The sequence below is a fragment of the Toxorhynchites rutilus genome, chromosome 2 (assembly GCF_029784135.1).
Source record: "Toxorhynchites rutilus septentrionalis strain SRP chromosome 2, ASM2978413v1, whole genome shotgun sequence".
Classification (NCBI taxonomy): Eukaryota; Metazoa; Arthropoda; class Insecta; order Diptera; family Culicidae; genus Toxorhynchites; species Toxorhynchites rutilus.
Window position 1 is genome coordinate 198,959,887 of NC_073745.1, and position 116,677 is coordinate 199,076,563.

General features: G+C 39.9%; 9 protein-coding genes and 2 long non-coding RNA genes across 11 annotated transcripts; 4 read left to right on the forward strand and 7 right to left on the reverse strand.

Moving 5' to 3' along the window:
- The first annotated feature begins 5,896 nt into the window (after positions 1–5,896).
- LOC129768133 (TBC1 domain family member 9) lies at positions 5,897–20,545 on the forward strand. The gene is made up of 13 exons (XM_055769573.1): positions 5,897–6,055; positions 6,136–6,311; positions 6,615–7,438; positions 7,494–7,642; positions 7,704–7,809; positions 10,390–11,058; positions 11,123–11,278; positions 11,336–11,499; positions 11,555–11,819; positions 11,876–12,090; positions 19,303–19,820; positions 19,881–19,978; positions 20,035–20,545. The coding sequence occupies exons 1-13, from the start codon at positions 6,012–6,014 to the stop codon at positions 20,269–20,271; spliced, it is 3,621 nt and encodes a 1,206-aa protein (XP_055625548.1). The 5' UTR covers positions 5,897–6,011; the 3' UTR covers positions 20,272–20,545.
- Positions 20,546–29,303: 8,758 nt separating this feature from the next.
- On the reverse strand, positions 29,304–35,132 carry LOC129767944 (polycomb group protein Pc). Its single transcript, XM_055769255.1, has 3 exons — positions 34,881–35,132; positions 34,612–34,782; positions 29,304–31,446 (listed from the first exon to the last, which is right to left on the reverse strand). Exons 2-3 carry the CDS (start codon positions 34,672–34,674, stop codon positions 30,370–30,372), a joined length of 1,140 nt encoding a protein of 379 aa, XP_055625230.1. The 5' UTR covers positions 34,675–34,782; positions 34,881–35,132; the 3' UTR covers positions 29,304–30,369.
- A 9,346-nt stretch (positions 35,133–44,478) lies between these two features.
- On the reverse strand, positions 44,479–47,417 carry LOC129767945 (uncharacterized). Its single transcript, XR_008741599.1, has 3 exons — positions 47,117–47,417; positions 45,761–47,052; positions 44,479–45,166 (listed from the first exon to the last, which is right to left on the reverse strand). It is a non-coding gene; the product is annotated as an uncharacterized LOC129767945 (long non-coding RNA).
- A 2,778-nt stretch (positions 47,418–50,195) lies between these two features.
- Positions 50,196–51,835, forward strand: LOC129767943 (probable tRNA (uracil-O(2)-)-methyltransferase). Its single transcript, XM_055769254.1, has 2 exons — positions 50,196–50,847; positions 50,901–51,835. The coding sequence occupies exons 1-2, from the start codon at positions 50,442–50,444 to the stop codon at positions 51,818–51,820; spliced, it is 1,326 nt and encodes a 441-aa protein (XP_055625229.1). The 5' UTR covers positions 50,196–50,441; the 3' UTR covers positions 51,821–51,835.
- Positions 51,836–51,872: 37 nt separating this feature from the next.
- LOC129767946 (uncharacterized) lies at positions 51,873–54,814 on the reverse strand. Its single transcript, XR_008741600.1, has 3 exons — positions 54,514–54,814; positions 53,158–54,449; positions 51,873–52,563 (listed from the first exon to the last, which is right to left on the reverse strand). It is a non-coding gene; the product is annotated as an uncharacterized LOC129767946 (long non-coding RNA).
- Positions 54,815–57,593: 2,779 nt separating this feature from the next.
- On the forward strand, positions 57,594–59,761 carry LOC129767942 (probable tRNA (uracil-O(2)-)-methyltransferase). Its single transcript, XM_055769253.1, has 2 exons — positions 57,594–58,244; positions 58,298–59,761. The coding sequence occupies exons 1-2, from the start codon at positions 57,839–57,841 to the stop codon at positions 59,758–59,760; spliced, it is 1,869 nt and encodes a 622-aa protein (XP_055625228.1). The 5' UTR covers positions 57,594–57,838; the 3' UTR covers position 59,761.
- Positions 59,762–64,683: 4,922 nt separating this feature from the next.
- LOC129766590 (uncharacterized) lies at positions 64,684–65,490 on the reverse strand. Its single transcript, XM_055767164.1, has one exon. The coding sequence runs from the start codon at positions 65,488–65,490 to the stop codon at positions 64,684–64,686; it is 807 nt and encodes a 268-aa protein (XP_055623139.1).
- Position 65,491: 1 nt separating this feature from the next.
- LOC129766591 (uncharacterized) lies at positions 65,492–66,010 on the reverse strand. Its single transcript, XM_055767165.1, has one exon. The coding sequence runs from the start codon at positions 66,008–66,010 to the stop codon at positions 65,492–65,494; it is 519 nt and encodes a 172-aa protein (XP_055623140.1).
- Positions 66,011–66,089: 79 nt separating this feature from the next.
- On the reverse strand, positions 66,090–69,905 carry LOC129766592 (uncharacterized). Its single transcript, XM_055767167.1, has one exon. It carries the CDS (start codon positions 69,903–69,905, stop codon positions 66,090–66,092), a length of 3,816 nt encoding a protein of 1,271 aa, XP_055623142.1.
- Positions 69,906–72,422: 2,517 nt separating this feature from the next.
- On the reverse strand, positions 72,423–75,666 carry LOC129767323 (valine--tRNA ligase). The gene is made up of 4 exons (XM_055768060.1): positions 75,511–75,666; positions 73,318–75,452; positions 72,612–73,253; positions 72,423–72,557 (listed from the first exon to the last, which is right to left on the reverse strand). Exons 1-4 carry the CDS (start codon positions 75,620–75,622, stop codon positions 72,495–72,497), a joined length of 2,952 nt encoding a protein of 983 aa, XP_055624035.1. The 5' UTR covers positions 75,623–75,666; the 3' UTR covers positions 72,423–72,494.
- Positions 75,667–84,407: 8,741 nt separating this feature from the next.
- LOC129770518 (vacuolar protein sorting-associated protein 53 homolog) lies at positions 84,408–91,910 on the forward strand. Its single transcript, XM_055773410.1, has 4 exons — positions 84,408–85,305; positions 85,370–85,880; positions 85,939–86,214; positions 90,757–91,910. Exons 1-4 carry the CDS (start codon positions 84,513–84,515, stop codon positions 91,817–91,819), a joined length of 2,643 nt encoding a protein of 880 aa, XP_055629385.1. The 5' UTR covers positions 84,408–84,512; the 3' UTR covers positions 91,820–91,910.
- The last annotated feature ends 24,767 nt before the right edge of the window (positions 91,911–116,677 follow it).

Sequence of the window (116,677 nt, forward strand, 5' to 3'; positions counted from 1 at the left end):
TTAGTGTTTTGAATTCATTTTCTCAAACGTTTGATTTTATTTTTATGTCGTTTCACGTTTCTAGGTATTTTGAATGTTTTGTCATGGTTTTCTCTAGACACTTTGATGATGTGAATCGGGGATCCACTTTTTTTCTGGTAACCTTTTTTATGAAAACGTCCTGGCCAATTTCGATGGTTGGGGGGTTTTCCTTTTTGTCGTTGTATTTCTCCATGTTTTTTCTTGATTTTAACAGGTTGACCATGACTTCGTCGAATAAATTTTGGGCAGCTTCGGAAATTTCCGCTGGATTAGTAAGGTTCCTCTGGTTGAATACCACTTCGTTTGGTTTGAAGGATGTGGACGAATGTACTGTTTCGTTATATAGTGACGTGATCACGGCTATAATCTGTGGGGAGGTTAATGTTGGGTATTTATGTTTATTTGTGTTAAAAAGCTCAATAACTGTACTGTGCGCTTTTTCTATTTGTCCATTAGATTCAGAGGATGATGCAAATTCCATCTCAATTCCGAGATTTCCTAGAAAACCTTTCAATTGTATACTAGTGAAAGATGCTTCATGGTCGCAAACGATCGTTTGTGGTATTCCAAAGCTTGCAAAGTATGTTGTAAGGGCATTTTGTACGTCGATTGCGTTCCTTGTTTCTATTCTTAGTAATTTTAAATGTTTAGAAAAGGCACAAAGAGGCGAATGAACTGCAAAGTTTAAAGCCTCTTAAAAACAAAGAAGAAGAAGAAAGGCACAAATAAGGGAGAGATAATTATTTTTATCCATCCCGAAAATATCCATATGGCCTCTTTGAAATGGGCATTTTTCTATTGGTCTCGGGGAGATTTTGATATTGTACGGTTTTCGTTCGTACTTATGTTGAGAACATGTAGTGCAAGCATTGTTATAGTTTTTAATTTTCTTAATCATTTTTGGAAAATAATAGGCACGTTTAAGCTGCTTTTCCACTTCTTGTGTACCACGATGTGCTCTTTCGTGTTCTTTCTTTACAATAGCGTCCTGTCTTTGTTCAGACGTGACGTCTTCCACCATATTTTGTGTTATTACGAAATGTGATGGAGAGTTTGAGAAGTTTTCTTGAAACACTTCTTGAATTAATTGCATAATATTCTCGGGCAGAAGAATAGCGGTTTGTTTTCCGTTGCGAAATTTTTTCATTGCATCCGTTAGTGTTTATTTGTCGAGGTGGTTGCTGCAAATAACGGTTCTTTTGTGATTTGGGAAAATAGTTGTGTGAGTTGTGAAATTGGTTTCTGAATGTTTGAAAATTATTTGATTCTTATAATAATTTATCGGTCTCTCGGTGAAGTGTAAAAAAAAATCTGTCGGTGCATCGGCGGAATGAATAGTGTTTGAGGCATCTGTCGTAAGGAAAAATGGTTTTTCAAAATTTGAATAAATTAATATAGGATCAGTCGTTAAAATTTTCTTACATTTTCCGAATGCTTCTATATACATTGCATCCTTCATGTCGAGTTCTTTATCTTTTCCTCAATATTTAGTCATTGGTTGGGCGAGTTTGGAATAGTCTTTTATAAATTTCCTATAGTATCCTAACAAGCCTAAAAACTGTTTTATTTCTTTTTGCGATTTCGGAAGGTTCCATTTATGTATTTCCTTAATTTTTTCAGGATTTGGCTTAATTCCATCTTCCGTAATGATGTGTCATAAGAATTCGCAATCTCTTCTCAAAAATTCACACTTGTCCAGCTGAATTTTTAGATTAGATAATTCTAATTTTTCAAGTACTTTCCCTAGGTTTTCTAAGTGTTTATTCAAACTATCGCCAAATATTATTATGTCGTCTAAGTATACGTAACATATTTTACCGATGAGGTTTCCTAGAATAGAGTTCATCGCTCTTTGGAAAGTTGCGGGTGCATTTTTTAATCCAAATGGCATCCGCAGAAATTCATAATGCCCTAGGTCGGTGCTAAAAGCTGTCTTTTGTCTAGAACTTTCGTCGAGTTTCATTTGGTGGAACCCAGATTTTAAATCTAAAGTTGTGAAATAGCATGATTTTCCCAGGTTGTCCAGGATATCCTCTATTTGTGGTATAGGATGTCGATCATCCACAGTTTTCTCGTTCAATTTTCTGTAGTCTATAACTACACGAAATTTTTTCTTACCGGATGCATCGATTTTTTTGGGTACGACCCAAATCGGTGCGTTCCAGGGAGACTCGGAATGTGTTATGATTCCATTCTCAAGCATTTCTTCGATTTGTTCCTTGACCGTCTCTTTATGTGCATGTGGATATCGATAGGTTTTTGTATAAACAGGACTGTCGTCTACTGTATTTATCTTGTGTTTGATTGTCGTGGTTGATGTCAACTTTTCGTTATCTTTAAGTATAACTTTATCATGTGTCGCAAGTGTTTCTAAGATTTTTAGTTTTTAGAATTCAGACAAATGTTCTGTTCGTATCAAATTTTCGATAGTATCTAAAGGTATTTTTTCTGAGGTGTTTATCGACGAGAAAAAATTGTGGCATTGAAAATTATTTACTTTTAGTGCTAATTTTGCTCCTGCTGGTGTATTCGGAGGCAGGGGTTCGTTCGTTCTGACGAGAAATGTGGTATTATTGTTTGTCGATTCATTCAAGCCTGGTTCAATTTGAATACCTTCGTAAAGTTTGGTTGGTTTATCTACAAACCAGTCTCCGTTTTTGTCGCTAGGTAAGCTTATGATATGATTAAATTGTTTCGGTTGATTTTTTATGTAATATGTATGGAACTCAACTGTTTTTCCAAGTAAATTCAGGCTTGATTTGTTGTAATCTAAAATAGCGTTACACTGAGAAAGGGTCTCGGATCCTATAAGTCCATGGAAAAAATCATGGAAATCTAATTCGTAAAGCGTTAGTGCTGGTAGATCTGCTCCGAGTAAGGTGGCGATTCCTTTCGATGAGATTATTCGGCTTCCACCGAGATTTTTCGTTAGAGTTGATTTTATTTTCTTAGCTTTTTTTAAAATTCCGGGGCGTATAATATTTTTGTTTGCGCCTGAATCGATAAGTATCTTCAAAATACTTTTATCATCAGTATTACATATTTTTAAGTATGGTAAAAAGTTATGTTCCGTTGCTTTCACGTTATTGAGTTGGTTGATGTGGTCATGCAAAAATTTGCTTCCAGCGTGTTTTCTTCTTCATCTGTATCGACTTCTTGATTGTTCACAATTTTTCTATTCAATGTTAATCTACCATGTAATGATGGGTCGATTTCCATAGGTTCAAGTTTTGTATTTTGTTGTGTTTGGTAGTGCGATTTTGGTTGGTTAAAGTTTGGACGATTGAATGAAGATTGATTCCTATCAAACACTTTGTTTTCTTTTGAAATTTTATGATGGCGTCCGTTATCATCAGGAGGACTGATTTTGTTAAAACTAGAACTCTTTTGGAAATATTGGTTCTGTAAACCCCGTTGGGTGTCGGAAATTCTCTCGGATGATATGAACTTACATAGAAATGCGTATGCGCTTTCTAAGTTTTCGGGGCATGCTGCCTGAGCATAGCCAAAATATGGATGTCTGAGTCCGGCCATAAATGCGGCTAGTGCATCCTCGTCAATGAATTTGCAAATTACTCTCCAGCTATTGTTGTATTCTGGATTTTGTTTTGTTATTGATTTTATGTTTTGCACGATGTCTTTCGTACGTTTATAATATTTATGGATATTCATGTCCACACTTTGTATATTGGCCCAGAGTTGGGATTTGTATGTAGCCAGTTTCTGGCGATCGCCAAATGCATCGATAAGAACTGTTTTCACATCCTCAAATATAAGTGGGTTGCCAGCAAGACAAATCACATCCTTTGCATTCCCTATAATTTTATTAAGAGCCGCTTGTACATGAATGTTGTACGTTTGTGCGTTCACAATTTCTCAGAAAACGTCCAATGTATTTTCGGCAGTTGTAAGCTTCCGGCTTCCATCGTAAGTTGGTATGGATTTGATTGGATCAGGAATCCGAAAAACATCGCCTGTCATTACAGCTTGTGGTGTGGCAGAGAAGAATGGTGTATTTGATGTTGAAGGGTTAGTAATATTTTGAAGCGTATTTTCGTGAGCTTGTTGCTTCAATGAGAGCTGCTTCACATTCATGTTTAATGAGCTAATTTGCTCAACTAGTTGCTGTAGTATCTGGTCTGATGTTTGTTGTTGTCGCTGTTGTTGTTGCTGTTGTCCCTCCATTTCGTTTATGGATAATTTTTCGAGATCAATTTTAAGATTTTTGACCGGTACGTGCGATAAATCTCCTGAATCGTAAGACCGCTCGCTGTCACTATCACTACGTTCGTCGTCGCTTTTTGGTATGCGTGGCGCGAACAGGATTTTGCGTAACTGGCTCATAAATATGAAATGTTTCGAAACAAAAAAATAAAAACTTCGAAGTCGACGCCTATCTGGTAGTACGTCGAAATCGGGGCAGAAAATCGTCTATCTGATAGTGCGATTTCTTCTGCAGAGATTTTGCGTCTATTTGCTAGTGCGCGAAATCTCCTCGAAAGTAATTTTAATTCGATTAGTGGGAGCACTGAAGAAAATTAAAAAACTTACGGTTTTCTGCAAATCGTGTCCTGGTTCTGGCTGACGATACTGGTGCTCCAGATGATCTGTGCCGGGGGATCCTCAATTCGAACGGCAGTTGTAAACTTTCGCGCCGTCAATGCTTGCGCGGAATCACTTTTGCGTAACAATTACGCGTTCCACTGTTTTAACACACGAACACTCAGCCTGTTCCGGACGGCTGCGCCAATAATAAGACCGATTAAATGGGCTTCGACATTTACTTTATTATTACACAAATTTTTGTTGTCTCGCCTTAACGCTACGGAGGATCAGTTCGAACTGTAAAACTAATCTGCTGTTCCCTACAAGTGGTTCCCTACAAGTGGTGGTTTGAAATGGTGCGCGGCTGGAGGTCTATTGGCTAACATCTGTTTATCCTTCAATTGGTTGTAGTCCGTTCGCTGCATGCTCGGTGTAGGTACTTATGTTGTATTTATGTTAATGGGTTCTGGTGCACTCATAACTATATGTTGGCATAAAATATACAATCAAAATCAAAACAAAGGCCGAGGCACACAGCCCGGACAAAAACCCAACGAACCGTCCCTCTCCGTAAATTATTTTTTCTACAAATCCTGCCGGTCGTTTTCGTTGAACGTATGCTGACGGGTCGTTACGTTGCCGGAGTATGTGAATGTTTTCACAAGGATTGCATGGTAGAATAACTGACGTCAGCAGCGTAGTGAGGATAGACAGCGCCCCTGGCAAACTATGAAAATGGCGCCCCAAAAATACCACTTTTTTAATATTTATCACTAAAATTACACTAAGGGCCTACTCTATAAAATTCCTTTTAAAAATCCTACTCAATTTGAACAAGGAAAGTGTCATCCATATATAGGTAATGGGACGACGAACGTGTTATTGCTTAAATAACTTTGAAACACAGCATAGCACGGAGGGGCGCCCAGGCATGCGTAGCGAAAAAATCAAAAGGGTATTGGTGTAATATGATGTTGGGTGTTTCAATTTTTCGAAAAACAAAGAAAGGTTATTGGTTTCATGTACGGAAAGAAGCAACTACTCATGATGGATGTCTTTTTACTCAATTGAAAGATGAAATATAATTCGGGGATGAAAATTGCTATTGAAAATTCTTGGATTTTGGCGCCCCAAAGGCTCAGCGCCCCCGGCAAATGCCGAGTAACGTGACGTGACGGGACGTGAACGTGACGTGGATGTTGTATGTGAATGGCACTTTACTCGTCTCGAAATGCGTAATATCACCCCTGTTTTTCATATTCCGTTTCAGTTTTCTCTCACCGCATTACGAAAATAGCGCCAGAACTTATTATTTGCTGGCATCCCGGCTAGCGTTTGTGTTGACAGTCGTATGAATACAACGGAAATGTTTTCATTCTTTTCCTTCGGCTGAGAAACATAACAGTGCATAAATTGGGAGAAACAATATCAATTTCTAATGAAAAATGTGGATTCCGCCGCGGGATTGTGCAATGCCATTTGCATTATGGTGCGTTCCATTGATATGCGGAATACAAAAAAAAATGTGTCGTTTACTGTTAATATTTGTTTTTATCTTGCATATCACAGGGTTAGCGAAAGTACTTTAACTACATCCAACTACTTTCTGCTCCAGCACCGAAAAGGTCACGGAAGCCATCGAGGATTTTCGTCGATGCTGGTCGGGACATTAGATAATGTACTTGATACAAAGCCGTCTCCCTATCGCATTCTTCACATACAGCCTTCGACAGGACTTTATTATGGTGAGATGATTGCAATAGCGTTCATAGATTATGGTTTGTATGATCAAACCAGCTTTTCGGTGTAAGTGCTGATCTAATACGATTCAACTGCACTTATTTTCAAAGATGCCATTTTCCGTACAAAAAAATAAACCAGAACAACAGATAAGAAATCAGTGGAGTGAATCATCTCTTCACCCTGGCCCTTGCCTCGCAACGCCCATAGTTTAGTTTTTTTTCTTGCGTTCACTGTACCCATCGATTTTATTGTACACCACTTTCATACAGAATCATTGGAAAGTAAACACTTGATATATATTTCAGAAATCGCGTCGGACATTACCCTGGAGGCTATCCTTAAAGACTGGGAATGGCTTTCGAAAAATCTGTTCCGCGTAATCAATGAAATGGAAACGGAGGAGGAAATTACAAATTTCGTTATTTGCAAAATTCAATCGCTGCTTGCTCACAGTTCCCGAACAACGGAGGAAATGGTCGATCCGACCAGTTTCCAGATTATGGTTAACAAGTTCCGGGACAAGTTCAAGATGCCCGAAGACGAGAAGCTGGTCAGCTATTACTCGTGCAGTTATATCAAAAAGGTGCCACGGCAGGGACAGCTGTATCTCTCACTGAATCATCTCTGTTTCTACTCGTACATGTTTGGGGCGGAAAGTAAGCTACGCTTTCGGTACACCGAACTGACCGATATCAAAAAGTCCGGCAATATGATAACCATCAAAACGTCGCAAAACAAGGAATACACTTTCGCGTTTCTATACTCTCCGAGTGAAGTGTACAATCTGATTGAACAGCTTAACAAGCTTACAATGCAAAAATTAATTCAAGACCCGGACCGGCCAATTGTTGATCACGATCCAGTGATTGGACGCAAAATGGAGAGAAATGTTAGCCAAAAAACGGTACTATTGCGCGATTTAACTACGAGGCAGTTGTCGGACGAGTATCGAGAATATTTCCGGCTTCCGCTGACCGAAATTCTGGACGGGAAAATCACCGCCTCGCTATGGACACCGCACAGTAAAAAACACGTTAATGGTATTCTTTATCTGTCACAGGGCTATCTGGCCTTTAGGAGTGACGTCTATGAGCTAGTTGGACTGGTCATTCCGTTGAACAAAATAGTGGTATGATGCAGTTTTGTTATTAATGTTACCGTACTGTTTATAAGCTTTATTGCAGAGTGTTGAGAAAAAAGAAGATGCTCACGATCGCTTCAGCAATCGAATAATAGTCACAACGTCGGATGCCAACATATTCCTATTCTCGCACATTCTCGATCGTGATTTCCTGATCAGCAGAATTTCTGATCTACTTTCAAAAACTGTAACGTAAGTGTTTCTATGCGTTGCTCTGTTTGTTCTGTATGGTTCAACAGAATGTATCCTTTAGTTCCAGCAAACCTGCCGATGATATTGACTGGACGAAACAGGAACCGCTGATGCATCTTTTCAAGGATCCGGACAATAAAGCTTTTGACGATTTGCAGGCCGAGAAGGTAAACCTATATATTTTCAAGAGAAAACTTTTTTTTCAAAAACGTTTATTAAACAGACTCAATTACTTATCATCTAACACTTACAGAGTCAAGTTTCTCTTCCTCAACTTTCTCATTAGTTAACGATTTCCACCATAAATTGTTTATAACGTTTTTGCAGCGAAATTAAAACAGATAGAAGTTAGGTGTCAAAGAACGAATTGTAGAGTGGTTAGAAAGCTTTAATTCGGTTTATCGAAACAATAAAGTTTATTATGAGTTTTGGGATAAACTCAATAATAATTAACTGTAACTAGATGAAGCACGCGGGTGGGGAGTCGCGTGGGGAGGGATCTTGCAGGGACGGGTTTGCCTGTACTGTAATCATTTCGTTCATGTTCATAGAGTGCTGGTGGAGACAGATTTCTCTACACCTCGCTCATGTTTGCACCGACTGCTAACTTAACCCAAACGAGCATGTTCTCGCAGTTGGGACGATTGTCTTGTGAATGTCACGTTGTCACAGTGCGAGAATTTGTGCAAAATGGTGAGCTGAAACATTTCATTTTTGCAATATTGGCTGCCATTTCAAATTAATTTGGAGCGCAAATAACTACAGATATTACAGATATTATGTTACTGCCAGAATTCATTTTGTATTTAATATTTGAAATAGTTTGTTTGTCTTTGAAATATTTAGTTTTAGAGTTTGTCGAAGTGTTTCCATAGGAAAAATATTAAGATCTAATTTAGCTGGCTATCGCGAATATAATAGCGTAGTGTTGAAAAATAATTACAATTCATATCATGACAACGAACGCATTTTTGTTTTGATTTTTCCTCGTATGTGTTAGAACATAATCATGCATCTCGTTTGGATTGAGAGGTATAGATGCACTTTTTCGCGCTAGCTGTGTGCATAACTCTGAATGATTGATGGGAGCGCTTATACAGTTTGCGTAGTGCTGTTATCACAACAATCAGATTGGTTAAAGGAGTACTCAGGTTCCTTGCAAAGCTACTCGTTTTGATTTATTGTATTTCAGGCGCGTGTAGTCACATAGCGTGATACGATCTTGTGTATCTTGACACTCGCATAGTAAAGTTAGGTAGTTCAGCTGTGTTGCCAAAATTGTTCAACATTGTTTGAGTATCCAATCTAAATAAAAATAGTTGTGACATATCTGGGAATTTGTGGTTCGGACGTTGAAGACACGTTGTCACGATAGAAGTTTATAAAGCACCAGCTGACTCGGCAAACTTCGTCCCGCCCAAAATTTGTTTTTTGTTATCAATACCTTCAAACATTCACGTTTTCTTACTATGAGCAAGTTCATGGGTCCAATCGCAGAACTGTTCATTGATTGATCTTCTATTCGACCTCGTTGAATTTATCTTTAACTATAAAATTCCTAGTATTTCTAACAAAACTCATCATTATAATTAGACACAATTCTCGTTCAAGATTTTTCAACCACTTGCAAATAACATGTTTCTCCGTTACATGGAATCAATTTTTTATACAGAAAATATGATAGAATTAGGACAGCCCTTAATCGGACAATTCCTTGCTCGAGTTCTGCTCTTATCAACACATTCGGCGTTACTCTTTTATTGGTATAGATAGAAGAAGATATAGGAGTGCGTTTCATCACATTAAAATCAATTTCCAGTTTCGAACAAAGATCTATTTCGCTAGCGCAAACATCAAATGGACTAACAGCACTTGTCACTATGTAATTGTAGATCATATGGGAATTTATTTTCCGAATTTTCCCTTTTTCCTTCAGAGTTTTCCGAAAATTTACAATTGTCATGTTTGGTTTAAATATTTTTGGTTGAAATATGTATAATAATTTTATGGGACTCCCTCTCCATTCCAGAGGATGGAGGAGTGTCATACCATTATAGAAACATTTCTCATACCCATAAACCCTTACATCTCAAATTGTGCTTGATTAGTTCTCGAGTTATGCAGAAGTTTGAGTTTCGTTTGTATGGCAGCCCCCCGTTAGAGAGAGGGTGGGGAGTCTAACCACCATAGAAACATTTATTGCATCCTAAAACCTCCATATGCCTAATTTGGTTTCATTTGCATGATTAATCCTCGAGTAATGCAGAAATTTGTGTTTCATTTGTATGGCAGAGAAATTTGATTTAGTTTGCTTGATTAATTCTCGAGTTTTGCAGAAATTTGTGTTTCATTGCTGACGCCCAGCAGAACTGGATTTGTAATAACGCCTAATAACATAATACTATCAATTTACATTCTTTTCTCTTATGGTTTTCTTATGGCATCCAATAGAAACATTAGTATCTTTGAAAAAATAGTGGTTGATAGTTGATATTCTTGAATGCCTAAACTACAGAAATATGAACGATAATATTTTTGATTTTTTTTCAAGAATACTGCCTTAATTTGAATTCAATAGTGCATATACGAGCAGGGATCGCGTGTGTTTCTGATAGCACCGTGTCTTTGTGTACTATCATGTAGAAAAAGAGATTCAAAATAGTGACTTAGTATTGTGGAAAAATAGGTCAATTTGACGTGAAAGTGTTCATATTATAGTCAACAAATATTTTTTGTTTCTTATACAGCTCAAGAAATGGGACGAACATTTCTTCACATTTGGACGCGGCATATCGATGTTCCGCACGACGGAAACAATCAATTTAGTAATCGACGGCATTCCAGATCAACTGCGCCGCGAGGTATGGATGATATTCTCCGGTGCTGTCCACATGAAACTGATGCATCCAGGTCTATACATGGACCTTGTCCAGCGGGCGAAAGACCAACAGACGTCTACGTTCGAGGAGATTGAACGTGATCTGCATCGATCGCTTCCCGAGCATCCTGCATTCCAAACGGACATCGGCATTTTAGCGCTGCGTCGAGTTCTCCAAGCGTACGCGTTGAGGAATCCCGAGATAGGCTACTGCCAAGCGATGAACATAGTTTCTTCGGTTTTCCTCATCTACTGCGACGAGGAGGACGCGTTCTGGATACTGAGCTGTTTGTGCGAATCACTGTTACCGGATTACTACAATGATAAGGTGGTCGGCGCTCAGATTGACCAAGGCTTGCTGGACGAACTGATTGGTAGTCATTTGCCCAATCTACACGTGAAGTTGGGTGATTTGGGTATGATTCGGATGATTTCGCTTTCATGGTTCTTGACGATTTTCCTGAGTGTCATGCCATACGAAAGTGCACTACACATAATCGACTGTTTCCTATGCGATGGAGCAAAAGTGATATTCATTGTATGAGCGTGTTCATTAGAGCGCTTAGAAAAAATATTATTCATATTTTCATTACAAATTATAGATAGCTTTAAAAATTTTGGAATGGAACCAGGATAAACTTTTGAATTGTAATGACGACGGAGAGGCGATGCAGTTACTATCTAATTATCTAATGGGAATTTACAATGACGAGGTACAGCAAATCAAAATTATAGACAAGGAACGAACTCAACTAAGGGTAAGCTAATTGATACCTGTGATCACCCCTGATCGAAACCTTTTCATGTATTTACAGAGTCAGTCAGTGCAAACGTTGATCTACGAAGCATATCAGAGGTTCGGAAAGGCTATAACATCACAGAAAATTGAAGAACTAAGGAACAAGCATCGCAGATTGACCGTTCATCAGTTGGAAAAAGATCTGGAAAACAGTTTCGTTAAAAACTTCAAAGAGAATGGGTATTTTGAAAACATTCCTAAAACCTTGCAAACGAAAATCATACGATCTTTGCAGCTATTTCGATGCTGAAGAGTTGCGAATGCTGCTCTCTTACGCCAAGGACGAAAAAATCAATCTCAAAAACTGTAGCCGCCCGACCACAATGAGCGGCAGTGAACCAGTGTATGACGCAGCTCTTCTGAGTGATGCCAAAAAGCGCTTCAGAGATAATCGTTATGACTGTTTTCGGGTGGATTTCGAAACCTTTCGGAAGTTGTACAGCGATCTGACGCCCTGGGGACACGTACAAAACATTGATGTGGCGGAAAAACTGTTTAGGGTAAACAAACTTTTCTTGAAAAATTACTTTCAAATGTATTTGTATCTTATTTACAGCTTATGGACAAACAAGTGTGTGGATATCTCGAATTCAAGCAGCTGATATTTGCTCTAGGGATTATATGCTCGAAACGCACAACAGAGAAGCTAAAATTATTGTACATTTTGCATTTGCCACCACTGCTTTCGGCACTGGAAATTGAGAACAGGGGTCTCTCAGATTCAAAAGATTCCGATACCGAGATAGCAACAGAAGCGGAGAACTTTTTCAGGTAAATATACTGCGGTATCAATTTTAATTTTAATTTTATCTAAATACATTCAGTTTTACATATCAATTGATATAGCCTAGACCAGCCATACTCAACGTGCGACCGGGCTCATCTGGCTGGCCCGTCTGTCCTGTACAATTTTGTATGTGTAACAAATACGAGAACTTTAGAAATCTATATCTATAAAAATTGATTTCTGTCTGTCTGTCTGATTCTTATGGACTCGGAAACTACTGAACCGATCGACATGGAAATTAGTGTGTAGGGGTTTTTGGGGCCGGGGAGGATTCTTATAATAGTTCGAGACCCCTCCCCCTCTCTAAGGGGGGATGCCATTCAAATGAAACACAAATTTCAGCATAACTCGAAAACTAATCAATCAAATGGCCTCACAAATTTGGGATGTGAGAGTTTTTGGATACGAAGAATGTTCCTCTGATGGTATGACACTCCGCTCTCCTCTGAAATGGAGAGGGAGTCCAGTAAAAATAATACATATATTTCCACCATAGCAAACATGACAATTGAAAATTTTCGGAAAACTCTGAAAGAAAATGGGAAAATTAGGAAAATTCTAATTCGCATATGTTCTAAAATTACATAGTGACAAACGTTGTTAATCCATTTGATGTTTGCTTTAACGAAATTGATTTTTGTTCGAAAGTGGAAATGGATTTTAATGTGATAAAACGCACTCCTATATCTTCTTCTATCTATCTAATAGCAAAACTCAAAAAAGGAATTGTCCGATTAAGGACTGTCTTTATTCTATCATATTTTCTGTATCAAACATTTATTCCATGTAACGGAGAAACATGTTATTGGCAAGGGGTAGAAAAATCTTCGAGAATTGTGTCTGAAAATAATCTGATATTATAATGAAGAGTTTTGGTAGAAGTACTAGGCGTCGTTGGTGCGTTCCTCAGCGCCAGGGCAGTGGACTGTAAACACGGGAAACGTTTCAACTGTGTGGAAGTATACTCTTTCTTCCGCCTTGAAATAAGGCAGGCAATGGTTTCCACAGCAGTCTACTCAGTCCGATATCGATGATGCGAATATTTCTCTCCGATGGAAAGAGTGCGATTGGAAAGTCAAACTCGTTAAGGGTGCCAAATCAGAAAACAGGTCACGTTTTTATGAAATAAAGTTAACGTTAATTACTATTTTTACTGCGAACGGATTTTAACGATTTGCGTACCAATCGAATCGGAAATTTTCTAAGATTTGTTTGATATGCTATACATTACAATCCCACAGTCTGTATATGGTTTAAATTGATGAAAATTGGCTTTCCCGAACAGAGCTGTCAATAACTCATGCAGCCACTAGAATAGAAACAACGAAGAGGGATAACGAAAAGAGAATATTTGCGAAGTAAACTCCATCTTTGCATAGTAAGTAAGCTATAGCTAGCGTATAAGTATTGCATCTCCTCTGAGGAAAATTCTCAGAATCTTTCTGTGCCCAAAACAACAAACGTCGCTTATTCTGCTCGTTTTGTGTTCTGTGTTTCCCCTGGAGCTGTGAACGCTAGCGAATATTTCACTTGAAGTGCATCTGACATTGCAATTAACACAACGAATCATGGCAAAGCAGGCGAAAAAGAGAAGAATGCAAATTATTATAGGTCGCTCCAAGCCACCAATGTTTGGCTTTGTGTGTGTTGCTTGTCGTCGTTGCACGCAACGATGCCAATGTTCCAGTTTAAACTGGATTCTTCCAGTTTTTTTTCTCTCGATCCAGTCAAACAGTTAAGTCCTGAAATCTTCCAGTTTTTTGAAATATCATCTAGTTTTATCCAGTTTTTATATGTGAAGCACATATTTTTACCCATTTTATGAAAAATAAATTCACAATGTATACATAAGGGTGGGTTTAGACTAGTGATATATTCATGTGAAGAAATATGATGAGATTTATAGAAATCGCATCAACCGTTTACACTAGCGTGAACTTCTATAATGAATATATTCATATTTTCGGTGAATTTATTCACCTAAAGTAGAACTACATCCAACTTTAGTGATTTCTCACCAGTGAGAAATTCACAATCGTTTACATATGCTGAATTTATTCAAGTTATATATACCTCGAATAAGTGTATCATATTTATTCTCACCCGTTTACATCTATTTTCACGTGAATAAATCCATCTATAGCTATAGATAATTATTCGTGAATAAATCCATCTATAGCAATAATTGAATATTTGCTTGTCGTGTTTTGTGTAGAATATATTTGATCAGTACACGTTGACCAAATTTTATCTGTCAAAAAGAGTCAAATATTTGGCTTCGGTCAAACAGTGTATGCGCACCCTTACACTTCCGAATTCGATACGGTTAGCGCACAGTGCGTGCTACACTACCTTTGAATTTACATAAATATCAGATGTTATAGGTTCTCCAAAATTTTCGGAAGTTCAGACTTGAACTATAATTTCAATCTCGGCTGGCAATGTTTATAGAAAAATATCTCACCCAAATAGGTTCATAGGGTCCGTGTGCTATGCTGCCTTTGAGTTTATATAATCATCAAATTTTATTGGTATTCCAAATCATTCTAAATTTCAGAAGAGCATAGAGTCAATGTGTTCCATTGATTTGATTGATATGAACATAAAACCCAAGTAATCTTGTTTCCGTTTACATCAATGGGATATTAGTTTCTCATGGTATCCCAAAGGAATTTTCAGTTCTAAATAGCATTGACATTACGCATGATCTAAACTCTTCTATTTGATGCATGATAGAAAAAAATTCTTGCTTTCAAATGTTAACGAGTGGGAGCTGGAACCAACTACGCAGAAGCGACAAACCGAAGTTCGAATATGGTCAAAAGGAAGACTACAGAAATCAAAAAAGGTCCTCAAATATTGTCTCACATTAATGTTCGAGGAATGGGAAACGGCATTTTAATCTACTCGAATGATATGATTAATTAATTGTTCATTTCACCGTTTAATGAACTACATATAAATACTACACGACGCTTCGAAGGAAATTCTATCTCTCAATCATTGGAATGTGCAAAAAAATAATTTCGAAGCCGATATTTTTAAAATAAGACGGTTTTACATGATCCAGTTTTCTTCCAGTTTTTTAAAGAGCAATCTTCCAGTTTTTTTTAAAATATTATTGGCAACCCTGGTTGCACGTAACTTTGAACTTATTCATTTCCTGTACCTACATGTGAATAGCGCAGCTTCGATATTTTTAGTTGCCATTCGTATTTGCTCTCGTGCGCATCGGCTCTGTTCTGATGCAACAAACTCCTAGCTTTGTTGACGGTTTTGACCGAGAGTCGAGAAACGATTTTTCATAAACGGTCATGATGTTTCATTTTTATTGCTGCAACTGTGTATATCTGTTAGATGCGTGTTTAATACTTGTTGAATGGCGATGCACGAAAGATATCTAGAAGTGATATACCACTTAGGCAACAGTAATCGTAATGAAACATGATTGTTCCGTCCCAACGGAAGAGAAAAACCCCGATCATATGCCACGCCACCAACGAAGTAAATTGATAACAACGCAATTCGCGCTCGCTATAAAAGCGGAGTGCATTGCCCGAAAACCACCACACTTTCATCGACCATCGCGACTAGTGATCCCCGATTTTTGAAATTAATCGTTCATCCAATAATCGAATACTTTTCAGCAGTTTGTTATTCGATACTATTAATCGCTCCAAATAATCGATTAATCGATTAATCGTCATACTGAGAGAAATAATTAGTTAGACTAATATTTCTCATTTTTTAGAAAGCCATCTGGAATTTAAAAAGTGTTCATTCCGCCTGAAAATCAATTATTATCTTATACGCTCCCCTAAACTAAACGCTCGAAGCTCATCACGAATCGACGGCATTGAGCTTCTTTTAAGAGTTTAGGAGGGCGTCAAAGATAATGATTGATTTTCAGGATAAAACTGCAGCGGCCGTACGGTTTTTTTGCTCTGGGTTTGGATAGATTAATCGACGTAAATTATTCGTTCACTTCGATTATTGGTTGTTCAGTATCCGTTCGATTAATAATCGATTTCTGTAGGAAGTATCGATTAATCGATTAATCGAACGATTATCGGGGATCACTAATCGCGACAACAACACCAAAGAAGAAGCAGCAGCCGAACAACACCGAAGAAACAAGAGTTGTAGAGATAGAAAGAAATATACGTTTAAGAGTTAAAGTTTTCCGCCATCTTTCTACTCTGCAACCATTCCAAAAGAGTCGTCAGCCTTTCTCAAGGCTTCCGATCCAGCGAATCAACCCGCATCCGACTACGATCCCCGACGAGAGCTCCACCCGTTCAGACAGTTGATCCCGACCTCAGAAGTTCCCGAAAATACAGTCCACCGCAACCTAGTCTTTGCTCCCAGACTGAACAATGATACTTGATAACTGCAAGTATTGCCATTTTTGTTGTATTTATCTTTGGGTTGCCAAAGATATATTGAAGTGATTAACCCCTTGAACGGAAATGACGAGTCCAGATCCCTCTGAGAGCAGTATCTTTAAGCCATATCTATTGTTTGATATAAATGCTTCATGCTTCTAGTTACCGCTAGAATGTAATTTGTATAAATCGTGCTGACTGAGAATAAATTGTCGTTCAAGAGGTTAAGAAATATGGCAGAACGGCGTTGGTGGAACAACTACATAATCACATTGTGTCAAATGCGAAAAAGACCGTCGGGATAGCATTCGCGTTAAATACTCAGTGCAATGCGTGAATTGATATAAAGAAACGAATTGCGATATATGTCCAATTAGTGTATTGTTCTCGCAAAGACTGGAAAGAATCGTGGCTCCTCGAAATAATACTACAAAACCACGCAAGCCATTAAACCTTTTCAGGGTCCTCAGAACTTTTTACGAAATGATAAACCAACAAATTAAAAAAAAAGATTGCGTAGTCCTACGTCCTAAACGGTCGTGTCTCGGAAACAACCCTCGATTTTTTTTATTTTCTTTAACAATAAATAGAAGTGATAAACCTTATGTGATAACTAGTTCTGATATCCAGTAACATGCCTGATTTTTCTGTTTGGTTTTTTTGTGTGTTTTTTTTTTGGCAGACTGGAAAGACCTCTGACACTTTTTCTCTGTATGATCAGTGATGTCAGATGTGAAGACATGTTTTTATTTTGAGAAAAAAAATTTCTAAAATTGTTCAATCGAGACTCTTTTCTCAGTGTCAGAATCCTAATATCATAACAAAGAGGAATAAGTTTTATATACCTGTTTGTTTTATTGATCGTTTTTCTACCAGCATTTGGTTTCATCATTTAGATGTTTCGTTATTATGGAGTTATTGGGATCAATGTTTATTCACCAAATCAATGATTTGCAAAGAAAAGATTTCAATCATGTATTTGTCTTAACAGTTGCACAATAAAATACTCTAGTCTTTTTCACATCCATAGCAATCAGCTTCGAAACGACAGGTACGACGAATGAAACGCATTATTGTGAAATGTAAATCAGTAAAAAAAGTAGATGGGTCTGTGCCTAGGGGCACGGACGAGAGCTTGACGTAGAACTGTGATTGGTTGTAGCAATTGAATTGTTTTTTTTTATTGCTCAGAAATCTGAATTTTTACTCTTTTGATACTTTAAATGGAGGTCTTTCAAAAACAGTTTCTTACAAGGAGGCATTCATCAGTGCATTTTTAAACACAATTCTTAATGAGTTAGATTTATATAGATATAAACTAAAGTCTAATGAACCTATAACTACAGAAATATATTATGGATAAAAATAGCATTTTCTCCTATTGTCTGTAGAGGGGTTTAATAACTTTATAGCCAAGTGATGTATATTAAGTGTTAATTTCGATAGTTGAAGAGCGGAGGCTCTGGTCGGATGATGCACCGTTTCACTGGAGGAAACGTGCCGATGGACGCTTGAACATAAAGTCCACAGCGGAAACACTCTTGGAAATAAGCTTTCATAAAAAGAAAAACACTATGCGACAGGTTTGCAGCATAAAAACATACGATGTCCTTTATTTCACCTTCGACAGGATTCTAAACTATCACTCTAGATGTTTGGTTGGGAAAAAACACGTTCACGTTCTGCCTCACTCTCTCGTTTGTTGTTTGCTGCTTTGCGGTTGAAAAAATACTGCCCCTCATCGTTGCTAGGCTGCTCTCTCAGTTGGCAGGAGAATCACATAGGGGTGGGGGTTGCGATGGAATTTCGATTATCTCTTCAGGGACTGAACATTAAGTATCCTCTGGCCATGAGTGCTCCCCTGGGAGATTCGGCTAGCTACTGTAGTAAATTGTAGTAACTGTAGTAACAGGGCCCCATTTCATACGCAAAAGGTGGAAAGGGGTTTGAGAGTTAGTGTCAAGCAATGTATTAAGTATATGAAAACATGAGGAGAGTAAATTTTATACCAATTCAACGGGATCGACGATGCTGTGCACGAAACAAACGATAAATATTGCATTTGCTGACGGTCGATGTTATGCATTGATACAGGATCATGATACACGGTCGCCATGATACATGCCTGCTCGTTAGTTTTCTTTACCTGTGTACATTTGGGTGTTTTATTTTTGCCTGTTTATTATTGTTGCTTATGGCTTTAGAACAAGCGTCGAGCGGGGCGGTATGTTATTGTTGTTAATTGTTCGAGTTCGTATACAGGGAAGTTTGGAACGGCTGGCGCATCATAGTTAGCGTTCATTCGGGGTTACGTAATTAGTCAGTTTGGGGGATTTCCGTAAGGAAATCCCAAGAGTTGCTGACTAACAAAGCGGAAAAGTGTTAGGTGGAGATTATGTATATGTTGTTAGATACGGTATGCGGAAAGTGGTTATGGGAAATAAGTAAGAATGCGGAATTGAGGATGAGGAAAGAATGAGGGTCAGGATGTTTTGCGTTAAATGGGAATTAGGGTTAATTAGTATGCTACAGCATCAATCGCTGATCAATCACAACCGAGGCTTCTCTCCAGGTATCGCATTGGGAAATATTATTTTGAGAAGATTTGTTCTATAGAAAGTGTTACAATTGATTCGAATGGGATGAATCTCCTAGTTAATTTGTTCTCATGTAGGAAGTAAATTACCAAAAAAAAAACGCTAAGAGAATTACGTTTTACGAATGCTGAAAAGTTGGTCGATCACATAGAATTTATTAAAACTTAGGTCAATGCAAACTCAATGTCTTTGCTCATGTATGATGTATTTCCAGTGATAATCCAATCGAAAGCATCAAATCCCTCCCATCACCAATCGACATCAGTCTAGAGACAACAGACATTGAAAATCTCTCTCTGTCTCACTTCAACGCCACCCCGAATCTGTCGATTGATGAATCATCCACAAATGCCGAAACATCGTCGATTTTCTACGTGGATCTACCGGCGACATCGACTGCAGGCACTGCACCTAATATCGCTTCATCGAGCAATGCCAACATGGGTGAAGGTGAATCAAATGGTTCCCGGTCCGATCTCAGCGATTTGGGATTCAATAAGATAAGCTTCGAAGATGCGAGCAGCAGCACGACTACCAATGGACGACGAGTACCAGGAAATGAGGCGAGGAGCATCAGCAGCTTGAGGATATTTCTTGACGAGCCAGACTCTAATTTTACCAACAAAACCATTCCGAACATGACCCAGAAAAATTTCATTGCCCTCTGGACCACATTGCTGGAGATTCTGAACAGGGGCAAAAAAGCACCCGATAGTGAAGTACAACACGCATGTATGTGAAGCAGGATCCAATTTTTGTTATATGGTAAACTAATTTCACAATCTTTTGTAGACAACGCATTAATTTCATTGGGTGAAGATACAATCCTGAACCAGAGCCAAGACAGTAATGAAAGTTTTACTGAGTTTTCTTTTTCTCATCAGAGCGAGGTAAATGGCTTAACAAATCGACAACAGCAACTGCAATGAACTTAACCTCTTTTCAGACGGACTCCAATGGGAATCCATCAAGTTCTAATGCGGATCGATCGCCAAGTTCAGCTCCGAAGCGGAATACTCCCGATGATCAGAAGCGAACATCTGAGTTGTGGGAAATTACTTTAAATCAATTTGTTGCAACCACTATTTCAGTTAGTTTGATAGACGAACACTTCTCACAGTCGTTCTCGATCAAATCGCGGATTGAAACACTACAAAGGAATCGACGGAAGTGTAAAAGTTAGACAAACACATATTTGGTTATCGGTTTATTCAATCGTACTAGCTATCGAGATTTGATTGTGGTGAAAATGAGTCGGGTATTCTGGACCGAGCACTGTCTTGTATAGACATAGTTCTTCTGCATTTCATGCTATACGAGGAAGAAATGCCCCCGTGACAGTAACAAACATAATATAGTCCATAAAAAGTACCTTCATAACTAAACGCAATATTCTAGTAACTGTTATGAGTTATCGCTGATTATAATATGAAGTAAAATGTATTTTACCTAATATATCCGTGAATAGTGATTTTTTGATCCGAAATTTCTTTAAACTAAATAATTGATGAAGCATGTGAAGCAACTAGTGGAAAAATGAAAACAAATGTATAGAAAACTGAACATTGTGACAAAAAATGTAGATTAGGTGTACAACAGTTAACAGTGAACTCTGCAAGAGAAAACGCCAAACAGGGAATTCATTATAATGACCTTAGGATGGACAACTGCAAAAATATGGTGAAGCAGAATAGGTAATTATAAAAAGAATTTATTACAAGCTAATTGAATGTAGTAAATTTAACAACAAGTGCTCCCGTGGCCGAGTGGTTAGCGTCATAACTAACATGCCGGGTGTTCGGGTTCGATTCCCGTTCTGGTCGGGGGAATTTTTCGTCAAAGAAATTTCCTCCGACTTGCACTGTGATCACGCGTATTCTAGAGCTTGCCACTCAGAATGCATTCAAGGCGTGTTATTTGGCATAGAAATCTCAACTAAGTACTAATAAAAATGACGCAAGTAATACTACGTTGAGACGGCGAAGTTCCTCTAGGAACGTTAGTGCCATTGAAGAAGAAGAAGCCTTAAGCCACCGATGTATGGCTCTGCATGCATGCTATGACGAACGTTTGTTTGGCGATTGGTTTACGTTGTACGAATGATGTCTAGAGGTGCGATTCCACTGAGGCAATACTAAATAACATGTAGCATGATATTTGATAGTAACATGTAGCATGAAGTATTGTCATTGTTGTTGTTTCCATGCGGTGCTAAAGTTATATTGATGTAGTTATTAGATGTGGAATACTGGTGCTGGTACAACAAGTATATAATCGACTGTAGCTGAGTCTATGCCAATTGCGAAAAAGGTCACCGCAATAGCGTTCGAGGTAAATTTTCAATGCATTGACATTGGCTTAAGGCTACTAGGAATATAAACACTACTCATCATTTTGCGCTATTCTCAATAGTAGTGCTTCTGTTAATATTACTGGCCTTGAAAAAAGTTGCACTACTTTTCCATGCTCAAGATAAGCGCAGCTGTCATCCTTAGTGGAGAAAGTTTTGCTACCGCCATGCGAAACTAGATCACATACCAAATTCCAGAACATTTATTTTCTTGGTGAGCCGACGATTGGCTAGCTGATGCTTCCCCACACAATTGTGTAGCTCAGAACCTTAATGTAATGGCGTCAGTTTGATGCAATTAATGCAATGCCAGAGACAACAGCGATTGAATAACTTGGTCGCGTCCACAGCTCAACCAGAAACGAAGGCATGTAATGACGCAAAACAAGGAAGAACAAGCGATGTCCCTTGCTTTGAAAACAGAACGAGACTGAAAGTTTGCCTCAGCGAGATCCACTGTTTATACTCTAGGCAAATATTCCCCATCATTCTTCTTTCTTTCCTTTGTTCACGGAGACTTTAAATCTTACGATTTCCTCTTCGTTGCTCGTCGATAAGTTGATCGTTATTGACAGCTCTGTTCGGGAAAGCACACAAATCAGCAGAACAATTCAAAGTCTCGAGAAAAGGGAGTTACGTTCAGAGTACAAAGTTTTGAGCGTTAATATCTCTCTCTGATAAATGACTGGACTAAGCGTACCATCGGTACTTCGCGTACCTGCACGCAGAAAAAAGACCCCGTTCGTGGTCCTTAGCTTCCAGTCCAGCTGCGGCAACACACTCGAGCTGAGTACAGATTTCATTGTGATGGCGGAGACGCAAAAACGGGTGATTGGCTGGTGGCAGATTAATGAAAGAATGTGCAGATTGAGAATGCGAGGCCACTTCTTCAATACCAGCATTATCAACGTCAACAGCCCACATCTAGCTAGCATCGATGACGATGAAGAAGAATTCTACGTACAGCTAGAGCGTGAATACGATCACTGCCCAAAACACGACATCAAAATCGTTATCGGTGATTTGAACGCTTAGGTCGGCCAAGAGGAGGAGTTCAGACCGGTAATTGGTAGGTTCAGCGCCCATCATAGAACCAACGAAAACGGCCTAAGACTTATCGACTTCGCTGCCTCCAAGAATATGGCCGTATGTGGCACCTTCTTCCAGCTCCAATACCGTTACACCGTTACACCTCAACAAACGGAAACACAAATTATCCACGTTTTGATCGACGGTCGACACTTCTCCGGATATCATCGACGTTAGAACCTATCGTGGCGCTAACATCGATTCAGACCACTACCTGGTGATAGTCAAACTGCGTTCTAAACTGTCAGTCGTCAATAACATAAGACACCAGCGCTCACTACGGTACCACCTACGACGACTACTGGAGCCGAACGTTGCTGAAACATACTCGCAGCGTCTTGAAGCTGCGTTACCGGAGGTAGACGAACTGGATGCTGCGTCCCTCGATGAATGCTGGAATACCTTGAAAGCGACAATTAGCAGCACAGCAGAGACCGTCATCGGGTATGAACAACGAGGACAACGAAACGAATAGTTCGACGATGAGTGCCGAGCGCTCCTGAACGAGAAGGATGCAGCACGCGCATCCAAGCTGCAACTAGCGACTCGACAAAACGTTGAACGATACAGACTGGAGCGAAGCCAGCAAACACATCTCTTTCGGGAAAAAGCACCACCTGAAAGAGAGAGAGTGTAAGCAGATGGAGCTGCTTTATCGTTCTCGAGAATCGCGAAAGTTCTTCAATAAACTAAACGCCTCGAACAAAGGCTTTGTGCCGCGGATTGAAATGTGCAGAAACAAGGAAGAAGCCATCTTGACGAACGAACGCGAGGTGATTGAAAGGTGGAGGCAGCACTACGATGAACACCTGAACAGCGCGCTGACGGTAGACCAAAATGGCGTTGAGGTGGACTACGCCGATGCAGTGAACAACGACGATGTAACACCTCCTACGATGGGTGAAGTGCCCGGTTGCAATCAACTAAAGAACCACAAAGCAGCTGGTAAGGATGGTCTCGCAGCTGTGCTCTTCAAGGGAAGTCCATCAAAACTGATACAGTGTATGCATCGGTTGATAGTCAGGATCTGGGACACTGAAGAGCTACCAGAGGTGAGGAATCGGCCCCCTTCTATAAAAAAGACGACAAGCTGGATTGTTGGATCTATCGTACCATCACAATCCTGAATGGTGCCCATAAAATTCTGTCTCAGATTCTCTTTCTCCCTCTATCGCCAATAGTAAGTAGATTTGTGGGAAGTTATCAGATCGGATTCATGCCCGGTTGCTCGACGACAGACGGTCCTCCATAGCCGTCATGGACGAACACGGCTTTCCCCGAAAGTTGACAAGACTGATTCAGGCAACGATGAACGGTGTGCGGATCTCAGGTGAGCTGTCGGAATCATTTGAGACTCACAGGGAATTTTGGTAATACGATGGACTCTTCTGTCTGCTCTTCAACGTGGCGCTGGATGGTGTTATGCGGAGAGTGGGCTAGAACATGCGGGGCACTATTTTCAACAAGTCTAGTCAGTTTATCTGCTTCGCCGACGACGTGGACATAATCGGAAGAACACATGCGACGGTAGCCGACTTGTATACCCGATTGAAACACGAAGCAGGGCTGATTGGGCTTGGGATCAATGCGTCTGAGACTAAATATATGCTAGCAGGAGGGACTGAACGCAACAGAGTTCTTCTTTGTAGTAGTGTTGTGATCGACGGCGACGAGCTCGATGTGGTAGAGGAATTTGTCTACCTTGGCTGCTACTTGTCTACTGACAACAACAACAGCCGTAAATTCGAAGACGCATAGTTAATGGAAGTCGTGCCTACTATGGGCTCCGCAAATCCTTGAGGTTCAACAAACTTCGACCCGTACAGAGTGTACCATGTACAAATCCCTAATTCGACCGGTTGCTCTTTATGGGCACGAAGCATGGACGATGATTGGAAGGAACTCACAAGCGCTTGGTGTTTTCGAACGCCGAGTGGTCAGAACAATATACGGTGGTGTACAGGAAAACGGAGTATGAAGAAGGAGAATTAACCACGAACTGGCGCAACTCAACGGCGAACCCAGCATTCAGAAAGTCGTCAAGGCTGGACGAATGCGATGGGCAGGGCATGTTGCAAGATTCGCATGGAATCCGGTAGGAACAATAAGGAGAGGAGTCCAGCGAGCGAGGTGGTTGGACAAGATGGAGCAGGACTTGGCAAGAATCGATGCAGCCGGGAGTTGGAGAACTGCAGCCATTGATCGGGTTTATTGGCGAAAAGTAGTGAATCAGACCTAATCTCAATTTCCCACGGTAAACCATGAGAAACAGCCCCAAACCATAATTTTTCCACTGCCGTGTTCCATAGTCATTTGTAAATATCTGTCCTGGAGTCCCTCATCGCCTTTCCCAAACTCTCTATGAATAGCTTCTGCTTTGACTCATCCGATGAACTCCAGAACTCCAGCGAATTGTTAATATGATTCCTTGCGAATAGAAGTCGTGTTTTGACGTAGGACCACGATACCAATGGGATCGGAAATTCTCTCATATTTATTTGATATGCTATACGTTACAATTCCCTAATCCCTAAACGATTTAAATTAATGAAAACTGGATGGAAACTGGTTTCTGCCCGTTTTCAATTTATTTGGTATGAATAAACCATCCGCGCCTTGAAATCACAGTCGCGAGCGAGCTGACAAGCACCGCGCAACGAGCGGACATCATTTATTCCCAATGCCGATTGTACACACATACAGGAACGGAATGAATGGAAGACATTGTGGAACAGCAGTGCAATTTCATTCAAATCCGCTACACAGCCACGAAGAAGAGGAAGTCCTCTGTGTCGAAGTGTGCCACGACAAGGAAGGTGTCTGCATTACCGACACGAGCCGACCAATACATAATATATATATATATATATATATATATATATATATATATATATATATATATATATATATATATATATATATATATATATATATATATATATATATATATATATATATATATATATATATATATATTTATTTATATTGATACTAGCTGACCCGGTAAACTTCGTCCCTCCGAAAATTTTTTTTTTCGTCATCATATCCACGTTTTCTTACTAACCGCACGTTCATGGGTCCAGTCACAAAACTGTTCATTGATTGATCTTCTAATCTACCCTTTAAAATTATTTTTACTATAAAATGTCAGTACTTCTACCAAAATTCGACATTATAATATCAGATTATTTTCAGACACAATTCTCGTGCAAGTGGATGAAAAATCTCAACATGTTTCCCCGTTACATGGAATAAATGTTTAAAACAGAAAATATGATAGAATAAAGAGCCCTAAATCGGAAAATTCCTTTCTCGAGTTTTGCTCTTATCAACACTTTCGGCGATCCATTTTTATTCATATAGATAGAAGAAGTCATAGGAGTAAGTCTTATCACATTAAAATCCATTTCCACTTTTGAACAAAGATCAATTTCGTTAGCGCAAAGATCAAATGGACTAACAACGCTTGTCACTATTAAATTGTAGAACATATTGAATTTTTGCATTTTCCTCAGAGTTTTCCGAAAATTTTCAATTGTCATGTTTGGTTAGAACATGTGTATTTTTTTTATGGAACCCCCGCTCGATTCCAGAGAAGGGAGGGGTGTCATACCATCATAGAAACATTTCTCGGCAGCCCCCTCTCAGAAAGGTGAGAGGAGTGTTGAACCACCTTAGAAATGTTTCTTACCCCATAAAAGCAGAAATGTATGCTTCATTTGTATGGCAATCCGCACCCCCCTCCCTCAGCGAGAGGGGAGGAGTATCTATTCACCATAGAAACGTTTCGTGTCCCCTAAAACCTTCGCATGCCAAATTTGGCAACATTTGCTTGATTAGTCTAGAGTTATGCAGAAATTTGTCTTTCATTGGTATGGCAGCCCCCCTTTAGAGATGGGAGAGGTGTGTCGAACTACTATAGAAACTTTTATCGATCCCTAAAACCTCTATATGCAAAGTTTGATTCCATTTGTTTGATTAGCTCTCGAGTTGTTCAGCACCCTCTCCCAAAATCAAACCAAAACCAAAATCAAAACTTTGAGAGTTTGAGGCACCCCTAAATCATGTCCTATTGAGCTGAAATTTTACACAGGTAATTTTTTTGGGCCAATAAACAAAATTTATGTGGTCGGATAGAGTTCGGGTTGAGCAACGTAATGGACAAGATGTGCGCGTTTGTGCTCCGCTTCGTTATTTCCGATTAATTGTGTTTTTAATAAGCTATGATTATGGAAATGGCTGAAAAGTGTGCTTTGTGTGCTTCTAGTGAATTCGCAAGCAATGAGATTTTGTTAAATTCACTGCATAGATAATAAATAGGAAAGAAAAATTTGTGAAGTGAAATGAACGAAGCCATTTTTTTCAGTTTGTGTTGGTGAAAACTTTCCGTTTCGTTGTGTTAACCAGTCGTCGTGCAATTTGTTCTGTGCTGTAGTTCCCTTGTCGACGCGTGTGTGCAATATTGATGCAAACGATTTAGCTTCATCTTATATCTATATGAACTTGTTGATCGTTTATGTATTCTAGTGGTTGATTTTTTTCACTTTGCAAGTGCGAGATGTGTGTTTCGGTGTGTAAATATCACGGTCCAAAAATCGCGGTCATGGTACCGGTCTGAGCAGGCAGTAGCGTGAGCTAAGTTCTCTCGTTCTCAAATTCTTCTCCTCTCTCTCATTCACATATATCTAAGGATTTTCTCCCTCCTATATTACATATTTTATTTAGTCTAATTCCAATTAGAAAACGAACTGTACACTGGCTTCCATATCAGTTCTCTTCTTGCTCTCACTATCCCTTCTATTTTTTTGTTCGTATTGTGTAGGCTATGGACTTAAAAGTTCATTCGCCTCTAAAATTCGTTCTGCCCTCCGGAAAAGTCTTACGATAATGGTGGTTGTTATTTCGTTTTTCATCAATAATACCAATTACGTTCTTATTATTATTTACTAATATAATTTATTATATATTATTCATCGTCAATTCGTTATTTCATTTCTAGCGGATTCCGGGGTTATGATGTATGCTACATACAAGAAAATTCGTTCCTTTCAGTCATCTTCTAATGATTGGGTACTACATCGTAATACATAATATCAGTGATAGATTAAAATAATTTTCCCCAACATCAGAGATGATTTTTAAACAGTAGATGATAGCTGCAAGTGTAAGAATAGTATAACGGCGACGCGTGTCAGGCTCGAATTCGCGATTGCTATATCTTAGATTAATAGTTTATGAAGATTAATAGTAGGTTTTAGAAACCTGTAGCATTTAGATGAAGGAATGAAAAAATTCTATCGTATATTTGGTATGGAGAATTGTGTTTTTGTTTTTCATTTCAAATATTGGGTTAGATTTTATTTTCGAGATTTACGCTTAGAGCTTTAGGTTTTGGATTTTTCATTCTAGAATTTTTATTTTCCTCAGGTTCAACAAAGATAGCTTTTCTCCGTCGCGATTAGAGTTCGATCAAGAGTGCACTCGTTGATTATAATATATTGCCGGTTTCCAACTGATTTTAGAGGAGTTCTTTCAGTTATCTTTTCAGGTTTCAAAAACTCTTCGCCGTCTTGATTAATGTTCGATAAACAGTACACGTTCGAAGAAATTCTATCGGTTACCTTCTCAGGTTTCCCAAAGATAAATTTCTGTAGTTGTGATTGGAGTTCAAAAAAGAGTATTCGCGATAATTAATGGAATATATCGCTTGTCTTATTGATTTAAGCCGAGTTCTCTCGGCTACCTTCTCAAGTTTCCCAAAGGTAACTCTAGGCCGTTGTGATTGGAGCTCGATGAAAGTATGCGTGATAAATAACAGAATATATAGCCGATTCAATTAGTTATACAGGTTTTCCTTCCCAGGATACCTAAAGATAATCTCTACCGTGTGTTCTCATAACTCGTAAGATCTTTGGAATTCAGTTTCGTCAAGTGGTTCACGTCAGTTCACGTTTACATAATCATATCACTTACCTCAGTGAATCCTGATTTTTACCTCTCCCACTAACAACTATCCCTCCCATGATAAACGCTAGGGAACCACGCTATAGAGGCGACCCTTCTGGCCTTCGGGCGGCGGATATCATACTAACATTCCTTCCCTTCCCCTGCTGACTGTAAGGACGTGGCGTCGTTATTGACCATTTAAAGCTCGAATCGCCGAAAATTGCACAACGAGAATGATTTGCTAGTCCCAAGCGTCATTCTGTGTGTTCTTTGTGCAATTTGGTTGGTTCAGGTCAATCACGGAGAGCAACTACGAATTGTACAGTCTACCCAAGCTCAAGCTCGTGGTCGGTTCTTTAAATTCGATAATTATTTTTTTTCCATACCTTCATTGCCTCTCAGGCCCAAAAAGGTCCCAAAAGGTCGATTTTCAGCCAAAAATTTTTTTCGAGATGACACCAGATCTCATGCATTTTTAAGTCATTTGGCATCGAAAAAAAAATTCTATTTTCCAAATTCCCTTTACTCGCCCTTTGGAAGAGCGCTTTGAGACACCCCTAAATCATTTCCGATTGAGCTGAAACTTTGCACATGTCATTTTTTTGGGCCAATAAACACAATGATGAGTTAGTTCGTAGAAATACGACGGTGAATCTGCGCTAGCGTTCTGACGGAGGCTATTATGAGATATCTTTTTTATGCGAAAAATTGGGACCAGATAATGAATATTTGATCCATTTCATTAACAGCAGAAATATTGGCAATATCCATGAATATTTCAAGAAAGATAAAAGGGCATCTGTGATGTACATAAACAAAAACAGAAAGTCTATCGCTTTTGAAGTTTTTGCTTTATTATTGGTGTCGCAATCAATGCCTCTATAAACTAGAAGAAAAATACATACATACTGTGTTGTAGGTAGAGTGAATGCGTACTGTTTATTTATGTTGTCTGTTTTTTTCTTCTTTACTTGATGTTGTATACTGAATTTTTTTTTGTATGTACTTCTTGGTTGCTTATCATTTAGTTTGTTGTTTTTGTTTGCTGACGAGTAAAGATCTCTTTGTAAGAGGTCCTAAAATAGGTTTTTATCAATACAATAAATAAGATATGCAGAATATAGAAACAATAAAACTTTTTTTGGTCAGGAGAATAATTTAGTAAATAACGGAAAATTATAATTTGCAAAAAAACGTTTGATTTTCTTGGCGGCGTCACAATGATCCAAACACACTAATTTACGGTACCGTACATACCATGGCGGAAGGATTACGCTAAAAATCCTTCAGGGTTGCAAAAATATGCAACTTAGTATCTAGAATCCTAAATCCTTACAACTAAACATACTGATATTTTCTTCAAATGATCAAAACTAAAAGCTAGGGGTTTCCACTGCTCATCTGGGATCAGGAATAAATATTCTCCTGGATGGGGAAAAACCTAATCTCTAACGGAAAATCAAGAACAATTCATAAAAGCTCATAGATCTGTGTGTGTGTGTTTGCAACCAAATTCGTTTGTTTAAACAATACATGCAAGCAATTATCAGTCATATTCCCACTAGCTCCTCGAAACAACACCAGCATCTGTAATATCTTGTTTGCATAAAATAGATCAATAATCATCTATAAACTAAACAGTCATATCAATATCATTAGCATTATGGTTCGTGTGCAGCTAGAAATTGTTACGTTCAGTTTGACCATCCTTCCAGGATTCTCTTCATAGTTCTTACGATATAGCAGTAACCAACCAAACCGAACGATTCGAACATTTCCAAGATCTACCGACTTAAAGTATGTAGCAGCTATTTACAATCAATTTCATGTTACGCTCGTATGAAACTTGATGCGGATCTCGCCCGCGTGAACCATCAATCATTCATTGTAACGGTCTCAATTAACAATATCACTCTTGAGATCTCTCGCCTTGAAAAATCCTCGCTCGGTTTTACATTCCCGTATGGTTACTGTTTCCAAGTTTACCGTTACATCAGTGATAAATACTTGTCCGGTGGGCTGTCCACGTGGTAGCCAAAGCTGGGGTGGAGCCGCTCGGGGTGATAGCGTGAGATGCTGGTGTTTGTTGATTGTGTTGTTGTTGCTCACTGGAGGAAAATCATTGGAGGCCGATTTCTTAGCGGCATTACTTTCATCCGATGACACCTCGTTTGGTGCTGCGATAGCTGCCGATTTTTCCAGAGGCGGAATGTTTGACTCTGGTCGTGATGCAGGCGTATCAGGAGAGAGAGGAGCTGCCGATTTGATGTCTAGTTTCAAACCTGACGTTACAGGAGTAACCATTGAAGGGGCTTCTAGCCTTTGGTGCTTCACCGGGATACACTCTTCAGGAGAAGTTTTGATTGTAACGCCCACTTTTCCTTCTTTAGACAATACTTCAGCCTTCCGCTTGGTACCAGCTGGGTCTTTGTGACTCAGAGGCTGATCATCACTGCTGTTGGATGCAGTGTCATTGTCATTATTTTCGCAAGAGATCGATATTTTCAAACTGGGTACTTGTGAGGGTAACTTGCCCCCGGAGGATGAACCAGCAGCCTCGTTAATAATATTCTTGTCCTTTGGTACGTTCGAGAGCGGACTACTCGAACTAGATTTGGCCACAACAACGGTGGACTTAGAACTTTCGTTCGCCTCCTTCTCTCTGTCCTTTTTGTTATGTTTGTCTTCCTTTTCCTTCTTAACGATATCCTTAATGGGTTTCTCTTTGACGGGTTCTGGTTCTGGTTCAGGTGTTGCAGCAGATACCGCAGGTGTTGTTGGTGCAGGCACTGGAACGTCATCGTCGTCAGAGTCCTCAATTACTGGCTTCTTCTTACGTTTGGGTGTCGAGTTACCACGCAAGGATCGTTCGAAGATGTCGATGAGCCGGATATCGAGGATATTCTCTTCAGGCTCCCATGTATTGTGTCGCGTACTCCAACCTTTCCACTTGACGAGGTATTCCACTTTGCCCTGCGAAACAAAAGAGAAGGATACCTTGTCTTAGTTTTCATTATCCACTTTTAGTCAATAGCGCAGTCAATAACGCATGAATATAGATGGTTAAGCTTAGGCTGTGCTGTTCTATGCTTCCTAGAAAAGACAGCCATCTCAGTTTTATCCGTAGATAGCTTAATCCCCAACCCAACGTCGCAGGTTTCAAAAATGTACAAATGATCTTGTAAGGGTCCTTGCAGGTCGGTTCGCTAACATAGAAGTTGTACGAAAAAGGGCCTTAAACTTGAGTCCTGGGAGAGACCCATCAAGGTGGGCACCCAATTTAAATTTTTGTATTCTCGCATTTTTCCCGTATGTTTTCACTAGATGATTCTCTATGGACTATGACTGTCCAAAATGAAAATTTAATAATATTGTGTCGTTAGTCGTTAGATTTTTGAAACCCGAATTGTGAAAATATTTTCACTTTATTGTTTCCAAGTCCCGCATGTGACGATAAATTGGACGGCGTGTTTCTCAGCAAAATATTCCGAGTTGGATGTAGGGTTCAGGAGATACAGACGGGATTGTTTCTGGAATATATGCACCTGGGACCTGAAGCGCTTCAAAACGTATCAGATCCAACCCACCTCTGCTTACTAAAATTCAAAAAGTTTCATTTATCAGAATAACTAACCAGAGCCTCATTGATCTATAGTATGACTCGATACAATGAATACAACTAGAACTACGCGCTTACAACGACACCTCGCGGAAATACCGCAGGACTTTTTTGACAGCCTAATATATACAACGCGCTCTCGATTATATACAGTCTCCGATTTCCTTTCACTGTATATAATCGAATCCTGTATATAATCGAGTAAAAAAAAATTCGTGTTCGTTTTTATAGACATATATTATAGACTTAAATTTTTTATTCATCCCCTTAAAGTCAGAAAAAACATTACTAACATGAAAAAAAATTTTTTCTTCTTTTTTTCTCTCTGGAGGTGATAGACGATCATATTTGATGAGAAAAAAATCCTTCGTCGCGTATGTTCGAATTTCGACAATGACAGAGTTATAAAACTTTTTTTATGTTTCGGACTCTGTGGCCTCAAACTGGCTCTACACTAAAAGGCATAGTGAAACATCTAAATCAGTGAATTTAAATAACATTTCGGACAATAAAACTTATTGCTTTTATCTTAAAAATTCAAATTAAACTTGATTGTTTCTATCAATCAAATTCAAGCTCTCAAACCACATCTGTTCTTTGACTCCCAACTTATACCTTTCCTAATTTCGCAATATCTATATAAACGATTCCTGATGAAAATTCAAGCAAAATCTTCAAAAATCGCGATTTTTACCCCACTGTACTTATAATGTCCACTTAAATTTCACCTGAACGTTGAAACGATACATTGTTTCTTGAAATAAGTCATATTTGAATGATAAAAAAATTTTTTTTTTCGAGGCCGACCTGTACAGCCATTTCATGCCAAACCGATATAGTGGTTCTCAAATTTTCGTGAAAAATGGTCGATTTGTTCTTTATCGCAAGCAATTACCCCGTATTTTTTTTATTTTTTCATAAGGGTGACCATTTCCGTTTTAGGGTGGTCCAAAAAATCACTTTTTTTCTAAAATTACTTTTTTCAAACGTCCATAACTTTCGAACTACTGGAATGGTTCTAGTGATCGACATATCAAATAAAAGTCATTCACCTTGTTTTTTCATGTTTGTTTGGCATGTTTGTTATTGATTTTTTATAGTTTTTATGGTCTCGGGACCAAGGGCGCTATATTTTTTATATTGTTTCTAGAAAGTTGAGGATTTTCTACATAAAATATCCTAAGACCCGCTTATCGAAGACTTTTGATTGATTATATAAATAAAACCAAACATTTCAATATTTTCATATGTACCTGCTTTGTTCTCTCCAATTAAGGTATATTTAAAAGATGACGAGTCTTTACGAAAGAAGATTATAATTTTGTAAAAATTGGGAAACAGGAGCGCATTCCATCGAAAATACTAAGAGTCCACTAGATAAAAGGTCCAAGAGTAACAATTTCTTACTCTTGAACCTTCTGTTGAGTGAATTCTTAGTGTTTTTTTAAGGAATTCGCTCCTATTTCCCATCAGGTCACCATCCTCAAGCAATTTAGCACAATGGTCACCGATAAAATCACAAAATATCTTCAATTATTCTACACAAGCTACAAAGCTTTGAAAATATTTATAAACTTCACGGCGAAGCTTTCATTACAGATGGTCAAACACTGCAATCGAGTATTCGACCACCTGTAACGAAATTACTACCTTCGAAAAATTACTCAAAAATAGCTTCTGGGACACGATTCATAATTTTTTTTATCACTAACATTAATTGATTTTACATGCAAATACGGATAAACAATTTTAAATTTTTACATCACGAGAATTTCAACACATTTAACTTGGACTGTTTTTTTCTGGTCGTCTGGTGAGGATGTCCGCTTGGTGGGAAATCCGCTTCGTTCGAAGATGTCGACTGTTCTTGTTCTCCTTTTTGCGAAGGGGAAGAAACAAGGATCGTCGATTTTATCATATCACAATATCTTATTTCAGTTCATAGCTATTTTGAATTAAAATTCCAATTTCACTAGATGGTATAATGTCTTTCATTGCATAAAACTTGAATACTGCCTGATTCCTAGATCCTGTTTTAGAAACTAACATAAATAATACATATCGTTATTGGAAGTTATCCATATGCTTGTGAATAATCAACATATCGCAACCGGTAATTTATAATGAAGAAAAACTTCAACTTTCCAAGGTCAAATGATGGAAAATGAAATGATCGCTCGCATACACAAAACAGGTCTTTTGAAATGGTTGTTTCCAAGATACTTTTCCATTGAGTTCTAACAGAAAGCCAATGAATGCATGTAATTCTACTAGATAAAGACTCTTATATATTGCGCGACATTGAGCATTTTATTCTCTCATGCCGGATGAAGCGACCGATTATTATTGCGTTTCATATTTCTACTAGACTGCCGCCACCAGCGAATGATGCTTGGAGTGACGTAATAGGAAAACACCACCAACACAAACATAAACAAACGCTACAGCAGGATCTGAAAACAGCTACTGGAAAAAAAAATGCCGAATGGTCTAAAAAGGATCCAAACAAAAATACTCACCGCTCGCACGCGTTTTTTCATTATTCGCTCTGCGGCATATACACGATCGTCGGTTATCTCCATCTTGTGTTGTTTTGGTTGATATTGCTCTTTAGTTCCGTTTATGCCCTTCTGCTAGCACACACCGTTTGCCAAAATTCAGGAACTGTGGTTTGTTTTTTCCAGATGCGTCTTTGGAAAATGATGAAAAATATCACCAATGTTCTGTTTTTATCTTTCTTTATATTGCTACAGGTATGCTATTTTGCACGTACGCATTTAACACTTACACCACAAAACGAAAACCACACACAAAACGTAGTTCTTTTCTCAACCAAATAAACACCAACGAAAAACAGGACATAGAATTTGCGAATTTTAGCAGTCTCTGCCGCAAATATTCACTATCACGTACGATGAAACGCAAAACGACAGTTTTAGACACATTCTAGTCAAAACTTGAGATGAAAATTGATAATTTTCTACACGATATCACACGATTTTATCAGAGCACACAAATTAACACCGTCGCGGAACATTTGGCGAATCGAAAATTGTAGAAAATGCGTTATGCATCACGAACACTAGCGAAAGGCAGCTGGTACCAAGGCGCTTATATCAATGTATAAAAGGTGAAGCCAACATCACTTCAATAAGAAGGGAGTTACGGTTTGTGGAGCGGGGGTTGTTTGTTTTGTTATAGCTAGGATACGCTATTTTTGCATTTTCACATGCGAGAGTAGTGGAAATGAGAATGAAAATCTACAAAATCACCCCTTCTTTTTCATAAAATTCGCGAAATCGGAACATAGTAGGCATCGTTCGAATAAGCGTCGCAGCAGTTTGTAGAGAGCCGCCGGCAGCGTTCTGATGCTGTTTGTAAACAATGCCGACAGCAATTCCAATATGGCTGAAAGTGCATTTCATATGATTGTTTCACCTGGTATATATAGAGGCGCCTTGGCTGGTACCGAGCTGAGACGTACCGAGATGAAAATAGAAGGTGGGAAGACTCACGGGTTTTGCTTGTGTTAAACTTTGATTGTATTAAGGTGGCCGTACACTGTTTGCCCGGAGGTCAAATATTTGATATTTTTTGACAGATAAGGTTTGATTTGATATTTGTACAAACACTATTTTGTTTGCCACTCTTCAATTTTCAACAGTAGTAAACAATATCAAACACCGAACATGGAAAAAATCAACTGAAATATTCAAGGTAACCTAACCATGTACCGACAGGTTCGAAGAACAGACTGAAAAAATATTCTAGGCATCCAATAATTGAATATTTGCTTGTCGTGTTTTGTGTAGAAAATATTTGATCAGTACACGTTGACCAAATTTTATCTGTCAAAAAGAGTCAAATATTTGGCTTCGGTCAAACAGTGTATGAGTACCCTTAGTAGCCAGGAAGATAAGAAGTTCACATATCAGGCATAACAGTCAGTTACTCAAATGGTACAAAATTGAATGTGTCAACGAATAACGTTGAAAGAGGATATACAGAAAATAATTACATATTTCCAAAAAATATTTTTCGCGTTACATTCATCATTTGAAAAATAAGCAGAACATGTCACGAACCAAAATGTTTCATTTTTGTTATTTCTTCTTATATCAGAATTAGTATTCTAATTTTTACTATGTTTGGATTTTAGAGCATCTTCATGGTAGTTTATCTCTTGTTAGCAATTGTAATTCCTTTTTCCACAATTAGGGTGCTGAACACTTCATTCGTCTAAAACTAGGAGGGAAGCAGAAAAATTTTCGTCTCAATTTAGGTCATATGGAGTCTATTCAATTTATTTTTCAAGTGCATTTTACGCGGAAAAAAAACTTGCTACTTCTCATGCGCTGTAAAATGTTTTCCGCCAAAGGAAAAAACGATTTTGTAACTCTGACTTTGTTCATTTACGTTTTTGGTCGATGTAACGAGAAGTAAAATAAGATTGAAATAAAGTTTAGAAAACCTCAACAATACTGAAATTTCAGTTTCTGCTAAAATTTCAGTTGGGCCCCTATGATTTTGAACGCTAGCATTGATTTAAGAAAAAATACTAATTTGTTCATTTCATCTGCTTATTTTTACTTTTAATAACAACATTTTTCCTATGTAGTAGACTATTATAAGAAAAGTAACATACATAAACAAAATCTGTGACGTCACAGATTTAAAAATCTTCCCACCTTTCATTTTCCATCTCGAGCTGGTACTACTGCTTTGCAGGTGTGTGTAAACTGGGGATGTGCAAAACATTCATTTACCTTTTGGCATACGTGAGCGGTATTAGTATATGAACGTGAATAGATTCGTTTTGAGTTTCTCGAACGGTCTATATAAATGCATTCACCAATAAAAGCGATTGGTAGATAGATTAATAATAATACTAATAATTTAGCACAAAATTGTAGCGAGTTGTTTTCATGAGGTGGTACGTTTTGTTTCATCTATGACTTGAATAACATGTCCTCTGACCAACGCAGTACTTTTTTTACTCAATGGCAGCCATGGTGACACGAATATTGCCAGCGAGCTCGTCAATTAAGGCCGAGGACATAGTGAACGCGATGCGATGCGAGCGCAATAAGCTCCTTCGTTCACGAATGCGGAAATCAAACGCAAACCTCCCGGACCTGACATAGTAAACGCGATGCGATGCGGATTTCAATGCGGCGAAACTGCTTGTGTAGTGTTTTGCCGCGAGTGAACGCCCCAGATGATTTTCATAAATATCTTCACAATGGAGCTCATCGAGCAAAATTAAGAATTGAGTTGTTAAATTATTGTAAATCATATAACTTTATTCTAATTTACATAATGTATATAATGAAAACCACTTTCAATCGCTTTTCACGAGGGGTGATTAAATTCAAGGAAAACTGATCTCCCCTTCAGTTTTGTTCCAAATGTTAAACCGCTAATGAAATACAAACCGTAAATAAATCAACTGATGTAACAGTGTTGAAAAAAAAAGTTCGATATGGAATTTCACGATTAGACTACAACAATTTTCCTGTATTTTGACGTAGAACTACGTCTTTCATTAAGGATGCCAAATCAGAAAACAGGTCACGTTATTATTAAATAAAGTTAACGTTAATAACTATTTTTGCCGCGAACGGATTTTGGCGATTTACATAGTAAACGAATCGGAAAATCCCTAAGATTTGTTTAATATGCTATACATTAGAATTTCCTGGTTTATAAATGGTTAAAATACATGAAAACTTTAAGCGTTTCCATTTTCCCATACATTTGTTCTGTCCATTTGTGTGCTTTCCCGAACAGAGCTGTCAATAACGAGCAACTTATCGACGAGCAGCGAAGGAGAAATCTTAGGATTTAAAGTCTCCGTGAACGAAGGAAAAGAAAAACAATGAAGGGGAATACTTGCCTAGAGTATAAACAGTTGATCTCGCTGAGGCAAACTTTCATTCGGCATCGGACTGTTGAGCAATCCAGTTCACTTTGCTTTCGCTGCGCTTCGATCTAAGATTGGACCCCACCAGTGGTAATCCAACTTGGATATCGTCGTGTGGTTTTTTCAGTTCGTTTTTGGCGTTATTCGCTGGCTGGCTCGAACACTGCAAAAAGCGAACGCATTGCCAGGGGCAATCAAATTTCGAGGCAAGCGTCATCTCATGAAGCACGCGATGTTGGTGCAGTGAAAAGCGCTCGCACTGCCTTCGCGAGTGTGACACCGCATCGAACAACAGCGAAGTAGGCAGCAGCAACCAAAATCAAGCTCCCCCCGCTGGTGGTGAAGGCGGTCGCTCTTGACAAACTCATCAGCGAATTCGCATCGATGGGTGTTACAGCAGAGTACAAGCTGTGTGGCATAATTCAGTCTTTTTCCAAGCAGTTAATATTGTTTGTTTTTCGTCATCATAAGGGCTTCGTTAGTGCCTTTGACATTGCATGAATGCATTAAACTGACTTTATGGCGAAGCAGGCATCAAGGTTGTGCGCCGAAAAATCATTTGGGGAATACCAAGCATCTTGAATGTCGTACTAGAAAGTTATAAGTTATTTGGGTTCGCGTGCCAGTCGCAAAACTGCCTTCAACTAGGATTACGCTAATCTTGATCATAATAAAGCAATGCTACTGTTTTCAAGGTTGTTGATATTAACAAAAAAAGATTTATTTCGCTTGTTTAGACACCAAGAAAGTAAATGTCGTTTTGGAATGTTGTATATGATTAGGTTTCGCTTGCCAGTAGAAAAACTTCCTCCACTAAAGCCGGGTTCAGACGGTGCGAGTAAGCATACGAGTCGATCTAGTCAGTTACTGCAGTGCAGCTACTCACACCGTGTGAACACATCATGCCAGTTAGTGTCATGTGTGATTCGGCGTGCGAGCTACTTCAAAGTTTTTTGAATTTACTCGCACTCGCATCCCTCAAAACGTCAAAAAACAGAATTTAGCGTTCGAATCAGGGATGCCAAATGTAAACAAATGTCTCTATTTTTAAGATATTTGAAAATATGCGAAGATATTTATAGACTTGAAAAATATTGGAAAAACAAATAAAACCCTAATAGTTTCTAAACGGAATCGTTGTTATTTTGTTTGGCACACTGGCGGGGCACGTTTTCTTATTGAGACAGTTTTATTGGGAATCTAAATATAAAATCATCATCGGGCACAATTTTCATTCAAAATTCACTCACAACTTGCAAAAAAAAGTATTGTTCTAAGAAACAGAATACATATTCGATTTGAAAAAAGTATATTTTCATTCATTATTTTAGTTTTTGAGACGTATTTATTCCTCCGGCGAATCTACTATCATTTTCATTTCACAAATTGGTACACGAAGCTGCTGTCAACGCGAAGTAAATCAAATTTTGAAAAATCTTTTAGACTGCCATTTGTAGCACCACATACTTTCGGAATTAATTAAGCTATGGATGCTTTCGAGGTTCTAAAAAATAGCGACAATAATCTGATATATATTCCATATTCCAGAAGAAAGGCACATCATTTCTAGTTTCACTCATGAGTGTATATTGGCGTTGTATTTGTGGAGCAATTAAATCCAACAGTTTTTTCACTTTTTCAGGTGTTATTTCCAACACTGCTCTGTACTCTCGGGGATCATCATCGTGGAGTTACTCCAGTATTGTATTTGTTACTCCTTTTCTTTGCATCCAATTCCTGGCCCGAATCCTTTTTTCTTTCTGCTTTTTTCGGATAGTACCCTCAGTTCAAAGAAATTCAGCACAAAGTATTTGTAAACACGGCCAGCGTGTGTCTCGCGATAAAATTTAAAATTGTGTAATGATAAATTCAACTGAAAACCTAAGCCGAAAACAGCCAATAAATAAGTTGATTTCGGATCAATCATCTGTCAAATTCGGACCTGATTGCTGTTTCTGACTATTTGATGGACATTTGAAAAATCGTCTGGCATCTCTGGTAAACCCGTACTTAGTATCTAGTTTCTTGTCAGCAGCTCACATTGTGTGAACGGACAAGGCGAGTCAACCATTTGTCAAGCGAGTTCACCGGGTCAGTAGCTGCTCGTTGTGAAGTCAGCTACTAGCAACGTATAAATGGGCCTTAAGGGTGGCAGCTGCGCTTATCTCGAACATGAGCAAGTAATGCAACTTTTTTCGAGGCCAGTAATATAAACAGAGTAGTTTTTTTTACAATAACGCAAAATGTTGAGAAGTGTTAATATTCTTAGTAGTTTCCAGCCTCCAATATATGGCTCTGTATGCGTGCTATGGCGAACGCTTGTTTGGCGCTTGGTTTACGTTGTACGTTGTACAAACGATGCCTAGAGGTGCAATTCCACTGAGGCAATAAAAAATAACATAAGCCCCCTCTTGTACAGTTTTTACGTCAATGATATAGATTATTGACGCTGAGACAACTTGCAGACGATGGAGTTATTTCCATCACGGGTACTAATCCCGCCGTTCTGCAAAAATCCTTGCAAGATACCCTGAACAATCTGTTCACGTGGGCTCTCAAGCTGGGTATCGAATTCTCTACGGAGAAAACCGAAATGGTCGTTTTTTCTAGGAAGCACGAACCCGCCCAATTCCAGCTTCACCTATCCGGCAAAACGATCAAGCACTCGATGTTTTTCAAATACCTTGGAGTATATTTTGACTCTAAATGTACCTGGGGAATACACATTGCGTATTTGAAACAGAAATGCCAGCAAAGCGGACTTGCTAGCTAAGGTGGGCGCTTTAGAAGGCACTCTAAAGCGCAAATTAATTAAAGGCAAATTGATTATAATGAATTTTTCCACATTCCTCGTCAGTATACGCTCGTAAGTTGGCAGCGCATGTGGAGTGGAGATGAGTTCGGTCGTTGGTTACACACGATTATCCCTAAGGTCTCGACGAGGGCATGGTTCAAGGGATTGAATGTAGGTCGTGATTTCATTAGCGTGATATCTCGGCTTATGTCCAATCACTACAACCTAAACGCGCATCTCTATCGCATTGGGCTCGCAGCAAACAATCTTTGTGATTGTGGCGATGGCTACCACGACATCGAGCATGTTGTCTGGTCGTGTATCCGGTTCCATGCTGCTCGCTCTCAGCTCTCTAGAGCACTAAGAGCACAAGGCAGACAATCGGATATCCCCGTCCGGGATATCTTAGGTAGCCGTGATCCTGATCTTCTGCTTCATCTATACCTGTTCCTCAGAAACGCCGATGTCAACGTTTAATGATGTTTCCTTCGTTGTGTCCCCGTTTCATATCCGATCGATAAACTTTTACTTAGTCCTATCCGATCGATAAACTTTTACTTAGTCGCGGCAATACATACACACACTCTTTACAGATACACGGGCCAAAGGTTGTGCAGTCCACTGATCATTCAACAAGAGCCAAAGGTTGTACCGCTCATGACAACTCTACACGAACTGATGATTGCGCCGGCTAGTGACCATTCTATCCTGGATTCCTCGAGTCGAGAAAGACGCGAGTCATGAGTCATGATATTTGATACTTGCATGTGTTGTTGTTTCCTCGTGATGCCAAAGATATATTGATGTAGTTATGAGATGTGGACTAATGGCGCTGGTGCAACATGTATATAATCGACTGTAGCCGAGTCTATGTCAATTGCGAAAAAGGCCACCATAATAGCGAAATTATTTGCAACATATGATTAGCTAGTGTATTGTTCTGCGAGGGCAACAATGAATCATCAATCAATTGTCGTCAACTGATTCTACAATGAAAAAAATTATAGCAGGTTGTGTCCAAGATACGACAGCATTGTTGACGTAGAACTACGCTGTTGTTTCATATAAGTCGCTTGTTCATACCTTCGGATATTATTCTATAATGCTGTGAAATTTTAGAAACAACTGCTTAGTAGAATAATCTCTGAAATGATTTTTTCATTGTAGAATCAGTTGACGATAATTGATTGATGATTCATTCTTGCCCTCGCAAAACAATCGTATGTCGCAATTTATTTCATGTCAATGCATTGAAAATTTACCTCGAAGGCTATTCCGGTGGCCTTTTTCGAAATTGACATAGACTCGGCTACAATCGATTATATACATGTTGCACCAGCACCATTATTCCATATCTCATAACTACATCAATATATCTTTGGCACCGCATGTAAACAACAACAATGACAACACTTGCAAGTATCAAATATCATGCTACATGTTATTTAGTATTGCCTCAAAGGAATCGCACCTCTAGATATCGTTCGTACAAACTAAGCGTAAACCAAGCGCCAAACAAGCGTTCACCATAGCATGCATACAGAGCCATACATTGGTGGCTTGAAACTACTAGCAATATAAACATTTCTCATCATTTAGCGCTATTCTCAAAAGAAACGCTTCTGTTAATATTACTGGCCTCGAAAAGAGTTGCATTACTTTTTCATGCTCGAGAGAAGCGCAGCTGTCACCCTTAGTGGAGGAAGTTTTGCTACTGGCAAGCAAAACCTAATCACATACAAAATTCCAGAACTTTCTTGATGACTAAACAAGAGAAATAAACTCTTTTTGTTAATAACAACCTCGAAAACAGTAGCAATGCTTCATTATGATCAATATGAGCGCTAATGCAGTCCTAGTTGAAGGCAGTTTTGCGACTGGCACGCGAACCCAAATAACTTATAACATTCCAGTAAGACATTCAAGATGCTTGGTATTCCCAAATAATTTTTCGGTGCACAACCTTAACGTCTGCTTCGCCATAACGTCAGTTTAATGCATTGATGCATTCTCAAAGGCACCAACGAAGCCCTTATGAAGACGGAAAATAAACAATGTTAACTGCTTGGAAAAAGACTGCATTATGCCACACAGCTTGTACTCTGCTGTAACACCCATCGATGCGAATTCGCTGATGAGTTTGTCAAAAGCGACCGCCTTCACCACCAGCGGAGGGAGCTTGATTTTGGTTGCTGCCTGGGTAACGGCGTTTATATTTTCGACCGACGCGCCCAAATCGCCTTCTTCGCTGTTGTTCGATGCGGTGTCACATTCGCGAAGGCTCGGTTTAGTGCGAGCGCTTTTCACTGCACCAACACCGCGTGCATCATTAGATGATGCTTACCTCGAAATTTTATTGCCCCTGGCAATGCGTTCGTTTTTTGCAGGGCTTGAGCCTGCCTTCCCCTTCTTCTTGCTCATCGCACACTACGCGAAGCGTCCAATTTATGACGCGGAAAGAAAAAAACACGATACGAATAACGCGAAAAACGAACAGAAAAATCAAACGACGATTTCCAAGTTGGATTACCACTGGTGGGGTCCAATCTTAGATCGAAGCGCAGCGAAAGCAAAGTGAACTGGATAACTCAACATTCCGATGCCGAATGAAAGTTTGCCTCAGCGAGATCCACTGTTTATACTCTAGGCAAGTATTCCCCTTCATTCTTCTTCTTTTCCTTTGTTCACGGACACTTTAAATCCTACGATTTCCCCTCCGTTGGTCGTCGATAAGTTGCTCGTTATTGATATCTCTGTTCGGGAAAGCACTCAAATGGACAGAACAATTGTAAGGGAAAATAGAAACACTTAAAGTTTTCATGAATTTTAACCATTTACTAACCAGGGGATTCTATTGTATGGCATATTAAACAAATCTTACGAAATTTCCGATTCGTTTAGTATGTAAATCGCCAAAATCCGTTCGCGGCAAAAATAGTTATTAACGTTAACTTTATTTCATAAAAACGTGACCTGTTTTCTGATTTGACACCCTTAATGAAAGACGTAGTTCTACGTCAAAAACCGTTTCAGAAATTATTCTACTAAGCAGTTGTTTCTAAAATTCCACAGCACTATAGAATAATATCCGAAGGTATAAACAAGCGACTTATATAAAATAACAGCGTAGTTCTACGTCAACAATGCGGTCGTATCTTGGACACAGCCTCCTATAATTTTTTTTGTAAGAATAAATATTTATAGCTTTCCCGAAGACGGATGACATTCTGAGCAAGTTTGTTGGTGAAGATGCAGGTTTTCGTAATTTGAAGTTCCTGGAGTCATGACATGATAGTTACGGCTATGAAAATATCGAGAGAAACTAAATAGTAAGAAAATATGAAATATCACTACCATCTAACTTTGACATTCCGTTGCGATTACATCACATACATTGTGAAAAATAAAGAGCAAAAACTGTATTTCGAACAAAAAGACAAAACAGGAGCGCCTGCCACTAAGGAAATTTCCAATTGCTTCGAACGGTGGGAACAATACACAAGCGCGACACTGCGCTATACGCTTCGTGGGAAAAGAGGACGAATTACATACTTGTGCAACCGAGAGATATGCATTCAAAGTTAATCACAGAATTTGATTTATTTGATGAATAAAATAAAGAAAACGCTTATCATTTTTGTACTTTTTTTAATACATAACCGATGAATTGAATTTACCGCCAAAAATATAACAGCATTTTGTAAATAATTTATTGCAGTCATTTAGATAAATTTGATAAGTGTGCGTTGAACACCTCATTCTTTCTAAAATGTGTATCAGTCAAACTGAAAATAACTTCAATTGCGTAGTGAAACGGACAGTTATCCGACCAGAAGATAGGAATTATTCCCAAGAAGCGCGAATACTGTATGATATTCGCATCACAATGGATACGAGCAAAATCCATCATCTACACTGATAATTTATCTGGATATAATCACACTTTACAATTGAAAAGATCCATGACATAAATGCCATAAAAAGCAGACACGAAATTTTTGGTTCCGGCAAAATTCTTCTTCAAACATTAACTTCTGTCCTATAACTCGTATATTGCGTATCATCGGTTGCGCATGATTTCTCTATTCTCATTGAAAACAACTTAATTCATAATTTTGATTTCGATGTCAACTTGGCGTATCTGCATAGTTTCCCTCGAAAGGTTTCGAAGTATTTTCATATGCATGTAGTATAGAACCAGGTTCATCAGCCAGATTCGTTTGTTTACATCAAACTTTCGAAAAGTGCTCTGTCGTTTGCTAAGTCTTATTATTCCTTCTCGTTCATAAAATACATTCCAGGAACAAATGGTTAGTTTGCACTTCACGTAAATTGGGATAATCCCAGGTAGTAGTAGCTGTATGAGAAAGATATTTTTCGTTTATATTAACCCTACGGTGATGAACGTTTTTAAGAATTGAATTTTGCATGCTGTTATCAATCATTCAAATTAGGCCTTGTTCTCACTGCAGCGGGGCGTCAGCGTGGCTTGAGCGGGGCGTGTGATACTTACGATTAATCGTGTGTGTTCTTACCGATGTGTTCACACCAGGCTGACGTGTCGTGAGCGTTGTTTTGGCGTGTGGCTGGCGTGCAAACTAAAACACTTCACGCCGGCGATATTTGTACTTCTCCGCTTCTCTCTTGTATATGTTTGTTTGTAGTAGTGACATAATTTTAATTTTTCGCGTTTTTTTTACCGTCCGATTTTTGTCCCGGATACGTCCAACGATTCTGGAATATTTAAAAATAAACCAATTTTCATTTTTTCATTCAAAAACACACATTGACAATTTGTATAAAATACGCCGAAGACACGCCGCTGGCACGGTGCAATGTGAGTGAATTAAAATATCGTTGCGAGAAGTGAACACGCCCCGCTCACGCCACGTTGACGCCCCGCTGCAGTGAGAACATGGCTTTAAGCAAACACGATAATATAATTTGTCACATATAACATATTTATCCGTCAAAAGCAAACGCGACTATTCTCACGGCCGTTTGAAGCGCGACTATTTCTAACCGTCGTGTTCAGTTAGGGGATAGACGCACAATACAATGTTCACAGGAAAAAACGATCTTCGATATCGTTGACCGTGGCTTATCATAAAGTGTTCAGAAAAATATATGCACATGAAGATTGCCGTTGATTGAGTGAATCAAAAACAATATAAGATACCTGAGAAAAAGTAATCAAATGCCATCAAATGAGTCAAAGAGAAATATTTCATTTGCTGCACTTTCAATTTTGATGTTCGATTGAAGGTTTTTTGAGAAAAATATCGCATACATTCCATTTTTTCTTTATCTGTATTATAGTGACTTTCAACGCTTTTTGGTTGGTTCGTCACTTTTACTTCCATTTTTGGAAGAATGTCGGGAGTGAGAATTGAGCTCGTAACCTTCAGCGTGAGAGGTATGGATGTTACCACTACGCCAGATAGCCTCCGAATACATACAATTTATTACTAAATTAAATATCTCACAATTCAACTTTTTACAGAATGAAGATGTGTTGTCATATCTGGTATCCTTGCAACGCAACGGCAACGCGCGATCTAAAGTGATCAGTATGTTATAGCACGCGATAAGCTCCAATTAAGATAAGATGATGATGATGATGGCCCACCTCATACCCCTACAAAGGTCTGAACAGGCCGATTTATCTTACAGATAATATTTATGTTTGAAACAATAAAGAAACCAGGGTTTAAAAAACAACAATCTAAGTGAACTGGCTCGGTTGCAGGCATAAATTTCTATTAAACATTGTAAATAGGCAAAAACTGTAAAATAAAAACAAACAATGTTCCAATTCGTTTCGACATAATCTCAACTTCAGGCCCAATTTTTTTTCAAGGCATGTCAAGAAAATTTCCAACCCGGGAAGATCCTTGACTGATTTGGAATTGAACCCAATGTCTGATAGTTTCTGCTTAGAACATAAAAGAGATCTGCCACAATTCAGAAATACTTGATATAACTATCTGATAAAAAGACAGTTTTCAAGAATCCTGAATGAGCTATCCCCTTTCCAGCTTCCACTACAGACCCTACAACAAATTCATTGTGTATCATTTTTCAGCCAGTGTTCATCATTAACATAGTTCAGGCCCACCAAACGCGCGCGAGGTTCAAACTTTCGTAGACAACTCTAGTTATTTTTTTTTCTTGAAATATGCAATAAAAAAATGAAAAGAAAAACATCATCATCATCAGTACGAACATGGTAGTTTATGACACCTGTGAATAAATTTTGTAATTTCAATCAATTGGAAACATAAGTAAATAATTTAACGAAAAATACCTGTTCACAAAACAGATTTCATGTGTGAAATACACATTTTCTTAAACTCTGCCATTGTTGCCGCACGTTTTATTTCTCTGGGCATCGAATTGTAGAAATTAATCCCTTTATATAACAACGAGTTCTGCGATCTAGTAAACATAAAGTTTGGTGTCCTAGCATCGTTCGCGATTCTTGTATTGTATCTATGAACATCACTTCCTCTTTCAATTCGATCACACAAATAGCGAGGCAGCATACCGTTTAAAATTTTAAAGATGAACACCATTGACAAGTAATAAATTCTTTGCTTCGCAGATAACCACTGTAGCGCGTGCAACATCAAATTAGAGGAAGTGTACCCAGCAAACATTAAATCGCATAACAAGCGTATATATAACATCATATGCCCTAAATTTTGGTTGGCATATAATGCGCCTAACTGGCATATGCATGCAAAAGTGGAGGTCATATAGATACATGGCAAAAGCTTACCGAATTAGTTTGGATGAATATGCAACTTTGACCGACTATAATAGCGATTATGTTGAAATTGAATTGCGATCTAATATGAATATATTCATGAATTGTCAACGCATCTAATACGACTTTTGCCATACTCATATACGATTTATTACAGACATAGAAAAAATGACAACAAATGGCGCAAAATATTTTCGTAAAATGTTTATTATAGCCTCACGAATCGCCATCAATGTCAATGTAGAAATAATAATTATTTAATTTACTTGTGTTGGGAGTGGAATATAAATGTTTAAAATGGCACAAATTGATGTTTGGTTAAAACTGCTTCAATGTGGGTTCGAACTCCGGTCGTCTGGATTATCATTCACCAGCTATCTCACGTGGCTATCTGAAATTTAGTTCAACAGCGGTTAAAACTCGTACATATGATTCGATATGATATAACCTAATACATTCTATGCAGTAGGATCAGTCATTGCTGATTGCCGATTTTATTATTTAAGAAAAGGATCTTTGATTTCCCCATCATAGAAACCAAATATATAATATCATTGAACTGGAATAATAAAAAATAAATGAATATCAATGATACTATCTCAATTTTAAATTATTTTTATTACCATTTTCACTGTGCAATATTTCAATATGTCAGAAGTCCATTTTTGTAATGTGTTCAGACATTGTTGTTATGAAATGAAACTTGTCAATGTTAACGCATTTCATTGACATTTCAATATGATGTAATATGTTCTTTATTAAGATCTAATATGATTTACTGTTTCATGATTTTCTTCAGCATGCAACACGATTTACTGCAGTACTGAATCGATTTAAATTATACGTTTATACGACACACAAACTGCATCAGCGTTATATACGCATATGATGCGGATTAAATATATTTTATGACAATGTACATCATAAAACTGTTGTTTATTATACCGAATTGCGACTTAATTTGATAATGATATACAAAAACGAGTTTTTACATTTAATGCGATTTCAAATATACACGATACATACTTTGATTGATATTATATGCGATTATGATTTTTCCGGATTTCTTGTAAGACTTGGCACGTGCAAAATTATACGATTTAATGTTTGCTGGGTATCTACTACATCTTAAAATCAAACGCATAACCTTATTTTGTAATCGCTGCAATCTCGTTATTTGTGTATTGTTTGCAAGGAACAGGATCGACGAGCAATTCATCGCTCCGCATCGCATCGCATCGCACCGCACTACGTTTACTATATCCTCGGCCTTATTGGAATCGTAATCCAATTCGGATTCTGATTTTGAAGAGTATATTTGCGTAGACGGGATTAAGCTTCGTGTGCTTTCATTGGGAGACAAAAATAATGATGGATATTCAGGCGGAACAAACATGCTTTCAAAATCAAAATTATGAATGAAAACTTACATTAACGTATCGAATATTTATTTGATGTGATGAAATAAGAGGTTTTTTCCGTAATTGCAAAAACAAATTAAACGAAAATTGTATCTGATGGTGATTTTATATTATCATTTGTTGAACAAACAGGAAATGTATCGACAAATGGTTAAGTGAGTGTCAGGACTATATGTGTTAGGTAATCAAACAATATGATGTAGAAATTTTCATTCAAACTTTTATATTTTTACACTGCACTTGGCCCTTCTGATCTGATAGAAAAAACATTACCTCCCAATCTCAAATATCTCCACCAGACGTCGACACTGTACATTTGTCATCGCAAATATAAACAAATCAGACTATATCACATCAACAAACCGCCGCCTTCGTGAACCTGAAAACGTTTTTTTATTACAGAATCAGTTTGGAACTAACTCAGTTTTAAAAACGAATTCGCTATAAATGTTCATTTGTCTCCTTTTTTAATAATTGGAGCCCATCTCTAGGGTCCTCAAATAAGAGTGTCTTCGAGATGGGGGTGAGTGGAGAGCAAAAAAAATGCAGTCAACGCGATTTGTTCCGCGAGCGAGTTATCCTCTTTTAGAAAGCACCTACGCGCACAACTACCAGCGCCTTAATAAAACATATTTTTAGTGCCAACATTTTTCAAATATACCTTCAAACATAGTCCGCAAGAGATTCTAACAAATGACTAAATTCTAAACGACATAGGAAATCATAAAAATTCTATGTTTATTGGCCCTCCAGTTTGGACTCTCCCCTTAAGTCAAATGTCTTAAAAATAAAAACATGTCTTCGCATCTGGCATCCCTGGTAGAAGTTTCCAATAGTGTAAATCAAGGCGCGTAGAAGTATATCCTAAGGTGGGCCAACTTGCTAGAACCACTCTTCAGCCATCTTGGAAGTCTACTGTGTTTTGTTTGTAAACAAACCACAATACGCTTGTGCCCAAGCTCGCTCGTGATCAGTCTGTCTCTTTCACGCTTCAAGGAAATAATTCCCCTTCTGCTTTCTTCCGTACTGTTTTCATATACCCCTCCCCTAATCAACTTAGTGACGATACGGCCTCACCTAGTACCATAGACCCGTCTTGGTGTAAATCAAGGCGCCTAGAAGTATATACTAAGGTGGGCCAACTTGCTAAAACCACTCTTCAGCCATCTTGGAAGTCTACTGTGTTTTGTTTGTAAACAAAACACAATACGCTATTGCCGAAGCTCGCTGGTGATCAGTCTGTCTCTTTCACGCTACAAGGAAATAATTCCCCTTCTACTTTCTTCCGTGCTGTTTTCATATACCGCTCCCCTAACCAACTTAGTGACGAAACGGCCTCACCTAGTACCATAGACCCGTCTTGGTGTAAATATTTAGATGTAAACAAATCGTTGTTGCAAACATTGTTTTCTCACGCCTGATTTCGCAAATAGTATCGTAAAATGTTTGATCAAACACTGATTTCACAGAACATGACTGATATTTTGGACGAGCATTATTTTCGTGCCGTAAGCATTTATCTCTTCAAACCACATGTTGTCAACCGAAAGTTATTTGGAGTTGATAAACTGTTATCGTTTGCTTACCGGAAACATGTTGATGCTCATTCACTGGATACCTTATCTTTTTTAAAAAAATGCCAAGCTCGTTCATTAGAAGGCAGTTCTAATGACGAAATAATTTCCAGTTTGAGTGACCAATTCCATATAGATATCGAGAAAACCGCGGACATCATTTTAAACCCACAGGAACGCAATCACGAAAGCTGTGAGGGATACATTGTGTTGAATCGATTTCTGCCCAGAAATTTGAACGTATTTGGAACCCTTGATGTACTAGCGGTTATAAGTAAGTTGATGTGCTCTGAATTGTCCCCCCAAATTAACCAAGTTCCATTCTAGATATAGAATCAAAATCCTCGTCCTTTATTTGCCTACAAGTGGAAGAAAATAATCTGACACCAAAATTTCCATTTACAATTCAACTCACAGAACAAACGCTGTCTATAAAATGCAATTCTCAAGAAACCGTTGATGAAAAATCTACCACCTGGCTGAGAGAAATTCTTTTCCACAAATTGTTGAAATGGATCGACAATTTTCAGCAAGAATCAAATACGACAAAATCAAACGGTGAGCTCATCTCACTGAATCTAATAAAAAAATTGGAGGAATATAATGTTCTGTACAGTCAACTCAAAATCAAGTATGCCACAGAAATGGTAAAGAATTGGCCAGAGACTACGGATCCGCGAAAGTATGTCTATGAGGATGTGGCCATCGCTACCTATTTACTGTTACTCTGGAAGCAGGAACGAGAGAATACCGGATGCGAACGCAGGCAATCGTTTGTCGATGTAGGTTGTGGGAACGGATTGTTGGTTTACATCCTGACATCAGAAGGTCATGATGGAATGGGAATTGATCTGAGGAAACGGAAAATCTGGGACATCTATCCACAAAATGTCAAACTCATAGAGGAGTCTATTGTGCCATCGGAAAGTTCAATGTTTACTGACATCGATTGGGTTATTGGCAATCATTCGGATGAACTGTCGCCCTGGATCCCAGTGATAGCGGCGAGAAGCACCTTTCGTTGTCGATATTTTCTACTACCATGTTGTGCATTTGAGTTCAATGGAAGCAAGTTTCAACGTCAGAATGCTGGTGTTAGTCAATATAATGGGTTCCTGCAGTACGTAAGTCAAATTTCAGAAGTATGTGGTTTTAAAACGACAATCGATCGACTTAAGATACCCAGCACAAAGCGGAGAGATATGCATTCAAAGTTAATCACAGAATTTGATTTATTTGATGAATAAAATAAAGAAAACGCTTATCATTTTTGTACTTTTTTTAATACATAACCGATGAATTGAATTTACCGCCAAAAATATAACAGCATTTTGTAAATAATTTATTGCAGTCATTTAGATAAATTTGATAAGTGTGCGTTGAACACCTCATTCTTTCTAAAATGTGTATCAGTCAAACTGAAAATAACTTCAATTGCGTAGTGAAACGGACAGTTATCCGACCAGAAGATAGGAATTATTCCCAAGAAGCGCGAATACTGTATGATATTCGCATCACAATGGATACGAGCAAAATCCATCATCTACACTGATAATTTATCTGGATATAATCACACTTTACAATTGAAAAGATCCATGACATAAATGCCATAAAAAGCAGACACGAAATTTTTGGTTCCGGCAAAATTCTTCTTCAAACATTAACTTCTGTCCTATAACTCGTATATTGCGTATCATCGGTTGCGCATGATTTCTCTATTCTCATTGAAAACAACTTAATTCATAATTTTGATTTCGATGTCAACTTGGCGTATCTGCATAGTTTCCCTCGAAAGGTTTCGAAGTATTTTCATATGCATGTAGTATAGAACCAGGTTCATCAGCCAGATTCGTTTGTTTACATCAAACTTTCGAAAAGTGCTCTGTCGTTTGCTAAGTCTTATTATTCCTTCTCGTTCATAAAATACATTCCAGGAACAAATGGTTAGTTTGCACTTCACGTAAATTGGGATAATCCCAGGTAGTAGTAGCTGTATGAGAAAGATATTTTTCGTTTATATTAACCCTACGGTGATGAACGTTTTTAAGAATTGAATTTTGCATGCTGTTATCAATCATTCAAATTAGGCCTTGTTCTCACTGCAGCGGGGCGTCAGCGTGGCTTGAGCGGGGCGTGTGATACTTACGATTAATCGTGTGTGTTCTTACCGATGTGTTCACACCAGGCTGACGTGTCGTGAGCGTTGTTTTGGCGTGTGGCTGGCGTGCAAACTAAAACACTTCACGCCGGCGATATTTGTACTTCTCCGCTTCTCTCTTGTATATGTTTGTTTGTAGTAGTGACATAATTTTAATTTTTCGCGTTTTTTTTACCGTCCGATTTTTGTCCCGGATACGTCCAACGATTCTGGAATATTTAAAAATAAACCAATTTTCATTTTTTCATTCAAAAACACACATTGACAATTTGTATAAAATACGCCGAAGACACGCCGCTGGCACGGTGCAATGTGAGTGAATTAAAATATCGTTGCGAGAAGTGAACACGCCCCGCTCACGCCACGTTGACGCCCCGCTGCAGTGAGAACATGGCTTTAAGCAAACACGATAATATAATTTGTCACATATAACATATTTATCCGTCAAAAGCAAACGCGACTATTCTCACGGCCGTTTGAAGCGCGACTATTTCTAACCGTCGTGTTCAGTTAGGGGATAGACGCACAATACAATGTTCACAGGAAAAAACGATCTTCGATATCGTTGACCGTGGCTTATCATAAAGTGTTCAGAAAAATATATGCACATGAAGATTGCCGTTGATTGAGTGAATCAAAAACAATATAAGATACCTGAGAAAAAGTAATCAAATGCCATCAAATGAGTCAAAGAGAAATATTTCATTTGCTGCACTTTCAATTTTGATGTTCGATTGAAGGTTTTTTGAGAAAAATATCGCATACATTCCATTTTTTCTTTATCTGTATTATAGTGACTTTCAACGCTTTTTGGTTGGTTCGTCACTTTTACTTCCATTTTTGGAAGAATGTCGGGAGTGAGAATTGAGCTCGTAACCTTCAGCGTGAGAGGTATGGATGTTACCACTACGCCAGATAGCCTCCGAATACATACAATTTATTACTAAATTAAATATCTCACAATTCAACTTTTTACAGAATGAAGATGTGTTGTCATATCTGGTATCCTTGCAACGCAACGGCAACGCGCGATCTAAAGTGATCAGTATGTTATAGCACGCGATAAGCTCCAATTAAGATAAGATGATGATGATGATGGCCCACCTCATACCCCTACAAAGGTCTGAACAGGCCGATTTATCTTACAGATAATATTTATGTTTGAAACAATAAAGAAACCAGGGTTTAAAAAACAACAATCTAAGTGAACTGGCTCGGTTGCAGGCATAAATTTCTATTAAACATTGTAAATAGGCAAAAACTGTAAAATAAAAACAAACAATGTTCCAATTCGTTTCGACATAATCTCAACTTCAGGCCCAATTTTTTTTCAAGGCATGTCAAGAAAATTTCCAACCCGGGAAGATCCTTGACTGATTTGGAATTGAACCCAATGTCTGATAGTTTCTGCTTAGAACATAAAAGAGATCTGCCACAATTCAGAAATACTTGATATAACTATCTGATAAAAAGACAGTTTTCAAGAATCCTGAATGAGCTATCCCCTTTCCAGCTTCCACTACAGACCCTACAACAAATTCATTGTGTATCATTTTTCAGCCAGTGTTCATCATTAACATAGTTCAGGCCCACCAAACGCGCGCGAGGTTCAAACTTTCGTAGACAACTCTAGTTATTTTTTTTTCTTGAAATATGCAATAAAAAAATGAAAAGAAAAACATCATCATCATCAGTACGAACATGGTAGTTTATGACACCTGTGAATAAATTTTGTAATTTCAATCAATTGGAAACATAAGTAAATAATTTAACGAAAAATACCTGTTCACAAAACAGATTTCATGTGTGAAATACACATTTTCTTAAACTCTGCCATTGTTGCCGCACGTTTTATTTCTCTGGGCATCGAATTGTAGAAATTAATCCCTTTATATAACAACGAGTTCTGCGATCTAGTAAACATAAAGTTTGGTGTCCTAGCATCGTTCGCGATTCTTGTATTGTATCTATGAACATCACTTCCTCTTTCAATTCGATCACACAAATAGCGAGGCAGCATACCGTTTAAAATTTTAAAGATGAACACCATTGACAAGTAATAAATTCTTTGCTTCGCAGATAACCACTGTAGCGCGTGCAACATCAAATTAGAGGAAGTGTACCCAGCAAACATTAAATCGCATAACAAGCGTATATATAACATCATATGCCCTAAATTTTGGTTGGCATATAATGCGCCTAACTGGCATATGCATGCAAAAGTGGAGGTCATATAGATACATGGCAAAAGCTTACCGAATTAGTTTGGATGAATATGCAACTTTGACCGACTATAATAGCGATTATGTTGAAATTGAATTGCGATCTAATATGAATATATTCATGAATTGTCAACGCATCTAATACGACTTTTGCCATACTCATATACGATTTATTACAGACATAGAAAAAATGACAACAAATGGCGCAAAATATTTTCGTAAAATGTTTATTATAGCCTCACGAATCGCCATCAATGTCAATGTAGAAATAATAATTATTTAATTTACTTGTGTTGGGAGTGGAATATAAATGTTTAAAATGGCACAAATTGATGTTTGGTTAAAACTGCTTCAATGTGGGTTCGAACTCCGGTCGTCTGGATTATCATTCACCAGCTATCTCACGTGGCTATCTGAAATTTAGTTCAACAGCGGTTAAAACTCGTACATATGATTCGATATGATATAACCTAATACATTCTATGCAGTAGGATCAGTCATTGCTGATTGCCGATTTTATTATTTAAGAAAAGGATCTTTGATTTCCCCATCATAGAAACCAAATATATAATATCATTGAACTGGAATAATAAAAAATAAATGAATATCAATGATACTATCTCAATTTTAAATTATTTTTATTACCATTTTCACTGTGCAATATTTCAATATGTCAGAAGTCCATTTTTGTAATGTGTTCAGACATTGTTGTTATGAAATGAAACTTGTCAATGTTAACGCATTTCATTGACATTTCAATATGATGTAATATGTTCTTTATTAAGATCTAATATGATTTACTGTTTCATGATTTTCTTCAGCATGCAACACGATTTACTGCAGTACTGAATCGATTTAAATTATACGTTTATACGACACACAAACTGCATCAGCGTTATATACGCATATGATGCGGATTAAATATATTTTATGACAATGTACATCATAAAACTGTTGTTTATTATACCGAATTGCGACTTAATTTGATAATGATATACAAAAACGAGTTTTTACATTTAATGCGATTTCAAATATACACGATACATACTTTGATTGATATTATATGCGATTATGATTTTTCCGGATTTCTTGTAAGACTTGGCACGTGCAAAATTATACGATTTAATGTTTGCTGGGTATCTACTACATCTTAAAATCAAACGCATAACCTTATTTTGTAATCGCTGCAATCTCGTTATTTGTGTATTGTTTGCAAGGAACAGGATCGACGAGCAATTCATCGCTCCGCATCGCATCGCATCGCACCGCACTACGTTTACTATATCCTCGGCCTTATTGGAATCGTAATCCAATTCGGATTCTGATTTTGAAGAGTATATTTGCGTAGACGGGATTAAGCTTCGTGTGCTTTCATTGGGAGACAAAAATAATGATGGATATTCAGGCGGAACAAACATGCTTTCAAAATCAAAATTATGAATGAAAACTTACATTAACGTATCGAATATTTATTTGATGTGATGAAATAAGAGGTTTTTTCCGTAATTGCAAAAACAAATTAAACGAAAATTGTATCTGATGGTGATTTTATATTATCATTTGTTGAACAAACAGGAAATGTATCGACAAATGGTTAAGTGAGTGTCAGGACTATATGTGTTAGGTAATCAAACAATATGATGTAGAAATTTTCATTCAAACTTTTATATTTTTACACTGCACTTGGCCCTTCTGATCTGATAGAAAAAACATTACCTCCCAATCTCAAATATCTCCACCAGACGTCGACACTGTACATTTGTCATCGCAAATATAAACAAATCAGACTATATCACATCAACAAACCGCCGCCTTCGTGAACCTGAAAACGTTTTTTTATTACAGAATCAGTTTGGAACTAACTCAGTTTTAAAAACGAATTCGCTATAAATGTTCATTTGTCTCCTTTTTTAATAATTGGAGCCCATCTCTAGGGTCCTCAAATAAGAGTGTCTTCGAGATGGGGGTGAGTGGAGAGCAAAAAAAATGCAGTCAACGCGATTTGTTCCGCGAGCGAGTTATCCTCTTTTAGAAAGCACCTACGCGCACAACTACCAGCGCCTTAATAAAACATATTTTTAGTGCCAACATTTTTCAAATATACCTTCAAACATAGTCCGCAAGAGATTCTAACAAATGACTAAATTCTAAACGACATAGGAAATCATAAAAATTCTATGTTTATTGGCCCTCCAGTTTGGACTCTCCCCTTAAGTCAAATGTCTTAAAAATAAAAACATGTCTTCGCATCTGGCATCCCTGGTAGAAGTTTCCAATAGTGTAAATCAAGGCGCGTAGAAGTATATCCTAAGGTGGGCCAACTTGCTAGAACCACTCTTCAGCCATCTTGGAAGTCTACTGTGTTTTGTTTGTAAACAAACCACAATACGCTTGTGCCCAAGCTCGCTCGTGATCAGTCTGTCTCTTTCACGCTTCAAGGAAATAATTCCCCTTCTGCTTTCTTCCGTACTGTTTTCATATACCCCTCCCCTAATCAACTTAGTGACGATACGGCCTCACCTAGTACCATAGACCCGTCTTGGTGTAAATCAAGGCGCCTAGAAGTATATACTAAGGTGGGCCAACTTGCTAAAACCACTCTTCAGCCATCTTGGAAGTCTACTGTGTTTTGTTTGTAAACAAAACACAATACGCTATTGCCGAAGCTCGCTGGTGATCAGTCTGTCTCTTTCACGCTACAAGGAAATAATTCCCCTTCTACTTTCTTCCGTGCTGTTTTCATATACCGCTCCCCTAACCAACTTAGTGACGAAACGGCCTCACCTAGTACCATAGACCCGTCTTGGTGTAAATATTTAGATGTAAACAAATCGTTGTTGCAAACATTGTTTTCTCACGCCTGATTTCGCAAATAGTATCGTAAAATGTTTGATCAAACACTGATTTCACAGAACATGACTGATATTTTGGACGAGCATTATTTTCGTGCCGTAAGCATTTATCTCTTCAAACCACATGTTGTCAACCGAAAGTTATTTGGAGTTGATAAACTGTTATCGTTTGCTTACCGGAAACATGTTGATGCTCATTCACTGGATACCTTATCTTTTTTAAAAAAATGCCAAGCTCGTTCATTAGAAGGCAGTTCTAATGACGAAATAATTTCCAGTTTGAGTGACCAATTCCATATAGATATCGAGAAAACCGCGGACATCATTTTAAACCCACAGGAACGCAATCACGAAAGCTGTGAGGGATACATTGTGTTGAATCGATTTCTGCCCAGAAATTTGAACGTATTTGGAACCCTTGATGTACTAGCGGTTATAAGTAAGTTGATGTGCTCTGAATTGTCCCCCCAAATTAACCAAGTTCCATTCTAGATATAGAATCAAAATCCTCGTCCTTTATTTGCCTACAAGTGGAAGAAAATAATCTGACACCAAAATTTCCATTTACAATTCAACTCACAGAACAAACGCTGTCTATAAAATGCAATTCTCAAGAAACCGTTGATGAAAAATCTACCACCTGGCTGAGAGAAATTCTTTTCCACAAATTGTTGAAATGGATCGACAATTTTCAGCAAGAATCAAATACGACAAAATCAAACGGTGAGCTCATCTCACTGAATCTAATAAAAAAATTGGAGGAATATAATGTTCTGTACAGTAAACTCAAAATCAAGTATGCCACAGAAATGGTAAAGAATTGGCCAGAGACTACGGATCCGCGAAAGTATGTCTATGAGGATGTGGCCATCGCTACCTATTTACTGTTACTCTGGAAGCAGGAACGAGAGAATACCGGATGCGAACGCAGGCAATCGTTTGTCGATGTAGGTTGTGGGAACGGATTGTTGGTTTACATCCTGACATCAGAAGGTCATGATGGAATGGGAATTGATCTGAGGAAACGGAAAATCTGGGACATCTATCCACAAAATGTCAAACTCATAGAGGAGTCTATTGTGCCATCGGAAAGTTCAATGTTTACTGACATCGATTGGGTTATTGGCAATCATTCGGATGAACTGTCGCCCTGGATCCCAGTGATAGCGGCGAGAAGCACCTTTCGTTGTCGATATTTTCTACTACCATGTTGTGCATTTGAGTTCAATGGAAGCAAGTTTCAACGTCAGAATGCTGGTGTTAGTCAATATAATGGGTTCCTGCAGTACGTAAGTCAAATTTCAGAAGTATGTGGTTTTAAAACGACAATCGATCGACTTAAGATACCCAGCACAAAGCGGACTTGCTTAGTGGGAATGGGAAGAGTTCACAGGGAGGAAGATTACAAGGAATACTGTGGTAAGATTCAATCGTATGTTGACTCGAGAATTGGTGCCGACCGTAGGAATATGACAAACTGGGCAGAAAACTTTAAGCCACGAGAAACTGTGGAGAAAGTCAGGAATTGTACTAAAATTGATCGCAACATTATAGATGGAATAGTTAAAATAGTTTTTGGGGTTCTAATTTCGAAAGAGCGCGTGATGGTTGAGTTTCCAGGCAAAAATTGGAACGGTGGTGGAACAGTTGCTATTGGAGAGCTGGTAAAAATTATTCCAGCTGATCAATTGAACCTTTTGAAATCGGAATGTGGTGGCCTTCAAACGTTGCTGAAAAATAATCATCAGATCTTCCAAGTACAGGATGGTTGTGTTCAGTTGAGAATACCTACTAAAATTGGCGAGAGTAGTAAAACTACTGCTGAATTGAAGAAAAAAGTGAAAAAGCAAAAGAATCCTAGAATTGATAATCTTAAAGAAAGACTTTGTTGGTTCTTCAGTAACCATCCTAACGGATGTCCGCTCACTGAAGAAGATTGTAAATTTAAACATTGAAAACAGAGAACTAGTTCTAATTATCTTGGTCACATGATGATAATCCCATTGTAATTGTTCTATGAACAAATGAGACGGTATCTTCTTCTATGACACTACGTTCTCAGAGGAACTTCGCCATCTCAACGTTGTAGGCCATTTTAGTATCAGTACTTAGTTGAGATTTCTGTTGAGCATTTGAGATCCAGTTGTGCGGCCACTAGGCTCGAATTATATATCTCAGGCATCGGTGGATGTTGGGGAGCCTAGCCGTTTTAATTCAAACTCGATAGCTCAATCATAGGCCCCCAACATCGAGGGGAAATCCATTCCCCAATCACAATTTCACGGCACAAACAAAGTCCCGACGGCAACACAATGAACAACATAAACCAGCACAATAGTTTCTTCCGTTTTGAGCTATAACACCGAGAGTTGGTTATAAATACGTATAATTCACTTTGCTACTGATTACATATATTTCCACGATTACATTTCACAACATTACAATATACTCTTAAAACGTAAACAACATAATATTCGACGCGCTATTTTGTGTGACTCCAATGGTCATCCCGTGGTGGATCTATCCAGACTGATATGTCTCCGCAGCATTCCAACAGCTGCGCTCTATCACTGCATGTATTAGTCTCCATCATTTGCGATGTTTTCTGGCGATCGAGCTTCGGCAGAATGCTGATTACTATCAATGCTGTGATCGTAGTCGTAGTGGTACATAACCACAGCGGTGACCGAAAAGCCAATAGGAGCGAACGGCAAATCCTTTGTTTTTGCCCCTTTCCATTCTATCACACGTGTGGAGACGTTGATCCGGTGTCTCATCAGCTGTTATATCCCGTTAGTTCGTCTGCGTTGAATTTTGGTTGGGCTGCGACCAAACAACTGACGGGGGGGAATACCTGGTCAGGGTAGTAGCAAGGAGGCACATGCTACTCGCAAACAATGGACTTATACATAAAGCTTCTGCTGTTGTGCCCTATATTTCACTTGCATATGACAGCACAAATTTCACGCTGGAATTTAAAATTCAAAAATTAAATGGTTTTTAAAAGAGTATCCAATATCTCTTCATGTCTGCGATTGGAAGGATTGAGCACTTCATCGGACCTTCGTGAGTCTTAAAAAAACAAAAGAATACGTTTCTCCAGGCACTCTTCCCTATACATTTTCGAGTCAATTGTCTTGTTTGGGACGAGAACCTTGGTTTTCTGTCCACAACTGCAAATTCCTAGCCAAATCAAAGAATTCCTGGCATCGGCGAAAACAAACTTAAATTTGCTGGAGACATCTCCTCTGACAGTGACCTTATAGAAATTCATTTTCGTGTACGTTTCATCATCTATCAGCATGTTGTTGTCCAGCTTTCGACTGCGTTTTTTGGTCACCAGATTTTGCTTCAGCGTCTTGTTGGTTGCTTGTAGGCACGGAAATTACAATAACCTTCTCGCATACGGATTCACTGGGTGATAATTTGGTTAGAGTTATGGTTTTTGGCGATGTCGTAGTCTGAGAGTTTCAGACTTGTCTTAATTGTTCTTAATACATTTAACCTCAGCTTCCGATCGTAAGTTCCACCACGACGTATCCTCTGATACGTCTGAACAACAGCCATACGCAGTGTTTATCAATTGATCCATTCACTGAATAAATCGCTTGCGTTTGTTCAAATATGATCTTACAGAATTCATTTCCCCCAGCGGCATTCTTTTGTTGTTACGTGCTACAAATCCCGACACGAAAGTAAACGAGACAACTCTGCTTCGGTTTGCACTTCATGATACATCAGCTCGCAAGCAAAATCATCATGTACACTTTCAGTGCATTTTCTTCTTTGCCTCTGTGATCCCCGATAAACGTTCGATTAATCAATTAATCGAATACTTCCCACAGAAAGCGATTATTAATCGAACGAATACCGCGCAACCAATAATCGAAGCGAACGAATAATTTACGTCGATTAATCGATCCAAACCCAGAGAATACAAAACGTACAACCGCTGCAGTTTTATCCTGAAATTCAATTATTATTATTCAATACAGTCAACGCGAATTGAGCTTCTTTTACGAGTTTAGGGGAAAAATGAGAAATATTGGTCTAACTAATTATTTCGCTTAGTGTGAAGATTAATCTATTAATCGATTATTTGTGGCGATTAATCGTATCGAATAACAAACTGCTGAAAAGTATTCGATTAGCTGACGAACAATTAATTTCAAAAATCGGGGATCACTAAAAGCGAATGATTCATATTCAACTAATGAAGGAGATGCTGATTCAGAAGTCTCAGAGAGTGCAAACTATATGATTATTTAGCTAGAAAGAGGCTAAGGGAAGGGTAGTCATATTATATTTTTCATTTTTAACGCTGCTATCCCTTGAAATATATATATTACGGTGCCAATGAAAATGGTCATCTTCAATTTCAAAAAGTTACCTCATAAAAAATATTTACCACCTCGAAAAAACACCATATGCCAAATATTTTCTCAATCGGACTTAAGGGAGAGTGGTGCAAAGCGGTCAAAGTTTGAGTTTTTTGAAAATCGAAAAACCACCCTAGGGGGGAGTGAAGGAAATCGAAAAAAAGGAATTTTTTTTATGCCAAATGTCTTAAAATTGCATGAAACGTCGAGATCTAGTGTCATCTCGAAATTCAACATTCTGGGACGTTTGTTTTGGACTACGAAACGAAAAGTATGGTTTTGGGTACCAATAAAAATGATTATCTCAATTTTTCATTCAGAACTTGCTGCGAAATGTTGATTTGCACGATAGTATACCCTTTGCAAAATATTAGCTCATTTGAACTTCATTTATTAGTGTCACAGACGTAAATTATTATTTTTTTTTTTGAAAAACGAAAGATCACCTAAAATTGGGGTTTTAAAAAACAAATTGTTAGTGCCAAATGTCTTAAAACTGCATTACTCGTCGAGATTTACTGCTACCTCGATTTTTTTTTATTTTGGCGCTTGAACGTTTTTCCGTCTGAAAAGTCGATTTTTAACAAAAAAAAATTGTTCGAGATTACTGTAAATCTCGATGTGCCATGCAGTTTTAAGACATTTGGCATCAAAAATAAAATTTTTAAACCCCATTTTCCGGTGATTTTTCGGTTTTCAAAAAACTCAAATTTTAACGTCTGCAACACTAATAAATGAAGTTCGAATGAGCTATTATCTTGCAAATGGTATGTTATCGTGCAAATCAACATTTCGTGGCAAGTCCGGATGAAAAATCGAGATAATAATTTTTATTGGCACTTAAAACCATACGTTTCGTCTTGTACTACGAAAAAAAATCTTCCAGAGGCCGATTTTTGACAAAAACAAATTTTTGAGATGACACTAGATCTCGACGTTTCATGGAATTTTAAGACATTTGGCATCAATTTTTTTTTCGAAAACCCCGATTTCCTTTACTCACCCCTTGGGTGATTTTTCAACGGTGAGACATGTTATTTGCAAGTGAATCAAGAATCTTGAGCGAAAATTGTGTCTGAAAATAAATTACGTTTTTTGGTAGAAGTAATGGAAAAATTATAGTAAAAGGAAATTGTAAGGGCCAATTAGAATATCAATCAAAGGCGAGTTCTGTGATTGAACCCTTACTTAGTTTAGCATTTAGTTTTCTGCTGGTATGAATACAGGGTGGGTCATTTAAAGTGGAAGCATCTGGCAACCCCATAACTTTTGACAGAGATGTCAGATTAACAAATGTCATACCGCGTTGGAAGCGTCATTTCAGTACAATTTTAACCATGGAACAATACACACCTAAACAACGCGCTGAAATTGTTCAGCTGTACATTCAAAATAACTTCTCAATTGTGTTAACTAAACGTGCGTGGAAAAATAAAAATAAAGTTAAAACATCGACTGGAGACAACACTATACGTCGATTATATGCCAAATTTATACCTTCTGGTAGTGTTGGTAATGCCAGTTATCTGTCCAGACAACGACCAAGACGTTTCGACGAGAATATTGATGCCGTTCGAGCCAGTGTTGCAGAGACTCCATCGACATCAGGTCGCCATCGTTCGCAAGAGTCAGGCATCGCTCGAACCACTCTCCGACGCATAATTCGTGTTGATTTGAAAATGTTTCCGTATAAAATTCAAATGGCTCAACAACTTAACCCATCTGACTTACCACGTCGACTTGATTTTGGGAAATGGCCAAAAATGAACGTGGCTTTTGGCAAAAAATCATAATGTCTGATGAGGTGCATTTCAACTTGAATGGAGGAGTGAATAAACAAAATTGTCGGTTTTATGCTACTTGATGGGGCTTACCCGTTCCTGATCGAAGGGTTTTCCACCGTCAGTATGCGACGGCCCAAAAGAATTCTTGTTGTGGTGAATCACACCGTCGAGAATGGATTTGATGGCTGCGTATTGGATGGTTTTCCATAAACTTGAGAGATGTCACAAAACGAAGAATTTCCAAATTTTCGATTTTCTTCTGGCTTCTTCACCGGAAAATAAAAGACTTCTGACTTCTGTCGGTTTCCAAGCGAATATATTTCTCATAGCCTCCTTGCAGTTACAATATTTAAAAAATGGAAAAAATCATGACATACTTCAACATTCCGGCCACCTTGAACTGGTTTAGCTAGTTCAATTCTATTACTTAACAATGTTGTCGTTGTTTTTAAACTAAATATTTAAAGATTCGAGACTAGTCTCAGTTGTTGTGAAGACGCAACAGAAGCACGTGATTTGCCGGCAACGATCGGTTTGTTATGGTTCGCCGGGCATTGAACTCGATGTAGATTGTTATAAGTAGCCCAGGGTATCGTCATCTGGGGATTGAAAAGACCAGGTAGACCTGACAAGATAAAGATACGTATTGGAACCGCAATTACCTGCTTGGTTCCCACGAAGGCATCGAGCAAATTTTGGCGTGCTCTACCAGGTCTCATTTTTCAGGATCCGGATGATGATTTTCTGCTGTTGGTAATAGCGCAATCTTCGCCACAGGTCTGACGATTGCTTCGGATGATGCAGTCTTCAGGGTGACGACACGTACCACTCCGTCTTTGCCTGGATGAACCTTAGTGATCCTTCCGAGCGGCCATTGTATTGGTGGTAGATTGTCGTCTTTGATTACCACGACGGCACCTGGTTTGATGGTTACTGGTGGCTTGGACCTTGTAACGCGTGACTGGAGTTGCTGGAGGTATTCTGGTGCCCATCTGGACCAGATTCGTTGGAATCGCTTCTGAGCGAGCTCAAAGTGCGTCAGACGATTATCCGGAATGTCGCACAAGTTGTTTTCCGGAACGGCTTGGAAACTGGCTCCAATCAGGAAATGTCCTGGAGTTAAGACTTCCAGGTCTGAAGGATCGGTTGGAATTGGAACCAGGGGCCTCGAATTCAGGCACATTTCAATTTGGGCCAATAAAGTGCACATGTCCTCGTAGCCAACGTTTACATTGCCGATTTCACGTAACAGGTGATGCTTAGCTGATTTAACGGCTGCTTCCCACAGCCCTCCAAAGTGTGGTGCTCGCGGAGGGATGAAACGCCAGATAATCTCGTTCTCTGCACACCAGTCGAGGATCTGCTTTCGTTCGGTTTGGTTGGATTTTAACATGGGGTAGAGTCTGTGCAGTTCGTTTGCTGCGCCCTTGAAGGCGGTGCCGTTGTCGCTGTGGATTTCCTTCATCTTTCCACGGCGGGCGACGAAACGGCGGAGAGCGGCCATAAAAGCCGGTGTTGACATATCAGATACAAGCGATATGGACGGCACGTGTAGCGAAGCATACAAATATTGCGATGTACGCTTTAGTAGGAGTCCGGTTACGCACCGGAGATTTGATATATACGGGACCGCAGTAATCAATACCGCATACGGCAAATGGTCTGGTCGGAGTCACTCTTGTTGTAGGCAGGTCGGCGATACTCTGCTGCACCAGGGTGGGTTTGTTGCGGAAGCACGTGTGACATTGGTGGTACGTGCGGCGAACTAAGTTACGGCCACCGATGATCCAGAATTTCTGGCGAATCGAAGAAAGCATCAACCGGGGACCGGCATGGAGCAGCATATGGTGGTAGTACTTGGCTAGCAGGACGGATAACCGGTGCTTCGACGAGAGGACAATTGGGAACTTTACATCTTCGGACACGGGGGCGTTGCCGAGTCTTCCACCAACTCGGATGACACCTTCCTTGCTGACTTTCGGTTGCAACCACTTCAATGCTGACGATGTAGGAATACGTTCCCCGGATATAAGATTGGACATTTCTTCTGGAAATGATTCGCGCTGGGCTAGCCGAGAAAGGGCGATGTCTGCATCACGGAGGTCGTCAGTTGTTAAGGTCTCAAAAGGTTCGATGGTGGTCTTCTTGACGGCGGCTTTCAGGGCACGGAAATATCGCATCCAGTATGCAATAGATCGACGAAGTTTGGTTGTTTTTGGCCTCCGACATCCAATGTGGGTCAAGGGATGGCATTTCGTTAACAGGCCAATCGGATGGTGGCAGGGATAACCAGTTCGGACCGTTCCACCAAATGGGCAGTTGTTTGAGATCGATTGGATTGACGCCACGAGAGAGGGGATCAGCTGGATTGGATGTTCCGGAAACATGGTTCCAGTGGCAGGATTCTGTAGCTTCTTGAATCATAGCTACCCGATTAGCTACGAAAGTTTTCCATCGGGACGGCGAAGACTTCAACCAATGTAATACAGTTGACGAATCTGTCCAACAGAAGAATTCAGCAGGTTTCGGAATGGAATGGGCCACCTTTTTATAGAGATTGGATGCGAGTACAGCCCCACATAGCTCCAGACGTGCGATGGTTTGTTGTTTGGCCAGCGGTGCAACTTTGGACTTGGAAGTCAGCAATTGGACACGAACAACCCCAGCGGATTCTGAGCGGACATAACAACATGCTCCGTAAGCCTTCTGTGAGGCATCGGAAAAGAAATGGAGTTGGAATGAGGTTGCGTTTGCTACGGTTACACAGCGTGGAATTCGAAGAGATGCGATAGTATCTAACGTTTCGTGGAACTCCTTCCACTTGGATTGCAAACGTGGAGGAAGAGGACGATCCCACTCATATGAATCTCCAGCTTCGGTTTTCAATGCCCATAGACGCTGCATGAAGAGTTTGGCGATGACTATGATTGGTCCCACCAGGCCAAGTGGGTCAAAAATCTGCGCCACGTACGACATAATCTTCCGCTTAGTTAAAACAGATGCTGGCAGTGGAAGTTGAACCTTGAAACTCATCATGTCGATTCTCGGTTCCCAGATGAGTCCGAGTGTGGAAACGGATTGATCGTCCTGGAGATCATGGTACGGTGCAAAGGCTAGGTCTTCTTCGGGAATATCAACTAGGACTTCTGGTGAGTTTGAAGCCCACTTCTTCAACGGGAAACCTGCTGCTGAAAGCATGGCAGTCATTTCTTGGCGTATTTGGATAGCGAATTCAACGGTGTCGGCACCAGACAGGAAATCATCCACGTAGAAATCCTTCTGGGCTACCGCGGCTGCGGCTGGATAGATATCACTTGCGTCCTGCGCGATTTTCTGAAGAGTGCGTGTAGCTAAGAATGGTGATGACGCGAAACCGTACGTTACAGTGTTCAGTTCGTACGTAGCAATTGGCTGGTTTGGACTAGGACGCCAGAGGATGAGCTGATATCGACGAAACGGCTGACGCAATAGGATCTGTCGATACATTTTTTCGACGTCGGCGACGAATGCAATTTGGTGGATGCGGAATCGGATGTGGATCGATTGCAGATCATCTTGAACGACGGGTCCAACTAGTTGCAGGTCATTCACAGAGAATCCAGAAGACGTCTTGCAGGATGCATCGAACACAACTCGAACCTTCGTAGTGGTGCTGGATTCCTTGAACACCGGGTGGTGTGGGAGAAAACAGTGTGGCTTGGTTTCGTCTACTGGATCCACGAGCTTCTTCATGTGGTTTAGGCGTTCGTATTCCTCCATGAAGCGGCAGTAGGCAGCTTTGGTGGTTGGATCTCGCTCAAGTCGTTTTTCAAGGTTCAAGAAGCGACGCTCGGCGATTGAACGTGATTCGCCGAGAGTGACGAGCGGATCGCGGGTGAGTGGCAAGGACACAACGTAACGACCCGACGAATCGCGAGTGGTGGTAGTGGAATACTGATCTTCACAGAAATTTTCTTCAGCGGATAACATGGAGCAGGGTTGAACAGCTTCTAGCTCCCAGAACTTCTGGAGGGCTTGTTCCAGGTTTCGGTCTACAGTGGTGAGGTGACAAACACGTGGAACATCGGGTGATTGGATGACTACTTTCCCAGAAACAGTCCATCCGAACGAGGTTTCGACGAATACAGGTTTTCCTTCGCCGCAGGAAATCTTACAACCGGTGTGCAGGTCATAATATACTTCTCCACCGACAATCATGTCAACGTCGGCTGGAATGTGGAATCGTGGGTCGGCTAACGGAACATCAGGGAACTGCCACGAGGAAATATCAATCGGCGTAGTTGGCAGGCATACTGTGGGTTTCTTCAAAATCAGAAAATCGAGAGTTGTACTATACGAAAGCAACTTGGATTTAATCGTAGCAGTCAACTTGCGCTTGATCTGCTTCGATGCTTCACCGATTCCAGACACAGCGATGTCAACTTTCGTGCGGCGGAGGTTGAGTACATTGGATAATTTCTTCGTAATAAAACTGCACATTGATCCCGAATCTAGGAGCGCGCGAGCAGGATGCTCTTTGCCATTCTGGTCTACGACAAGGAGGTTAACCGTTTCCAATAGGACAGTGGACTGATACGACTGTGCCGACAAACTCACTTGGGGATTCGGATTCGCTGATCCAGGGGATTCGAAAACAGTCAACGTGGGTGGATTCGGTTGCTGGGATGACTGACCAGACATGACAACTGGAGTGGATTGTACTTTCGGGACTGCAGATTCGTGCAGCAGCGTGTGGTGTCTCTGGTGACAATTTCGGCAATCATACTTGGACGTACAATTCCTACTTTGGTGTCCAGAACGGAAACAATTCCAGCATAGGCGTTTTTGGGATACCAGTTCTCTGCGTTGACAAACGGACATCTTGGAAAATGCTGGACATTGGAATAACAAATGGTTTTCTGGACAAGCAATACAATGCGGAATGAAACTCTTAGTTTCGGTCGTGGCGGAATTGGATACCATCTTAAATGGCTTCTTCTGGTTTGGTGTGGAACCGGCCACCTTGACTTGGCCGACTTGATTGGAGCGTTGCTGCAGATCGGTGACGACGGACTTCAACATTTGGACCCGCTGGTACAAGAAATCAACCAACTCCTCGTAAGTGATGTCATCAGCGCTACTAGTCTTCTCCTCCCAGGCTCGGAGGGTTGTTGAATCCAGCTTGTAGCTTAGCAGGTTGATTAACGGTGTGTCCCAGTGGATGACTGGTTCGTTCAGCTTCGCTAAAGCCTTGACATGCCGTTGGTAGTCATCAACCAGGTCATGCAGCTCTTGGGGTGACTCTTTGTTGAGTGGCGGGAGGTCATACAAAGCTCGGAATAGCTGACGCTTCAAATAACGTTTATTGTCGTAACGCTTCAATAAAGCGTCCCAAGTTAATGCGTAATTATCCGCACTTGTATCGGTTGACTCGAATGGCTTATGAGCTTCTCCTTCCAGTGATTGTAAGAGGTACTGCATCTTCGCTACTGTCGGAATATCCGCATTGGAATGGACCATGGATGTAAACGTATCACGGAAGGAAAGCCATCTAGACAAATCTCCGTCAAACTTTGGAAGGTCAATCTTGGGTAATCGCAGGTGGAAATTCGCTGGAGGATGATTGGCTATAAAAGACGTGTTCAATGCTGGTTGGTTGTGATCTATGGAACGTTTCATCAATAAAAAACCTTTAGCCGAACAGTATCGCGCCTCGAACGTTGCTCGTTCTTGCATATGCTCCTCAAACTTCTCAGGATCATCATACTTTTCGATCTCCGTTTGCAGGTCAAGGAATTCGTTGTAGACTCTGTCCAACGCTTCAACACGAATCGGAATCTGGAAAACGTCATTCTGGTTGTCAAAATTATTGATGAACACTTCAACGGAATCACGAACGACGAATAGTGCTTTGCGCTTCATAAAGCATTCGACCAACTTCTTCTCTGGTCTGGACATCTTGGTTCACTACACTATCACCACTTCACTACCACCACAGATCGAATATACGGAATCAAAATTCGGATGATTGGAACGTAAATTGTGCGTTGTAATGTCTTTTACACGACGCGGATATCGAAAAATGGTAAAAATCGAACGAATGTATCCTTCCCGTCACGGTTTACCACTTTTTAGGCGAACGAATAACTCGAGTATGGTGCACAAAAACGAACGTAATTATTCCCGACACGGGCATACCACCCACGCGAGTCTACTTGCCACCCAACACCACCAAATGAACTTGCAAACAAAATGGTGTACTCACCACACCTGCCCTTCTGGTCGGGGGAACCTTCGATCCGGTTCGAAGGACCAAATGATGGGGCTTACCCGTTCCTGATCGAAGGGTTTTCCACCGTCAGTATGCGACGGCCCAAAAGAATTCTTGTTGTGGTGAATCACACCGTCGAGAATGGATTTGATGGCTGCGTATTGGATGGTTTTCCATAAACTTGAGAGATGTCGTCACAAAACGAAGAATTTCCAAATTTTCGATTTTCTTCTGGCTTCTTCACGGGAAAAGAAAAGACGTCTGACTTCTGTCGGTTTCCAAGCGAATATATTTCTCATAGCCTCCTTGCAGTTACAATATTTAAAAAATGGAAAAAATCATGACATACTTCAACACTACTGAAAACCCTCAATTCATCGAAACGCAACCTCTTTACGACCAAAAAGTTACTGTGTGGTGTGGCATTTATGCCGATAAAGTCATCGGCCCGTACTTCTTTGAAAACGAAAATGGAGCAACGGTAACCGTGAATGGGGAGCGTTATCGGACAATGATAACCGATTTTTTATTGCCATTTGTTCGTGAAAATGAATTGGACAATTACTGGTTCCAACAGGACGGCGCTACATGCCATACAGCGGCTGCCACGACCAAATTATTGCGCGAAATGTTCCCCGGAAGATTAATATCGAAAAACGGCGATTATGACTGGCCACCGAGATCACCTGATTTGACGCCTCCTGACTTTTTTTTATGGGGATATTTAAAATCCAAGGTATACACTGGTAAACCAAGGACCCTGGCTGCGCTGAAAGACAATATCCGACAAGAAATTGCTGCCATATCGGCCGAAACATTGGGCAAAGTGATGGAAAATGCCGAAAAAAGGGCACATTTTGCGGTCAAGGCCAGAGGCGGTCATTTACGAGATATCATAATCAAAAAGTAGTTAGAACAAATCTCCTTGGACCAAAATAAATGAATTTCAAAAATAAATTTTAAAATTCCACTTCTTTACTTTGCTATTGCAAAAACAAATCCTTCCACTTAAATGGCCCACCCTGTAGTAGCATTGTTTTGCTGGAATGTTATTTTCTTTGTGACGATATCCACGCAAAAACGATAGGAGGTTTCTAGAACATGTATGTAATCCTTGAATGATGTGAGAGCTATCTTGAGCTCTTCGGTTGCACAGAATCCCGCCCAAACCATGCACGAGTCTCCACCATAATTTCTGGTTGAAAAATAGTTCCTTCTTTCGTAAATCACGCCAGTATTCGTTGAAACTATCAAGACCATCAAAATTGACCTTTTTTTCGCCAGGGAAGTTAACCTACACATTGAGGAACTTTTCGTTATGGTATATAGCAAAATATATTCTTTTGGAAACATTCTTTGTCACAACATACCATGTCCCAATGTCGGTTCATGTGAGCTTTGGCGAAATTCAGACGTCGTCCGATGTGAGATGGTGTAAGATGAGGAGCTGTAACCTTTTAAGTCCTCTCTATTTGAAGATTTTTTACCAAAACTTGACGAATTGTCACCCGAGAAACATTTAAATTGAAATATTACATTATTTGCATAAGCAATTTTAAGGTACACTAGAACCCATATTATCCGCGAGGAGATGATCCGCTGTGCGGTTTATCCACGAAAGCGAGTTCCATAGTAATTCTATGAATCTACCCTAAATTCGTCAATGAGTGGTAAGTTTTTGTTCTTTTGTTTTGGTCATAACCTTACACATGAATAGTTCAATGATTCCTGTATTGATAAAACATTGTTTTCATGCCGAAAAATCTATTTTTTGTGTTTGCATCTCATTTTTAGTCATTTGTTGTGTTATCCGCGATTTTCGTGATCCGCGGTGAGCTAGCTCGATTATTTCGCGGATACTTGGGGTTCTCCTGTATTCGAAACTGTTCTAGCTATTTCCCGCTTATCCCGGTCAGAGAGCATCCATTTACGTAGGCATCACTGCTTATCAGATCACATTCTCCACAGTGGACAAGTTTCACCCAAACAGAGAAGGAAATAAATATATTCCAGATAATATGGAAATTACAAACAAATTACCCTCGATAATTCATCATCCTCATCTACAAATGTGAAATTTTTCTGAGATTGTCTACCTGTTTTATGAACAGTTTGAACAGGTGGACGAGACGCCACTGGTTTAATGAATGACAGTGAAGTTCAAATGGTCAATGGAGTATTGTTTGGGAGTAAAATTGCCAGTTACCAGTCTTTTCCATTTATTTAATCTACTAGTTTAAACATCATTACACATCTTCAATGTAACATTTTTTTTATCAAACAACACTCCGAACATCCATTTTTCGCATATTTTCAATTTGAAGTCGAAGGTTATTGATCTGAAATGAAACATAAGGTTCAATACTTTAACGGTTGTTATACAACAAAATTACCTTTTCCAAGTGCTTTTTCTGAACTTCCTCACTTGCGAACTTTTTATAGCCTTCCCTGCTAACGGTATTAACTAGTTTTTCCAGCTCACTCTCCAACTTTCTCATTTTTTTCGTATGACCACTAATCTCCCCCGATTCCGGTGCTGATTGTTTCAGCTCCTCAGATAAATTCGTGGTCAAACCAAACGAACATAAGTGACTAGCGGTTGATTTGGCAGTCATTTTTCTGCCGTCAAATGATCTTTCGTCATCGTACAATTGCACGCCATTGCTCAGCGTTAGCTGCTGAACGCAGGATAGCTGCCGCTGAATAAGTTCCCTGAGCTGGTCGGATTTGGAATAAATGTGCACAACGGGGTTATGCTTTCTAGCGATTGGCGGATTGTGTTCATTTTTGGCTTGACGAATACTTTGACAAATTTCAAGCAGTTGTTCGATTGTGCTTTCAAGATCACGGTCTATCCATTCGCTTTCATGGAACTTAGTTTCGGGAGAAGGAAGGTGTGATAGTAGTTCGGTTGCAATAAATGGAGTAAATACTTCCAAATGATTTAGACCGATGGAAAGGCAATGCTGTAAAACCGCACATTGATTTCTGGCTATTTGCTGGGTTTCGGCTTTCATGTGCACTTTTGTTGTCTCCTGAAAGTTTGAAAATCATTCACTCGTTCAAATAATAATATGTTTATACTATGAATCTACTTACCAGATAAACATCACATAAGTTGTTATAAAAAAATGTTTTCCAGGCAGCTGCAGCCAAATGAAAGTTATATTCGTCCATAGCGTTTTTGAAGGACACAATTGTATTTCCCAGTTTGCTCAATATCCACCGATCAAATTCCAAAAGATTTCGTTTGTCAAGAGACTTCCCATTCGTGTCAAACTTTTCTTTGCACATTAACGTATACCGTGTTGCTTGCCAGATCTTGTTGAAGAACAACTTGTTAGAGTGACATTCTTGAATGTTAAAATTCAGAGAATAATTTTTCACGTTTGTAGAACAGAGCGTAAATCGCAGTGCATCCGTTCCACATTCTGGTATTCCATGGGGATATGCTTTCCTCTGACTAACGATGGATCGCTTCAATTCTGCATCAGATAATAGACCATGCTGATGGGCTAATTTTGTTTCTTCTATCAAATTATCCAGTGTGATACCTTTGATTATATGTTCTGGTTTGATAACATTTCCTAAACTTTTGGACATTTTTCTGCCATGTTCATCGCAGATTATGCTATGCAAAAGTATTTCACGAAACGGAAGCTGCCCAGTTAATTCCTGTCCGAGCATTATCATTCTAGCGACCCAAAAGAATATGATATCATGTCCGGTTTCCATCAAATTTAGTGGGTAATAACGTTGACAACCTTTCGTGCACTCAGGCCACCCTAAGGCTGAAAATGGTAGAAGAGACGAGGAGAACCATGTATCCAGAACATCCGTGTCCTGTGAAATTTCAAAATCACCCGATCCGAAAATCTCTTTCGCCTTTCGGCAGGCTTCCTCGGTTGATCGTGCCGCTATCCACGAAACCGCGTTTTTCGATTTTACCTCAAAGGCGGGAATTCGATGTCCCCACCAGAGTTGACGTGAGATGCACCAATCGTGACAATTATCCAACCAACGAAACCAGTCTTTCTCGAAGTTATCTGGAATAATCCGTAATTCGCCATCCTCGACGGATTTCTTAGCCCTGTGAGCCATTTCCGTGCATCGAATGAACCATTGCGGCATTAGGAGAAATTCTACAACATCCTTGGAACGAGAACAGATCGGAAGTACCATAGAATGTGGTTTAATACCTCTTATCAGCGATTGGTTCGTTAAGTAATCCATCATTTTATTTCGTGCATCATATCTCGGGAGACCCGCGAATGGGCCGTGATTTTCCATTATTATTCCTCTACTATTGATGACTTCTACGAGAGGTAGTTTATGCCTCTTAGCTACATCGTAGTCATTCCTGTCATGTGCCGGGGTAATCTTTACCGCGCCTGTGCCGAACTCAGGATCTACACTAGAATCGAATATCAACGGAATGCTTTCTTGTCGGATCGGATGCCAGAGCATAGTTGTTTCGTTTGCCAAATGTGCATAACGTGCGTCGTTTGTGTTGACCGCAACGGCCACATCACCAAGTAACGTTTCAGGTCTCGTTGTAGAGATGACAATTTCTTCATCAGAATTATGAACCTTGTACGCGATATCAGCCATTCTCCCAAACATTATTTTGTTTTTGTATCCTGGAACTTCTACAGCTGTCGGGCCATCAATTTCCACGTTCTCTACCTCAATATCCGAGATAGCAGATTCTAGAGTACACGACCAATTAATCAAAGCTTTATCCCTGTATATCAAGTCTTTTTCGAACAACCTAACGAACGCTTCCTTCACCGCTGACGTCTGTCTGTCGTCCATAGTGAAATACTCATGATCCCAATCCATGCAAGTACCAAGTTTCATAAGGTTTTCCTTGATGCTTCTACCCTTCTCTTCTTTCCATTGCCAAATCTCACGCAAAAAATGCTCTCGTCCTAGGTCATGTCTGCTGAGTTTCTTCTCCTTGTATAACTTTTTTTCGACCACAACCTGGGTCGCTATACCAGCATGATCCATTCCTGGAGTCCACAATGTTTTGCATCCCTGCTTCGTTTTCCATCGAACCAATGCATCCTGTAAAGTGCAAGTTAACGCGTGTCCTAAGTGCAGCTCTCCCGTCACGTTTGGTGGTGGTAACAGTAGACTAAATTTAGGTGAATTCTCATCTCCAGTAACCAACTTTGCTTCCACATGTTTATTCCTTTCTACCAGTGCCGGTTTGTAAGCAGGTTCTATCACTATGAATGAAACATCGTTAGAACGGAATGGATTATTTGATATCAAGCAAATACATACCCACGCGGGAAAAGTATCCCTTTTGAGCCCTATTGACAATATGAAGGGATGTAAAGATTTGTAATCGTTTTATTAGCTGAGGAGAACCTTTTGAAAATAATATCTGAAGCATTTTTGGTCCTACAACTAATAATGTAGCAACTCTTGTTGCATGTTGCGTATCTGTTTTGAAACATCTATCCGGTGTTGCATAAGCATTTTGACGAAGTTGCCATATACTTTGATTTTTTTTTTGATTTAGTTAAATTTTATATAAAGGGAGTTAGACGATTATATAGGATGTTGCTTTGTGCGAAAATACGATCGAATCGTATCGCAACCGTTCGAAGTAAACAACTATATAGAATTTTATTGGTGTGGTTAAATTGCTTCTCTTCCCGTCGTTCGAAATAGAAATAGAGTCTGCTTCGAGCGAACAAAATACAGTAAGTTACATCTAATTCGACATATCGAGGTACCACTCAATGTCGCATTAGAGGCGTTGTGACCTGTAATTGGACAATCGTGATGACTGGGGGTCATAATTTGGATCCCAAACTCGATGTTTACAAAAATATCCAATTAGAGGCGAGTCCAATTATTCGTGTCGCATTACAAGTCTGTCCAATTAGCTAGATGTCAAATGAGATGTAACTTATTGTAATTTGTTTCTTTCCGCCAGTTAAGGTACAATCAAATTGTCGCATGTACTCCGATCAAATGTAACCCTAGCCTTAAGTTACAAATATTTAAAGGTATGTTATAGAGTAATTTTCGAGGAAAAAATCGTTTTATGTAGATATGGGCAAAACGGTTCACTTTAATGAACCGTTCACTTAAGTGAACTAGTTCTTTTGGGCAGTTCAATCACATTTTCGTGCAGCAGAAGGATATGTCAAAGCAAGTATAAATAAGTGGGATATGTTCATCCATAAAATGCTGTTTGTTGGCAAATAATTATTTGTCCGAATTTTGTTGAAAATAACTTAGCACAAAGAAAAACATACTTCGATTTTAAAATTTTGATTATGTTTGAGCCGTGATTAATTTTTTTTCAGCACAAACTAGCTTTGCGTCAAACTGTAAACAAAACGCGAACGTCTATCTCAGAATCATCGAGCGCAATATGATATAATAGAAAACATATTTCATATCAGCGACGCTAATATTTATTCACTGTTAAACAAGGCTGTTTAAATCGTTTCGCTTTCAACTGTATTTTCCTGTCGGGGTAGATTTGCACAGTTACACGGTTCGTTCTGAACTGTACGTACAGTTCAGTCAGCGGTCAGTACGTTCTGAACTGGTTCTGAACTTTGTACATAGTTCAAATGAACAGTTGCCCAGTAAAAAAAGAACGACCGTTCGTTCACTCTTTTTGGTGAACTAGTTCATTTGAACAGTTCATGAACGGTTTACCCATCTCTAGTTCTATGCATATGGTCAAATCTCAACTATAGCAGAGTTATTAAACCTTTCTCTAGCCCAAACTGTTAGTGAAAGTTAGTGTTTTCAAAGGTTTATGTTGTTTTTCTTCCAATAATGTATGATAAATTTGATTGTGTCTATCGACCAAATTGAAGTTCTAAAACTGTTCTACATTTCGTTTTTTGACACCATACTGCTATCTCTTTTACCTACGCCGTAATTCCATCTCAATCCAACTATACTCTTCGGGTCTCAGGGTGTGTTAAATAACTGTTGAAACTGAATGAAATTGAAGAATAATATAATACCACAAATACCAATAATGCTTATTGTTTATACAATTTTGAAAAAATTTTGATTTATGTTATATTTTTTGTTTTCAATTTGTATTCGTCTCTATTATGTCTATCATGATCTTGGTGATGATGGACTATTTATATTTTTTGTTGTTTTTGTTTTGTATTAGTTAAAAAAAAAATAAAAGTAGTCTACAAAAGTTTGAGCCCCGCGCGCGTTTCACAGATATAAAGTAAAAGTTTTTTTTAAGAGCCGGTCTAGGAATTTTTCGTAAACGAACATTTCTCGACTTCTCTGGATGAGGATATTTATTGTCAATCCAAAACAAGGCTGGCGGTTGGACTTGTGCTTTGGTGGACCAATTGGCTGCAAGAGTCTGGTCGGGACCGTATCGGCTCTGTGGCGGACACGACTGGGTATCGGCTTGGGTTGTTTTTGACATTGCAATACTATATATGAATTTATATCTGTAAATAAAATCAGTTCGTTTTCTTTTGTTAAACTGGTTTCAATGCTGAGAAAAATAAATTATCTTTGAGATAACTCGTCTTGCTCAAACCTCTGTAGGGGAAGGAGGCGGGACCATCATTATCATCAATAACGCCTAAAATACACAATAGCAATATTACAGAGACACGAACGGTCTGTGATACCGTGCGCGAATATACGAGTTATGATTTTGCGAGCGAGTACAGGAGTGTTGAACACGTCAGCTGCTAGCGTGGACACCGTGGGGAATAAAATCATTTTTTAGTGTGAAGGTGAAAGGAAGCCACAAATGGCTGCCACAATGGCGCTCATTTCTTTCATCACCCTCGTCCGAAAATAAACAATTTTGCGAAACAGTGTGAAGAAAATTATCATTTTCGCACACTTCCCATCAAGTAATATCAACCAAACTCTATAATCGATTACTCACAAGATATTAAATTTTATTTTTAATTTTTTACGTTTAATGGGTCTATAATGTAAGTTTTAGCAACTTTAACATTGGTTAAGAAAATTATATTGCAGAGCTCGGAACACTGCCACGGCTTTCAAAAATAGTAAACGGAAAAGTATTACATTCAATCAAAATGCCTCGGCCAACGAAGAGAAGAGTTAAGGCTCCCAAACTTGAATAAGTGAAAACAATACGATCAACGAAGTAAAATATGTGTGGAGGCGATCTGGCGTAGTGGTAACATCCATGCCTCTCACGCTAAAGGTCACGAGTTCAATTCTCACTCCCGACATTCTTTCAAAAATGGAAGTACAAGTGACGAACCAGCCAAATGAGTTGAAAATCACTATAATACAGATAAAAATAAAAATAAAACTTCATGTATTCAAAGACTCGTGTCAGTGAAACGCCACACAGTATGATAGGTGAATTAATCTATTTACGTGTGCTTTGCTCTTCTCTCACCAACACTATAACCCCATTTTTACACGTGGTTTTACCTATACTACTACAATAGCTTCCTTCCACCCTCACCTCAAGGAATTTAAAATAGCGTGCAGAGCAGAGTAGAATACTTCTTCTCGCCAGCCTTCTCTTCAAATAAAGGAACAAATGGTAGTTCGAGAGAGTCAAGTCTCGAGAATAGGGGGATGTGAAACGAGATGGAACCCTATTTCCGTTAATTTTACGATCACAACTGCTGAGGCATAAGCTGGTGCGTTGTCGTGATAGAAAAAAAACCACTCGTCTTACTCGATCCAAACACAGAGAAACAGACTGATTTGACTGAAACTTGGTATTTGTGTGTTCTTCCACGAGATGCTACTAACTGAAAAAATCTCGATATGTGCCAGTAGTGCCCTCTCCATGACTTTGCAGAGACTCTTCAAACGACGCTCGTGTTATCGATAGCTTACGTTTGTATGAATAGTCGAATGTCTAGTAAGCAATGCCGATCTTTTTTTTTTAACATTCATGTTTTAAATAATGATATGTATATATAATAGAGATGAAACGGATATCAGGTAAATATCCTGTATTCGGTCAATATTTGCTATCCTAGATACCGGACATTAGAAAAAATTACTGATTTCTCATTGACACAAGATAAATCAATTAAAACTAGCTCATTAACATCATTCATAAAGACATAATTGAAAAATAATCAATTTTCAGCAGTTGATGGCGACGACCGATTACGCTTCGCTCCGTATACCAGACAGGCTTCAGTCTTTCGCTGTAAACACTACTGCGAGAATTGTTAATGAAAATCCACTCTCAAGGTGGCCGTGCACTGTTAGTCCTGTGATATTTGATTTCAATATTTGATTTGATTAATGATAATATTTGACATTTTTCGACAGATAAAGTTTGGTTCGAATACAAATACTATTTTGTTTGTCATTTTTTAATTATCAACATTGGTAGACAATGTCAAACATCGAACATAGAAAAAATCAAATGAAATATTTAAGGTAACATGTAGGGTAACACGGGGTGAGTTGGACATACGGGGTGATTTGGAACACCCTAAAGTACGGCTCAACTTGGATTTTTTATAATGTCATTTTCTTTTATTATTGAACCGTATGTAACTAACGTAAAAAACTTTGGTAAAATTCAACAGGTGAAAGGAAATGGTAGCATGAACACAGCAAGCACTTTGATTGTCAAAAAATGTGAGTTTTCCGATCGTGGTTTTAAGGTTTTTCCCGCTGATTAAACAAACTTTTCGTGTATTGTGCAGTAAAGTTCTGTTCGCCTACAGAAGAGGAAAAAAATAGATGCAGCAAAACTGTAAATTTGATAATAATAAATGAAATTAATTGCATTTCAATTTTTGCATGTTGTGTGGGGTGACATGGACACGTTTCTGTGGGGTGAATTGGTCCTACAGGTTTGAGGTTTTAGTAGTAGGCAAAGTAGTTGTTTCGAATTACTTATTTTCGTTCAATATGTGAAGACCCTATTTGTGCCTTGTTCATATATTCAAAACAGTCATCTAGCATCCCTGGATATGAGTTCAATGATTACATTTGGTTGTGTTGTTTGGGAGAGGTCCATTTGGAAATCTGTAAAATCTTTCAATTACTGAATTGAATTCGATGGTTGCAGTTGAAAACATACATTGCTTATGCAATACTAGTTTAGCCGTGAAACAATTTTTGAAGATAAAGGCGGAGCAGAAGAATACCGATGCTTTCAATCAATAAGGTGAACAAACACATCAAAAAAACTAGACGATTCGACTGATTCATCGACGAGCGCGGCCAAACGGTCGTCGAGCCAGACGAGCTACTCGTCTGTTTTTAGTCGAGCTCGGCTTCTGGAATATGAAAACAAACGAGACGAGCGCTCGTCTGCTCGTCTCGTTTTCTGGAATAGGGCCCATAATGATTAAACATTATTGATTGAGAGAAAACAAGTGTAGCTCAGTATACAATGTGACATTTTTGATTTAGTCCTTATTGGTTTGAAAATATGAGGCGATTTGCTTAGGTGGTCCAAATTCCCCCCTTTTCCCCTACCGACAGGTTTAACGAACAGACCGAAAAAATCATTTTTGGGAATCAATAATTGAATATTTGCTTGTTGCGTTTTGTGTCCAATATATTTGATCAGTACGCGTTGATTAAATTCTATTTGTCAAAAAGAGTCAAATATTTGGTTTCGGTCAAACAGAGTATGAGCACCCTTAGGGCGATTACACATTATCCGGTTTCAGCCGGACCGGCAAATTTCCCAAATGGCAAATTTCGACCGTACCAACCTCTTTACGGCCCCGTGATGCAGCCGTCTACTGCGACTGCAATGTCCGGTGACCGGACAAGCATGACAGTAGCATTGTGTCGACGTCTGGTGGAGACATCGGTTTGGGAAAGCAAATCATACCCTATAAGATTATCCGAACTTAAGACAGTTTTATATTGTTTAAATTTTTAATGAAAATTTATACTACATGTTATTTGATTACTTAAAACACGTAAAACTGACCTTCACTTAACCATTTTTATATAAATTTAATGATATTTTCGCTAAAACACTTCATTATAACATACAATTTTTATCAAACACAATTTTTGTTCAGAATTCTTTCACTACTTGCAAAAGAACGTGTTACTCTATTACAAAAATAACATATTTGTTAAAAAAAAGTTCATTTTCATTCATAATTTTTATTTTGTATACGGGCTTATTGCACCAGGAAATCCATAATAATTATCATTCCCCAAAAGCGGAGCACGTAGTTCAATGCCACCTAGGCGAATTGACAGTATGCTTGTCATGTGTGTTAGTATTGGTACGATTCAGACAATTTTTCGTCTCATGTATCAATATGAGTGTGCTATTGGCGTTTGTTTATTTATTCTCAAAAATTCAAGCGACATGGATGCCGAAAATTTAATTTCGTTAGTTCAGCAACGGTCTGTGCTATGGGACAAATTTAGTGATTCATACAAAGATAGGAATGCTACGAAAAGTGCTTGGCAGGAAGTTTGCGCGGAATTATTTCCAGACTTTCATGCTTTTAATGACAGCGACAAAATTTCGATTGGTAAGTGGATTGTAAAATTATATCTTTACGGGGTTCTACTGTATAAAGAATTTAATTCTATAGTGTCAATGGTAGTAGTAGGCTTCGAACATTAGTTTGTTTATGTTGATGTGGGGGAGCTATGGAGAGGACTGATTTCTGAATTCCCAAGCGGAGCACTATTGAGGGCATTGTATCCAATAACAACTGTTGGTTATCTATTGATGGATGTTTATCACTCAATGAAAATGTTATACACCCACATCTCGCTTTACGGCCTAGATAGGTACCCCGAAACTAAACCGCAAAACGAAGAGCCGTATAAGGAATCATTCTAATGAAAATTTATACCAATCCGATTGAATTTGTGTGAATTTGTATTAGAATAATTGATTGCTTACACGGCTTTCATGAAGTGTTTTGCCATGGATTGTGTTCAACGGTGGGTAGTGTTATTATTCATAATCCATTAATTAACTTTTGTTTTTGTTTTGCTTACAGAAAATTTCCCTCATTTGAAATCGATACTGAACAAGTTTTAGGATGTTAACCAAATTTTCAACTGTTTCATCAAGGGGCAGATTTCAAGCGACTTCATCCAGCTGAATGTGAAGGTGAGTTTTTGTTAATTTGAACACACCAAAATCTTCTAATATTCTTATTCGGTATTTCATACAGTTCAGCCTGACCCGGAACGTGATCGACGAAGAGGTGGTTAAGGCTCGGCTCGAGGAATTCAAGACCAAACTGTCCGATTAGTGCTCGGTGATCGAGATGTTTCCCTGCCCGACTCTGTCAGAACGCAATCACCCAGCAATCAAACGCAATCGGTCATTCTTCGCCCAGGATCCGCTGTGCGTTGATGCAAAACGCGCTCAAGAAGCTGCTTCTGCCCCGAAGTACGTCCTCGAGAAATTACGGCTGAGTGCGTTTCTGGACGAGGATCTGCAGAAGCAGCAATTAGATAGTGTTTGAAAGAAAAATATGATGTAATTTTAATCACAAAGCATTATTACTGCAATGCTGAAATAAAAAAAAAACACTCTAGAATGAATGAATAGGCACACATTCTCTTGTAGGCAGATTTCAAGATGATCACAGGAAGTGAACAGATAATACACATAAATAAGTAGTGCCCCTAGCTTGTTAGGAATTGTTATTATTATTGCTTCATAAAATTTTACACTTTTATCTAACCGTGTTTCTGAGACTGTTAAAAAATATGTGGCAACGGAGCGTGTGAAATAAATCATGCTGTTTGTGACTGTTTGTGTGCTCTTTGCAACTGGACAAAAGTTAGTTTTTATAATACTGTTGATGACAGCCATGTTTTTTGTCCAGTAAGTTTTTCATATTAATTTATCATTACAAATTTACGTTGCCGTCGTTGTGGGAACTGTTGTAGAACCATATGAGCCTAACATAAACGTGTGCGCTCTGAGAATTACCGAAAAGGTTTGCGAACGTATTTTGAAAATAGGCGGAAAGGTTTATACCTCTGACCGCTCTGATCGCACTTATCGGTAAGAACACCGTCCTGATGTGCGTGTAATGTCTGCGAGGCCTGCACTCACTTTGGCCGTGCTCATGGCGTGCCACACTTCAACATTCGTCCGTATGTACTCTCAAAGGAACGCAAATTTGAGCAGGTTCGTGGTTGCAACCCCAAAAGGCATATCATGAGAGGGTGAATGCCCTAAGCTGCTCACAAACAATAGTGGAAATTCAAAAAACACGGGCTCGATCAGCTAGGTGCAGCTATACCAAGAACAAGGTACAGATGCTTGATCTTCGCTCATGCGATCGGGAAGCGAAAGATGCGCAAGGGAATTGGGGAATTCACCGCTGCCGATAGCGATCGGGAACATCACACAGAGATGCGATCAACAAAGCGTAAGCGGAAATAATTTTATTATTCTGCGGAGCAGATACGTCCGAAATCGTCCACCATGGAATCAACAATAAATTAAATATTTTATCGGATGTTTTGCTAAATAAATACAGATTGTAATTTTGTGAAACTGTACATTGTGAATATATGTTTTATATAACTAGTGTTTTCATATGAATATATGTAGTTCTACCAGAACTGTAATTTGTTTGTTGATGTGATGTTTGAGCCGGGTGTTTCGCCGTTTTGTATTTACTGTCGGCATTGCGTGGATAGCAGTTCGAGCTTTTGTTCGCCGACAGCAATTTGTGGTGCGGAAAAGGATTTCCCCATACAATGTTGGGAGATTGAAATTGTGGGCTGTCGAATTGAGCCAGCCACCCAACAGCAATCAGTTGTATGTAGCAGAAATATTTGCAGCAATATTTACCTGTCAAACCACTGTATAAACAAATGCATGTATGTGTATGTGAAAGATGTACGGTTTTGTGTAGCGCGAGGTTTCTTTCACATTGTTATCCGGTTATCCGTCCAAACCCAGCGGCGCTTTTTGAAACCGGTCCGGCTGAAACCGGATAATGTGTAATCGCCCTTAGGGTTTGTCGCTGTTGAAAATTGAAGAGTGGCAAACAAGTGTTTGTACAAATATCAAACCAAAACTTTGTCCGTCAAAAACTATCAAATATTCGACCTCTGGACAAACAGTGTACCGCCACCTTAACAATTGAAGCAGATGTAATTTTAAGAATGCTGATTTTAACAACACAACTTGTATTTTTATATGTTCTGCTTTACGATGCTCTTCTGTTTTCATTCCTCAAATTCTGACAGCGTTTTGTTTTTGTGTAGACGTGTGAATTTCCCAATTTTTCTTCCAGCACGCAAATATTTTTCTAGAAATCTGTATATTTCTTACATAAATATTAAAGATGAGTTCCTTGGAGGAAGAATCGGAAACGAAAAAAGAGCACATCAATAAAATCGTTCTCTCAGATGATGTACAAAAAGCTATCGAACAGGTACTACAGAGCTCTGATCCTCTTGATAATCCAAATTTCGATCCGACTGATTACGTGAACCAGTTGTTCCCGAATGAACAATCACTTTCCAATATTGACGACGTTATCACCAAAATGGAGTACGATATTAGTTTAATAGATGACAATATACGGAGTGTAGTTCGTGGTCAGGTTAACACCGGAGAAAATGGAAGAGCAGCCTTGAAGGAAGCCCAGCAATCCATCACGCAACTGTTTACTTTGATAACGGACATCAAATCAAGGGCAGAGAAGACCGAGGATATGGTCAAGGAAATAACTCGGGATATCAAGCAGTTGGATTCGGCTAAAAACAACCTGACGTATGCCATTACTACTTTGAACCATTTACATATGCTTGTTGGAGGAGTTGAGAACCTGAAGCGGCTCGCAGAAAGACGGCAGTATGGGGAAATTTTGAATCCTTTGCAGGCCATAATCGAAGTGAACCAGCACTTTCAACAGTATTCGGAAATTCCTCAAATTCAAACGCTCTCCTCGCAAGTACAGCAAATACAAACCGAGCTGGCGACCCAGATTACGGAGGATTTCAAGCACTTTTTCGCCCCTGCAAGCGGTACCCAGAACTTCAATAGAATGACGATAACTCAGTTAAAGGATGCCTGCCAGGTGGCGTCCGTGCTTGATAAACCGGTGAAGAAGAACATTCTGAAGTGGTACATAAGTAAGGATTGTCCTTTCAGTGCATTTATGGCAAACAAACTGTTTTATTCTTATTTTATTTCCAGATCTCCAACTTCAAGAGTATATCCAACTGTTCCACGAGAATCAAGACATCGCGTGGTTAGACAAAATTGATAAGCGCTACGCTTGGCTCAAGCGGCATCTGCTTGATTTCGAGGAAAAATACGGCAGCATATTTCCCCAGGATTGGGAAATTTCCGAGCGCATTACAGCTCAGTTTTGCACTATAACGAAGGATGAATTGACGAAGATAATGGGCCGCCGGCGAACCGAAATCGATGTCAAATTGTTGTTGTTTGCGATACAAAAAACGACAAATTTCGAACAGCTTCTGGACAAACGCTTCAATGGAACAACGCTCAAAGAAACAAAATCATTAACTAGCTCGAGCGAGAAGTCAACGTTCATAGACATGATTGGATCTTGCTTCAAGCCATACTTGGACATTTACACGGATAGTATCGATAGAAGTTTGGTTGAGTTGATAAATCAATTCACCCTTCAGAATCAGCAACCATTTGTACCGAAGGATGGAAATGCTTCTGTTTTTCCTAAGTATGAACATTGTTTCGTTATTATTCCATGCAATTAAACTTCTTCATTTTAATTCTAGTTGCGCTGAGTTATTCGTTTTCTATAAAAAGTGTATGGTCCAGTGTACACAGCTGAGCAACGAAAAGCCAATGTACGATTTAACATTGTTGTTCAAAAAATATTTGCGGGAATACTCCAGCAAGGTTTTAGAAGCGCGAATTCCAAAACTGCAACCAACAAGTTCCACAACGTCTATAAGCAACAGCATGTCTCTGTTGACAAAAGATTTGCAGAATCTTTCCACGGCAGCTGGTCAGGTCATACACAATTTCCTGAAGGAAGGGGAAACCCCAAGGTTTGTGCTTTCATTCATACACTCGACAAAAAATTAGAGGAACAGAGTGCGAAGTCGGATATTTTAAGTAATTTTCGACATGCTTTAACTTCGTGAAAAATCGACGCATATCGATGGGATGTACATCATCTTGAAGCTACAACTTTCAGGTTTTAGAATATTTTGCGTACATATTTTTATCTTGGTGTGTGTAGGTGTAGTGGGTAACAATATCGGGAAGAAATATGAAATCGATTTTTCTTTGTTTTTTGGATATTTTGGATTTACATAATTTTTTGCTAACCAACTCAACACCAAACCCAATTAACTTTATCAACCAGCTTTCATTTGGTTCCAAGAACGTTCCTGTAGGACCTTCCCACCAGGGTTACCATATCTACAGAATAATCTGTATTTATACAGATTTTTCAGACTTTTTGAAACCAAGAATCTGTAGATGCAGATTACAGATTTTTCTCGTTTCCATACAGATTTACAGATATTGCAAAATAACGATCCAATATTAGTTATGGCTTGATCTCGATATTATTTTCCCAACTCACCAATTTTATGCATATAGCATTTGAATCAGTTTGAATGAAAGTCATTTTGGCATTCATATGTATCGTGTAGTACTGCTTTCTCATGTTCAATTTAAGACGAAAAGATGCAAAAGTCCGCGTCATCGGCTTACTTTACAATACATAACTAACACTGTTTATCTTTTTGCTACTAAAGCGCAGTGAATGCGAATTATTACGTGGATACCGCCAACATCGTCAAATTCATAATTTGCCAATCAATGATACTATTGCTAAGATTATGCTTCAAAACCCTTAACCCTTTGCGGTCGTATAAAATTTCGACATGTGTGTCATACTGGTCGCAATCATTTTTACTTGAAAAAGCAGTTATATATAACTTTGCGAGGTTATGAAAGATGATTCCTTCTATTTTTTCCAAACTTCTGATAAGTATTTACTAAACAATGTTGCGATGTTCCTTATGTTCATGTTTAAAAAATATTTGCTATAATGCTTCTTCGTGTGATATCTTTCGCATGTACCACAAAAATAAATAGTTTGGCGTCATTCACTTTTTATCTTTCTGTTTGAACATGCAGAACAATACTCTTTACATAGTGCTGCAATTCATGGAGTTTTCCATTAATCCTTTCCTCAAGCATGGATGACAATTTTTGTTCGTGCTGAGTACCGTCTATGTACCGTCATGCTGAATACCATCTATCATTCATAGTAGCACCGTTTTGGCTCGTGAATAAGTTAAAATTCGTTTAGAAAAAGTGTGAACTGATACATTGTTGCATACATTATAATATTAGTATATTTCTTTGCTCTGGTGGCTGAGAGCAGACAAAAGACCGCAAAGGGTTAATACAGATTTCGATACAGATTTTCTGAGAAAGAACACAGATAAAAAGATTTTTTGAGACCAAAAACACAGTTTTTTTCATGGGAACCATGCTTCCTACACAGATATGTTTCAGTTTGAATGAAAAATTACCCCTTCGGCTTTGATGATGAATTATTCAATAAACAACCATCGCACCGAAAACCGAAAGGCAGTTTTGAAAACTCCAATAAATTCTGCACAAGGATAATTTATTACTTTTGTGTGAGGCAAGTGATTAAGTAACATTACATTACATTACTTTTGTGTGAGGTAAGTAAACTTTGACGAAAAAAATGTATTCAAATTTTTTGCATCGATTTCAAAAAAGTGCCGAAAACAGGAATTTCATAGTGCCTTACAAAATCCACTGTAATTCTGCAAATATCGCAGTAAGTTCTAATTATTGCAGGCAAGTTTTTAGCCTAGTGTATTCCCTAAACATCTGTAAACGTTTCATATTGATACGTTCAGCCGTTTTTTCTAGCTGATTTTTCAAAGTTTGAAGTAAATTAGAGGAGCATTTAATCGCAAATCGTACTAGAAGTACAAAATCCTACGCAACTCTCAGAATGAACGATTCGTAACATTTGTTTCCATGCGTTTGTTGGTATGAGGATTGTAAGGAGTGATGATATTCACACGTATACATACACATTTCTACACATACACGCACTCCTCACCCACAAACTCATAAAGACGAAAGTTACAAATCGTTCATTCTGAGGTTGAGGACATAGTGAACGCGATGCGATGCGGGCTCGTTTGCGGGAAAGCTCATTCGTTCACGAATGTGGAAATCAAATGCAAACCGCCCGGACCTGACATAGTAAACGCGAACGAGGTTTCAATGCAGCGAAACTGTGCGTGGAGTGTTTTGTTGTCAGTCTTCAGAATGTAATTCGGTGCTGATGCGCAACAAGATTTTTTTAACCCAGTTAAGCTCCCACTCCTTGTGTACACTTGCGCTGTGGCGAATGAGCACGCTCCGAAACACAGATGAAATGTTTGATTGTCAGCGCCGTTTTTGCGCCCAGTTTTGCACTGAGTTTTACGCTGAATTTGCACCGTGCTTGCGCCGTATTTCTATACTGCGCGCTTGAATCTGGATTGCTATCACAAGCGTATACGGTTCATATGGAGACGCCCTGTTGTTTTTATGCTTTGCTTAGAACGAGCGAAGACAAAGCGGGCGCTAGAATTTGATGTGTATGTGTGTATAGAATGAGGCGCGCATCACACAAGAGAGAAGAGAAGTTTGGTGTCTGAATTCTGTGCCGGGTACATTTTTCGCTGTCGTGTTTATGAATTTTGTGCGCTTCGCACCAATATAAAATACGTGTTTGCTTTGAACGCGCGCTGATGAAAATAAATATCAAACGCAGCGCTGCGTATGTTTTCTGAAGACTGAAACGAGTGATGGTTTCCATACGATTTATCTATAAATATCTCCACAACCGAACTCATCGAAAAATAAATAAAAATTGAGTTGTTGAGAGAAAAAGTAACCAAATGCCACTGAGAAAATGTTTCATTTGCTGAAGGTACAGATTTTCGGTTGAAGCATTTTTTGAGAAAAAACAATTTATTATCAAATTAAATATCTTACAACTGTTTACAGAATGAAGATGTGTTATCATATCTGGCATCCTTGTGCCGGGTTGTTTACATGTGGAATGGAATGAAACATCAAAAAACGCGCGATCTGGAGCGATCAGTATGTCATAGCACGCGATGAGCTCCAATTCATCATTTGTATCAGATTTACATAGCTAAACCATTAAATTAACGCATTTTGATGAACTGAATTTTGATCATGAGTTGTCCAATTTGATAATGTTATCTTGTCCACAGATTCCTATGGCAACCGCTTGGCGCGCTGCAGTTTGGTTATGGTGTGCTTCGCGCATAGCAGAAGTATGGTTTTTCTGTGTTGATTGTGTTGAGGTGAACACTTCTAAAATGCCCAAGAAAAGGCAATATTCTGAAGAAAGCCTAAATTATGAATGAATCAATATGATGACAGTAAACTCAAGCAATGATAAATGCAACATCTAATTGTGAATTCGAATGTTTTCATTCAAAAATGGATATTTCTAAAACCGGACAAACCAAACCATTTTTTGGGCAAACCATGATCAGAAGTGGTCAAACCATGATTATAATTCCTCTTTAAGGAAAATGGTTAAAAAACATAAAAATTAGAATAATTTCAACACTTTATGGTAGTATTAGCAACTAGAGACTTCAGACTTTTCAACAAACCCAAACTCGTACCGATTATGTGTGATTTTCATGAAGGAAAATCGATTTGCATTTACTAGTTGCGTGAAAACAGCCCAAATCGGACAAACCAAGATCATTTACCCTACTTCTGATACGATTTGCGATTAAATGCTTCTCTAATTTACTTCAAACTTTGAAAAATCGGCTGAACGTATCAATATGAAACGTTCACAGATGTTTAGGGAATACACTAGGCTAAAAATTTGTCTGCAATCGTTAGAACTTACTGCGATATTTGCAGAATTACAGTGAATTTTCCAAAGCACTCTAAGAATCATGCTTTTGGCACGTTTTTGAAATCGATGCAAAAAATTTGAATACATTTTTTTCGTCAACGTAACAAATTAATTATCGTGCATAATTTATTGGAGTTTTCAAAACTGTCTTTCGATTTGCGGTGCGATGGTTGTTTATTGAATAATTCATCATCAAAGACAAAGGGGTAATTTTTCATTCAAACTGAAATATCTCTCTATGAAAAGGTAATACAGGAACGTTCTAGACACCAAAAAGCTGGTTGATAAGGTTAATTGGATTTCAGCAAAAAATTTGCAAAAAATTGTGTTAGTCCAGAAAATATTTGAAAAAACCATAGAAAATTTGATTTTTCATTTCTTCCCGATATTGTTGCTCACAACACCTACACACACCCAGATAAAAAAATGTATGTAAAATATTCTAAAACCTGAAAGTTGTAGCTTCAAAATAATGTACATCCCGTCAATATACGTTGATTTTTCACGAAGTTAAAGCATGTCAAAAATCACTTAAATTTTCCGACTTCGCACTCTGTTCCTCTTTTTTTTTTGTCGATTGTAGTTCACTTTTTTATATTTTGATAGAATATTTTGCCTCTCACAACTATAGATTTAGTATGGATGACCTTCGTAAGATCTGTTACGTACTTGCAACTGCAGAGTACTGTTTGGAAACAGTTCAACAATTGGAAGACAAGCTGAAGGAGAAAATTGAAACGAGTTACGTTAACCGTGTCGATCTCTCGGATGAAAAAGATGTTTTCCACAGAATCATTTCCAACTGTATCCAAATGTTGGTTCAAGATTTAGACACTGCCTGCGAACAGTCGTTGCATTTGATGACAAAAATGTCGTGGCATAATATTAGCAATGTTGGTGATCAGAGCGGATTTGTCAACCAACTTGTGAATAACCTAAAGCAAACCGTTCCCGTAATTCGCCATAATCTGTCAGCAAGTCGGAAATACTACACACAGTTTTGTCACAAATTCGTCAACTCGTTCATTCCAAAGTACATCAATGCTTTGTACAAATTGCGACCAACAACGCCCGGATCGTCTTCTTCTTCCTCGATGGTGAATAGTGCATCGAGCTCTAGCATTTCCGAAAGTTCGAACAACAACTCTGGAAACTCCGCTGGCAGTATCCTCGGCTGTGAGCAGCTTCTGCTGGATACCCATAGCTTGAAAACAGTTCTCATGGATTTACCATCCATAGGATCACAGGTGCAGCGGAAACCACCCGCGACCTACACCAAAGTAGTGGTCAAAGGAATGGCCAAGGCGGAAATGATCATCAAGGTAGTCATGCAGCCAATCAACCCTGTCTCGCTATACATCGAACAGTATCTCAAGTTGCTGCCCGAGAGTAATGTGACTGAGTTTCATAAAATTCTCGAGATGAAAAGTGTCCGAAAGATAGAGCAACAACAATTGGTGGAATGTTACAAGCGATCCTGTCCTCAGGCAGTGCAAAGTAATGCCGCGAACGAGAGCAGCTCGGCTACGGCAGATGGGGATGCTCCGATCAGTCAATCCCAGCAGGCAGCTGCTACGGCTGCTGCTGCTATTAGTGGAGCTGGATCCAGTATTATTGCCCTAGGCGATTCACTGATAGACAAGGGAAGAATAAAAAAGATAGAGAATTTAATTAAAAATAGACTACCGAACTAAATCAAAGCGTAATTGCAAGTACAGATTATAGTTATTTGCATATGTAAGACATGAATATCGATCAATTAATAAAATTGATTAATTAAAATAATCTGTAAAGTTTGTATGTTTTATTGCACAATAATTAGCACTGCTCTGTGGTAGTTGATTTGCAGAACAAAATTTGTTGTATGAGATGTTTTATCTACCAATGACACTTTTGCCACTTGTGCCTTTACTTGGAAGAGATCTACTATTGTGTCCATTATTATAACAGAGTTTAAATAATTTATTCTTCAGCAAATCATTTCATTAGCCCATTTTATGCCAAACATTCGAAAAATCGAAAAGCAATTTTGATAATTTTTCATGACTTTGGAAAGCAACCATATGGTAAGGTTTTGGAATCAATTCATAGCTACTATCGACCTACTATCAATTTTATTCAATTTTGTATAACTAATAAATCCGGTTAAACCCTTAGAGTACGGAGTGGAGGATTTTAAGACCCCCAAGATTAGTTTTTCTTTAATAACTTCTAATAACTTCGTAAAGAATTTCTTTCTCTCTTTTTCCCTTTAGGTAGTCGAGTTTTTTTTGAATCCCGTATGAAAACTTATTAGTAGCATTCTATTATTAATTTATAAATAATTATCAGGTAAGTTTTCCGTTTGGGGACTTTGGTGACCCCACTCCATCATTTATGTTATAAAATAGACTCCGTACTCTAAGGCGGCTCGCACTGCTCTGGCTCGCACACCGGAGCAATAAGCAATTAACAACTTTCAACATGTAATAAGCAATATTATCGCCAATGGGTTTTTCCATTTAATCTTTGTTGATCTCGCACACCGACGCAATACGATATCGTTATCACCTTCGTAGAGCAACACAAAATGCTAGCAACAGAAAGTGTCGGTTGAAAAGCAACTTATTGCCCATAATTTGGCAAATTCCGTTCACTATGCAGGTTGTATTACATTATGCAAACAATCTGCTTGATGAACGAAACTTGTCAAATTATGGGCGATAAGCTGCAAGCGACACGACACGTGTTGCTAGCGATATATGTTGCTCTACAAAGACGACAACGGTATTGTATTGCGTCGATGTGCGAGATCAACAAAAATGTGATGGAAAACCACATTGGCGATAATATTGCTTATTGCATGTTGCTAATTGCTAGCTGCTCATTGCTCCGGTGTGCGAGCCGCCTAAGGGTGGGTTTAGACTAGTGATATATTCGTTTGAAGAAAAATGATGAAGTTTATAGAAATTGCATCAACCGTTTACACTAGCGCGAATTTATATAATGAATATGTTCATACTTTCGGTGAATTTATTCACTTGAAGTAGAACTGCATCCAACTTTAGTGATTTTTCACCAGTGAGAAATTCACCAGCGTTTACATATGCCTGAATTTATTCTATATTTATTCTATACATTCTATCGAAGAAGTGTATCATATATAAGTTGTAACATTCGTGGCGTTTTTGTCAGCATAAAACCAAAATAAAAAAAAAAAAAGACGGGTGGGTAATGTCGGGGACATAACCGGAGTGACGTAGGACTATACAAAGGGCACAGCTTTCGTTAAATATATATTTTAAATATATTGTTTTATTTTCTTCTCCTACGTGAATACCTACCTATCTACCTGAAAAATGGATTAGTTTACTGTTTACTCTTTATGAATATGTTGATGGTTCTGAAAAGAACCTTTGGTGTTGTGTTTTTGTTATCACTCGTTATTCCCATCTTGTTCGGTTAAACCTTCCTGTTTAGCTATTGCGTTTGCCACTCGCCACAGCTTTCACAGTTGGAAAATTTCTTCCCATCCAGCTTTGTGACATGTTGTACAGTAAATTACATTCAATGCGACGTGCCGAAGCACCACTCAGTGTCGCATTGGAGGCGATTTTAACCTGTAATTGAACATTTGCGATGACAGTGGTACAGTGTCGACTTGCAATGTGGGGTCATAATTTGGATCTCTATGTTTACAAAAATGTCCAACTAAATAAGTCGCATTACATGTCCGTCCAATTAGCTAAATGTCGAACTAATTGTAAATTACTGTACTTTCAATCTGGAAACAATTTAAGAATTGGTGAAAATTGAATAATCAGGAAAGTCCCCAACTATCAATAAGCTCAGAACAACTGCCAAATTCACATACTCATCAGATCCTGGAAAACAAATGATGAAAAAATCGATTTGTGTTTTATTATTATTTTGGATAATGTTTTAGAAAGCATTGAACTGTATTTCCTAAACTCTTTTTTGGAAGGTTTAATGGCCCTGAAAAGCGCCTTGTTTTATGGAATGGTTCCAATTTAGAAAACTTAGTACTCGTGGTTTTGAAAAAACCCATTTCGAACGCCCTCGATGCCGCCTTGTTGTGGATTTGCCACCAAAGCATTTTGTCTAAAGAACTAATTGTCTTTTTTCTTCTGCTACCTGATGCCGTTTTGCGATTGCGTTTGCCACTCGCCACTCGCTGCAACTGCCTGTTATCTTGATGTCCACCGAACCGAATGTGTTCTGTTCCGAATGCGGGTTTTCTTATCGTCGCGAGCAGCTTTGCCAGCTAACTCGATCACTTCGGCGGCCGAAACTATATAACGCCGGCTAGGTGGACTGGTGCACTGATACTAACGCGCTCGGCCTAACTACCCTTGCGGGGAACTCCAGATCAACACGTTTCGAGCGGGATTTTGCGTTTCCCTTCACTTTTCCTCCTTTACCATGTCCAGACATGGCTGCTTGGGTTGGTTTGTTGATGTGTTGTGATGCGAACCGATGTGGTGTACGGTTTGAATGAGAATGATCGTTACAGAAGGAAGGAAGGAAGGTCTTGTATTACAGAGACTTTAAACTTTTGCAGTTCATTCGTCTCTAGCCTTGAGAAAGGCCCTTTGAAAACTCTACTCTATTCTATTACTCTACTCCAGCGCTACCACCTCCGCCCTCTTGCCTTGAGAAAGGCACTCGATCCCTCGCCGTCCAGCTCGTCCAGCAACGATGTTGTTCAGTCGGTGTCCACACAAAGAATGTGATCGTTACGGCAGCGGAGCGGGGATTTTTAAGCTGACTGGCTGGCTCGAGAATTACGCATGTGTGAGACTGCGACCAATGTTTCGTTCATTTTTTTCTTTTTCCTTTCCAATCGTGCTTCATTCTATTTCGCTGCTGCTCTGGTTGCCCATTTTGGTCGGTACGATTTGAGCAGCACAAAATGGACCAATCAAAAATGGGCACATAGTGCATTTTGACAATGCTTGATATTTCACAATTATTCAATTATTTATCTCAAGCAAAATGAAATGTTATTCGTTATGATAGATGCGTAGATATATTTCCTATCAATTGATGCAAAAACCTTTGCGATCTATTGAGAAATGTTCGAGTTATAAGGGTTGAAAATCTTGCATTTTTTCCTACTTGTTCAATGCCTAGATTTCCATTTCACCCCCTATATCTTCCAGTTAGACGTAGTCCTACGTCAAAAAAAATAAATAAATGGCACACAACACAGCACCCCCCGTACTATATAACACTTATATGACGGTAAATGTCATCACCAACCGTGCGCATAGGACAGTCGCACAACAAAGCGGCTGTCAAGCATCACTTCCGTGGAGGAAGAAAAAAGGCGTTATTGGTCCTTTTTGTTTTTTTTGGGCTACGGACGCTTTAAGCGAACGGACGCATCTCCAAGTTTTGATTATACTTCGGGTCGAGTCTTCTGCCACGTGAGGGGTGGTATAGCGCGACAAGTTCGTCGGTCGTCGCGAAATACAAGGCTTTAAAGAAAGGCCAGCGCGAGTGAATCACGAAGGAAAAAAAATATAAAAGGACGCGCCGGATTAGCGGCGTAAGTGTGTCACCAAGGAGAAGTTTGATGGCTTGCGTGAGTGCGAGACACGCCATTTTGTGCTACGTATGCCACGTTTGGCAGATTTAGTTTAACGCTGGGCCAAGAGGCAACGTTGAGTGACCGATTTGTCGGTATTCGCGGGAAGGTGGTTCACCGCCCAATTACACCGGAATCGCGGTTCTAGGGTACCGCAAAGTTCGTGTGGGTGGCTTGGGGCGAGTGGCAAAGCACGCCATTTTGTGCCGTTAGTGAGTGATCAAGTTCATCGAAGATCCGAGTGATAGTTCCCGCACAACCGCTTCGGGTTCGCGGCACCGATACGCCGCTGAGTTTCACTCGGAGGTGAGCGCAACTAAAAGGAAGAGTCCCCACAGGATCGTGGAGCCGCGGGTGGCCCCGGGCAACGGAGCAGCGGATTATCCACACTGGATCGAGCGCGCCGCGGTGGTTCCGGGCGAAACAAGTGGCACGGTGAGAACGCCGTCGAGATTTCCGGCGGACAGAGGCGGAGAGGACGCGGATTGAAGGATTCCGGAGTGACCCATGGTCTCTTGATGACATCTGGCAGCCAACATAAAGTACGGTGAGTACGGGGAGACCCGGTGCTTCTCTAATCTCTAGTGTTGTGTGTGTCCAGATTATTGGAATTATAGCTTGTGCTGACGGTTAGGAGTAACCGAGAATCCCATTCCTCGAGTGAGAGAGGATCTCGTTACAATGGCGCCCAACTAACCTGAACCCATTATTTTGTTAAGGTTATGTTGATGATGAGTCGATAATTAAGACTAATTGACTCATTCTGGAATTTTTTGAGATTTTGGTTAGGTTAACAAATTTTAGATCGCACAGGGTGCATGTCAAATAGTATAAATTATATACATATAAACTATATTGTGAATTATAATACCATAAATAATCATGGACCCAGCGTGTCTAACCGAAGAAGAAATAAATTACGAGCTAGCTCTGCGCCATGTGTCCAGCTTGAACTCCCTTCCACGCAGGGCCAGAGCAGTTCGATTACGTGCGCTGATAGAAGAAGATGTATCTAAGCACAAATTTTACGAAACCTCCACCCACGTCATGGACGGAGATGCAAATATAAATTTATGTCAATTCAATATCAACGAATTGTTGTTGACATTAGACTCGGCTTTTCAGAAGAGCGATTTAACCTTCATTCGTCAAGCTCGTTCTCGTCTGTTCCATTATCGCGACCGATTGGCCATTATTGAGCCAACCGCGAGTTATTTAGACACACACACTGCGCTATGCCTACTGGTGCAGTTTGCGTTGGAGGATATCGATGATGCTTTGGGAAAGGGTCACAAGAATGTAACTCTTGGTAGTAAACAAGACATCCCGGGTGCCTCCGGTGCGATACCGAAAGCGACTCGCACGCCCACGCAAACGGAAATCGATCTGGTAGGGAAACAAACAGGAAACCTATCGCAACAAGAATCTTCTCTGAGCACACGGCCCTCAGAGCAGGAAACATCGGGGTTGCATCAGTCAGGCTATGTGAGGGAGACAGACGATTAATGGAAGAGAGGAATTAAATAATTTGTCCAGAGTAGAAAAATCATGGAGGCTTGACCTACTACCCGGATTGGATCGTAGAGGATGGAGGTCACTAGAAGACCGAATAAGCACAGCAGCCTTGCGCCCAGCAAACCAATTTAACTCGCGAGAAATGCTGAATGAGGGATGTCCACCTCCACCATATGCTGCCCCAAGTGGAAGGCCAAGGATAAGAGAGCAGTTCTATGATGATCGGATGCGGAATGAGGGAATGATGAATTACTTGCGGCCTGAGGAAAACGCTGCATTGCGTATGCAGTTAGACGAGAGGAGAATGTGTAAAGCGATCCACAATTGGCCCTTTCGTTACAAAGGGGAAAAAGACGGTACATCTTTGAATAATTTCCTACAAAGAGTAGAGATATTCGCCTTGTCAGAAGCAGTACCAGAGCAAGTGTTGCTGAAGAATATCAAGCACTTGCTGTTAGATGATGCACTTACGTGGTATGGAAACGCGTACCTCAGGGGACGACTAGACTCGTGGGAAGCGTTTAAAAAGACGATAAGAAACGAATTTCTTCCAAGTAGCTACGCTTATATATTGCGAGTGGAAGCATACCACAGACGACAAGGAGAGAATGAGTCTTTCCACAAGTTCTATCAGGACATTGCCACATTATTCGATTATGTGGATCCGCCGATGAGCGAGAAGGAAAAGGTCTTCATAATCAAGAAAAACATGAATTCGACGTACGCCCCAATTGCAGCAGCGCAACACTCAACCACGTTGTTGCAACTGGTCAGAGCCTGTAAAGAATTTGACAAGCTGAAGAAGCTGCAAGACGCACAACGTCGTATACCTCTGCCACATGATGTTTTGCTGGAACCGACACTGGCAACACCTATAGCAAGAACCAATGTGCCTAAAAGTCAACAGATAGTCCCACGATATGGGAGAATAAACGCCGTAGATGCGGACAACGCTATGCTATCGCATTTAGAACACTCATCTACAATGACCGATCAACAGCAGCGAGATGCAGAGAACACAACCAATGATATAGAAACTCTCAAGCAGCAAGTCAGCGCACTGAAGATTCAACTCGAAAGAAGAGATGCGAGACAGATTCAACAATTCAGTCGTGCGGAGAACCCTCGAATAGATCAGACGCCAGAATCGGATGCTCAACATCAGGCCAACATGACATGTTGGAATTGTGATGAAAGTGGGCATCGTTTTATGGATTGCACGAAACCGCAAGCAGTTTTATTTTGTTACCGCTGCGGGCAGAAGGGTTTTTCGCTCCGCAGTTGCCCGACCTGTCGCCAGCGTTCGGGAAACGTGCAAGCGGGGAATCAATAACTGAGGGGCAAGCATCCTCGCTACATTTCGATGATCCCTCAAATTGGAAAGAATTCCTTTACATCAACTCTTTAATAATACACCCAGAAAATGACAACCGACCTCATGCAACAGTGCAAATTATGGGGAAACCCTTTACTGGCTTACTAGACAGCGGTGCAAACTGCTCAATTCTTGGTGGATCATTCGTAAACGAGATCGACGATCTAAAACTCCGGAAAATGGCATTCAAGGGGTCGATTAAGACAGCGGACGGTACAGAACACCAAATGCAGTCGTACACCAGACTACCCATAGTGTACAACGGCAAAAACGAAACGATCTCAGCATTATTACTACCAACGCTGCCCGACTGCATCATATTCGGGATGAACTTTTGGGAAACATTTGGAGTGAAGCCAATATGCTGCTCACTAGAGGCGACGCTTGATGATGAGATTAAAAAGGCATCGGAACACATGAGACCGCTTTCAACCGAACAAATGCAAATTTTGAACCACACTATACAGAATTTTCCCGGAACAGTTGAAGGAAAACTAGGAAGAACCGACAAATATTTTCATCGTATTCAGGTTGGCGATGCGAAACCCAGAAAACAACGCCATTATCCGATGTCAAAATACGTACTCGATGAAGTCAATAAAGAGGTAGACCGAATGCTGAAGTTGGACGTGATTGAAGAGGCGCTTTTCTCGCCATGGAACAACCCACTAGTTGCAGTAAAGAAAAAGACAGGCAAATATCGGGTATGCCTGGACGCCCGCCACTTAAACTCGATCATGGTGAGTGAGGGATATCCCATACCACAAATTTCTTCAATAATGAACAACCTAAACAGCTGTTCGTATATCACATCGATCGATTTGAAGGATGCCTTTTGGCAGATGCCTTTAGAAGAATCATCACGTCCATTAACGGCCTTCACGATACCGCAGCGCGGTCACTTTCAATTTAAGGTTGTACCTTTCGGTTTATGCACTGCGAGCCAAGCACTAGCTCGATTAATGACACACATCTTCGCAGACATGGAACCCAAAGTATTCCATTATTTAGACGACATAATAATTTGTTCAAACAGTTTTGAAGGACACATACAATTGTTGAAGGAAGTAGCACGTCGTTTGAGGGAGGCAAATCTCACAATCTCCTTAGAGAAATCTCACTTCTGTCGCAGAGAACTCAAATATTTGGGTTATGTTCTGAATGAAAAGGGTTGGAATGTTGACGACGAGAAAATTGAGTGCATTGTGCAATTTCCAATACCAACGACGAGAAAGGAAGTACAACGCTTTTTGGGCCTTTGTAATTGGTATCGCCGGTTTATCGCAAACTTCTCAAGAATTGTTGTACCACTCACGGAACTAACGAAGACCAAGTCAAGGTTTAAATGGTCAACAGAAGCTGAAGACGCATTCTTAAAACTGAAATCCGCGTTAGTCTCGGCTCCAGTCCTGGCGATGCCAGATTATACTAAACCTTTCGCCATAGCTTGTGATGCGAGCGACGCAGCTATTGGAGCCGTCCTGACTCAAGAATTTGACAACGAAGAGCATCCAATTTGCTACTTTTCTCAAAAACTGTCGTCGTCAGAACGAAAATATTCCGTCACAGAAAAAGAATGTCTGGCTGTGATTCGAGCGATAGAGAAATTTAGAGGATATGTGGAGGGTGTTAGATTCACCGTTCATTGTGACCACGCAGCACTTAGCTACCTGAAATCGATGAAAATTCCCACGGCGCTGATGAGTCGATGGTTATTGAGGTTGAATGCGTTCGATTTCGACATCAAATATAGAAAAGGAGCGATTAATGTTGTTCCTGATGCACTATCCAGAATAGCGACAGCTACAATGTTCACAATGGACGCGGCTACAGACACATGGTACCTACATTTGTCCCAACGCGTACGGAAAAATCAAGAAGACTTTCCCGATTTTAAAATCGTAAACGATGAACTGTACAAAAACTGCATGTGCAAGGACGAATTTGGTTCACGCACTCACGCCTGGAAAAAGGTCGTTCCGGAATCAAAACGTGCAAAAATCATCCAAGAGTTTCACGACAAAGCCTCAGCAGCACATCTAGGGTTCCACAAAACATGGCAGAAGCTGCAGATTCATTTCTATTGGCCCAAAATGAGAGAAGATGTCTCGCGATACGTCAGAAATTGCAGCGTATGTAAAGCCTCCAAAGCACCGAATACCTCCATGATGCCAAACATGGGAGCAGCAAAGCCTGTCCGCCTGCCTTGGGAGCTCATAAGCATCGACTTCGTCGGTCCCTTCACCCGCTCACGGCGGGGAAATACAGTTATGTTAGTCGTAGTGGACTGGGTAACAAAATACGTGATAGTACACCCAATGAGATCAGCGGATTCCCTCAAAATGATCGATTTTCTCGAACAACACGTCTTTTTGAAATTTTCAAGGCCTCGGATCATCTTATCCGACAATGGAAAACAGTTCGTCTCTGTAGCTTTCAAAGCTTTCTTGGCCAAGAATAGGATCACACACATGAAGACAGCATACTATTGTCCGATGGTGAATAACGCGGAAAGAGTGAATCGCGTTTTGACAACGAGCATCAGAGCGTTGTTAGACGATGATCATCAAGCATGGGACGAAAATCTATCTGCCATCACCGCTGCAATAAACAGTGCGAAGCATGACGTCACTGGGGTAAGCCCACATTTCGCCAACTTTGGAAGACCGCTGATTCTGCACACAGATTTGTACACACAGCAAGATCTAAATACTAACAACGACCCGAGATTAGCACAAGATGTACGCCTTGCATCAATTAAGCGCATACAAGAATTCGAGGCTTTGCGAATAAAGAACAACCATGAAAGAAGCAAACAACGTTACAATCTACGTACGAGAGCAGTATCCTTCAAGGTAGGAGACGTTGCTTGGCGACGAAACTTCGGTCTGTCTTCAAAAACTGACAAAATTAATCAGAAGCTGAACCCAAAGTTTGTACCGACGATCGTCAAAGAAGTTCTGGGTACAAATTTGTACTTACTGGAAGATGTGGTGTCTGGAAAGGAAGGGGGATACCACGCCAAGGATATGAAAGAAGATTAATCAATAAAGCTATGTCGCCAGGCTAGATCCTGGCAACCAAGAGCCTTGTGCTCAACAAAACACATAATGGTGATACATATTCGTCGAGGTGTGGTGAGCAACAACATTTACAAATCTACCTCCCCGCCAAGACAGAAAGAGAAGCTCCAAGATGACATCGCAGTGAAATCTGGCGCTGGCCGTTCGCAAATCGGGAGAAATTGCACCCTGCTGATCGGGAAACGGGTCGCAGGGAAAGCACATTTTGTGTCATATAAGAAACCAGCTATGTCCGCATGATTATGCCTGCCAACAAAGAGGAAATTAATCCATACAAAAAACACTAAGTGGAAATCCCGTTTGTCGATCGAGAAAAATCGCACTCTCGCTGACAACGAACTGTCAATCTCGCTGGCAACGAACTGCCAAATACCGTTAGTAACGAACTGCTAAATCTCGCTAGCAACGAAATGCTAAAACCGCTGGAATGCGCTGGCAACGAACTGCCGAATGGCGCTAGCAGCGAACTGCTGAAACCGCGGACAATGAGCTGTCACTCGCTAGCAACGAACTGAGATTGGCAACTAATAATCCAGCAGAATTACACTGAAAGGCTGCACCCAAAATGTGGAGTTCCAGGACAACAGCGACTTCCGCAAGCAGAGTCACAAGCAGCGTCACTCACAAACAAATTCCGAAATAAACGGACAGCAAGGAAAAGACAACGCATGCTTGTGGAATACTTCGAATGACATGCACCACTGAGGGTCAAAAGCTCAAAAAAAATTTGCGCCTGCCGTTCGTCGTGAGAAAGTGTACCCTGCCAAACTGGAAATGAGTTGCAGGGAAGCCTAGAATGGCTCAAGGGGAAACACCGTCCAATGGATCGGAGATCGATAGGAACCGAATCCAACGACGATAAAATACGAAGCAATCGTTTCCCTCTAGCATCCTCAAAACCTCAGCGGGCATGCCGTTAGTCAGAGCGGGAGAAACTGACCGTGCAAACTGAAAAAAGCACGCCGTTTTCAGAACGTGACAAACTGAAACCACACATACAAAAGACAGACAAGCTATGACTACAGAATCATATCTGTTAACCAAGAGGAAAGCACTCCCAAGCAAAAACAAATAGTGGCAACACCGTTTGCCGATCGAGATAAATCGTGCACATCGTCAAACATGACACAACAACTATGAAACAGTTCAACTGCAAGCACATAGACCCAAATTTTGGTCATTCGGCAACACCTCCCGGGTCATGGAGGCCTTGCCAACCCGCTGTCTCCCGGGCAAAGGAGATACACCCAGAAAATGGAGCTACGTTCACGAAGAGTAATTAGAATGCGATCACCCGAGGAGGGTCCCCGAACTGGAGCTGGTCCTGGAACGGGCGTAAGAGCGAGCGGCCAGCGGCTGGAGGGCGATGTGCAAGAGCGGGCCACCAGCCGGGTTCAACCCGAAGAGCTACCGCCACACGGAAACAGCAGCCATCGACATCACCCAAGAAACGCTGCGCCTACGAGACGTGTTGCGACTGCCAGACGACAGTCGTCCACACTTGCGGGTACCACTAGGCGCCGGATCATGTGGACACACGAAATGAATGAATTCGTGATCCGCGCCTATTACATCTGCACTGCTTTGGAGACGGACATGAGCGGTCGCCCTCGAATACTAACAATGTTCGAGGAAGCGTATCCAGAGTTCGTCGGGAGGCTTGATCAGAACGCGATGAACGCGAGGCGTAGAGCGATAGTACGCAACAACATGCTCTCCCAAACGCAAATCGACGAGATCAAGCAGCAGGTGCAGAGAGAAATAAGCTCCAGGAACAACAGAGCAAGCGATGTGTCGAGACGAAGTTCAGTACGGCTGAGCAATTCATTCGCGAGTGGGGCACGCGAATCAGCACCAGTGGAGGCCACAGTACAACAACCCCCTGAGCCGGAAGACCCACAGTCAGATCAACAACTACTACGCGATCTGGTCTTCCACTACGACGAGGCGATCTCACAGTTCCGCGACACAGACCCATTGTCGCGCCCCAGGATCCCGAAGTTGCAGCATTCCCGCAGGCTGACAAGTGCAGTAAAGCTCATGAACGAGCACGTTCTTCCGCTGCACTTGGTTGATGCTGAGAACATGGAGGAGCTGCAACTGAAAGTTTACTGTGCTGCTGTGGCGACCGCCAAAAGTTTAGGATACCGTATTAGGCCAAGAGGTGGACTGCTCCAACATCTCCGTGAAAGGCGTGAGCCTCCAAGGCGAAGGAGATTGGAGCAACGGATCCTAAATAAGCGCGCCGCAATTGGAAGACTGATGGCGTACAAAAGAGGCAGCAGATCGGCGAAATTATGTCGCCAAGTTGCTGTGATCGTGCGGCCTACTGAACTTCGCCAGCTGGGAGCTCACCAGCTGACGGAAAAACTCGACACACTGGTACAGCAATTGAGCGTCCTAACTAAACGGCTGAAACGTTACTCTGACTCTGCAAAGCGCCAGGAACAAAATCGGATGTTCAGAGATAACGAAAAAGCGTTCTACGACCACATTAGCGACGAGAAGCCCGACTACCGCGAAGGTTTGCCAGATATTAGCGATGTGACAAACTTCTGGGCTGGTATTTGGGAGACCCCAGTACAACATCGCGACGGGCAAATGTGGTTAAGACGGGAGGAGGAGAGTTGTGTTGAAATTGGAGAGATGCCAGCTATCATCGTCGAAGAGAACGATGTCCGCAAAGCCTCGCGGTACCTGAGGAACTGGGCAGCACCAGGCCCCGATGGTGTTCAGAACTTCTGGCACAAGAAGCTGACCGTCGCACATCTAAAGATAGCTGAGTGCTTCAACAAGGTGCTACGTGACCCACACAACCTCCCTGAATTCGCCACCCGTGGCGTCACATTCCTCCTCCCGAAAGACAGCAACACATTGAACCCATCAAAGTACAGGCCGATAACGTGCCTATCGAGTCTGTACAAGATATTAAGCAGCATCATAACCGCCAAAGTTTCTGCCCACTGCGAACAACACCATATCATCGCAGAAGAGCAGAAAGGATGCAGAAAAAATACGCATGGCTGCAAAGACCAGGCCATCATCGACGCAGCCATAGTCGGTCAGGCGGTTTATAACCAGCGGAACCTAAGCATGGCCTATATCGATTACAGGAAGGCTTATGACTCCATACCTCACTCGTTTCTCGTCCGGGTATTGGAGCTCTACAAAATTAATCCCGTCGTCGTTAGGTTCCTGCAGCATGCGATGAGGCAGTGGAGTACGTCTCTGCACCTCAGTGATGGGGAAAATGTGTTGCAGTCTAGAACGCTGCAGATAAAGAGGGGGATACTCCAAGGCGACTCTTTCAGCCCGCTTTGGTTTTGTCTGGCACTGAACCCTCTCAGTAGGACGCTCAATAGAAACGGTCATGGCTATAAAATAAGGTATGGCGACGGCGCCCACGAAGAAGTGACCCATACCTTCTACATGGATGATCTCAAGGTCTACGCTGATTCACGTCAGCGTCTAGGTGTAGCTATCCGGGTTGTCGAAGACATAAGCAGGGACATCTGTATGGAGTTCGGCCTCGACAAGTGTCGCTGTGTCCACCTGCTGAAAGGACAACTTTCCGAATCCGGAGGCTACGAGGTCTATGACGGCGAGTTTATAAGAGACATGGTTCGTGGCGAATCCTATAAATATCTTGGATTCCGACAGCTCACCGGGATTCGCCACTCCGACATCAAGACGGAGCTGCGAGACAAGTTCTTGAGTCGAGTGAACTGTGTCCTGAGGACTTTCCTCAACGCGGGGAACAAGGTACGCGCGATCAACACATTCGCGGTTCCCCTGCTGACCTTCAGTTTTGGTGTAGTCAAATGGAGCAAAACTGACCTAGAGGACCTTGAGAGGAGGATGAGGAAAGCATTCAAAGAGGCCGGGATGCACCATCCTCAATCGGCACTGGAGAGAGTTTCACTACCACGCAAAGAAGGGGGACTTGGAATCGTCGACATTTCTGCACTGTGTGTTGCCCAGGTACGACAACTGCGCGAGTACTTCGCAGAACGCGCCAACCAAAACGCGCTATACCGGGCTGTCTGCGCCGCCGACAGAGGATACAGCGCTCTGCACTTGGCGCAAGCGGAGTACCAACTCAACTGCAATCTGCAGACAGTGGAGGAGAAGATTGCAGCTTGGAAGCAGAAGGCAGTGCATGGTGCCCACCCCCATCAACTGGACCGGCCACACGTCGACAAGGCCGCATCTAATCTGTGGCTAACGCGTGGTGAACTCTCTTCAGTAGTAGAAGCCGACATGATAGCCATCCAGGACAGGATAATGCCGACGAGAAACTGCAGGCGGTACGTCTGGCATCAAGACGTTGATGACATTTGCCGGATGTGCCATCAACCAGGTGAAAACATAGAGCACATTATGGGAGGCTGTCCCGTTTTGGCCAACGCAGCCTACACCGAGCGCCACAACAACGTGGCCCGTATTGTTCATCGACAACTGGCGCTCCAATGTGCTCTACTGGAAGACAACGTACCAAACTACCGGTACCTGCCTGCACCTGTCCTGGAAAATGACCGTTTCAAGCTGTACTGGGATCGCACTGTTCTGACCGACCTCTCGATCCACCACAACCGCCCAGATATAATGATTTACGACAAGAGCGACCGCAAAGTCACCATCATCGATGTCGCTATTCCACTGAACCAGAATCTGGAGGAGACCCACGGTCGCAAAATCTGCAAGTACCGACCATTGGCCGTGGAGCTCAAGGAACTGTGGGGGCTAAGGGAGGTCCCAAGAATTGTTCCAGTCGTTCTCTCTGGAACTGGAATTATCCCGAAGACACTTCTGGAAGCGCTAAAGGTGTTGAACATCGAGAAGGAATTGGCCGGCATCCAAAAGTCGGTCATCCTTAGCACCTGCGCGATTGTCCGACAATTCCTCGGTCAGGACTAAAACAGCACGAGCATGCAGATACGTGCATTCCCCCTAGTCCCTCTAGTCCCCCTTTGGCATTCAGAAGCCCGGGGGCAGGTGAAAATTCTGGCTAGGTTCGCCTAGTTAAGAAGTGAGATAAGTCTGCCAAAAAAAAAATAAATAAATAAATGGCACACACCCCCCGTACTATATAACACTTATATGACGGTAAATGTCATCACCAACCGTGCGCATAGGACAGTCGCACAACAAAGCGGCTGTCAAGCATCACTTCCGTGGAGGAAGAAAAAAGGCGTTATTGGTCCTTTTTGTTTTTTTTGGGCTACGGACGCTTTAAGCGAACGGACGCATCTCCAAGTTTTGATTATACTTCGGGTCGAGTCTTCTGCCACGTGAGGGGTGGTATAGCGCGACAAGTTCGTCGGTCGTCGCGAAATACAAGGCTTTAAAGAAAGGCCAGCGCGAGTGAATCACGAAGGAAAAAAAATATAAAAGGACGCGCCGGATTAGCGGCGTAAGTGTGTCACCAAGGAGAAGTTTGATGGCTTGCGTGAGTGCGAGACACGCCATTTTGTGCTACGTATGCCACGTTTGGCAGATTTAGTTTAACGCTGGGCCAAGAGGCAACGTTGAGTGACCGATTTGTCGGTATTCGCGGGAAGGTGGTTCACCGCCCAATTACACCGGAATCGCGGTTCTAGGGTACCGCAAAGTTCGTGTGGGTGGCTTGGGGCGAGTGGCAAAGCACGCCATTTTGTGCCGTTAGTGAGTGATCAAGTTCATCGAAGATCCGAGTGATAGTTCCCGCACAACCGCTTCGGGTTCGCGGCACCGATACGCCGCTGAGTTTCACTCGGATTGAAGGATTCCGCTCGCGGAATCCACTCGCGGATTGAAGGATTCCGGAGTGACCCATGGTCTCTTGATGACATCTGGCAGCCAACATAAAGTACGGTGAGTACGGGGAGACCCGGTGCTTCTCTAATCTCTAGTGTTGTGTGTGTCCAGATTATTGGAATTATAGCTTGTGCTGACGGTTAGGAGTAACCGAGAATCCCATTCCTCGAGTGAGAGAGGATCTCGTTACAAAGTTAAGGACTTCAGCTTCAATGAAACAATGATAGAGTTTGAGCTCTAGACTAGAACTAGTTTATTTCACATTGTTTCCCATTTTTATACACGGCTAGAAACTTTACTTTATCTACCCCTTCCGGCATAGGCGGATTACCTGCATCTCCTTTATTTACACTGTTTCCTAGCATTGTCCTTGTTCAATGCGTTCCCACATGGAAAGTATGCTCTATGTTGCTTCTATTGTTGTTTACCTGGCGGCGGGCTGAATGTAGGGATCTTAACTTATATTCTCACCCGTTTACATCTATTTTCAGGTGAATAAATCCATCTATAGCTATAGACCTCCCTAATGTAATCTCGCCATAAGCAACTATGCGCGGAGAGTACATAACCTCACATAACCTAAAAAAAACAAAACCTTATAACATTCGAAAACATGTAATTTTTTTTTCAGTGTGCTTCGATAAAAGATCACACATTGTGTTGCACAAAAAAAACCATTGGATCGAAGTTCCTACAAAAATGTAGATTCTGGCCAATGTTTTTGTTTGAAGATTTTTCGATTTTTCGTCCTTTACGGAAAACGGAAAAAATTATTCTTGAAGATTGGGGTTTCTGTACAGTCAATATTCAAAACTACATCAATGCCTTTTGTTAAATTTTTTTTACCTCATGGTCGTTAATAGGTTAAAATCTATTCTATGAACCCTCCTGTGCTCGGGTGCAAAATCATGCCTCGTGTACTAGCGCACGGTGTCACAGGCCGTAAGTTGAACTTCTCTGTAATAATTCTATACTGTATTTTTAGGCTTTATTGGTATTTATTCGAAGAAGAGGGCATAATTGAATGAAAAAACATAAAATATCTTTCCTTCATCTTCATTAAGTTTCAACAGTCATCTAATTTAGGCTCCTTAAAACAGAGTAACTTTTGATAATCCAACACAAATAACGAAATTCTACTTTTGCACGTTCGAGACAAACATATTTTTTACATCTCATGCAATTGTAGCGTATTTTCCGGGCCTTTTTTCGAAGAGGAGAATGTATAACGACCTTCTAGATAATTACCAGATGTTAAAGGTTCGGAAATATCATGTTTGCATGTTTCAAATATTCGTTGTCTCTGTGTTCTTAGTCAATTTTGAATTGATGCGTATTTTTTCGATGGGGCATAAAAAGTTTATATAAAATTATTTCTAGAAACTTCCTGCGATTTGTTTTCTTGTCGATATTGTTCAGCCCATATATTATAAAATAAATAACCCCGAACCTGTAACTGTAAAAAATAACCATGAGACACCAATTAGTTTAAAGTTTAAAATTCTTCCACAAGTGCAATTCTTTCACAAGTGTGAAAGTAGTGAAGAACGTTGGCTTTAGCGCCACTCCCAGTAAGGAGACTACCAGTCGTGTTGAGTTAATGCCCGACTAACTACAAGAATAGCTCAGGATCAAGTTTTACTCGAACGATTACGCACGATCTCGGGAAGAGAACACACACTTACAGGTGAACTCGCCTGCGAGAAACTTTATCCGGCTAATGCACGGATTTTGCGACCGCGCCAAGAATTATTTTCAAAAACCTCTCCAAGTCGGATGAGAACTTTGAGAGAGCGAAGATATATGAATCTCAAAAGAAATAAAAACTAAATTGAAATGCTGTTTCAATGAAAGAAGCAAAATGTATTTAGAAATGTATATCCTTCTCTCTTCTGTTTCCTCACTTCATAAATATAACGAACAATTACGTAAAGTGATAACGAGCTACGACCTGGCCATGCGTATAACGGTCACCTATGAGGTTCATTGGCTGCGTAAAATGCTGTGTGCGCACGGGATCTTGCGGTCAGGTCACTATAAGACTTTTTGAAAACACTACCATCATTCGCACCGGTAAAGTCAAACAACGCGCGCTCCGATACAACAAACACGCATTCCACCTAAACAACGCCTGTTCAAAAATTCCGAAACCGAAAGCCAAATTGTATTTGCGAATAACATCAGCAGCAGTGAAAGTACCACTCCGTATATATTGTCACGTCGTGATTCTATTCCTGCGACGCCGCAAACAGCATCATCGCCGCCGTCGCCGTTATGTCAACTTTATTTTATACTGTGTAAACGAATAACACGACGGGAGAGTGAAAATAGAAGACACGGCAGATTTCGCAGATGTTTCAACAAGATGATGGGAGGGAGAAAAACAGGAAGTGGGTTATATCTATGGTATAACCGCAATGGTGACGTAGGACTATCGTTGATTTAGTGATCATTTGTTTGAAGTTAAATCTGAATCCATTCTGAATGAAAGAATAAATGAATATTTGGGGGACTTCGAAAACGAGAGTGTTACGTTGGAGGTAGAAGGTTTTATGCATCCAATATTGGATATGAAAATATCCTACTGATGGGGAAGAATAATCTTCAGAAGCTTTCCTGCTAATGATGTCTTGTCGATGTCCTCACGAAAAATGAATGCGTTTCAGAATATCGCTTAAGTATGCTTTCTGTCCGTGACTGAATCGAAAGAATGTGTGGTTTACGATGGCAATATGGAAGGCAAACTAGAGGCGAATGAACTCTTTGAGTTTCCAACTTTCGGCGACTGAGCAATAATTGATTGAAAATTATATGATTTTCGCGATGCGAAACATTTTCCATTGCGCGCGCAAACTGTATTCGATACGAAAATATTCTACTGATGGGGGAGAATAATCTTCAGAAGCTTTCCTGCTAATTAATTACACTTGGTTGAAAAATCACAAAACCAAATGTACTCGATCGCAGCAGCACTTTGTGGATAGAAAATATTAAAATAAACTCTTCCGCTTGAATGTAATTATCAATTCCAAGGGGGGGGAACTGGCAGATTGTTTTGCAGTAACGATGACATCTTTCCGGATTCTTCTCGATTCTTCTCGAAGTCCACCACCAGTGATTAATGCTAACTTGATAACCACCTGTTAATTGCACTTGATTGAAAAATCACAAAACCAAATGTATTTAGTCGCAGTGTTATATGGTTAGAAAACATTTAAATAAACTCTTTCGCATGAATGTATTTTTCAATTCCCATGGGAACTGGCAGATTATTTTTCAGCAACCATAATATTCTTCCGGAATCTTCTCGATGCTGGATGGCATTTAAACGAAAGAAGTTCCGTACGTATATATGTGTGTGGCCAGGTAATGAATCTCTTGATCCCTCACCATCCAGCTCGTCCAGCTCGTTCAACTCGTTCAGTAACGATGTTGTCGATATCCTCACGAAAAATGAATGCGTTTCACCACCAGACAATCGCTTAAGTATGCTTTTTGTCCGTGATTGAATAGAAAGAAGGTGTGGTTTACGATGGTAATTTGAAAGGCAAACTAGAGGGGAATGAGCTCTCTGAGTTTGAAACTTTCAGCGACTGAGTAATAATCGATTGAGAATTATGTTTTTCGCGATGCGAAACATTTTCCGTTGCGCGCGCATCCAATATTGGAAACGAACATATCCTACTGATGGGGAAGAATACTCTTCAGAACCTTTCCTGCCAATCACACTTGATTGAAAAATTACATAACCGAATGTATTTGGTCGCAGTGTTATATGTTATATATAAGCACCTGTTAATTCCACTTGATTGAAAAATCCCAAAACCAAATGTATTTGGTCGCAGTGTTATATGGATAGAAAACATTAAAATAAACTCTTTCGCATGAATGTATTTTTCAATTCCCAGGGGAACTGGCAGATTATTTTTCAGCAACAATAACATCTTCCCAGATAATCTCCGATACTCGAAGCCCACCAGTGGTTAATGCTAATTCGATAAGCACCTGTTAATTGCACTTGATTGAAAAATCACAGAAACAAATGTATTTGATCGCAGTGTTATATATTAGAAAACATTTAAAAAAAACTCTTTCTCATGGATGTATTTTTCAATTGCCAGGGGAACTGGCAGATTATTTTTCAGCAACGATAATAATTTGCTGGATGGCATTTAAACGGAAGAAGTTCCGCACGTATGTATATGTGTGTTGTGGCGGCCGCTTCGATATCTCAAATGGAACCGTTTTTCGGTGCTGATAATTTCTCGTTCGTCTTCTCTTCTTCTGATGGATCGGCTTTTCTGCGCTCCCTCACAGTTCCAAACAAACTGTATGTGTTTCAAGTCAGGTTAGGCCAGGTAATGAATCTCTTGATCCCTCGCCGTCCAGCTCGTTCAATAACGATGTTGCCTTGTCGATGTCGTCACGAAAAATGAATGCGTTTCACCACCAGAATATCGCTTAAGTATGCTTTTTGTGCGTGATTGAATCGAGAGGTGTGGTTTACGATGCCAATTTGGAAGGCAAACTAGAGGGGAATGAACTCTCTGAGTTTGAAACTTTCGCGACTGAGCAATAATCAATTGAAAATTATATAATTTTTCCGTTGAGCGCGCATACAATATTGGATACGAAAATTTTCTACTGATGGGGAAGAATAATTTCAGAAGCTTTCCTGTTAATTGCCATTGTTTGTATTTGGTTGGTTGTATTTGGTTGCAGTGTTATATGGATAGAAAACATTAGGATAAACTCTTTCGCATCAATGTATTTTTCAATTCCCAGGGGAACTGGCAGATTATTTTTCAGCAACGATTAGATTTTTCCTGATTTTCCTCGATACTCGAAGCCCACCAGTGGTTAATGTCACTCGATAACCACCTGTTAATGGCACTTAATTGAAAAATATTTGGTCGCAGTGTTACATGGATAAAAAACATTAAAATGAACTCTTTCGCATGAATGTATTTTTCAGTACCCAGGGGAACTGGCAGATTATTTTTCAGCAACGATTGAATCTTTCCGGAATTTTCTCGATGCTGAATGGCATCCAAACGAAGAGTTCCGCGCGTGTATGTGTTTGTGTGTGGTGGCTGCTCCGATCTCTTCCCGGGGAACCATTTGCGGCGTCACTATCCTCCTGATGGATTCCCTTCTGGCCTAAGGTGCACAAACAGACTCTTGGTGACACCGTTCATTCGCGCTTTCATGATAAACGAAGAGCTTCACCACAACAGCGACAACATGCTCCAATCAATTAGAACTGAGTGGATTTCCGAGTGGCGCTCGCTTATATACCGATTGGTGGTTTCAATAGCCTGTTTTGAAATCAATTTTAAGAATATTGAAACAAGTTTTTAGATCAAAAAGTAACAAGCATAGAACGCGTAGACATGTTATCTTTCGAATGAAGTGTTCATCATACCATTTCGTTCAGTTGTTTAGGAGCTATTAATGCTCAAAATATCGGTCTCCGGCGTAACGCTTTCGTTTTCGAAACTTTGATTTTACACCCCGGTATTGAAATGAAAGACGTAGTCCTACTACTTTCATGCAAACCGACAGCAACGGTGGACGAAGGGTACAGAGGAAGGTACTGTGGGAAGGGAAGGACGCGTTCAGTCACTATGGAGATGATGATGATCGTTTGGCATTATGCCAATAAATTGCACATAACAGTGATATTATTCGTTTGGATTAAAGTGCACATAAACACTGTTGTTGGATACAAGAGCGAATTCAATTCGGTGAACCCCCCCGGCACAACAAAATTTGCTGCATAGGTCGAATCATTTGGTTTCCGAACTAGACTCACCTATACATAAACATGGAAATAGAAGCAGGAAAGGAAAGGGACAGAAAAGAGAAAAACAATAAATACAAGGGAAAGTATTGTGACTATTGAGGATAAAATTTCAAAAGAGGATAGAAGATTAAAAAGGTTTTATAGGAAGCACCCATTACCCAAAAAGAATCCCGATCATTACAATCAAGGAAGCCAAGGAAGTCTAACCAATTTTTTAAACCCAAAACCTATTGTAAAACTACTGTAAATTATTGTAAATAAAGTAGTGAATTGTAGTTTATATTGTGAATACATTAAAGTTGTGTAATTGGCGTTTAAACTGAGCGAAGTGTATTTCAATATTAAATTACCAACCGAGTGATCACGAGGGTGGAACCAGTCCACAGGGCAAGGGCCCTATACCTAGAGGAAACATTGGTCCTTCGAACCGGATTCATCACAACAAGGTTTTGCAATCACGGAATCCAACGTAGAAAATCGCCATCACTTCAACGGAGTACAACTACAACCGCCATCAGAAATTACATATAATCGGCACAATTAACTACAATTTACACCGGAGGAACTCGCACCGTTATATTGCGCAGATTTATCTGGCCCGTCCAGGTAAATAAACACACATTATATGTCCTGCCGTTGCTAGGCCATCTCGGACAACTACACATTTTGGTATATTTTCTATGTGACCACATATTACCGCGACGGCGAATTGGAATACGCACTTATGAGACGGAACGCAATTGAAACGAGCATAAACCGATACAATTCATCGCAAGGGTCGGATTTTTGATGCATCACATACACCACTAAGGAATCATCACTCATCATTGGTTTCCGAAGGCGATCTACAAATCTAAACCGTGGATAAATTGAAGGCATTTGGATCCAAATATTTACATTAACGCCGGCAGGATTTCCTGGTTTGTCCAGGTAAATACACAACATAGTTTATGTTCAGCCGTCGCTACGGCCTTTTGGATACCAGACAAACAATTTGTTTTTGTTTACATCGCACTTCGAAAAATCACCACAATCACCACCACGATCACGAGATAATCATCACTAACACGATCAAACGCCAAGACGGTTTGTTTATAAAATCCAATCAAAACATTTCGTCATCACTGAAGGCCAAAGGACAACCGAAAGCCAAATTGCTTGGAGGATTCACACCGAACAACATCACAACTCAACAGTAAGGCAAGGCGCAAATTGAGACGCATATAGCGTGAGTAACTTGGCGCGATATAGCGCCTGTTTTTGTGGCTAATGAAAACAGGTAGAACGGGGCAAATTGGCCAGATGACGTGAGATGGTGGAGCGCTCGTGAGACACGACTCGCGCGACGCTGTGGCTGAACCACAGTTTCTCGTGCTGGTTATGCCGGTTGTGGTAGTTGTGTTGGTGAACAATCATATAGCGCCGTGGGTTTGACACTGTATGACTGTACTGGTCGGGTGATTGTGTTAGTAAATAAATATATCGCGCAACTCTGTGTTAATCAGTCATTGTATGCGAGTGGCATGTTATTTACACCAAACTGCGACTCAATGTGCGCTCCAACACGCTACGTTTGTGGCACGTATGAGTCGTGTTGGTAGTCTCGCGTTCGCTTACGAGCGCTATACGCTTCTTAATTTGCACCTAGCCTAAGGGTCACCGCACATCGGAATTCCTTTTTTGTCAAGGTCAGTTCGCACCGTATATGTCCAGTCGAAGCTGGATTGTTATTGTTTACTACACCAACTGTTTTCACCTCGCGCACTGGTATTGGTTTGGCATTTGAAACAACAACTTTGTGGAACGTGTAACCGAGAGGCGCACATATCCGGAAATTACATTTTACACGTTTTACTATTGAGGAGCAGCAGATGTGATTCCGTTGTCCAGCCGGCACACTGTTTTTGGAATCTAGTGCCAGTAATTACTTCCATAGGTCAGTTACCTAGTATATGCCCAGCCGGGCTGGTGTATTTAGACTACTACATTATATATTTTCGATCTGTCAATCAAATAATTTTACTGGCAAGCATTTATAAATCGCATTATCGGAACGACAGAATTTACCTGAAGTCGAAAAATTCCACTATCTCAAGGGTTGTTTGGTAGGGGAAGCTAGGTCTTTGATAGATTCTCTCGCAATCACCAAGGCTAATTATCAGGTTGAATGGAATGCGGTAATGAAGAGGTATAACGACAGTAAAATGCTAAGGCGTAGGCTGGTGCATGCACTTTTTGATTTACCCAATGTTTCAAAGGAGTCGGTGGTAGAACTGCAGTCTTTGTTAGAGGCTTTTGAAAGTATTCTCCAAACGCTAGATCAATTGATTCAGCAAGCCAATTATAAAGATTTTTTGTTGTTAAATTTGTTGTGCTCGCGATTGGATCCAACAACTCGCAGAAGCTGGGAGGAATATTCTGCTGCAAAGGAGCAGGATACGGTGCTGGATTTGGCGGATTTCCTTCAAAGGAGGATTAGGGTGCTTGGTTCGTTGCCTACCAAATCCGTTGGAATTAAACTTGAATATACTTCCTCGTCCAAACCGAAGTTACCTTTTATGAAAATGAGCCATAGTCCCTGGCAATCCTCGAATGTACAATGTGTGGCCTGTCCAAGGAGTCACTCCTCAGTAGCTTCTGACAAATGAGACAAGCTTGATTGCGATTTAAAATTGTAATCGTTGTACTCGATTCAATCCAAATGGAATTACCCAATTTTTAAGATGATGTTAAATATCAATCCAATTACCATTCTGATATAGATGGAGTTGTCAGAGTTGTTGTATGGGAGACAATTTTCGAAATTTTCAAAACACCTGTTGAAAAAATAAGCATTTTGCCTCCAGCTGGCAAATCTAATAAAATTTAAAAAAGATTGCGGCCAATCCTGTGTGCGAGAGATTGTCTTTTTCACTTTCAGAAATAGGTTATTTCTGCGCGGGCGAGGATGTTGGATACAAGAGTGAATTCATTTCGGTGGCACAACAAAATTTGCTGCATAGGTCGAATCATTTGGTTTCCGAACTAGACTCACCTATACATAAACATGGAAATAGAAGCAGGAAAGGAAAGGGACAGAAAAGAGAAAAACAATAAATACAAGGGAAAGTACTGTGACTATTGAGGATAAAATTTCAAAAGAGGATAGAAGATTAAAAAGGTTTTATAGGAAGCACCCATTACCCAAAAAGAATCCCGATCATTACAATCAAGGAAGCCAAGGAAGTCAAACCAATTTTTTAAACCCAAAACCTATTCCCAAACTATTGTAAATTATTGTAAATAAAGTAGTGAATTGTAGTTTATATTGTGAATTGTAATTTGTATAATTTGTGTAATTTCGCGTTTGAACTGAGCGAAGTGTATTTCAATATTAAATTACCAACC

Bases quoted from the DNA above. Each gene is read 5' to 3' on its own strand.
- LOC129768133 (XM_055769573.1), top strand. From the start codon at position 6,012: ATGTGGATTCCGCCGCGGGATTGTGCAATGCCATTTGCATTATG. The intron at 7,439-7,493 runs GTATGATGCAGT...GCTTTATTGCAG, and splicing joins TTCCGTTGAACAAAATAGTG to AGTGTTGAGAAAAAAGAAGA. The intron at 11,820-11,875 runs GTAAACAAACTT...TCTTATTTACAG, and splicing joins TGGCGGAAAAACTGTTTAGG to CTTATGGACAAACAAGTGTG.
- LOC129767944 (XM_055769255.1), bottom strand. From the start codon at position 34,674: ATGGAGATAACCGACGATCGTGTATATGCCGCAGAGCGAATAATGAAA. The intron at 31,447-34,611 runs GTGAGTATTTTT...TTTGTTTCGCAG, and splicing joins TGAAAAAACGCGTGCGAGCG to GGCAAAGTGGAATACCTCGT.
- LOC129767943 (XM_055769254.1), top strand. From the start codon at position 50,442: ATGTTTGATCAAACACTGATTTCACAGAACATGACTGATATTTTGGAC. The intron at 50,848-50,900 runs GTAAGTTGATGT...GTTCCATTCTAG, and splicing joins TGATGTACTAGCGGTTATAA to ATATAGAATCAAAATCCTCG.
- LOC129767942 (XM_055769253.1), top strand. From the start codon at position 57,839: ATGTTTGATCAAACACTGATTTCACAGAACATGACTGATATTTTGGAC. The intron at 58,245-58,297 runs GTAAGTTGATGT...GTTCCATTCTAG, and splicing joins TGATGTACTAGCGGTTATAA to ATATAGAATCAAAATCCTCG.
- LOC129766590 (XM_055767164.1), bottom strand. From the start codon at position 65,490: ATGTCAACACCGGCTTTTATGGCCGCTCTCCGCCGTTTCGTCGCCCGC.
- LOC129766591 (XM_055767165.1), bottom strand. From the start codon at position 66,010: ATGTCCAATCTTATATCCGGGGAACGTATTCCTACATCGTCAGCATTG.
- LOC129766592 (XM_055767167.1), bottom strand. From the start codon at position 69,905: ATGTCCAGACCAGAGAAGAAGTTGGTCGAATGCTTTATGAAGCGCAAA.
- LOC129767323 (XM_055768060.1), bottom strand. From the start codon at position 75,622: ATGCTTCAGATATTATTTTCAAAAGGTTCTCCTCAGCTAATAAAACGA. The intron at 73,254-73,317 runs GTAAGTAGATTC...TCAAACTTTCAG, and splicing joins ACTTATGTGATGTTTATCTG to GAGACAACAAAAGTGCACAT. The intron at 72,558-72,611 runs GTAATTTTGTTG...GTTTCATTTCAG, and splicing joins AGAAAAAGCACTTGGAAAAG to ATCAATAACCTTCGACTTCA.
- LOC129770518 (XM_055773410.1), top strand. From the start codon at position 84,513: ATGAGTTCCTTGGAGGAAGAATCGGAAACGAAAAAAGAGCACATCAAT. The intron at 85,306-85,369 runs GTAAGGATTGTC...TTTTATTTCCAG, and splicing joins CATTCTGAAGTGGTACATAA to ATCTCCAACTTCAAGAGTAT. The intron at 85,881-85,938 runs GTATGAACATTG...TTTTAATTCTAG, and splicing joins AATGCTTCTGTTTTTCCTAA to TTGCGCTGAGTTATTCGTTT.